This window comes from Catharus ustulatus, chromosome 2, assembly GCF_009819885.2.
Source record: "Catharus ustulatus isolate bCatUst1 chromosome 2, bCatUst1.pri.v2, whole genome shotgun sequence".
Taxonomy (NCBI): domain Eukaryota; kingdom Metazoa; phylum Chordata; class Aves; order Passeriformes; family Turdidae; genus Catharus; species Catharus ustulatus.
In genome coordinates this window covers 4603890-4748068 of record NC_046222.1, presented here as the reverse complement: position 1 = coordinate 4748068, position 144179 = coordinate 4603890, and the positions used below count along the sequence as shown (strand labels likewise).

General features: G+C 46.8%; 2 protein-coding genes across 3 annotated transcripts; both read right to left on the bottom strand.

The window, feature by feature from the left end:
* Positions 1 to 39036: 39036 nt before the first annotated feature.
* CD101 (CD101 molecule) lies at positions 39037 to 61132 on the bottom strand. The gene is made up of 9 exons (XM_033086337.1): positions 61069 to 61132; positions 49901 to 50278; positions 48396 to 48812; positions 46531 to 46914; positions 45423 to 45812; positions 44330 to 44728; positions 42009 to 42410; positions 40823 to 41212; positions 39037 to 39454 (listed from the first exon to the last, which is right to left on the bottom strand). Exons 1-9 carry the CDS (start codon positions 61130 to 61132, stop codon positions 39261 to 39263), a joined length of 3018 nt encoding a protein of 1005 aa, XP_032942228.1. The 3' UTR covers positions 39037 to 39260.
* Positions 61133 to 62527: 1395 nt separating this feature from the next.
* PTGFRN (prostaglandin F2 receptor inhibitor) lies at positions 62528 to 129288 on the bottom strand. 2 transcript variants are annotated; one of them, XM_033052780.1, is made up of 9 exons: positions 129170 to 129288; positions 101209 to 101574; positions 99938 to 100357; positions 96160 to 96543; positions 92528 to 92953; positions 83703 to 84122; positions 74292 to 74399; positions 67269 to 67574; positions 62528 to 66060 (listed from the first exon to the last, which is right to left on the bottom strand). In XM_033052780.1, the coding sequence occupies exons 1-9, from the start codon at positions 129228 to 129230 to the stop codon at positions 65894 to 65896; spliced, it is 2658 nt and encodes an 885-aa protein (XP_032908671.1). In that variant the 5' UTR covers positions 129231 to 129288; the 3' UTR covers positions 62528 to 65893. The 2 variants fall into 2 exon arrangements, with proteins under 2 accessions (XP_032908671.1, XP_032908672.1); XM_033052781.1 differs by lacking the exon at positions 129170 to 129288 and having other exon boundaries at positions 101417 to 101499.
* Positions 129289 to 144179: the final 14891 nt, after the last annotated feature.

The following is a 144179-nucleotide window of genomic DNA, read 5'->3' as shown; positions in this document are numbered from 1 at the left end:
CCTTGAGGCTGGGGAATCTTCCTGTCACAGGTGGCAAGGAGAGGAACTTCCCCATGGACCACAGGATACCATGGACCTGGGTGTGTTCCTCCTCCTGAACAGACAAATTCTTGTGCCACCAAAAAAAATTCTCATGCCACCAACTCTTTGTTCTTTCCATTCACCAGCCTCCAGGTAGCCCAGCTTTGGAGTCAGTGTTGACACTCTCCTGGATAAAGCATGTGCAGGCAGTCCAGCTCCTACCAGTCATCCCTGTCTCCATGCTTTCTAGAGGAGCATTTTGTCTTGGCTTCATTTTGTCCCCTTCTATCCCACCTGCTTCTCTGCTCAACCCTTTCTCAGTCCAACACCCCTGTCCCACCCCAGGATCCATGCCAATAACTAGCACTAATGACTTCTGCCAAATTCCCCTTTGTCAGAAGGCAGGCAGCCTTTCCCTGCATGCAGGAACAAAGAGGCTTTCTGTGGATATGTGTGCACACCAGGTGACCATCACCTTGAGGACTTCTGGAGTCTAAAGACATGAATTTTTATGGTTGGAGCCTGAGAGCTGGGCTGCCTGCTAGAGATCATGGGTCAGTGGCAGGGGAGCAGCAGCTGCTGGGCTGTGAGTTATGAGTGCACATGCAGCAGCAGATGTATGGAATGAGTGAATATGTAGGAATAGGCATTTCTGAGTAGGAAATGTCATTCAGCAGAGTGCCAGCCTGGCTGGGATCACATGGGGAGCAGCGAGTGTGTCTGTGGGTGCCGTGCCACCACCACAGCACAGACCACTGTGGTGTGTGAACATGAGGAGAGCAGCCTGACATGTCTTCTGGCCTTTCAGGGTAATTGATTTAGGAAGTAGTTAGGCTTTTCCTCCATTAGTGAGGCAACTGTGCCTCCCTAGAGCTTAGCCAGGAACTTAGAGCTTTCCAGTAACTGTTCAGATACCAATAAATGATGCATAAGCTAAAGATGCTACGTCAATAAGGAGAGGTTGTGTAATCAACAGGAGTCACATGAAGGGAAAATAAAATCCCCACTTCAAGTCACAAAAGGGAAATCCTCTCCATGAAAGGTAGAAAACTGGACTCCTTCAAAGAACCAGTTTAAAAAGTCATCAGTAATCCATCTCTTCTATCACTTTTTAAAAATCCAGTGTAATGGTAGCTCAGCCAAGTCAGGACTGCTGTTGCTCACCTGTGTGTGCCCTGAAGGGATGAGTTCTCTACCTGCACTCAGGATTTCCAGGCCTGTAACAGCTGCATCAAGTCTGGGGTGTAGCTGAAACCAACCCCAAGCCAACACACAATTAATTATAGGTCATGTCCCCAGGACACACCAGATCCATGGCATGGAAAGCACAGCAGAAATGTCTGTAAAATCACAGCCTGTGTGCCTCCTTTACCACACAACACAGGGGGCAAGGACCACGGCGGTACACAGAAATCCAGAGATGGGGATTAATGGTTATGATACAGTAGGAACAGAAAGGTTGGACTATCTGAAAGTGCCTTTCTTCTCCTCCTTCAGTTTCATGAAGAATCCTTTGTAGGGGACACAAAAGACAGCAAGAAGGGGAAACCATATGCATCTATTAGTCCCTCTGGAGCTGTAATTGTAGTGCCCAGCAATTCAAAGGCCTCACTTCAAATTATGTTAACTGGAGGTAGAGTTGTTTCAGCAGAGAGTGTCAAATGACTGCTGGACATGAAGGTTATGTTTACATGAGATAGGTGCTCTGGTTTGGCTTACTTTCCCTGCTGCAACACACAAGTTGCTTTATATTGAAGTGTCAGCTTCAGCAGCGTTGGTGCAACCCAGGGCTGGAGTGACAATATGAGAAAAGACAGAGGGACTATCCCTGTCCCTCTGACAGCCTGCAGGGACAGAGACAGAAGAATCCACTCCTCATGCAAGCCCAGCTAGCTTGCAAAACAAAAGGAGCCCTCCCTGCCACTTATTTCTTACTCCACTTCTTTGCAGCTGCTAAGACAGCCCTGCTCCTGCAGCCCCGTGGACATCTGCCAGAGCAATGTCAAAAAGGAATTAATTATGATGACAACAATTCTTACCACCATATGGCTGTCAGACTTGCTCAGGGAGGGAGAACACCTCTGTTTTCCCACCTTTCTTTTGCCCCAGGAGAAGTTTCATTTCTGACAGGGTACTGCCTGCCCTTTCACACAGCCCTTCCTCCTCACCCCTTAACATCAGGCTGCTGCTTTCCAGCCCTCTAGGTGCTAAAATTTCTCAACACCTCTCTCAGTAGAAGACTGAGATCATGGGCTGGCTAGAGGCTCATTTCTGCTTGCAATTCCCTTACCCTTGCACTGGTTGCCTTCCTCTTCCTCTCTCCTGTTGTCCTCTCCCAGGAGGAGGTGGGGGAGTCTGGATGGATTGAGCCTCATCTCCTCCTCAGCAAACCTGCAAGAAATCTTGGCTGTGGCCAGAAATGGTCTCCCAGGTCTGATGTCTGATAACATTGCTGGTCTTTGCCTGAGCAGCCCACACCAGGGCATGGGAGAGAAATTGATGCCTGCTTTAGTTGTGCAGTGCCCTAAGTGTCTCCTTAAAATCAGCCTCAAATTCAGATAAAGCAGAGAGGTCATTCTACTGCATCATCTTCTGCCACACACTAAAAGGCCCTCAATGGTTTTTTTAACCTGCTTTTCTGAGCTCTAGCTAGCCCAAGAATACCCTTTAATATATTCCTCCCTGGTTTCTCATAACCTGCAGCTCAGAAAGCCCTGAGCTGAAATACCTTTTGGAGCAAGAAGGTATGTTCTTGTTTTTAATAGCCCTAGGAGGTTTTTATCCATGAATTTGTCCAAATGCTTTTTGAACCATGTAAACACAAGCCCATAGCAAACTGTGGCAAGGAGTCCCCAGAGGAAGAGTGCCTTGTATTGGGAATTTCTCCCTGTTGTTTTGAACAATCCAGCATGCCAGCTTGGGCTGGTGCCCCTTTATTCTTCTAGAGCATCAGCTAGGGAATGGTATTCCTTGCTTGCTGATGGTGTTTCTGATTTTACAGACCCCTAGCAAAAACCACTCAGCAAATTGTCAGCTGAAGAATTCAGCCCTTCTCAGGCAGACTACACTGATTTACACCAGCTGAGGTCCTGGCCCTTTATCCTTCCTGAAAATGCAGGATGACCCCTAAAGTTTATGTTTGTAAAGCCTTATAAAAACACTTTATGTAGTGAAGGCTACATTCTATTCCTGCAGCACATACACAGCTAGAGATTTTAGTGCAAGAATTTCCTTTCAAGACAAGAACAGCAAGACAAAGCAGGCATGAATCCACTGACCAACAGCTTCTTAGAAGAGAGAAAATTGCTCCATGGCATTCAAGGGATGTTTTGAATGAGATGATCAGAGTGGCTCAAGCTTAATACAGCTTGACATCATTAACTGTTAGTGTTGAACCAGAACAGTGGAGTAAGCTGTACTTATTGCTAGCCAGATAGTCTCCAATGGCCAAGGAGAAAATAATCACTAAAGGCAAGGGGGGATTAAAGTGAGGTGACAATGTCAGAGTGCTCTTTTTCTACAAATTATAGATTTTCTTGGCAGTGCTCACAGCCTGTTTGTTCTCTAATACTCACAGGAGGAAGTACAGTCTTTTTCCTTTACCAACCAGTTTACACCAAGCCATTTCCCTTCCTTAACCTGGAGTGGCCGTGGTCACAAGAAGTGTCAGACACACATCAGGGAGGGACAATCCTGCTGCTTCACAGGTGACACCAGAGCTCCAGGACACAGAGCTTCATTTCCTTCAAGGGCACAACCTCCCCATCTTCTGCAGCCCAAAGGAAAGAGAGGATGAGACACAGTGAAAGCATAAGAAAAGCAAGGATGCAGCAGTGTTGTGGCTCCCTCCTAGTCCTGCAAGATTTTTGACCCTTCCCAGGCCACCCAGGGGAAATTTGTGAGGAATGGTGTCCCCACAGCCACCCCAGGACACAGGTGCTAACACAAACCTGCACACAGATGGGGTCATTTGGCCCTGAGGCATCTTGGTAGGAATAGGAGATGCTGTGTTGTGGTGCTGCAGCTTGCCTTAGTTCTCCAAGGCCAGACTGAGAACACTGTGCAAGAGAAACCAAGCCTGCTTCCCCTGCTCCTGGAGAGCAGGTTTCCTATGAGACAGGCTGGAATTAATTTGCAGTGCTGGCAGCAGACAGAGGGTCCCTAACCCACAGGTGAAACCTGACATGGTTTTTCATTAAAGCATGGGAGGGTTTTGTGCTAATGATCACAGCCACACACCTGAACAACTGGCACCCCCTTTTCTTCCAACTATTCTTATTTAGAAAATAAAAAGGGTGCCCAAAAAGCTCAAAGCCTGCTGATTGTTCATGCCTGTGCTGTTCACCCACATCCTTGTCTGACCTCCACAGTGAGTGGCTGTACTGTACCTAACCACGTGTGGTCAGGCAGCACTTTTTTTATTTTTATTTTTTTTGTGCCAGAAGGGGAATCAGCCCTTCTGCTGCACTTGCAAGCACAGCTTAGCCAGCAAACCTGGGGTTAAGAAATAGCAATGCCCCCCTGTAGCATGGCTAACAGCACACAACACAGCCAGAGCATCCAGACTGAGTGGTTAGGGAGGGAGATGAGACATGGTCTGCCTCCACTTGGCTCTGCTCACAATGAGGGGTCTGTGTTCCCAAGTGCCCTGCACAGGGCTGAGATCCTTGCTTAAAAACCACAGGCTGTTCACAACATTTCCTGACACTGCCCAGTGTTTCCAAAGACAGTCTCTGGGTCAGGGCAATTCATCTGCAAGGGATGCAGATGCATTTTCTGACAGCTACAAAACCAGCTCTCTCTTCTGTCTGAGGAACTGAAACAACTTAGATCTTTAGAGTGGCCCTAGAAAGACAGGGCTCACTTTCAGAAATTTGGGCTGTATTGCCAAGAAATACTGAGGCTTTTCACAGGGATGCAATGAGCCACACTCTCTCCTAGGCAGGTGGATATTTGGGTCTGATTGGCACCATCCAACTGGCACCAGAAATAGAAACTCTTGCTTAGTGCCTGCAGTCAAAACATCTGCTTCACACCTCTTGGCCCTGGGACCTTGAGCCAAAATTCAAGTGCAGCTCTCAAGGGCAACATAAACCCAAGTACCTCTAAAAGTAGTAGGCCAAATTAGGATTTCTGCATGTACAGAGCCTGAGGATTTTTACTTCCAAAGCACAAAGTATGTTAGAGGTGAGATACCCAGCAATAGGACATTTGTATGTCCATGCTTCTGTGACATTAGTTTGCTCTCCAGCTTTACCCATTAGGTGATCCTCACATGTAACACACCACTGGGCTATGAGATCACACATAAGGGATCTCCTTTATGTAATGAAGGGTTATATTGAGGCCCCTTTACCCCTTCACCAGTGGAAGTGCACTGATTCATGTCTTTCAGCTTTTATTCCTTACTAAGAACTCAAAGTAATTCTGGTATTGGAGTGACTTCTGTTGTTGTTATTTTGTTTATGCAGCTGGTGAAGGGATTTCTGCTAAACTGAAGAAACCAAGCCCCCAGTGGCACCTCAGGGTGGAAAAGCTCAGGGCAGGAGTGGGTTATACAGGGCAGATTTACCTCCTCTACATCACCTTCCCCTCTCTTTCCCTGCTCCTCCTTCACAGAGTCCTCTGATCTGCTCCTTGCTGCTGGGACAGGCTTCTCAATGTCTGCTGCTGCTGCTCTCAAGAGCCTCTGGCCTCTGTTTCACCAAGTGTCCTCTAACTTCCACCACACCAAACATATTCCTCACACAAATCTACTCTTCCTTTTCCCTTCCATACCCAGGGACTCGAACCTACCAGAGACACTGGGGAAAGGAGAGATGCCACCCACATGGGCTGAAATATGGGGAAGCCCACAGTGCCCTTGAAGGGCTGGAGAACCAGGAATTCCTGGGCTCCAACTCCCTGCTCACCTTCAGTTTTTGTCCCTTTTTGCTGAACACTTGGACTCCTCCATCAGGGGCCGAAAGCTGCTTGGCATCGCTGCTGTAATTGTTTCACATCCCCCTTTTTGCTGGTGCACGGTGCAGAACAAATGCTTTGCTGCCTGCTGAAGACCCCTCCCCTCTCCACAGCCCCCTGCCAGCGCTGGCTCTCGCTGTGCCAGCTGTCACCCTCTCAGCATCCTTCCTGCCGGGATGCAGGAGCAGCGCAGGCACACGGGCAGAGAGACGGGAGAGGCATTGGGAGAGCTGGAGCGGCACCAAGGGAGCGAGGAGAGCTCTTCAAAGAGGAACATCAAAGCGTCAGAGACGGGGAGGGAGCTGGGAGCGACAGATCTGGTTTAAAGAGCCATCTATCTCCCTGCTCTTACTATGTAAATGACTCCTGCTCGCTGCCTGCCGAGGTAATTGCTGATAGTTTTTGGAAGCGCCTCCTGTGTGCCAAGACACCAGGAGTTGCGCCCTGCTCAAGGTGTTGGCACCAGGGATGTTCCCCACCCTGTGCCAGAGCAGTGAGCTCCTCCTGGGGATGGGGCTGGTAAGGGTGGAAGGCTGGCAACCTGCTCTTGGCTTGGCCCATTCTCCATCTGCCCTCTCTGGCTTCCAAGTCTCTTCACGGCCTTCTCATTGTGCTGTTATCCACAGACATCCCATCCCATCCCATCCTATCCCATCCCATCCCGTCCCGTCCCATCCCATCCCATCCCATCCCATCCCATCCCGTCCCATCCCGTCCCGTCCCATCCCATCCTTCCACAGAATCACTGGAGAGGCTGAGGGAACTCCCTGCTGGTCCTTGTCAGGTTTACAGTTGAACCTCCCAGTGGAATGGGGTTAGAACACAGCACCCAGGACCAAGGAGGTGAATATTGGGTTTTGGAGTCTCTCAGGAAGCCCCTTGACCAAAGTCAGAGCTCCTTTCTTTGGAGAAACAGAACTAAGCACTTTGCCAGCGTCACTGCTGTGAAGTGAGCCAAGGAAAAGCTGTTCAACAGAGACCTCCCCTCCAAGGCCAACCACAGTGACTCCTTCCTTTCTCCCCACCACCCATTTTTCAGCTCCAGTGGCATTAATGAAAATCAGACAACTTTCCCTTTTTGTTCCCATCGTCACTCTGCCCCCTTCCACACCTCAAGTGCCCTCAGGATCAGCATGAACCCTGGGGTCAGAGGGGAAAAGCAGATGGATCTCTGGGGAGGGAGGTTACTGCAGGAGGAAGTGGGAGGACACAAATCTACAGTCTCTGGGAGTCTTCCTCACCCTTGATCAAAAATCAGAGATAATGGCTCACCCCAGCCCCTGTGGAGAGCGGTGAGTTTGGATGCACAGCTCTCCCAAGGGTTAAGATGTGACACATTTCCTTCCCTAACTTCATCTGTCTCAGTGGAGGGAATGAGGTCCTGAAATTCACCTTAAGGGCTGAAAATGAGCATGAGAAATTGCAGCCCAAAGGGTCAATTTTCCAGAAATATCTAAGTACCAAGGAACAGGGGCTCGAAATGAAAGTGTCTCTTGAGCCATCTCTTCCCTTCACTGCTGTGGTGTGATAATAAGGTGCTTTTTATGTAAGTGACCTATTTTCCTGGGAAGCCAGTTCTCCAAGTGGGGAATTGGAAAATGACTAGTGCAGCAGTTTTGTACTTTAATATGTTTTCATTCTCTGTGAGCAACAAGCAGCTACTGTACCCAGAGGACAGAGGAGCTGTCTGCTCTCATCAGGGATGCTCCCTGGTGCCCAGCCCAGACAGGAGGTGGGAGGCAGGCCCATGCCATGTGCCATGCAAGCCCCTGGCAGGCAGAGTTTTCCCCTCATACCTGCTGACAGAAAAGCCTTTCCTCCCCTCCCAGCTGTTTTTCTATGAAAGCTGCTAACATGAGGCTGGGGGGGAAAAAAACTGAGGGGACAAAATTGCACGGAAGGGGAATGGGTTGCTGGCTGTGGGCTTTGGGATGAGTTGGAAAGAGGAGGTCATGGCTGGTGGTGAGCCCTGGCTGCCCACCCACAGCAGAGACACGCCAGGGAAGGTGGCCAGGAATGCTGAATAAACAGGGGTGTAAAAGGAGGGATGTGTGGGCATCTCTGTAGGAGGCTGAGCACCTCAGGCTCACTGCCCTCATCTCCCAGCACTCTTTTGTGACCACAGAACACCAGAAATCAGCACTCTCGTGTCCCATCTCCCAATTAAAATTTTCTGTAGTCAGAACACTGCCCATGAACCAGCCAGGTGGCACAACCAGGTGATGCTCACAGGGAAAATGAAGCCAAATTTCCAAGGCTCTGTTAAGGCTTGGGGCCATCCCATAAGTGCTGGCAAGAGGGGAAGTGTAAAGGGGAGGGATTGGTGCTGAACACCTGTAATTCACTCCCACAGCAATTCTGGCTGAGGTATGGCAGTGTTCTCACACTTCCCCATGTGGTGCCTCTGCCTCCAGTGCTTTGGCAAACACAGCAGACCCCCTCTGCTTAGGAGAGGCCTCACATGAAGGAAGAGGTATTGGCAGCCCCCCAGCATCATTCCCTAGGATTTTGGAGAGGTGTGAAGCCCCCTGAGAGGAGCCTTGACCTTCCTTACCTTGTGCAGCCCCAGTTCTTGCCCACTGCTGGCAGGATTCACGGCACTGCCCTCCTCCCCTCCACACCAGCCAGGCAGGAAACTGCAATTAGACTTTGCCCAGCAGTGAAACAGTGCCAGAAATCTAATTCAGTGCACCCCCAGGAGAAGGGGGAGAAGCATGGATCTGTCTCCCAGAGGAGCTCCCTTCATATCCAGGCACGCGGCGCTTACGCCCCGCTCACATGCTAAGGGTTCTCCCTTTGCTAAAAACTCACATTTTTAAAAATTAAAAGCCGTGGTTCTGGCATGAGAGATGCATTCACCAGGGACGAGTTGCAGCTCACCAAGCTGCTGTGAATCAGTAGACCCCTTCGCCCCTAGGCATCAAGAGAGATTAAAAACCATTAGTACACTAGAAAGACAACTGTGGTTTAATCAAAACATCTTGGGAGCAGCTTATGAATACTGTTAGCAGGCAGTATTTTCCAGTGTATTTGTCTCTCATTAAGAAGAGCCTAACTTAAGCAGCTTCCTTTGGAGTTTCTGCTTTCTTAGGCTTGAATTTAATTGCTAGCACACAGGCCTGCCTGACCACTTGCTGCCTTCTGCTCCTCCTACATCCATCACTGCCGTCCAACATTCCAGAATTTTAGCCACGATGCCGATTGTGGCCTCTTTTGTTTACTGGTTTCCTTCCCCTGGTATTTGCAATTCTAAATAAATTGAATATTTATTACCAGCTCGTCACTTTATACCAAGGACTGAGCCTCCCCCAACACACACACACCCCAGACAGGCTTCTTGGGGTGAGGGGCACCTTCCTCTGCTCTGCTGTGTCCCCAGGGCTGGTCCTTGCAGCCCTCCAAGGGCACAGTGTGTCACTGCTGGGCTTGGTAGAGCTGTGGCAGGCTGCCCAAAAATAAAGGGGCTTGCTGCTGTTACAGAGGAGAAAGAGTCAGGAGCTGGCTGTGACCCTTCATTTCCAGCATTAGAGTGAGGGCTGCTTTTACTCACTGGCCAAATGTTTCCTGCTGGCCTCTCCTCCTGGCTGAGCTGGCAGCACCATGCACAGGCTGGGAAAAGCCGTGCTGGCACTGTCTGGGGAGCAGGAGCAGGCAGGAAGGGCAGGGATGTGCTCAGGGATGGCTTCACAAGGCTCAGGAATCACTGGGTTTTAGCTTCCCTGTACATCAGCTTTCCTGTACATCCGTGCACAGAGAAATCCGGGCAGCCCAAAAGGGAGCGAGCACAGAGCAGCTTCCATCAGGGTGGCACCACCCTTGTGCCATGCACCAGCTGATGGGTATCCAGTGCCAGTCTCCAACTCCCAGTCCTGCATCTGACAGCTGCAGAGAGCCATCCTTCACCAAACCAGCAGGGACCATGCCCAAACCCTTTTTGGGGAGGTTGTCCCAGTGGGGTGCACGCTGCCTTCCTCCCATCCCTCTCAACTCCACAAGCTAAATACTTCAGAATTAAAATATCTCTCCTTTTCTCTCTAAGATTGACAGCTACAGAAACCTGCTCTTCCCAGACACAAAATAATGAAACAACCTGCTTCCTTACTCTCCAAAGAATAGTAAACAGCATTCAGAGTATTGCTGCTGAAAATGGAACAGCATACCCTTCTGTCATCCTTTTTCTGACAGAATTGCCATGATTTTCACACCACTAGGCCAATATACACCATCTAACATTTGTCCAATCTTTTTTTTTTTTTTAATAACCCAATCATGGAGAAGCTTCCATAAGTTCCTCCAGAATCTGTTTTACAGCTTTGATCTCACCACTATGAAATTCTCCCATTCTTCAGTCTATGTTGTTATTCATTGCTCTGGTTAGTCCCCTGCCAGATGTCCCAAACACCATCAGAGCACTGCTCACTTGCAGCACCTTGACATGCCACCGTGTGCCTTCTGTGAAATATAGGACTGTGAAATTTAATCTACATGCCTGCAGCCCCAAGCCATTAAGAGCAGGTTGTAGATTTATAACAACACACTTTTTCTCCTTGTCGCTGCCCCAAGGACTCGGCGGCTGCACCTGCCCTGCTGTGACCCTGTGGCTACTGAGCCTGCTGAGTGCTGGCCAGGATGGCTTGGGGCTCATGGGCTGGGGTGCAGGAGGAGCAGCAGGGGGATAAGAGCTCTTGTAGGCACCCCAACAGGCCTGTCCTGTCTTCCCACACTGTGGTATCAGCCTGGAGTCCCTCCCAGGCAGGCAGCAGGCACAGAGGAATTTGGGCTCAGGCTGACCCAAATGGGAACAGCACAGGAGTCACGTCCTGGATCACACCAAGACCAAGCCTGGCAGTTTTAGTGGTGCTGATTTTTGCATGCTCTGGGTGACCTGACAGCATGGGGGGTTCACACTGAGCCTCCTTCCCTGCTGAGAGACTCACCAAGCTCAACACTTACATCTCCAGACAATTCTCAGCTCTGTGTGTCCATCCTCCTTGAAGTCACAAGACCACGGGAGGTTTGGGAGTCGCTGCAGCAGCACTTTGGAGCACCCCAGCAAACGGTGAATGCACAGGAAGTCAAACTTGTGACACTGCTCCTCAAAGAGGCTCTGGGTGTTCAAAGCTCTCAGAGCTGGGCACCCTTCCTCCTCCCATCACAGCCACATCCACCACAGAAGCCTTTTTCCCCTACCTCCCAGCCTGGCATGCTGTGGGAGAGGTTGACCATCACACAAAAACCCCAAGCTATTGTATTTATCAAGTTATAACCCTCCTTCAGTAGATCCCATCTCAGAAATCAAAACCCAGATCAGGGCAGCTCCCTGAGTAGCAGCAATGCTCCTGAGGTCTGTGTACTTTCTGCCAGCAGAAAAAAACTCCTTCTCTTAAGGAAAATGTTTTTGTGCTAGTTTGCATTTTTCAATCCCCCAAAAGGCCATGTGCTAGGCAGGAATTCAGTCCTTCAGAAATTGAACATCTTGGGCATCAGTCAGGGCACATGGAAGCTACAGAAGAAAAGAGAGGATGTCTCGTGTGTCCAAAAGGCTTTTCATTAATGCCAATATGGAAGATCAGGATGTGGGAGTGTTGGATCCCAGATTTCACCACGGCATGCCCTGGCAATCCCAAAGCCTACCTGGGCTTGCAGGGCACAGCAGGGATGGATTGCACATCCCAGCCCCCTGCACAGGGCAGCACTGCCTGGGCAGATGGGCCTGGAATGCTTGGAAACCTCAGGTGGCCTTAGAGGCTGGGATTAGCCACTCCTGCCTCACAACACAAAGCATTTTGTCTAGGAATTAGGGGTGGCATGGGGGATTTCCAAAGACATGAAAGAGCCCAGCTCCTTGGAGGCACCATCTAATCTGCTCTGGTGCTGGTGGGCAGCTCCACCCTGCAGACCTCCTCTAATGAGAGAGCCTTCTGCACATTTCACAGATCTGCCACGTACAAACAAGTAGGTCATGCCTAATCTCTTCATCTGGGTATTAAAAAGCTTGTCCAAGTTTAAGCTTGGGGTGTGTCAGTCTTATTATTCCCAAGGGCTTCTGTTGAGTTTGGCAGGGGAAGCACCAAGGCTGCCAAGGTTAATGAGAGCATTCCCAATGGCAGGTGAGTGCCCTGCTTTCCCAGACTCTCCACCCAAAACCTGCTTGCAACAGAGCCCAAGTGCCCCAGTCCCAACCTGGGGAGCAGTGATTTGGGGACTGGACAAGCAGGCTGCTTTTTTCCAAAGCACAGAGTGCTCTGAGTTCACAGCAAGGGACTCCCAGGCTCCTGCCAGGAAGACAGGGATTTTTCTGAAAGAAATACTACCTGGCATTTAGCTGCAAAGACCCCGATTTTATCAGAGAATATAGATGTGTGTGAACGTGTGGTGAGTGATGGCGTGTGAAAGCAAGAGTGCACTTTGTTAGCAGCCCAGCCTCTGGAAACCAGAGCCTGTGAGGGAGCTGACTCCAGCTTAATATTGCACAGCAAATTGAGGGTGCTTGTTGCACACAAAGCAATAATTGTATCTGGTCCAAATGAACTCAGCCATCACTCCAGGATATAGTTATTATTACTGTTAACAGGAAGCTAACACCAGTTACTGCTCTGAAATGAACTCTTTCCTTCTCTCCTGATTGGATACCATCACTCTCCTGCTCCTAACAGTGATTGCTTTCCACAGCCTCCGTTTTCTTTGCAGCAAATACAGCTGCCTTGGTGCTCTGACTCCTTCCTCATGGCACTGATCAAGCTCACATTTCTCTCCCTCCATCCCACAGACATCCATGGCCTCCAAAATGAAAAGCCCAAGCCTAAAAGGAAAGCAGTGAATTTTTGCCAGGCAAATGTACATGCAGATGCTGTCACTCAAACACAAGGAACATCAAGCCACTGTGAAAAATTTACAAGCCTGCAAGTGCTTATATCCAAAGAACAGCCTCAGAACAGTTTTCCCTGCATAAATCCTGTGTTCTAGCACTTGGAATTTTATTGCCATAACACTGCCTATTGTTCAGACATGTGCCTGCTCTACCATTCTTCTCCAGAATAGGAATACATAGGTCAGTATTAATGTCACCCCTTGCCAAAGAGGAGAGCAGAGCCCCAGAGTTCAGAGGTCCCTTCAGTGGCTTTCTGGGGGATGCAGAACGAGCTGGTGTCACAAACCCTGTGTTGGTTTTTCCCAAATGCAAAGCCTCGCCTTTTACTTTTGAACATTCACTTTCAAACAGTATTCTCTCTCAAGGAAAAGACACTAAAAGACTTCAGAAATCAACATGAAATCCTTTTCATGGTCTGGCTGAGATTCTCCTTCGAGGTACACACTGACCCTGGCTTCACCTTAAATAATATATACATTTCCATAAATGCTGCTGTTGGTCTCAGTGGTGCAGACAGCTGTTTAGAGAGCACTTGGCTGGTTTGCTCCATCAGGGAGCAGCACCAGAGTGGCTGATGCAAGCCTAGAGGGTGGGTGGGTGCTTTGGCTGGTGACAGCCCCTGCCTTGGCCCTTGGAGGTGGCACAGGGCTCACCTTCACAGAGAGGAAGCTGGTCTGGACATTCCCTGCCGTGGCTCACAACCAGAGGGCAGTTTGGGACACAAACATCACCTGTGTCTGAGGCTGGGGGAGAGAAAGGCAAAGGAGAGCCCTGCCCTGCCATCATCAACCTACATAAAACACGGTCCCAAACCCCACTCCTGCCCTCTCCCTGCAAGGGTAAGAAAGCCACCAGGGAGAACGGGAGAATAAACACTCTTCTGGCAGCCTGCTCCACACACAGGCAGGGAGCACCCACGCTGGGATGGTTGGGATGCTCAGAGAAGCAGAGCATGTGCTGCTCCATCATTCCAGGCACAGGTAGGTGGGCACCCAGGTGCTGGAGCAGACCAGGACCACCAGGCACAGCTCAGCCCTTCTCCAAAGCACCAACCCTTTCCCCACTGTTTTACAAGCAGGGAGGCAGCAGCACAGCCCCAGGTGTGGGATCAGCGCTGCCCTGGGGCTGGTCCCCTGCTCTCCTCTCCAGTGACAGTGCCTCTGCGCCATCTCTTGGCAGCTGCATTTGCATTTCCTCCACTGCAGCAGCTTTTACAATGAGAGACAACCGGGGATGCTCACCGGGAGCAGCAGCGGGGGCCACAGAAAAGCAGAGAAGCAACTATGAAATCCAGCAATCCAGAGGGTGGAAAGATCCTTTTCTGTCAGCTGATGGATAAGCATCAGCAACAAAGAGAACATGGACCTGCATTTTCCCTTGCTGTGTGTGTGGAGCAGGATATTTCCATTTGTACAGGATGCAGGACATCTGTACCTTGACAGAGAGGAATTAGATCCTCACAGCTGGCTCAGAAACCTCTGGGGGAAACATCTAGAAAGGGGAAGCCTTCTCTTTCTGAAACCAGGGGTTTCCTAAGCTACTTCCCCTGTAAAGCAGAGCTGATGCAGCGTGGTGCCCCTGGAACAGTGTGCAATTAAAATCCCAGGCTGCCCAAGCAAAGCCCTGGCTTGGGACAGGCCAGCCCCTGGCTCAAGAGCTGCACAGCAGCTTCACCTGTGATTCCTCCTGGGCCCTCCTCTGCCTCCCCCAGGCTTGCACAGGATACAGCAAATGCAGGAACCTCGTGTCATCAGCTGCCTGTGTCAGCTGGCAAGGCAGCCCTGCACACCAGCCAAGTGAGTTAATCAAGCAATGCTTGGGGGACCATAAACAGTTCGCAGCAGTGTGATTTGTCTGACTGCACGGGATGGATGTGCCATCAGCCAATTTGCCCACAGAGTCAGAAAGGAACCAGGCAGCCACAGCTGGAAAAGCCCAAGTGAGGCTGAGAGAGGAAAAAAACAAAACAACCCGGAGAAAAGACTGCAGCAGTGGCAGATGAGGATTTTGGCAGCAATCGCTGTGTGTGCTTTGTGTATCTCACAGCATCGTTGCAAGACTTAATTAAACAATAAGAGCCCTGGGAAGTTCAGGTGCTGTGGGAGAACAAGGTGATGGCACTGATCCTGTGACCACCTGAAACATGAGCTACTCCAGGGAGAAAGGGGGGGAAGAGATCCATCTTATTTAGATCAGAGCAATGCCAGTGGGCTTGACTGACACGGGAAGAGGAATTGCACCTCTGCTTCAGGAATATTCTTTATCTGCCCGTTTTGGGTACAAATAAGAGTAGAGAGATCATTTTGACAGCAGCGATGAGATTGCTCTGAAAATGAACCTGTGAAAATTGATTTCTGAGCTCTCTGTTAGGAGTGGAAAAGAAGAATAATTTCAGGTTGTCCAGAAATGCAGATTTTCCAGTTTGCTTGCTGACATGTACCATGAAAAAAATAAACACAGTAGGTTGGCTAAATCCTTTCTTTTGACATAGAAATTCAGTGCCATTTACTTCATTTGGAGGGCTTATGTTTTGTTTTATGCTCTTTTTTTAAAAATCATGTTTCGAAACAGAACATTATTTCAAAATGAAAAAGGGAAATGTTTTGTTTAGGAACTGTGGGAATAAAACATTTAGATTGAAAAAAAGCCACCCTCCATTATTTAAGTCCAAACTATTTGTTGCACTTGACATGCATTTGCAAATGGATTCAGTTGCCCTGAAAATTGAGGGGTTTTTCTTCTTTGCTGATAGCTGCTTCAGGGGGGTGGAGGGAAAATAGCCTATTTCTGCCTTGGAGTTCATTTGTTCCTGAAGCTCTTTAACTCAGCTGGAGTCAGAAATGTTCATCTTCACTGTGGGAATGACCAGGCTGAGCAAACAGCCTGCAGGCGAGGGGTGCCAAAGGTGCACTGCTCTGTGCTTTGGCATGGTACCCTAACATCCCAGCACATTAAAAAAATTGGGATTGCACAGAGAGACCTGCTGAGAAAGCCTCTGGCACCCTGGAAATGCTGTTTGGCTGCAAAAAGTGTATTTTCCCATCAGCACAGACCCCTGCACCACACCATTGCAGCAGCCAGATGTGAAGCCCAGCTGCAGGACACAGTGATGCTCACCCAACACCCCTTCCTACCAGAAGAGCAGCATTTCTCTTTATGGAAATGGTCTGCAGCACTTATCCAACATTTCTGCTGCTTATTCTACTTTTTGCACTTCTAATTAAGCTCCTTATTAAAGCAATTAATTCTCCAAACACAAAACTGCAGCGAGTGAAAATTATTACCGACCGAAGGCTGTTTGGTGGAGTGTGGTAAATGAGTCGTGGAGTACTGTAGCTTAATCCTGGTCCCCACGGATAAGGATTGTTGGAAGAAAGCCTTCCCCACTGCTGGAAGGGGTTTTTGCTGGGGCTCAGCAGGTGACAGGAGAAAAGAGAAGCACAGACACACCCCTCCCCTGAGAGCAGCACTACAGGAGCCTCCCAAAATCATCCTTGACAACGCAGCCTAGGCATCCTCTTATTTTGGGAAGTGCTGTGTACATTAGGGTTTAATAACAAGCTCAAGATTTAGGACTCCAGGGCCTGAGGGCTGCTCTTCTACATTAGCATAACAGCCATGCAAAAACAGACAGGGGGCCATTCCTCCCTCCAGGAGCCTTCCCTGCCTCTCCACACCTGTCTCTCCCCAGGCTGCCGGCTCTTCTAGACCTCACCCTGCCAGGAAAAACTAAAGCTCCTTCTTTCTCTATTTAGGTGTGATTACCTTTTAGAGCATAAGGAGTCTTTGCCCTACAAATCTACCATTCCCCAAGGCAGGCTGTGATAAACCCTATCCTTAATTCTGGTCTGCTTCAAAAGGAAAGGAGTGGGGAAGAAAGGGTAATACAAGAAGGAAAAGAAGTAGCTGAGGCTGGCAAGCAGCTCACCTGGCACAAGGAGGGCAGGCACAGCACTGACTGCCTGGCTTGGAGCATCCCATGATCTGCCTGAGCCACAGAGCAGTAAGAAATACTTACAGTACCTGAGAGACAAATGTAAGAAAAGCCCTCTTCCCCTCCTCACCCTGCTGACACCCATTATATGGTGTTCAAAGAGTACTTGCTCATTTTTTAGGGCAGACCTCCTGAACCATCTAAATTTTTCTTTCTCTCCCTTAAGCATCTTCCTCCCCACTCCAGACCTGTTGGGGTGAGCAAAGGACCTTTCCAGGCAACCTATTAACAAAAAGGGGTGAGGATGAGCTCCAGCACTGCTGAGCCAAAAGCAGTGCCAGCAGCTATCCTTTAACTTCATCCACCCCTTTTCCCCAAAAGTTTTGTTCACTGCCTCTACTACAGTGTAACCTCCAGCTGGCAAAAATCCCTTTCCCACCACACAGCTCCATTTTCCAGTGGGACATTCATTCCCTGCTGTGATTTGGCAGTCCCTGAACTGGAAGTTGACTCAAGGATGATTTGCTGCTAGTCCAGAGCAGTGTTTCCTATCCCTGTCTCTAATCTTTATCCCCAGCTTTACTTTCTCCAGTACCTGAACACAACAGCCTATAAAAGTCCCATCACCCACCTGACTTACCTTGTCACAGCCTTGCTTCTGCACCAGCTCAGGTGTTGTCCCACAAAAAGGGGTGGATGCCACGTGGGATGGCCAGTAAGCAAACCCTTGCACCAGCCCAGGGGTGCAATTTTGATTATCACACACTGCAGAAAGTGTGTGCCTTCTGCCAGGAGGGAGTCACTCCTCTCTGTGCATGAACACATTAGAATGGAGTATTCCAGTTGCAAGAGACATAGAAGGATCACCTAGCAGCTGCCTGACCACTTCAAAGGTTAAAGCATGTTACCAAGAGCATTGTCTAAATGCCTCTTAAACACAGGCAGTGATGGGGCATCAGCCACTTTAAGGAGCCTACTCCAGTACTTGACTGCCCCCTCTTTAAAGCAGTGATTCCCAAGACCCAGTTTAAATATTCCCTAGCACAGCTTTAAACCCCTAGCAGGCTTTAGTCCCAATCAGGCTATAAGCTCAATGCCCTTTTTCTATTGAATAAAGGCTTTACACTGATTAGTGCCCTCACCTGTCAGCACTGCCACACCCAGCACCCACATGCAGAGATTCATTTCTCCTACCTAGCTATCAGTATTTCATGAGAACTGGTGTTTTCTCCCTTCTCCTGCTTTTACCTCAGTTGCAAACACAAAGCACTGCCTTCACCCCTCAGCACAGCCACACTGCCACCTGGGCATAGCAAAAGGGGACACATCTCCAGAAATTAATAGGTTCTCTGACCAGTCAGGAGCAGCTACAGCTCCTAAACCCTGTGCAAAAAGCTCCAGAAAGACCCTGTCAGCAGGTGAAATTCTCCTCTGGATTTCTGCTGTCTGAACACTGCCGTTCAGAGGAAAACCAGGCTGGCACACAGACACATCATGGACAGATGTGTTCCCTGGAAAGGGCTCTGCCTCCTGCTCCAAGCAGAGGAACAGCACATCCTATCCAATTTTATGGCCATTTCTGGGTGCCAGGCATGGAGCAGTGGTGCAAGGGAAGGGCTGCAGAAGAGCAGGGCCAAACTGGTGTCCAACTTCTAGAACTCCTGACTGGAGGCTCACCTCAAGCTTCAGCTGCAGGGTTGTGAGGCAGAGCTAAGTGTTAAAGCCTGCCCAGTCTGTGGCCACTTGGATTAGCTTGTGGCACGCTGGCATTGTCCTCCAAGCAAAAGCAGGAGGGAGGTGCCAGCCCTGGAGCCCTGTGCTGGGAGGCTGAGGTGACAAAAGCCAGCTCAGGGCAGAGTCATTAGTTAAATTTCCCACTGGCATTCCCTGCCATGCAGCACGGATGGCTCACAGCTGCAGTCAGCTCTTCCTTGGCTTGCAGGGGCACTGATGAGGAGCACAGCCCCCACCAGTGCTGTGTGAGCAAGGAAAGGGCTTTGCCTTCCTTTTGTTGCTAAATTTGTGGACAGAATAAGATAAAACCTGCCTAAAATGCTCCCAAACCACACATTCCCTCCTGCCTCTTTGGTAGCCTCAGCTCCACGTTTCCACACACGGCTCAGCCAAAGCCAGACCTCCAGACCCTTTCCTTGAATGGTTAACAAGTAGAGGGACTTCCCAGAAATGCAGTGCAACTGTTAAGTTCCTCCACAGCTGGCTCTGGCATGCTGGGCACCTCTTTCCCATCAAGGTTTGAGTAATCCTTGCTTTCTCACCCCAGGCAGAGCCTGAGCACAGCAGCAGGGGACCTGCCTCTCCCAGGTGTCCCAGAATTTCTGGGCTGCCAGGAGTTCCCCTGGAGCAAAAGATGGCAACTTCCAGCCTCAACATCAGTCCAGGGGTCTCTCCCATTTTGGTGGAACTCAGGAGGTCGGTACCAGCCAAGGCACTGCCGTGCTGGATGTGTCAGTGCTAGGGAAGGCAGTGCCTTTCTTTCACTGCCAAATGGATGGCCCTGTTCTAAGGCTGCCACCAGAGAGGCTGATGCTAGAAAAAAACCTCCTTCAGCCAAATAATCCCACTCATCTGTCTGTCAGGAGAGGAAAGAAAGCAGCAAAACACTTTGGGATGTCAGCCAGGCAACTGTCATAGAGCAAACAGCTGCCTGGCTCTCCTCCAGTGACAAAAACACAGCAGCCTTGGCACAGGGAGGAGGAGGATGTAGTGTGAGCCAAGCAGCAAGCACTGCTTGCTCCTTGGTGTTTGGGGGAGCACTGGGCTCTTCCAGGTGCTGCTCTACCCCAGGTGAATGTCCAAGAATGTCCATCAGTGCTGAGGCAAATCCCTCCCTCCCTCGTGCCCTGCCAGGGCTCTGAGGAGCCTTGCAGAGAGGAAGGCAGCCCTTGTGGGAGCAGCCAGGCAGCAATCCCAGGGGCCACACCACCCGGGCATCAGCTCCTCTCCTGAAAACACGAGTGGAAATACCAGAGCAGCACCAGTGCTTCCTGCTCCAATGCCTCCTCCAAGGGCCTCCTGCAGCATCTGCAGATGCTGAGAGACCAGGGGGCAAGGGGCAAGCACCCCTGGGGCAAGCAATCCCAGCAAGTGACAGGACCATGCCCTCTAGGACGTGCTGGGGTGGAGGAAAGGTGGCCAACCCAAACCAGCTGCCATCCTTTTGTCCTCCTTCAGTGGTTGCCTCCTTGCCCTGGGGAAGAGGTGAGCAGCAAGAGCTCTTCATGTGACTCCCAAGTAAACGCTTTACTATAACTCAGCAAACAAAGAATCACTACTTTGGGAGGCAAAGCACTCATCTTTCATCAGCCTCTGACCTCCCACAGTTCTAACTGACCTCAGCAGAGAACACGGATGTGCTGCACTTTAAAGAAGAAAATCACACCTCTGTGTCATCTTAGCTACTCCCAGGAGAGGTTATAGCCAGAGAAATTTGGTTGTTCACACGTATCCACAGGAGGTTTGTGCCCACAAAGGCGTTTCTGCTGGGTTTCTGGCTGATACCAAATGCATCCTCTTTGATGTGCACTTTTGGGTCAATGCACACCACCATCCTCCAGGTCCCCTTTCATCCTGCAGGAGCCAGGGAACCACTTCTGATGGGACAACTCCTTTGAAAATGACTCTAGAAAGCTGATTGATGTCTGTCTGCACTCTGGACCCTCTGGGAAAATGGGACCCAGCAGGCATCCCAGGAGGTTTGGTGCTGCTCCTGCCTCTTACTCCTTGCTTGGCATTTCTTCCCATTGCCTTAGACCTCCCTGTTGTGCAGGAGGTTTGAAGCCCTTCAGCTTTGAGCAATGCCAGCTGAATATTGAGGCTGTTTTTCTATTAATGGTCTCTGGAAGCTCCCAGGCCAATTGTTTGAGAGCAGATTTTATAGCTGCATGTGACAGTAAGGAGAGAAAATATGCTAATACATTCCCAACACGGGAAGAGAAATGCCAGGTCAGGCTGTGGGGAAGGCAGCAGCCCCACAAGGAGAAGCAGCTTTGCACAGGCAAGGAGAGCAGGTCACCATCATGCCAGTGGCACACCTGGCTGGGAGGGACCAGGCTTGCTGAGCTTTCAAGAAAAGTGAGAGAAAAGGAGAGAAATGCTCATTCCCTGCACTTCAGAAAGGCAGCAGTGAGGTGGAGATTAGCTGCTGGGGGAGGGTGAAATCAGACAAGAGGTTTCTGGACAGCTTTGGGGGTCAGATGGTTGTTGGAGAAGGAAAATTGAAGGCTGAGCTTTCCCCACACCTCCTGGCTGCATGTAATTCAGAGAAACCTGAATCTTCACACACTTCCCAATCAGATAATCCACGGGTTACATGCATGGAGGCACACCAGCTTCTTCTCTGGTTTCAGGGAATTCAAAAGGTGAAATTGATTCTGCATGTGTGCAGGATGCCGTGTTTTCAATCCCTGCTTACGTCTTGTTTACCATTCCAGCCCTGGGAAGCACACAGCCTCCTCATTGAAAAGCTCTTCTTCCCTCACATCTTCATTCATCAAGCAAGCTGTCGACAGAAGCCTGTAAGCACAAAGCTCAACCACAGCAGTGGGCTTGGAAGACTGCTTTATTTTTAGAAAAAAAAAAGCCCTAAAAACTTAAAACAACCATATTCCTCTGGAGAGCTGACTCTAGAACCATTACTAGTAAAAGCTGCCTTGAAATAAAACCATCTCTAATTATGGCATTTAGCAGCAGTTTCAAGAGCCCAGTGCTCTCGCAATTTTATCAGAGGGGAATGCATTTTTGGGGAAGGCATTCAGGGCCAGTGAAGGACTCCAGGGCAGGCAGCATAACTGGCCTTAGCTTGCCTGTCACTGCTCACAGCAATCTGTGATGCCTTTGCTCACAGGGCCCAGCATTTCCCCTCTGGCTCCGATTAATGCACCGAGATCTCCGATTCCTAAGTGGTTTGCAGTGCACAGTTCTTTTTCCTCAGTAACTCTCTCATTATAGGCCAATTTCAACTTATAAATTCATTTATAAGCCAGTCCATTTGTGCAGACCGTCTTGCTGGAGGCAGACTTCTGCCTTTCTCCATCTCCCTCCCTCCCTGCTTCACTGGAGCCTCTAATAAGGACAAGTGTGTGTGAATCCGGGACATCCCTGCCCTGCTGCTTGTGTGGGGCAGAGGCTGGGGCCAGGCACTGCCTCATCCAGCAGGACAAATTCGGGAAGGGGCAGTGTAGCTGGGGCTGGGAGGTGTTCAGGCAATGAGAGGATGGTTTCTGCAAACACAGCCGTGCCCTGCTGCCAGACCATCAGTCAGGGATGTGCTCCTCAGTGTGTGCCCACAGGTCCTTCCCAGCCCTCCCCAGGCCCAAGAAAAGGGAGGCACCTTCTCCAAATGTGAATGGCCCCAGCTCCTGGGAGAAACCAGTGAGGGGTCACCAGGGTGACTCCAGGTCCATAAAAATGGGCATCATTCATCTCTGCCACTGTACTGCTGAGGATACACTGACTGCAAGGCTGTGACCTGGAGGAGGAGGAGCAGGAGAGGGTGAAGTAACAAGCAATAGGACAAAAGGGAATGGCCTCAAGGAAGACTAAAAAGACTGGGTGATGAGGAAAAGCCTGGTTGGGAGGGGTGGATTCATGCCATGGACAAAGGCAGGCACAGAACGTGGTGAGAGCCAGGGCCAGCCTCACACCCATCACACGGCAATGTCACAGCTGTCACAGCAGTGACACCACTGTCACTGACACGGCCATCACAGGGCACTCACACACTAACCAGAAACTTATCAAGCCCCAGTCCTGTGATGATCATGGCTTGATCACGGCATGATCACAAGGCAATGGTGTGCAGAGCAGGTGCCAAGCATGCATTGGTCAGGTGAGATCATTCACCTATCACATGTCAATCACCCATCGTGTGTCAATCACCCATCGTGTGTCAATCATGAGCCATTCACGTGAGGATCACAACAAGATCACACAAAATCATGCCAGGATCATGCAGTGGTGATGTGACCATCACATGGCTCACTCATTAATTGCATGATCATCACACGTGAGGATCACAGGAAGATCACACAAAATCATGCCAGGATCGTGCACTGGTGATGTGTTCTGCTGGCTCTGCGGCTGGGCTCACACCTTAGGGGTCCTTCCCAGCCTAAACCCCTCTGTGCCTGGGGATGTCCGGCTCCCCGGCAGAGCCAGCAGGGGCACGAGAGCGGCTCAGTGTCCCGGGAAGCCCCAGCAGATGGTGCCAGACTGCCAGGAACCCTCCGGGAGCTCCGCCGGAGCCGCCTGCCCGCGGGCTGCAAGGAGCGCTGCACATTTTGGGATGCTGCACCCAGCGGGACTGATTCCTCAGAAGCCGGGAGAAGGTCGGCATCCACCTCCTCTGCTTCAGCCAGCGCACCTTGGACAGCATCTCGTTGTTCCCAAGGTTTTTATTTTGCCACTGCGATGTTTGCTCCTCGGACTGACCACAGCAATGCAGTTCCCCCCTCCCTTCTCTTGGCTGGCTTTGCTTTGGGCAATTTATCTCGATCCTCAGTGTAAAATTTTCCTTTGCACCGTTTCATCCTATTATTCCAGAATAAATCAGGATCGTTTCCATGTCAAACGCCAGCAGGAGAGGGAGAGTTTCATTGCTAAGGCAGTGCAGAGATTTTCCCCAGTGCTCAGGCGTGGGGACAGCAGAGCCTTCCTGCTGACCCCGGGCTTTTTAGAGGTGCCTCGGGCTCCCACAGCAGTGCTGCTTTCCCACACTGTGCCAGAGGGTGGTGAGGATGCGGGGAGCTGTGCCACATCCAGGACCAGCTGCCTGGGAACCACGCTGGGGTGTTTCAGGGACAGCCAGAGGGGTACCCCGATAGCCAGCAATGCCAGCAGACAGCAAATTCATGGATCCCAGACCCCAAAAATCAGATGTGTATCCCCAGGGATGGAAAACTGCTGATCTCAAGCATCCACATGGGCCGTGGTGCTCCCAGCTGGTGGTGATGCAGTCACAGCTAAACAAAAGTCAGCGTTTAAATTACAGAGCAGAAATCCCTCCCATTCCTCATCCACACCCAACAGCTAAGCTCATCCACATGTTACTGAAACCATGACACCACTTTTCCAGGAGCCTGGGACAGCTGAGTGAGCTGAGCCCCTTGGAAAGCAGGGAGAACCAAGAGCCAATGCTCCAGGAAGGAATTTAGTGCTGGAACCTGAGTGTGGGAGCTGTCTGGCAGAGAGCTGCCTGCCCAGCTTTGCTTTCCCTGCAGGCACCAGCACCCATAATGCTTTCCTGCTTTTTGGGGGAATGCAGGTGCTCCAGCCTTGCTTTATAAACATCCCTGTCTCTTCGTGAGGTTGGTGCCTCTGCCAGGGTCTCTGTCCCATGGCTGGAGTCCCCTCCAGGCTGACACATCTGATCGAGTGCCTGGCAGCTGCAGCCTGTGCAGGTTTGTGTGGAGGGCAGGCACCAGCCTGGCTGGCTCAGGCAGGCAGAGCCCCTCCAAACTCTGAGAGGTGTCTGCAGCTACCCTGCAGCCCTGGATGAAGCCTCCCTCCAGACAAGGCTGATCTCCAGGCTGGTTTCATCAGTAAGGAGACCTGAGAGAGCATTTTGTCCCTCCCATGGATGTGTTCTCACTGCCCTTTCTCCAGGCTGCAATGAAATTTGGTAGAAGGGATTGCAGTCTCAGCTGTATTAAGGTCCCCCTGACTTACATCCTCTATTTCCACAAATGTGGGTAGGCAGATAGAGGACTGAGACCCCCACCATCACACTGGCCTTTGCTCAGCTGCTACCAGGCAGCTACAGCTCTCCAGGGCACGGTTAAGTACGTCTTCCCTCCCCACAGGGGAGTTTTTAATCAGAGCCTTCAGCTTGTTCATTTGTCTCTGGGTCACTGCCACCAGTGGGGCCCTCAACCACAAACCACGACCTCTGTGCTGCAGTGAGGAAAGGTGAGACATCACCCAGCAGGAAAACACTCGAGCTTGAATGTTGCCACAGCAGAGAAATCAGGAGCAGAAAAATCGAGGACACGAGTGTGATTTCACATATTTAACCTCCTGATAATTCCCTCTGTCTGCATTACCTCTCGGCTTCCAAATCCTCAGTTTTGCTCAGAGAGAGGGAGATTTCTCTCAAGGCTTTATATCTTGGGATTATATTCCTAGGGGATGCCAGCCCAGGTCACACTGATAGGCTGTCGAGCCTCATCTCCCACTGCAGCACACAGGGTGGACCACTCCCGAGTTCTGTCCCCACCATCCTCCCACAGCTCCCATCCTCTGAGAGCCATGGGTGTGAGAGGGCACTTGAGGACAACAGGCTCAGGACTGGGGTGCTCCAAGGGCACAGGGCCAGGTGTCCAGGACCTGCTGCATGAAGATGTGCTTCCCCTTGCATCTTCTTCCACAGAATGTAGGGATTTCAGTGGGTGGCTGTGCTGCAGGGCTGGATGAACAACTCCCTGTTTGCTGCCTGTGTGGCTTAGCAAACCTAGTTTGTATTCCTTGACAGCCTCCTCCTCTTCAGAAACTGAAGTATTTTCACATCCCTCAGCTTTCAAAGGACACAGTTAAGGTTATGTGAGCCTAACCTGCAGCCCTTAAAGTGCCAATATAACCATACCTAATTCCATACTCTTGCCTCAGTATTCAGGTAGTGGCCCCAGGTTGAAGGCAAAGAACACATCCAAGGTGAGCAATGAGACACATCTGTGGAGCTGTGAGAAGACTCAGCCTGAAAATCATTGTTTAAACTGGTGTAGGGCATCAGCATTAACCAGGAGACAGCTCTAGGTCTAGCACACGAGTCTTTGACTGTGAGGACACAGAAGGTTTTAAAAGAAGTGAGATAAAGCCATTCTGAGCACTGCTGCAGGATTGAGAGTGTGGCATGAACAGCTTGTGCTGGTGTAGCTCGCATTTGTGTTGAGGTTTCCTTTCACACCACAGGGCTCTCATTGCAGGTAGCCTGACATTTCTCGAGCAGGAAAGGCAGCAGTGAACATCAGTGCATACACAACCTGCTGGAGGTATTGTCTGGATCTCCAGATGGGTGACATGAGGCAATTATGAAACTCTGAGCTGGCTAGACTCCTATGACAATGACAAGCAAGAAACAAAAATTCAGTACCTTTTTGGCTTTTCCCTGCACCTCAGACCTTTGGAAAGAGGTCACTTCACAGTGCTCCTTTCCTGGACAATCTTCAAAAGATTTTGTCCCTACTTGATGAGTTCAGCCTGCTGCAATGATATCCTTGATAAGGAGACAACTCTGTCATCTCTTTTTCTGGACTGATATTTTAAACAAAGGTGTTTCATGCGTATGCAGGGTGTGGAGGAGCAGAGGGGACAAGGAGACGTGTTTGTGCAGGGCTGGTATGAGAGATTTACCCTGGCAGTGAAAAGTAAATGCGCATGACACAGCTGAAGGCAAGCTGGTGGGTTAGCAGACAGACAGGGACACAAAATGAGATGAAAAGTGAGCTAAAGAATGTAAACACCAGGGAGTTCACAGCACTCAAAGACATGGTGTGAACCTATAGCAACCGCTCCTGCACCTGCTGGCACCATCCTAGTGGATTCAGCCCTCCCTGGGAATCCATGAGACCTGGTCCTGAGGATCTGAGTGCCTCCAACAGTGAAAGGTTTTTAAAAAACTTGCAGCCAGACCTGTGGCCAGAATGCTGCACCTGAGAAAGCTATGGGGAAAAAAACCCCAAAACTATCCCAGAGTTATGTCAAAATCACATTAAGAACCCCAAACTTTTGTAGCATGCCAAGTTCCAAATTAGCCATCTCTCCAGCTCAAAGCATGCAAAATCCTCTCCTGTCCTTGGAAAGGGAGCATCCCAGGGAGAAGCAGATCAAGAAATCCTTAGAAGCACTAAGGAAGCCTCAGCAGGCTGCCAGCAGCAGGGATCTACCTTCAAGGGCACCAGACTTTACTGCCTGGGGTAAACCAGCAGGTCTCAGCCCGAGGGCAGTGGTCAAAACGAGTGATGCTCTCTGAAGCCCAGAAGAGGGATGTGACCTGTCAGCGTGTGCTGTGCTTGCCATGACCACCAGCCTGCCCAGGATGAGCCCAGGCTCCTCTCAGGCTCCATTTGAAGGGCTCCACTGAGCTAATGAGCTGCTGAGCACCTCATCACTGCTGGCACAGCTACCAGTGGAGAGGTTTCTGTACAGACACACCTTTCCCAGTTCACAACCACAAACACTCTTCCCTTTTTCCCAGAAACAGATCTGTGTGCTGAAGCTGAAGAGGTTTGCCAACCAAAACAGGCAGGGCACCCCTGGCCTTGGTGAAGCACAGGGCTGATGGCCAGCAGTACATCAGAGTGGCAGGGAAGTGAAAGCTGTCATCACCTGATGTTCGAACAGCTCATGATTTAACTTGCTTTGTGCTCGCCTGAATTCAGTCTGCTGCAAATCATAAACCCACAACCCCAGTGATTTGGAGGAACTTGGGTAACTCAGGAGCAGCAGAAAACCTGGGGCCAGCACAGAAACGTGACACACAGCTCACTTTGGCCATGTGTAGAGTCAGCCACACCCCAAGAGTCCCTGCAGAAGCCCAGGGGTCCCGATGAGCATCTCGAGGTGGGGAGAACCCCACATCCACATGCTCACAAAAGAGACAACACCACCACAGCAGAGATGGCAGGAATAAGGTGAAAAAAACATTTTTCATGGCCTTGACAGTGACCCAGAGTTCTACCACAAGAGGAATTGCTTTGGAAAGCACTCTCGCTGGGGATTTATGGGCAAACATGACTGTATATTTTACAGTACATTCTTATGGCCTCATCGGTCAATAATCTACATTTAACTCAGTCCCTTCAGAGTGTGATGGGCCATAACGCTTGTGAAGCAGCTGCTACATGCTGAAATAATAATCAAGGAAGCAGAGGGCAGAGCTGATAATTGACTCTGCTAATGTGCAAGTCGGGACTTTGAGTTATTGATCAGATGTGCTTCAGTGGCTCAGCAAGAGCCCGATCCTCTATGCCTGGAGGTTATCAACTCATGTTACCAAGAAAGGGGTGCTCTCTTCCCCCCACAAACTGCTTTTTTGGGTTGTTTGATATTCTGGATTTTTTTTCAGCTTTTCCCCTGGGACTGGTCTAATACAGATTCCTGAAATTGCCTGGCAAAGCAGTTTTGTGCAGCCCTGTTGGTGTCCCACACACCCAGATCATCTTCAGCATCAGGGACATGAATACACAATGCTGAGGAGGAAACAACTTTCACCCCTCAGTACCTCTTTATAGCATCATCCTGGTCTCTCCTGTTTCTTGAGTGACCTTCTTGAGCTTCACTGCAGCTTTGGCATGTTATCCCTGTCCCCAGAGGTTGGGGATCAAGGCAAGTCACTGACACTTCATCCCACACCAGCACTGGCCACCTGCTCACCCATGTCCTGGCCAGAGTCAGAGCCACAGTAACACTTCCTCTGATGTTGGCCAGATGTCTGCAGCCACATCTTGAACGTGTGCTTGCAAAAAGCCTGCCAAAAAAGGTAACTGAATTATGTCAGGAGGTTCTTCTTGTCAGCTGGTTCACTGCTTTGTTCGAAGGCTCGCACGAATGCAGGAAATGTGGTTTCCTTCTGCAGAATCTCTGCAGGTTGCACCTCCGAGCAGCCTTACCCATGTAAGCTTCATGGCCAATTCTCCTAATTTGCTAGGCATTGCATTCATTTGCATGCATGTCAAATAGGCCTGAAATTCTCCAGATCAGCCCAAGAGCTGATAAAAATGTGAATAAAACATTCTCCATCTTTTTTTTTTTCTTAATTTTATTTTAAAGCGAGGGGCTCTTTTTCTTCAATTAGAGAAATATTTCTTTTTGAGACAATGGCCCTTTCATCCTCATGTTCCCCCAAGAACTCTTGGCTGTCATCATGACCTGGAATTTTAATGATATTCACTGATTGTTCCAGCTCCTCCTCTCCCTGTCCCTGATGCTTTTTGCTCTTGGTGCAGAGAAGGGCAAGATCTGTGTAAGCACCTCCAGAGCCATCTTTGTGGTGGATACTCATGTGAAGGAATTATTCAGCCCCTCAAGAACATATTTAGTTTCCTTAATTGCTCTCTTAAGTACGGGTGACTCAGTCCTCAAATATTTAAGCAGACTTCCTGGTATGGGTAACTTGGGAAATCAATGTTTTTACACCTCTAGGTTTCTGCATGCTTAAACTCATTTTGGTCTTCGAAGACTGGGAGAAAATGTTGTCCAGTGAGGAGCATGAAAAGATTAGTCTGAGTTGTCCAAAACCAGTTGTGAGATGCTTTGACCAAGTGCTTTCAGAACAGTCTAAGAATTTGATGGAGAAAAGTAAAAGAAGATTAAGTGACTGAGAAGTTGAGAGTGAGAAAAGCCCCGTGCTCTTAGCTGGAGAAGGTAATTACCCACTGCAGTTCACTCCAAGAGGAGAGGTGGAGATTCTCCATCCTAACCTCTCCATCACTGCAACATCACTGAGACCTAACACAAGGCACCCAAGGGAAAAGCCAAAACATTCTGGAGCCTTGCAGGGCTACCCAAGACCCAAAAGCTGCGAGCTCCCAGTAAAAGCTTTTAGAAAATGAGAGATGTGCCTGGTAATGGGGTGGAGAAACAACCACAGTGCTGAGCTGTCTGGTGGCACTGCAGGTCCCACCACAAGTGACAGCTGGTGGCAGTGGCAGGCAGTGGCACTGGGTGCAAGCCTTAGCTGCTCTCAGCTCCTGGCACACACACAGCTGCCAAGCTGGCCAGCCCACTGGCTCAGTGACAAGCCCTCGAGCAGCCTGTGCTGCCCAGACATGTCCAGGGGTCAGAGATGTTGGACACCAGCCCAGGGGACACAGGATTTGTGCCTGGCAGGGCTGAACTGCAGGACAGACACCATGCCTCACACTGTGCCCCTCCTGACCCAGTGGCACTTTCTCTGAGCTCTGGGTTGAGCAGATGCTCTTCCAGACCTAGACAGAGCCCTGCAAAATACTTCACTTGCTCGTGAGGCTGGAGGTAATACTGATTTTCAGACATGAATCCCTTCAGCCCGTCAGGTTCCTGCCGATAATAACGTTGGTTTTGACCACCAGAACAAAAGCCCATTGATTCTTTCAGATGGTGATTTCTTCTAGCTCTGCCGTGGTTTGGTGATTCTCAGCATCTTGAAGCAACAAACTGTGGTTTTAATTTGAGTTTCTTGTAGACCTCCCTGCAGCCTTCCTCTCTCTTTCTTAACCAGACACCACAAAAATGCCCTCATTTCCTTGGATCCCTCCTTACTGCTCTGGGGCCACTGTCACAGGTCTCCAAGCCACCCCTTCTTCACCTTCTCCTGAACAAGATTCAAAAGCAGAGGCTCATTCTCTTTCATTTCAAAGGAAAATATGGGATTCAAGAGCCACTGGACTTCAGGGGGAAGTCTGGCACTTGTCCCTGCCCACCTGAGGGGAGGATGGCACAGGCTGCATTCCTCAAAATCTCACTGCAGAGCCCAAGCACTGCTCCCATCAAGTGACAGATATCCAAAGGACTCTGCTTCCCCCCTGTCTGCACAAGAGGAGCAGGACAGCTCCCAATTCAGCCACATGTTGTCTTTCCAGCCAAATTCATCTATTGCCAGATGTTGCTTACCTTGCTGAGTCTGCAGCTCATGCGGGTGCCAGATTTTCATATGGATTCGCAGCAAAAAGTTGACAAGCCTCTTGCAGGTTTGCTGTGGCTGTGCTGAGTTGCACAAAGGGAAACAGGAAGGCTCCTGTTTCTGCTTGCTCCCATGATGCATGAAAATCTAAGAAAAAGTCAGGCAGGCAGGAAAGTGATGGTTCCATATGGAGATTCAGGATGCCAGGGGTCAGCTCTGCCACTCAGAGATGTGGAAGATGGGGATTTTGAAAAGAAAAATGGCATTTTACAAGCATCAGGAAAAAGCCTTCCAAATGCACATGCCAGCTGGATGGAGCCTTGCCTGGAAGATGTGCAAATGCAGGGCCTGCAGCAGATGATTTGCAAGGCAGAAGCCACAGTGTGGGTGGTGTTGGCCTCCCCAGCATCCCCACTTCCCATGGGAAAGGAGAAGCTGCTTCTCTGCAGGGCTGGGAGGTGACACATCACGGCCACTCGGGGTTCCTGTTGCAGCAAAATCTTCCTGACCAGGGCTGCAATAGCTTTGTCCACCCTCAGTGTGCAAACAAGCCCTCCACCTATGGTCAGGGCCAGCTCCCCTCGCTGCAGGGGGATGAACATGATCTGGGAGTGCACCACTGCAGTGACAAGGACAAATCAGACCAGGGGCTGCACTCCCAGCAGAAACACAGATGTGATCGTCCCACTCTCCCCAGTGCTTTTTCAGACCATGTCTGTCGTCCTGTGTCCTCTTCTGGTCCCCTCAACACACTAAAAGTGTTGATAGACTGGAAAGGGGCCGAAGGAGGGCCACGAAGATGATCACAGGGCTGGAGATCCTTCAGTATAAGGAAAAACTGAAATAATTAGGTCTTTTCTTCCTGGAGAAGGCTCAGGAAGAAACCTCATCAGAGTTTTCCAGGACCTAAAGGGTGTCTACAATTTAGACAGAGGTTCTCTCTTCACAAGGAGCTACATGGAGAGGGTGCAAGCTGGGTACAAGTTGCAGGAGGAGAGATTTCATCTCGATATAACAAATACATTTTTTACAGTGAGAACAATCAATCACTGGAACAACTTCCCCAGGGATGTGGTGGAGCCTCATCGCTGGAAGTTTCCAAGATGTGACTGACAGGGCGCCAGAGAATCCCATCTACACTCTCCCTTTCCCATGAAAGGTTGAACCAGATGATTTTTTAAGGTCTCTTCCAGCCTGGGCAGTTCTGTGCTTCTCAGGCTGGTCCCATCTCCAGACCCCAGCCTCCCTCCAGGTCCTTGCACCTCCTGAGCCCTGTACAGGCTCCCTCCCAGGCATTTCTGCTACTCAGGGACACTGTCTCCATCCATCCATCCATCCATCCATCCATCCATCCATCCATCCATCCATCCATCCATCCATCCATCCATCCATCCCTCCTGGAATTCCCTCCCCTGCCTCCTGCTGAGGGAATCATGACTGAGCCTTGACAGCATGTGCCCTTGACAAGAGAAGCATTGTCTCTGCTTGCAGATCACTTTTCTGCCTCTTTTCTTTTGCAGAAGAATTCCTTCCTTTGCTTCTCCTCTCACCTCCTCCTGAAAAAGCAGAGAATTAAGGGGGAGACAAACCAGAAGGGTGCACAGAGTAGAAGATGATGTATTTAAGAATGCACCTGAAGGATTTTGGATATCCCACCCACATCCCCATTCAGCTCCTGGATCCAGAGTGTCATTTATCCTAATCTGTGCCTTTGCACTTCCCAGCAATCACCCTTTGCATGAGATCACACAACTCCTGCACCCACAGCAGCACACAAATCACCAGTCCCAACCCTGTCCCAAATAAATCACAGCTAATCTACTCATTTTGGAGGACGTGGCACAAATCACCCATTGACCAAAGGGACCAGGGAAGTGTAAAACATGCCCAGCATGCAAACACAGACTGCAGCAACAGGGCAGCTCCCAGGATTGGAGGGATGGTGGTGCTGGTTACCCAAAAATGTGTGTAAAACATTCCCACTGCCCAAAATGCCCTGCCTGAATTTGGAAACAGGTCTCCTCCAGCTCAGCAAGGAACATTTGGAGCTTCTGACCTCCATCATATCCACAGGCACCAGGTCTGGGGATGTTGTTTGTATGCTCATCCCACACTACAGCACCTGCAAATGGGATGGAGACAGAAATGTCTGATCCAAACCAACTCCCTCAGTGTTCAGAAGGAGTTTTTGGTTTTAATCCATTACTAAAAGCTGGACAGTTCACAGAGTCTTACAAGCCTGCTAATGAAGCAATTGTACCAAGGAGAGAAATACAAATCCCATTTTTGTGCCAAAAGTGAATTCAGTTTTGTAGAGAAACTGCATATTCAGTGCAGATCCAGTGATCTCTCAGCTCCAGTCTGCTCTTTTCCTTCCCTAACAGGATTTTCCCAGCACTACTTACCTCATCAGCCTTTCATTGGGGCTGAGCCAGGAATCCCAGACAATCTGTCCCGTTGCCTCCAAACAAGTTTCTGTCTGTCACTAACAGGTCTGCAGCATCCATATGTCCTGCAGCCTTCACTGCTGACAACAGCCTCAATCTCCTTCCTCGTCACAGTTATCAAAATATCCGAGGCAGAAATAGATGCTAAATTTCAGATCATTAGCAGAAAGCAGTACCAATTATGAATTAAAAAAAAAAAAAAAAAGTAAGAGATCTCACACTGGATTAAAAATAGATTGGTTTCATCCATCCTCATCACTTCAACTGAGCATGCAAACTGCAGGCTTTTAGTTCAAAGGGGAAATGTGTCTGGCTGTGTGGGGATGTACTCACCTGGCTCAGTGTGAAGCACAGAGGAAGGTGTGCAGCTCCACAGTTGGTGCCACGACCCTGGGATGCCTCTCAGGAGGCAGCAAGCCTGGCTGGGGAGTGGGCAGGGCTGGCTTCTGCACTGGGTGCCTGTCTCTGCTGGGGATAAGGGGCCACAGCCCTGGTGGACAGCAAGCAGGGGAGATTGTTCATCTGGAGCCAAGCAAGCCAAGAGCTTCCACACTGAGATGGAACACTGACATGAGCATTATGTGAGGATGGATTGTTCAAATGCCTTGAGAGTTTGTTTTGGCTGGGACAAGCACAAGGGCTCAGAGAGGGAACAGAAACACGAGATTCAATTTCCATGAGGATTGTTTGTTTTTCATCATCTCAACAGAGACCCAAAACACTATTGTCACCAGGCTTAAATTCATTTTTTTGGGCTCTGCAGTGCTGCTGGAAAATGCTTGGAAGGGGGTCTACAAATACACACCTCCCCAAATAAAAAGCTGGAAGACAACGTGAAATAAAGAGGGAATAAGAACATGGAAAGTTTTCACAAAGAAAAGTAGCTGCAGCTTGGCTACACAAGTGCTTAATCTATTCCAAGTACAGTAAATGGAAATAAAACTCTGAGTCAAACCTTATTTGTCCTATTAATTCAGTTAAGAATAAAGTCACAACAGAGAGGGGTGAAAAAGATATACAAAACATTCTTAAATAGCTTAAACTAAACCAAATAATTTACCAGAATACACTTACAATAAAAGCAATTAGCATGCAAAATATTAAGAACCTTTCCTGTCTGTAAAATATCTATGGGCAACAAATAGAGGTGCACAAAAGACAGATTATGAGCAAATCTCAACCTCTTATACCATCACTTCCCAAATTAATTATCTGATAATCACCATGGCATTCATTTACAGAATAGGTATCCCATTTAAAATTAAACCTGCACGTAAATCGAAAAAAAAAAAAAGTTAATTAACAAAACAATTAAGCACCCAACAATGTAAAAACTCTGCTGACTCCACTCCCCAGCAGTGGCAAGCCTGATGGAACTTTGTGCTGAACTCTCACATTGAGGCACTGGGGCCTACACTTTTGGCAGCAAAGCTACACATGCTGTCATAAAAAATAAGTTGCAAGTTTCTCAGAGACAAGGAAGCACAAGAAAAACTCGATCCCACTTCAGTGCAGCTTATCCTTATTTCTACCTCCATCAAATAAAGCACATAAGCCTCCATGGAAATCACATGCTTGCATCTTGAGCTGAATAGGGATAAGCAAAGAACATGCCTGAATATTTTGCAGAATTAGATCCACAATCTTAATTTCATACTGCAGCAATTCATTCTCTGAAAAATCTGTTTCTATGGAAACTTACTTTGGATCCAGCAGAGAGATTTTTCCCTTTGATTCTTACTATTAGAGTCAGTCTTTTCTCTTGTCTCTTTCTCTAGAGATATTCTAAAGAACAGATTTCCTATTTCTTTGCCTGTTTCACAGCAAACCACTATGTCTAAGTTCCCTCATTTGTGAAGCAGAAAAAAATTCTCAACTATCTTATTGTGATAGTGTGAAGTCCTTGAATGCTGTAAAAAAAGAAAAGATAATGGATAATCTAAAAGCTTCATCTTGCCTCATGGCCTACAGATTAACATGATTTACTGTACTGAAAGGGGATTCTAATTCTTTTAAAAGCATATTTAGGAAAAAACCAAAACTGTTTGCCAGCCTTCTCTGTGCCCTGGTGTGCTGTCCTTTCTGGGGGAGCCCTGCATGGAAGGTGTGAATGCTCCCCAGAAAAATTATGGTTTTGTCTTTATTTCCTGATAATACTCTCCTTTTTTTTTGCTATCTTGGCTGCTCTGATCATCATGCATACACGTGGCTATTCTCACATGAAAGTTTTGCTTCTGAATGACAGTGGTCAGCCCAGATCCATCGTCCCACATGTGAAGCTAAGACTGGGTAATTTTTGCCACCATGTCTCACTTTACAGTCACCTACACAAATGTCATCTCCCATTTCATTATCCAGCCACTCAGTCTCATAACACCCTGTGCATTTCATCACAGTCAGCCCTTGTTGCTAATGCCTTGGTTAACTTGATGTTATCTTTCTTTGTTTAGCAATCATCCTCTTTGCCAGACCATTTCTGTGCTCCTTGGGCAGCACACGTCTCATTGCTGGTGACCTCCCTTTTCTGTCAGAACCACTTACTTTCTTTTCTGCCTGATATTTTTAACAAATAACTTAGCCCTGCAAGGAGCTGCCAGATTTGTCCTATCCTTACTTCATTTCTGTAATAACAATGGACATTGTGGAGCCTCTTTTGGCTCCACACAGACTACAGCCACAAGATTTTTCCCATTCACATGCTGACTCCTCCGAAGACCCTAATAGATCTGTGAGCCATGCCTGCCTTTTCCAATAGCCAGACCATTTCTTCCTTGCTTAGTGCAGAGGTCAATCCTCCCTGCAGGTGCCTGCAGGTCCCTCAGATTTCTCATGTCTGCCTGGTGAAGCACAGCAGCTTGCAGAGACATCCAAACCTCTGAATACCCAGGAGGGCACACAACAAAGTCCAGCCTCATCCATCCTAGGACCCAAAATCCTTGTGTTAGTGAAGAGTACCACAAATATCCCTTTAGACATTCATTCTTCAAGACAAGTCAGGTCTTTCCCCAAAAGAATCTCAAGAAGCTGTCATTGCCCAGTATCAGCTACCAGGCTCCCAGGTCACTGCTTCAGGATTAATGACTCCATCCCCAGGAGCCTCTGGGTCTGCCCAGAATATCTTTCTGAGAAAGCTCAATTGAATGCCCAAATAACAGCACAAAATGACCACCACCTAACCTCCCACACCTCTGCCTCACCTGGTGTCGCTGTTGGGGCAGGTGTGACAATACAAACACTACATTTCAGAAGGCTAATATCCTGTCTATTACAACAGCTTGCTGTCTTTTATACCCTCTACACAGTTTACACTTTGTTCATTGGTTGCAGTAGATCAACATAACGTTCATTGGTGTAAAATTATCTATACCTCTGTTTTTCACAGGCTTTTCTAAAAACACTTTTTCCCAGCTGCAGGTTTCCTTTCCCACTTATCTCCTTCTTCTCTTCTTGGTCTCCAGGCCAACGGCCTTGATAGGCTTCCTTTCAGAAATAACCCTTATTCATTAACCCTCTCTTCTCTGGCCCACAGACCCGCTGTGAGTCCCACCATGACCTGGAGCACGCCCCAAACTGGATGTCCATGCCCTGAGACCAAAGACCAGGCTGGCTTTGCGTTGCCCACAAGGATGTGTGCCTTAAAGCATCCAGCTCAGGCTTTGTGTCCAGCACAGAGGGGCTGGAGGGGGCTGAGCACAGGCACACAGGGGACACTGTGACATCCCCCTGTCCTGGCTCCCTGTCTCCAGACCTTCAGTAATTCCCCTGTGGATTGCCTGCCTCTCCCAGCAGTGCCAGGCAGCAGCGCACGTCCCACTCCATTAAGCCTGTAAGCCACAGGCTGGATGAGATCTGACTCGCATCCGTTCGCAATTTAAAGCGGGCATTTGCTTCAGATCAAAGCAGCAGCGGCAGCAGGAACAGAAATTAGCATCTCACAGCCTCTCTCTCCCTGGTTTCATTGCCACAGTGTGTCTCCCTCATTACCGGGGAAATGAAATGTCTTTACAGTTCAGGCTGCCTCTGCCTTTTTTATCCCGTGAGGCATTACAGCCACGTTTGACATCGATTGGTCATGGCCCTTCTCTTTCAAATGGGACACTGGACCTCTCCTCCCCATTAGCATCCCACGAGGGGGCTGGGAGGAGTCACAGCCCCTCCTGGTTTGCCACACTGCTTCCAGCATTCACCCATTCATTCCCTCATGCTTACAACAATGACAAAACCAGTGTTCTCCCCCCAGCTGGTCAATTTTCACACTTGGTCGGCAGCCCTCGAAATCAATGTTCCTCTCGTCCCTGCAAGGAGCAGGTACACACATTAACCTTTGGCAGTCCCACACCACCACAAGCAGCATCTTTTCTGCTTTAAAGGACACTGAGCTGGTCCCTCCTGCCTGCTGTGGCAGCGAGCTGAGCCAGATTCCACACCAGCACCTCTCATCCATCCTTCCCACCTCGAGCCTCACAGCTGTTCTGCTTCTGCCCTGCAAAGCATGACTCCTTCCCTGCCTTGGGAAACTGCAATTAAGTGTAACTGCAACTATGACAATAATTATGTAATGCCGTATTATCTGCTGGAAGAAAAGCAGGAGGAGCAGGTGTTTTGAGAAGGACCAAAAAATCCAGCAGCAGGCAGATCCAGTGCAGCAGTTCCTTAATGGCTAAGGAAGGCTCGGGGTTCTGTGAGTGGTTCTGCTTTGTCTAAGGTGCCAAAGACAAGGCCAAAGGGCACCTGAAACAAGCAGGGGCTGCAGAAACCAGCTGGAATGCAAAATGGCATCTCCACATATTGGAGACACAACCTGCTGGACAGCAAATCTGCAGGAGAGGAGCCTGACGATCACGAGCCAAGCACGAGCAGCGCTGTGCTGTCACACACAAGGAGAAAATCAAACATCCTGCTGGGATGTGTAAACGGGACAGAACCCACAAGGCAGAGGGGAAACCTCTGCAGAGAGCCCCACGTGCAGCTCTGAGCACTCACGCTGAGGGAGAGGCAGCTGGGTCAGGGCAGCAAAGGGAAAAGCTGCATGGGGTCCAGGAAACATCCTGCAGGGAAAGACTGAGCGAGCTGGAGCCAGCCAGCACAGACAGAGGTGCCTGAACAGGGAAATAGGAGCAGTGGTCTTCAGATGTGTGCAAAAACTGCATTTTCAAGGGGTTGAAGCACCTGCCAGTACCTCAGGACAGAGTCAGGCAGCTTTCCTAATTGCAAGGAAAGTGAAAGACCAGATCATCTAGAGGGGCTGTGTTGTCTCCAAATCTCTCTGTGGTCACAGGAAGCAGGTTCAGTGTCTGCTGTGGTTTCTATAAAGCTACTTTGGTCTGAGGACAGTGCTTAGAGTGTTGCCCTGATACCCGACCTTACAACTCCCTGGGACCACATCCCATTTTGCACAATTAGAGGTAAACTACCCCTTGGCTTATCAGGACTGAATAGAAATCTCCTTTCTTCTATGCACCAGCCAGACACTCTCCAGGTATCAGAGCTCCTCAGCCTTGAAAAGGTGAGCCTGAGTTGGATTCCACAGTATAGAAGAGCTGCCCCACAAGTGCACACACGGCTTTTTTTATTAAAAAAAAGGGACAACCTGGATGTGTCTGATCCAGGTACCAGGGGCTGGATGCTGTCTTCTCCTACAGCAGAAGCAAAGGAAGAGCTGGAAACTTTGTACAGTCATCTCTGAGATGGTTTGGCGCCCACATCTTCCTTCCGGGATCCAAGACTCCATGCAGGTCCTTTACTGGGTCAACAGGGTTTGGTTTTTTGTGGATGGCTGCAATTCCTCTGCTCTGGACTTTCTTCTTCAGGCAGCCTTCAGCCCTCCTGTTCCTGTGACAGGTTTTGTGATGAAGACCCATTTCATTTTGGAGATGATGCTCTTTGGGCACAGGCACTCTCAGAATGTGAAAACAGCAGTGCCCAAGAGCTTCCCCAGCCAAGAGTGAGCAAAGGCAAAGGTGATGGCTTAAACGGGACACCAATATTCCACTTACAGTTCTACCACTGGTTTTCAGCCTGGATACCACATAGATTTTGTCAAGACACCTAAAAATTGTAGAAATGTGCACTTTTGGGTCACAGCACAGAAAGAACTGCTTTCCCACTTATTCCTGCAGAGGAATAACACCACTTCCATCCACAGTGGGAGATGCACACCGCAAGCACCTCAAATGTATCACAACAAACAGAGTAGGAAATGAGTGAGCACCTAACCTAAAAGACACAAATACTAGTTTTGGAAACCCTATTTGCTCAGTAATTCCAAAGCTGCTTCGCTCCATCAAAAGCAAACCCACAATTTCAAGGATTTATTGCAAGAGCTACCACAAAACAATAAAAAGTCCCTCTGCAAGGACTCAGTCCTCAGCTGTCCAGCTCTGCTCCTCCAGGTTACATCTGCCTCTACAGCTAAATTTTCTTGACCTCTTCATTCCCTTCCAGTTCCATCATCCATCCTGTGATGCTGCCCTTCTTGTTTTTCCTGAATTTGCAGTACCAGCAGAACACAGCAAGGGCCAGGAGAAGGATCAGAACCAGTGGCAAGTATAAGATGAAGTTCAGCAGTGGTGGGGATGAGCAGATCCTAGACAAAACAGTTGACTCTGAAGGAACAAAGAAAGAAAAAGTGAGGCTCCAAGTTAGTTTGTGAATTTATCTCTCCTACTGTTTCTCTAAGTTCTATTTTCTTAACACTCTCCCCTCAATCTTCAACAGCTACCAATTTTTAAGAATTCATACAGGCTACCTGAGGAGAAGTGGGAGAGAAACCAGGTAATTTGCCTCAATTTCTTGTCTGGGGAGGTCAGATAAGGCCCTGGCTTATTTATCTGAAACATCTCAACAGAGACAGCCCAGTTCTTCTGCTAACCCATTCCAGACTGGGCTCAGTAAGGAAAAGCAACACACCCTGACACCAGTGACAGTGGGATGAGGGAGAAATCTGTCAGAGGCTGCACCACTGAGCAAGAAGGGGTAAGAGGAAAGCAAAGGAAACCAGATGAAGAGGTCCCTGTCCCACTCAGACACCTGCCCCTCCTTCACACTGCCGATCTGCTGTTGTGTTTTATCCCCACTGAGCTGCAGGCAGCTGTGAGCACCATGCTCATCCCTGGCAGCTCCTGCAGAACAGCTCCCCAGCTGAGGTGGAGGCTGCTGGCTGCCTCAATGGTACCTGCATCACTGCAGGAACACACATGCACACTCATGGCCACACTCATTGGAGGAGAATTTACTAGCAGTGAATTACTGAGCACTTCTAGCAATGGTTACTCCACCAGTATGGGTAACAAGAGATACAGGGAGCTGATGAAAGAGAAATCTTGAGTGCTAGAGAGAGCTGTGATGGACAACAGCAGTAACACAGCAGCAGGGGGGTGAGGTGCTGTCAGTCCCTCTCTGTGCAATTAAACCCAGATTAGCTCTGCTGTAGGTGCAAAGCCATGAGAGCAGGCTCTGTGCCTGGCTGTGGGAGCAGCTAGCACAGGAGAGGACTCTGCTGGGTCACTCTTTCCATGCTGGCCAGCATGGGAATTGCTGCAGAAGCCGTAACTCCTGTAGGCACCCAGGCTGGCTCCAGAGCTGAAGGTGAGTACAAGTGCAAGATCCTCTCAGCTGGGTGCATCATGATTGATTTCAGAATTTATATTTTTTCCTCCACATGGGTGATCTGAGCCTTCTTTTTTCCCAAAGCAGCAACAACTCTGGCCTATTGCCTTCCTAAAAATGCTGTGTGCACCTGACTGAAACCTTTGCTTTTATTTAACTTCTGCATGCAAAATCCAATCCTACCTTTGCACCCAGCATTCACCCCCACCCACCCCAAAGCAAACAGAGGCTGTTTTTAGAGACTTCAGTCTGGACAGACTTGCCAGAGAAGTTAACCCAGAATTTTCTCCCCAAAACATTTAGTTTCTGGCCCCAGCATGGCTATGGGGAGATGAGCCATGCAGGGTGGCACCAAGCAGAGTTACCTGGAGGGATGGTGATGAGCTGGGTGTACCCTGAGTGTGCCAGTGCTTGCAGAGCCTTCCCCTCACTCTGCAGCCTCCATCCCTGCAGCTGGCAGTAATATGCCCCAGCATCTCCCCTCTCCACGCTGCTCACTGTCAGGCTGAAGTCGCGGGCGGAGGCGCGGCGCAGGAACAGCCTCGGTGCCAGGCGCTCCTGCGGGTATTCCATGGTGCCATCATGGTGCAGGATCAGCAGGGCACTGGCACTGCCATTGCTCTTCACCTGGAACCAGGTGGCTGCGGGCTGTGTGTCAGGCAGGAGGGCATCCTGCAGCCGGCAGGGCAGCGTCACCTCCTCGCCCTCCCTCGCGGAGATGCTGTGGTTGGTTTTCTCCATCTGCAGCTGGTGCTCTGGGGGAGAGTGCAAAGCAGAAAGAGATGTACCTGCGTTGTGCTGCTGTAAAAAACACTGCTGGCTGCACCCACAGGCTGACAGGAACCTTCTGGAGCGGAGTGTGAGGGATTGGAATGGCCTCTTGCTCCTGTGACTCATTCTCCCTGGGCATCATGTTCCCACCTTCCCCATCACCTCTGCCCCCTGTGCAGTAATGCTTCTCCCCCCTCCAAATAAGTGATAAAGGCATCCTTTGGACCAAAAGCTTTTTAGGAAGCTGGAATTCTCTGATCCACTTTATTTAGGGCTGAAGTGAGGCTGAGAGGGGGACGAACTGAGCCAGGGAGACCCACCATGCACCCCAGAGGTGTGGTGATTGAGGTGAGAGCAGCTGAACTTCCAGTCTTGATTCTTAGCAGCAATGTGCTGCAGAGTAAGAAAAACCAAATGTTTTCCTTCAGGATGCTCAGGAGCACCAGGTAAGGGCAGCCTCTCTATTCACAGCATTGTACAACCACCCCAAGTGCACCAGGTGTTGGAGGGAAAAGAAAAAGGCCACAATTCACTTTGTTATGACTACACCTGCCTGTAGCAAAAACAGCAGCTCGGTTGGTTTGGGAGGACGTGGTAAATCTTCCTAATTCCCCATTTCCCTTTGAGAGGTACTGACAACTCCTGCAGCCCTAAGCCTCAGATCCAATACAGGAACTGCTGTTTTCCCTAAGCCCTGTCAGCTTTGGAGAGGCCTGGCAGGAATTTGAGTTGATCCAACCTTCTTCATCAGCACCTATACAGGAGATAACACCGGCTCACCTGTGGGTCTGAACTTCAGCGTGGTCCTTCCTGACGTTCCCTCTCCGAGCTTGTACCATCCATCCACCAGCCAGAGCCATTCCTCTACCACACAGTAGTACCTGCCCTCGTCCCTGGGGGCTGCAGACAGAATCTGCAGCTGGAATACGCTGCTGGACACCCTCTGGCTCAGGAACCGGGACTTTTGTGCAGGAGAGCTGAATTCAGACCTGTATTCCAGTATGCTGCTGTAGCTGGCCCTGATGATTTGCAGGGGTGTTGCATCTGCCAGAAGAGGCAGGAAGTACCAGGTAACAGCAAACTGTGAATTATTCTGGGCAAACACAATCCTGCACTCCAGGGCTACGTTACCGCCGGCAATTTCCACGGAGCTGTCTTTCGTAGCAACCTGAAGCTTGCTTTCTAAAATGGAGAAACAAAACCATCATGCCAGATGCAGCTGCCAGTACAGGGACACAGACAAGGAGAGGAATGTAGTTGTCCTGAAACACACTGAAAGAGGAGCAAGGAAAAGAGTGCACAGAGGACAAAACTCATTGCGGGGGTGCTGGAGCAGAGGGTGGAGAAGGAGGGAAAGAGCAAATCCACACACCCTTGTTCAAACAACAGCAGGGAATCACAGCTGGGTGTTACAGGACAGAGAGTAGCAAAGACCACAGAGCAGGAATGGGGGATGGAGGCAGCCATGGTGTTGGAACTTGGAGGCAAAGCAAATGTCTGAAGCAAATGTGTTCTGTCTACCACTGCTTCCATCAGCAGGCTCACACATACGTGACAAAATCAGCCCACAGCTTTGGAGGCTGTGAACAAGTGTCTTTTATCACAGACTACAGAGCCTCTGTGGGTTTCACTAACAGTTGCCATCTCAGGTGTTTGCTGTGGTTATTGAATTAAAAAGCACAGGGCAGAGTCCTGCACACCCTCTGTGATCACACCCAGTGATTGTTCAGTGCTGTGCAGCTGAGGAGAGCAGAGGGATGGTGCTGCCTGCAGGAAGCAGAGAGGGCTTCACCTTCCCAAATATCCTTCCCTGGCTTTCCAAGAGAGGTGGCACTGGAGCCAGCACTGTGCATCACCCTCTCCCAGTTCCCACTGTCTCTGCAGTGTTGCAGTCTCCAGCACCAGCTGCAATACCTCTGGAGCCAAACGTTGCAATCTCATGCTGCTACCATCTCCTCTGTGGGGATGCCCTGCTCATCTCAATGCCATTTACACAGAGATGTGTGCTCAAAGATGCTGATTGTTGTCACCCCTCTGTTTGTGGCTCCAGTGCTCAACAGAGCATCCCAGCAGTCAGCTCCACAGGGGTGAGGGATGAGTAACAGTGGAACAGGAGAGAGCACCAGAGAAAAGAGGGAAGGAAATGTACTAGCTTACGCCACAGCAAACCCATCAGTTAAAAACATGAAAAATGCATAATTTCAGTTCACTGGGTTGCGATTCCGAAAATCCAAGGATTTTAGAGGAAGGAGCACTTAAAGCATTAAACAAAAAAATAAAAAAAAGAACAAGAGCTCTCCTTTGCTGGCAGAACAGACATGAGGGCAAAAAATAAACCAGCCCATATTCTCACGCCTGCCTCCAGAGGCTCGGAGCTTTGGCCAGGACAAACCCTGCAGTTGCTGCAGCAGCCCCAGCTGGGAGCAGGGCACGCTGTCACCGTGGTGCTGCCAGGAAGCAGGGCATGGCAGGGTGGCTGGGCTCTGCAGCATCTCTTCCATAAGAGGATGAGGCTCCCAGAGGGATGCTGGCAGGAGGGATGGCAGCACAGCCCCTGCCTGCAGGGGTGGCCATAAAAGGGAACCCTGGGCAGGGCTCCCTGGCTGTGCAGCCCAGCTGTGCCTGGCAGGAGATACCTCCCCATGGAGTCCTTGGCACCCTGAGGCTGGCTCCCAGCCCGGCAGAGAGGCCTGGTGCTTTCTAGCATACTTTGAATACTCTGGGCAGGGAGCACAGACACATCCCAGCATCAGCTCCAGGGGCTGGTCTCTCTCCACTGCCTCCCAGAGCTCACACCATTGGTACAGCAATGTTTGGTGTGCCTCACACCCCAAACACTCAGCTGGGCTTCTTGAGGGGCACTGCTCCTTTCCAGAAACCAGGCTTAAACTCCTGATTGATCCCTGTATACTCGGTGTAATCTGCAAACAAGTAGATACTGTGACTTGCCAACACTAAATCTGCCTCCAAGGTTTGGAACAGGCAGCACCATCTCCTGCAGCCCTGGGAGGTGACCCAGATATCAGTGGCCCTGGGTGGTTCTGGTCACATTGGATGGATTTAAAGTTGAAGGAGACACCTCTGCTGAAGGGTCTGCTTACCTGGCAGCACCACTTTTATTCCCACAGCGTTGGAGCTGGCGTTGGCTGCTGGCTGTCCCAGGGGCAGGATGTTCCTCCTCCAGACCTGCACCTCACACTGGTATGACCCCTCATTGGCAGGCAAGGCGCTGTGGACGTGCAGCTTGAAGGAGGTGTCAGTCTTTGCCAGCTGGGCTTTCCCCTGGAAGTGTGGCTGTGCTGTCCTCCAGACCACAGTGCCACTGGGAGAGACCTGGACCAGCTCTTGTAAGGAACCTGTGGCAGGGCTGGGCTGGAAAAGCCACCTCACAGATGCTGGCACATCCTGCAGGGTGTAGCTGGCATCCACTTGGCAGAAGAGCTCAAAACTCTGCCCGTAGCTGACAGTGGCAGTTCTGCTCCTCAGCGTGGCGTGCAGACCTGGCCAGGAGCAGAGAGCCCTTGGGATGGGGACAGATGTCCTGCCCTGTGCCACCCCACTGCCACCCTTCCCACTCCTACCTCCTACTTTTCCAAAAAACTCTGAGTACCCTCATTTCTGAGGTCCCACACCAGAGGATCCTCTGCTGGTGCTGCTGCTCTGTTTTCTGCTTCCCTACACCCTCCATAAAAGCTTAACAATTCCTGTGGCCTGACTGGTGCTCTCAGGCACCCAGCCCAGCAACAAGAAAGGCAAACCACCCTAAATCCCAGCCAAAAGCTGCCTCTCCATAAAGGCACCCAAGAAGGAAGCCCATGGTCACTGCACACCCTGCAGATCAGCAGCTCCACACTCAGAGCAGAGGGCAGGAGAAGCAATCAGAGCCCAGCACCAGGGGTGTATCCCCGTTAAATACCACCAGATAACTCAGCAAGCAGCTTTGTCAGGCTTAATTACTGCAAGTAATTATGCTGCTAGAACAGATATTTTGTATTTCAGCTTAAGGAGACAGGCCCGCTGAGCAAGATACTGCCCTTCAGGTCTCTGAGCATTTTAGCTGCTGTCTCCTCAAAACACACAACGGAAAAATGGTAGAAATGGGGAAACCAAAGCACTGCAGGGCCAAGTGATCAGCCCTAGGTCCTACTGAGATGCATCCACCCACTCCTCCAGCCCAGAAACAGCAGTGGCTGCACTCACCCATGGGGCTGACCATCACTGCCACCTCCCCCTTCTCTGTCCAGTTCCGGCCTCGGGACCACTGCGTGGCTTCACACCTGTACTGCCCGCCATCATCCTCGTGCAGGGTGCTGGGGATCACCAGGGTGAAGGTGCCAGAGCTCTCCTTCTCCAGCCGAAGGCTCCCCCGAGTGCCCCCATCCTGGTAGGCGCTGCCCAGGCTCCGGCTGCCATCCTGCTCCATGGTGGCCACCAGCACCCTGCGCCCCGGGTGCTGCGGTGGCAGGTGCCACCAGCGCAGGGACACGGGGCTGGTGGCTCCCTGCACCTCGCAGTGCAGGATCAGGGGGTCTCCCACCACGACCTGGGGAGTGCTGGTGGACACAGACAGGCGCATCTGGCTTTCTGCAAACAACAGGTACCAGGTTGGGATGCGGCGATCCTTAGGGAAAGGCAGAGATGCTGCAGCATTAAATGGGGAGGCTAGGTGAATCTTGGTGTTGGAAGAGGAAAGGAGCTGGGGAATTGCCTGCAATTTTCAACCAGCATTTTCCCTTAAATTTGGAGAAGGCTTTGTGGTTGTGGTTTTTTGGTTTTTTTTTCTGTTTCATGTCTTTCTTGGGACATGGCTCCTGCTACATCAGAAAAACCATTCTCTAGCTATGACAAGGAAACCATGAGACTCCTACATATTTTCCTTAGAGTGGTTTCTCACAAATGATCCGTCCAAATCAGGGAGAGTACCCTGATGGAAACGGCAGTGATCCCCCTCCCCAGATGTACCTGTTCTGCTGTGTTTTCCTGTGATTTTCAGGAGCAGCAGCAAATGTTGCTCACAGTTTTCAGCACCAAAGACACAGGAGGACCCAGACCCCTCAGAATTCTACCTATTTGCCCCAAAACTTACTGGACTGAAGGTTTACACTTTGTTGACAGCTACTGTGTCTGTCATGCTCAAAAGCAAATGCTTTTCCCATTATCTATCAAAAGCTATTTGATAGCTTTTTTATTTTTATTTTTGTACTCCTGCTACCCCTGTCCAGATAAGGCCAGACCTAAAGCATCCCCCAGTCAAGGATCTAGCAGACTTGACCCAGAAGAGCAGCTATTAGGATTTACTGACCTGTTGGCTTCACGTTGACTTGTAAGCCTGATGACACATTGGTCTGGATGCTGTGCAGGTCTCCAGGAGTCTTCATTTCTGACACAGAGCACTGGTAGGTACCCTTGTCCTTCAGCCCCACCTCAGGGATGGTGAGAACATAAACTGTGTTGCTTGGCTTGAATGCTCGGAGCTGTCCCAGCTTGGCTCTCTCCTCGAATTCTTCCTCCCAAGTCAATACCCCATGGGGGTCAATCCCGGCCACTTCCATCCCACTGAGGAGCCAAGTCACTTGGAAGTGCCTGCTGCTGTCCTTTGGGGCTCCCACCACGCAGCTGAGCTCCAAGGCGTCCCCTTCAGCAAGGGAGTGCTCAGCAGCAGTGATGTCCACGGGGAGATCTCTGCCTGTGGGCAATCAAAAACAAGGAGGGTGGTTGGTGGCTCTGCCCATGCTTCCCTCCTGCCTGGCACCACCAGTGGCCTTGCAGAAGGCAACAGGAGGGAATACCCTTGGCAGACCCTCTTGGGCAGTCAGGCAGCTGTGTCTGAGGTCAGGACCCCATCTCTGGGTCCATTCTTGCTGGGCATTCAACGCCCCTGGTTCCTGGCATCAGCCTGGCTGGACAGTGGCTGCAAGCAGGAGACCCACTGGGTACCCCAAAACCCTGTGCCACGACCCCACAAAGCACTGGCATGGCCAAAAACCTGGAGGAAGGACTGAGCCCTGATGCCCTGGCTCACATCACTCTCTTTCCCTGGGTCACTGTGGTGTCCCCTGAGTCTCAAAACAAGGGAAAGGTTACACGCTGTAGTTTGGAAGTAAAACAGAGCAGCTCCCAGACCACAACTGGAAGGGCTCAAATAATTTCTTGAAAGCAGAGTACCCTGTGAATTTAAACACTGGTTCATAAACAGCTTGTGAACAGGAATCCCAGCTGCTGCAGATATGTTTGGCATTCCTAAATATTTGCTGCAGAGTTTATGGAAACCGATGGAGCAGTTGGCCATGGCCAGAGTGGTCGATGGCTCTCAGAGTGAAGGGGTGCTCAGCCTTGCAGCCTGGGATCCCCCACTGGGTGCTGGGGGAAGAAACCAGCCCTGTGTATCTGATGGAGGGCTTGCACACACCCTGCTGTGCCACCTTTGGGCACCAATGCTGCCCCCATAAAGTCTTCTCACCATCACCTCCCTTCTACCCCTAACAGTTACCACAGGACAAATAGCAAAATTCTGGCAAGGTTTCTCTGTTTCTAAATGATCTCACGGCACTGATGGCTGAATCCACACATTACACACATAACAAGCCCTCTTCAACACGAGGAAGTGCATTGACTGCCATTGCTCCCCAAGCAGCACCAGGTTTGGAAAGCCTTTGCTGCAAACAGTGCACAATGAGGGGAATAAAGCTTTGCCACTCAGACAGGTTTCAGGAAACAGACTGACAAGAGACCACACTTCCTCCCACTCCTCCTGATACCTTGCTCCCCTAGCCACTTACAGAGTGCTTCTTCTCACATGTCTGTTCTTTGGTTTCCTGCTCTGACTCACCACATTCCCACAAGACATCAGTTCCCCTCACTGCCCCAGCTCTGCTCTGCAGCCTCCTCCACCACCCTGAGGTGTGAGGACAGGGTACACCACCTCCACAGGCAGGGTTTCAGTGGGAGACTTGCTCCAGTTTTACTGTGCACTATTGTAAAGGACACCAACTAGCCACAACCTTGTCTCGGCTGCTTTGAGCTAAACCTTACTGGTGAGAGAGAGAGAGAAATTCTCCCTTCCCCTGGGCTGTGGCAGAGGCAGGTGAAGGGGCACTGAAATCTGCAGCTGTAGAGCCTTGAATGCACAGGGAAGTGCATTCACACTTGAGTTTGCAAAGGCCTTACCCTGGCTCATGACTGCCAGCGAAGTCCTCTGTGTTTGCTTGCTGGAGATGTCCTTCCATGTGCCATCAGGATCCTCAATCCACTCAGCTGCCTCACAGTACAGCTGTCCCTGGTCAGATGGCTTCACTCCCCCGATGAGGAGCTTGTAGGTGGTGTTCCCAACCTTGAGCAGCTGCACATCCCCCTCCAGAAACCTCTGCTCATAAGAGGGTCCTGGCTTCAGGATGAAGTCCTTGGAGAGGGTGAGGATCTCCTGGGCACGGTGCTCTCCTGCTCCCTGGAGAAGGTACCAGCCCACTGAGAGATGGGTGTGCTGGGCAGTGGACTTGGACACCTCACAGGTCAGCTCCACTGCATCCCCTTCCATGAGAGTGAGGGCCTGGGGTGCCATGGAAGCCGAGAGTGTGTCTGGAATCACTGAGCATGGGGGAGAAACACAGAATCATAGAATATCCTGAGCTGAAAGGGACCCACAAGAATCACTGAGTGCAGCACCTGCCCCTGCATAGGACAGCTCCCAAGAAACTGCAACCAGAGCCTAAGGGATCCAACAGCATAGGACAAAAATCTTCTGTAGCTGACTGACAAGGCTTCCATCTGCTTATGTTGAGGTGTGAAGTGACTAAAACCTCAGCAAACAAGAAAAACAGTGAATCTCCTTGCAGTGCCCTCCTCAGTGAAACCACAGGCAGTATTAATTAGGCAACCCTGAGGAGATTAGAATCCACCCCTTCACTATCCCAAATGTAGACTGGTGTAACACCAAGATGAAGGAGGAAACAGGGCTGAACACCCAGTGGACTTGGTGGGCTCACAGTAGGGCTTTTCCCTCTGTTTCTCCACCCCATTGCCCTCCCTGCTCCTAGAAGAGGTAGAGCTGCTACCTCCCTCCATCTGTGGGTATCCCACTTGGGTGAATTCCTACATCCTGACCTGAGAATAGTTAATGCAACTGGAGAGCATCAATATCCCAAATTCTGGGCACCTAAAGAGCCCCATAACTTGGTCGTGACAACAAACTGACCCCATCTCTCGTTTCCTGAGAGAGGCTGAATTTAGAGCCAGGCAAAGTGAGTATAAAAGTGTTCAGGCACTTCAGATGGATTTTAACTGCTAGTGGAGGGTGGAAGACAGTGTGGAGCTTGGAGCTACTGTCCTGGTGCAATTCCTGCCATTCTTGCTTCCTCTCAAGATGATTTCATGCTGGCAAAGGTTATCCATGTTGGGGATAAAAAGACTTTTAGAAACAGCTTTAGAAATTAAAAGTGGAAGCTCTTAAGTGCTCATGCTGTGCCTGTGTCAGGAGCTGAAGCCAGGCCACGACAGAGCAGAGGTTTTGTTTCGCTCCCTTCACTCTGGCTGGGAGGAGATAATCAGAGACCACACAAGGGGATATCTGGACATACCCACCTCAGCCCCACTCATCACCCCTTTCCCCAGACAGATGAGCACTCCTCCCCAGCGCAGAGGTGAGGACAGCAGAGACCTGCCGAGGCTGGGCCCACCTGAGAGGTTGGTCTTGGCGCTGTAGGTGCCCAGGTAGCTCTGGTCAGTGTTGGGCGTGTGGCACTCGTACTGGCCGGCGTCGCGCTCCTGCAGCTCGGTGATGTGCAGCAGCACGGCGTCCCCCTGCAGCCGCTCCACGAAGATGCCGCGGCCGCGCACGCGCTGCGTGTAGATGGCGTAGGGGAACGAGGGGTCCACGGTGCTGACGATCTGCACCTCCCGCTCCGGGGCCGACGGCAGGTAGATGGACCACTGGAAGTTCTGCTCTGCTGGCCCCTGGTAGCCGCTCACCTTGCACCACAGGGTGATGTGGGAGCCCTCCGTGCGGTACAGGGGGCCCTGCTGGATGGTCACCAGCCGCTGGCCAGTGGTCACACCTGTGAACAACAGAGCTCTGAGCTTTCTTGTGTCCTGCCACGCTGGGGGTCACACGACAGAGCTTGTTCATGCCTGGAGAGCCTCTCTCAGACAGCACTGCAGAGGAAGCAGCAGCCAGGCTGAGATCGCTGGAGGAAGCTTGTGGTGCGTTAAAACTAAGAGAAGCAAGCTCTCGGGTCCTGCACAAAGGGAGTCAGGGAGCAGAGCTGATCGCTGCCAGAGGAGGAGATGAAAAGCAGAAGCTGAGGGATGTGGGACAGTGGAGGTCAGCAGCAGGTCAGCAGCAGGTCAGCTGCTGCAGAGATGCTCCACAGGCAGAAATGGAGGAGAGCTCAGCAAGAGCCCCTCTGAAGGCAGGGGGCACCAGGAAGCATCAAGAGCTCTTCCCGTCATTTCTGCTTGCAGAGGGTCTGGGGATTGCCACCCATGGACCCTCCCCTTCCACACAGCTCCCAGTGGTGACATTTGCTCTATCTGGTGCTCGGCCTGCACACCAAGCACAATGCCCACAGGACATGGGTCCCGAGTCCAAAAACCGTGGTGACCAGGGAAGAGAGCTGGTGACAGCACTGTCTGGGCAGCCTTCAGAAATTCCCTCCCAATGGAGCAAGCTAACATCCTCCACACTGCAATCAGCCCCTCAATGGGGACGTGTATGTCCCCTCACCAAAACCCTCTTAGGGTTTGGAATCTCATTTTGGAGTGAAAACACCGTGCAAAAGGAGCACATGCTGGTGCACCTCTTCCCATGGTGACTGAGCCCCCCATGCCCTGCTTTCCCCACAACACTCCCAAGAAAGCTCCTGCCACTGGGCAGGGCACTCACCCAGGAGGAGGAGGAAGAAGGAGGCAGCTGCCAGGCGCTGTGCCAGCCCCATGGGAATGTGCTGTGCTTGGATCCTGTCCCAGAGGGGCGGCAATGGGCTCTCATGGGCGATGGCGACAGCCACTCCGCTATTCAGAACACGGCTGGGAGGAAACTGTCTGTCAGCGTGGTTTCCTCTGCTTAGCGTGGCAGGAGAAGTTACAGAGCAGGGTGCATCAGCAAAGTAACACCCTCTGGGAGGTGACAGCCAGCACCATGCCTGGTGCCCACCTGTGGGCAGCTACTGGCTGTGGCTTTGCATGGGCTAAACCTGTCTCACTGTTCCCACTTTATTGCATGGAGTATCTTGCTCCCTGCTAAAAGTGACGGGGGGAACAGGGAGCTGGGTTCCAGGGAGGGATGGAAGCAGATTTCTAAGGCTGAAGGTTCCTCCAGATATTTATTTATTGCTGGGGTGGCACAGGGCTCCTTGCAGAGGGCTGATCAAGCTCTGCCTCACGGTGCAGTGGGGCATCTCTCCCTCAGCATCCCCAGCAGTCCATCCACTGCACAGCCAGGAGAATCGTAACAGCCAGCCCACCCAGCTTGTTGGTTCTTGAAGGATCACCACAGAGCTAGGAATGGGCCAGGAACTCTGTCCTGTATTCACATCCCATGACCAGGCACCCTGGTGTGTGAGATCCCAGCCCAACACTTTTTGCAGGAGCAGCAACACCACAGGGAGCTGCACTGCAGAGCTGAGGTCAGGAGGCTCCAGCACATTCCCAGGAGTTCCAGCACATTCCCACAGATAAATGCTGTGGCTGCATTGCCTGGGACATGCTGCTACTCCTGCTGGAAGTGCCAGGAATGTCCTGGGACATGGTGGGAGGCTGATAGGGGCACATCATGGACAGGGAAAAACCAGTTTATGAGGCATGTAGCCAAAACACTAGAGACGGGCTCAGAGACACTGCTGAAATTATTTGGTTTTTTTGGTTTGGTGGTGGGTTTTTTTTTTTGGTTTTGGGGATTTTTGGGGTGGGGTTGTTTTCTTTGTTTTGGGGTTGTTGGGCTTTTTATCTCCAGGTGGCACAAAGCATTTATCCCTGAGCCATGCTGCTCCCACTGCTGCCAGAGGGATTGACTGAATGACTTAATTAGCTCAGGGATTCACAAGCAAAAACCAACCATAAAACAGCTCCTCTTGCTTGATCCCAGGGGGCCTCCAGAGGGAATGAGATTCATGTAACGACCCAAAACAAACATGAGGTCCCTCCTTTCCCCATTTATAAAACCAACTCATATGACAGCCTAAGGGGCTGGGAGGTGGAGAATGAGGCCTCTTGCTGCAAGGCTCGACCCTCCATCAGCTCCTCAGAAAGCCAAATCCAGACCAGGGGATGGGCTGAGGCAGCAGGCAGAGGTCTCTGCAGGATTCCAGGATACCCTGAGGAGGGTCTGTGCCCAGTGGCAGCAGGACACAGCCATGCACAGAGCCATGGATGTGTGGTAGGCTTATGTTCCCTGCTGCAGGATTAAACCTCCCCGTTTCAGAAGGAAAGGGATGGAGAGGTTTGCTTTCCAAGAGCAACCCACTGCCAGCAGTGCCCTAGGGGATCATCCTGTTGACAGTGAGCCAACCCACTTACCACTTTGGAGGAGGGAAAAGCATCAGAAGCATCTCTGCTACAGTGACAGAGTAAATGGAAAGGAAACTTGGAGTTCAACCTCAGTGAGCTTCCGACAGTCAGTGTGCAGATAAACACACACTCGGGGACAGTTTAACTCCAAGCTTGCAACTCTAATGATGCATGAGTCGCAGTTTACATTTGCAGTAGAGAAACTGGGGAGAACAGGATTGCCTGGCCCAGCCCTATCCCTGGCAATAATGATGCTCTGTGGACAAAATCAACAGCTCCCTCTTCCTGGGACTGCACAGCCTCAAACTCTCTCTTTCTCCCTGGGAAATCAGTGCAGCCAGACATACAGCAGGGCAGAGGGGAGCAAGGGGAGCAGAGAATTCTTTAGAGACAGCACTGCCATTAGAAGCCACATTAGTGAGTCCAAACGCATGGGGAGAGATTCCCTTGCCCCATTCTCCCAGGTATGACCCCAGACAGAAAATGACAGGGAAATTGTTTCTTGGGTAGCACAGAGGGTGCCTGGCTGTGCCTACACCAAGCAGAGGACTTGCCTCCTCTGAGCCAGGTGGTCCATGAGCCCAGGCACCCCACCTGGTGAACGGAAGTGCTGCACATGCCCATGGGGATTGAACACTCCTGGCCTCCAGCTCCTGGAACAGCCTGGCTGCTGCCAGCACCACAGCAGGGCCACCTCTCAGGACACCCCAGCAGGGTGCAATTATCTCCCACTCCAGAGCATAAAGCTGGAGGTTGGGTTGCCCACACCACTGGCTTTGCCTTTCACACTGGTGATGACCATCTATAATTGCATGCTTCCATACCTATTCTCCTTCCTCCTGTCTCTCCCTGGATCCCTTCAAAACATCCTTTTTGAATGTTGCTCAGCCACTTTAGGTCAAAGATTTCCAGAAAAACACCACCAAAAATGCAGCATGGAAAGTTTTACCAAGCCCAGTGCAGCAAGGTGGAGGCTCTGCCTAAAAGAGCAGAGCAGCCACCAGCAACATCCACAGTGACTTGGAAACCTCTTGGCTAGACAAGTGCTGACACACACTGCAGTGAGCCTGGAGAGAGATGGGAATAATGCAACCTCAGTCCCACATCAGGGTGGAAAGGCTGTGGAGGAAGCTGCTGAGGATGAAGGAGTGACCCAGTAATCAGTGTATATTTTTAGGGGGAGGAGTCTGTTGAGACCCAAAAGCAATTAGGCAAGGCCAGGGGAAAGGCTGTAACCCAGATCCCAGTCTGGCTGTATGGCTCCCATGAGTTCCCTCACCCTATCTGGGTGCCTGGGGTTAGGGAAGCTGTGGTTTCCTGTGCCTGCAGCCATCACATTCACTGCTGGCTTCCACTGAAAAGTCACAACAAATGCCACCATCTACAGGAAATCAGACCTCAAACCATGTCATAGGAAAATCCAGCTTTGCACAGGAAGGGTTTTCAGCCACTGCCAAGGTTGCTTGCTCTGTGAGGAAATAAAACTTTGTTTATAAAAGGGAGGGTTCCCCCATGAGCTTTTGTCATAGTTATGCAATATCCTAGGTGGAAACAAGCTGCTCTGGACAGTTCCAGGGCCTCTGCTCAGCCCCAAGGATCTGCCACCTCCTCACCCCATCCCAGCCAGCCCTCAGCAATGCCAGCACATCTCTGCCAGCAGCCTGGGGCTCCCTGGGCACCAGAGCAGGTGGCCAAAGGAGCCAGAGACTAATCTGAGGCAGCAAAGTCCCAGCAGAGAGCTGAAGGGGAAAAAGCCAACACAGGCTTCTCCTTCCAGCCCCCATGAGCTTGTGCATCCTGCCCTGAGGTAGTGTGGGTGGGAGCCCTGCTTCCCAAAGGCTGTAAGGAGGGGAAAGGCAGGGGAAAGGCAGGGGAAGGTGCCTGCTGCCTGTGTGGCTGTAAACACCTCTGTGCCTTGCAAAGAGCAGCTGCAGAGAGCTCCCCACGTTTCAGGTTGCTCTTGTGACCAAATGGGGAGGGGGAATACAGCCTGAGGTGCTTTGGGCAAGCTCCCCAAAAATGCTACCTCTGCCTCCCACCCAGAATGCCACTGCCATATGCACACAGTGCCTGTGGAGAGGCAGAAGGACAGGGAGGGATGGGAGCTGCAGCCTTGAAAGCAAGAGGCTGGCACCAGGCAGGGTGGGGGGGACACAGGGAAGAGCACAGCATTAGCTGGGATAATCTGGCAGTCTTGGGGGACGCACCAGAAGCCTGCAGATAATCAGGGGAGCTGGTGCAACAGACTTTGAAGTCTGCCATCAGGTTTTCTCAGCCCGGCTCAGACATCAAAGGCAGCTGGTTAGTGCCCCCAATTACAGAGCGAGCCTGCTGCCTGCCTTCCCCAAGGCCAGCGGCTCAGCCGCGCTCCCCCGGGCACATCTCACGGCCAGAAACCTCCTGACGAAGCAGAAATGCCCAAATCCCTCCAGCTTCTGCTGGAGCCAGGCTTGCTTTGCTGGGAGCTCGCCTCGCTGCCACGTGGCTTTCACCTTGGGCCGTGGGAGCCAAGTGAGATCTCGGTGGATACACAGCTCCCCACTGATGTGCTGTGGAGTCAGTCCCAGGAAAGCCAGGCAGCCACAAAAAAAGAGGAAGAATAGCAAAAGGGAAGAAAACAACCTTTTCTCATGGTGGGGGGAAAGTTTGCTTCCTTTAGTCAAATCTTGTGTGGGACACAGCTCCAAGGTGGGGCAAGGTCAGGGTCTGCATGAGCACAACCCCACAGTAGCACTGAAAGGTGGTTGGGGTCGGTTTGAAAAAACACAATACAGTACAGCAACTGAAAACAGATAATTAAAACCAAAAAGAAAAAAAAAAAAAAAAAAAAGAAATTGAAATCTAAGAGCAGAACTGGCTGAGAAGCAGAGGAACACCTGTCTTGTGCAGTTGCAGCTTCTAAGGACTCTGGCCACGCTGAGTAGCAGACAGCTGAGAACACACACAACCCTTGCTCAATGAACTGGTGTTTGCTCTTCTTTGCACCACCATTTCTACTGAAAAAGAAAAAAAAAAAAAAGAAATCAAAGAAGAGTGCAGCCTGGCCTCTATAAATCCTGGTGATCCCCCTCTGCAGCACACGCAGGGGCTGCTCACGTCACTGTGAAGTCTCTGAGTGCAGCCCCCCTGCCCAGCCTGGCTCCTGCACAGCCCAGGAGCTGCTCCACACCCCCAGACCGCTCTGTGCTGGCATTTGAAGCAGCATCAGCATCTTTTACGCAAGCAGCACCATGAAAGACTCTTTGAAGCAGAGCAGCAGAGGGATGCGCCTGGTTGTTTCGGTTCCCAGTGGACACAGCCAGGGCAGAGAGGATGGAGGTTAACAGAGGGACAGGAGAGCAGTCACAGTGGGCTGCTCTTCAGGAGGAATTTCTGGGGGGGAATACAGGGTGGTGTTACGTGTTGGGAGAGAAACTGGGTTTTCATATTAAGCTGCTTATTTAGGTCTCTAAGTTATGGAGATTCTGCACTTCAAAACTAATTAGATTGACAGAGCTTGGATTCGATTACAGGATTTCCAGAAGCAAGAGGGTTTGAAAAAAATAAAATTAAATAGCTGGCCTGGAAATGCTAGCAAGAGAATTAAACACCCATTGCTGCAACCAACTGTTAAACACATCCAGGCTGGGAAAATGACAATTCCAGTTCCCAAAACCCACTGCACCAGTGGCTGCAGCAGGGAGGTGCTCTCCTATAAAACCCAAGTAGAATATGCACATAACCATGTTTCCCAGTCCTAGAGGCAGGCAGAGGGATCCAAGGCACTTCAGGGAGCACAGTGGCAGCGTGTGCATTGGGAAGTGCATGGATTTTTCCCTGCCCTAAGGTTACTGCAGTGAGCAGAGCATCCAGGAGCTGTAGGCAGGGCTGGGGCTGAAGGAGGAGGAGCTGGAGGTCCCGTGGAGCAGCACTTGGGCTGACAGGGGAAACTTCACCACATAAAACCCCACCACTTTGTCTATGTATAGACAAAGTGCCATCCTTAGCAGCCAGGACATGAAGTGTTTTGTGCAGCAGAGTGGGGCTGGCCCAGCACTGCCAACAGCATGGGACCATTGCACAGCTGTGATCCAGAAATGAAAAAGCAAAGGAGCCATGGCAGAACTACTCCTACAGCTCTCCTACCATGAAAGGCTTTGCTCATCTGCCTAAAAGAACTCCCTTTTCCCCACTCATCTGAGATCACAGGAATAACAGTGGCTTTGCAAGGCCCAACAGTGGAGCCAGTGTTTCTTTGTAAAATCCCAGAACTGCCAGCTTCAGTTCCTCTTGAAGCTCCTAGAGCATCTTTTCTCTCTTCTCTTCAAATATCCATATGCAGGTGTCCAGAGAAACTCATCTTGGGGCCTGAGGGGTTGCCAGGGGAGCCTTGCCTCCCAGTGTAGAATTAACATGATGGGCTGGGTGTTTTTAGCTACTGGAGAGCTGTACCTGCCCATGGAGTAGATGCTGTGGTTCCTCCTCTGTGTCACCTTTTCACCCTCCTTAGGTTTGGGAAGAGCACTCTGGACACCACAAGAGCAGAGCACACTGAAGGCAATGCTGAGGCTCTTGCTGCTGCTTTCCTCAATTTGCACTACAGAACGATGTCTTGGCTGTCGTCACAGAAAGGCTAAGTTATATTTACTCTGAGCCAAACAAATTCCCTTCCAACAAAAGGCAGGAGCTGCAGTGAGCTCCAGGGAAAGCCTGCAGGGTACACTGCTTTGATTAAACAGAGATGGCAGGGAGAGTTGCAAATGTACACAGCACATCTCACTTGTGTGCTTGGATTGTCAGTGTGAAAGCGACTCCCCCTTCAGTGCTGCCACTGAAGGGCTTGATAAAGGCTGTGCTCAGTACTGCAACACAGCAGCAGCTGCAGCTCTATTCCTTTTGCCTGACACCTTCTGCACAAGAGAGCCTGCAGAACTCCCCTGCTGCTCCCAGGGACTTGGGGAACACCTCTCACCTCTGCAGTGTGGGTCTCAGTTGAGCTGGGAAGAGGTGACACTGGCAACACACTGCTGCCACCACTGACACGAGGTAAGGGAGGATTTAAAGGCAGCAGTGCCGTGCCCAAGGGTCCTGAGAGCTGTCTTGTTAACATGGTACACAGTCGGGTCGAGGAAAGGGAATTTAATGAATAGCAACTTACAAAAGACCTTTTCTGAAAAGACCTTTTCTGCATTCATCCATGCAGGGAACTGTAGGAGACAGAAAGAAGAGAGGGGGGGAAAAAAAAGATAATGGCACAAGGCAAAGACATCTCAGCACGGACGTGAAAGGCTACAGCAAAAGCCATCAACTTCAAAAGGACCTTAACATCTCATTTCTAATGAAATGTATAATTCTATCAGTCTGAGCTCTCTGAACTGAAGGGGCTCTCCCTGAAAAACCAGAGATGGACATTTCTGAGCTAGAGGAAGAGGCCATGCTTGCCAGCCTGCAGCAGCTGCAGAAGAGAGCCAAAACCACAATAAAGTAGAAAAACACATTATCCCTTTTAAAAAAAAAATCTTTTTTTACTGGAAGACTCACCTTATGGCAGTGATTTTCCTTTAAATACTCCAAGAAGCCTGGTCACTCACTGTTAGTACAGCTACTAGGAATGACATCTTCAGAGGGACTGAACATTATGGCTAATGCACCAGGGACCTCAGCATGAGGCACAGCTGGCTCCAGCAGAAAAGCTGCCTGGCTGAAGTCTAGGAGCCTGCAAAAGGATAAAAAACACAGAGTAGACTGGATTCATCCTTATAACCATCATCCAAAGACTCTTGCAGAAAAGCAGAGGTGTTATACAAGTAACAAAATTGAGATCAGAACCCATCCTGGAAGTGTTTTCACAGAAATACAAGCTATGTTTGGAGAGATCTTGAGGACCCAACACCTGTTTGTTGGTTAAACAATGACCACAGCTCCCTGCTGGGACTTCTTCCCTCCTCCCCAGTCCATCACTAGAGGGAGCTGCCATTACCTTTCTGCCCATTGCTTTTATGCAACTATTTTGCCTAATTCTCATGTCTCAGGTGAGCTGTGCTTTCCTCTGCAGCAACAGTGAGAAACAAGTGCCTTCAGGTTCTCATTCTGAGATGCATATCTCGAGTAGCTCAGATAAATTACATTCTTTAATTACCTGTTTCTCAAGTCCAGGGTGGCTATCCTGGGTGTTAACAATGAATCACACCGTTGTTATCCTGAAAAATGAAAATTGTCAGCACAGTGGTCTCTGTCTAGAACTCCTAGGCACTGAGGAGAATTTGTGTTATGACAGCAAGCAGATGGAGAAAGAAGGCTAAACCATCTTTCTTAGAAAGAAAAACTGTCCTTTCTGCTTGGCAAAGGGAAAATAAACATCTTTTGGAGTAGCTTCCCCTTCAGAAATGCTTATTTTCCTTTCACATTGCCTGGAGTGCTCATGAGGAAAGTGGCTACAAAGCATTTGTGTACGAGCACAGGGTGCCAGCCTTGCAGGTGGTTCTGCACTGGGCTGGAGTTCTGCAGCCTGAGCTCTCAGAGGTGATTCAAGAACACGCTGTAACAGTGCACCCCTGCTCTCCTCCAGAGAGAGGCACAAAATACCATTGTCCTTTAGATGCAGAGACAAAGGCAAGAAAAGGCTCCATAAGGGAAGCATGAAAAAGAGAAGAGGTAAGGCAGAGGGAAAAAGAACCACAGATTAAATCAGCAAACAAGTTTCAGGACAGCAAAAAGGATGTAGCTGAACACTGAAGGGGAGGTTACAACTACTGCACTTGCACTCAGAACATGCATTTGGCTGTAACCACACACAGCTTTCTTACACCAGGCAGATGCTAAGCAGTATGGATATTTTCTGTTTACCACAGTCCAAGCATCCCAGCCACTGCACATCATGCCAGGGCTTTGCAGAGCTGAAGTCAGCACAGAGGCAACAAGAACTACAAATACAACCCCAGTCCTGTCCTCTCAGACATCTCTGGGCTCTCAGATGCCCAGTAACTGGTGTGTTCATATTGCCAGCTATGCTGCAGGAGCTCTGGAAATTCGTCCTCTCTTCTCTCCAGCTCCACCCTTTATGAAACTTTTAGGAACTTAGTGTCTTTGGCACTCCTTACCATCCATTAAGTATGTCAAACCATTGCCAGGATCATACGAGCAAGGAACTAGAGGGCATAAGCCAGGTTAAGGCGCCAAGAAGAAACAGAACTTTGTGTTCATCTGTCTGCAGCTTCATCCCTCACCTCTGACAACAGCAGAGGTGTGCTCAGACTAAGCCTGTGCTCTGGTCTAAGGCCCAGAACATGTTGGAGGTTATAAAATCCCTGATGAACAACGTATAATATAATACCAACTTGCTTTCACAAAGCCTGCATTGTGAATTCCTGCCTTCCTACCCCCTTGGCAGAGGTGGAAGCAGACATGCTCTTATGCTTCTAGCACTTCATGGAATGCAGTTCTGCTGCCAGGGAGAGGAGAACAGCTTGTGTCTATGGCAGCTCTTCTGAGGGACATGGACATCCACATGGCCTGGTTTCCTCAACAACCCAGGAATTCCCCTGGAGCTGTCAGGATCACTCATCTGCTGGCTGCAGCACAATGCCATTTTCCTCAGTAGCAGAAGCAGACCCCTGGCAAAGGGCTGTCTGACTGAAGGCTACACGTGGCATTTAAGGTGTATTTGCCTGGCACCAGGATGAGAAGTGGTTTTTCCTTCAGTTAGCACATCCCACAGCTGCAATCAGTCACTAAAGACTCTCTCTTGAAACACCATTTGTCCTGGTACTTGCTGTGCAGACCTCAGCTCCCTGCAGTCACAGAAATGTGAGAAGTCCCACAGGAAAGGTAAAAGCCACACATTTCCTTGGAAGATTTGCATGACTGGGCTTCAGCTTCACCTGACAAAGAGGAAGGTCAGTGACAATGAGCTCTTCTCATGCATCCTGCTTGACACCAGGCAGCTTCAGCCCAGCAAGGGTTTTAGGAGTGGCCCTGACCCCAGAAACACAGCAGCACCACTAAGCTCTGTCAGAGAAAATGTACAGCCAAGCATGGTGCCTGAGCCTGGTGTTATGAAAGCACCTAAACTCTCAGGCTGTGGCACAAAAGTGCTTTTCAGACTGCCCCCATGGCAGCAGACCACACTCTGTCAGCAGCTGGCTGAGCTGAGACCATGGCAGAGTTAGAGAATTGACACATCTTACCATTCCCTGCAACACCAGAGACTTACTTGCCAGTACCCCCTTTCATTTCCAGACTTATATTTTCCAGCTTTCTTGTGACAAAATCCTAGCACGTTTACAATAACAGTATTAAGACCCAGGTCATCCCAGGGAGTGGGGGAGGCAAGCAAATTTCATAAAAGCAAATCCAAACTTACCTGTGAGCTGTGACCTGCACAGCTGGAGGCCAAGGACTGCTGTCCCTTGCTGCTGCACATCCATGTGGATACTGGACACCTACAGCCGGCTGAGGGACCATTTATGACATTCCCAGATTTTGGCTGATGGCTCCAGTTGCTCCTTAAGCATTTACAGCTTGGTGCCACCTCCCAGCTTCCTGCAAGCCCACTCTGCAGAGTACACCTTTCCATCTAGAAAGAAGTCAGATGTACACACTTTGCTGTCACCTGTCCTGGACTGCAGCCTGCCCAGAGCATACAACACTCTGAACACAAACTCACCTTGCCAAAGCATCCCAAAACCACTGCTGCCTCAAACAACTTCCTGCTGGAAAGCAAGTGTGCTGGTTTTGGCTGGAATAAAGTTGATTTTCTTCTCAGTAGCCAGCACAGGGCTGTGCTTTGGATTTGTGCTGGAAGCAGTGCTGATAAAGCAGGGATGTTTTCCTTACTGCTGGGCAGAGCTTGCACAGAGCCGTGGCCTTTTCTGCCTCTCACCCACCCCAGCAGCAGGGCTGGGGCTCCAGGAGGAGGGGACACAGCCAGGACAGGGGACCCCAGCTGACCCCAGGGGTGTCCCAGAGCAGACAGTGCCGTGTGGGACAGATAAACCTGGGGGAAGGAGGAGGAAGGGGGAGCATTCAGAGTGATGCTGTTTGTCTTCCCAAGTCACTGATGTGGGACAGAGCCCTGATCTCCTGGGGATCCAGGGCTGAGCACCTGCCTGACCATGGGAAGCAGGGAATCAACTCTTTGCTTTGCCTGAGGACACTGTACTTTCCCTATTCACTGTCTTGATCTCAATACATGTATTTTTTTCATTTTTACTCTTCCAGTTCTCTCCTCCCTCCCACTGGTGGGGAGTGAGTGAGTGGCTCTATAGGGCTTGGCTGCCAGCTGAGATTAAACCATGACAGTAAGTCACCTCCTTGCTGTGTGATTTGAGTCTTTGCAGGGCTGCTGGGGGTAAAAAAACATCCTAAATTCAGTCATTGGCAAAGAAAGCATGAAGTTTTCTTCTAACACTATTGATTTTTCTCTTGGCACCTTGGAAACAGGAAGCCTCATGAAGGAGTCAAGGAAGACTCAACATCTAATGCCAGGTTTTACAGCAGATATTAAATATACACTCCCAACTGTGACTCCTGGCCTTAGTTAATCAAAATAAAACTCTCCCAACAAAAAGGCTGACTTGCAGTAGGGCAGAAACACAACAGGTTCAGAAAATAATTATGCTTCCCAATTCATGCCAGAAATGTAGGCAAATATTTAAAACTTATTGTAAAATAGGGCTCATGCTTATTTTACAGGGTAAACAGTGCTGGAAACAGGACTGTGAGGTTTACATTTTATACTTTCAACAATAGTGTCTGCATACATGCAGAGAACAAGGAAAGAACTGCCCTTAGCTCAAATATCCAGACCCACAGTAAAGACATAATCAAAAAGGCTCCCTCTTTATTTTAAACATAAAAAGAAACATTTTACACAACATTGTTAGAACTATTCGGTACCTGCATTCCAGAATTGTGCCCAAAAACTTTATTTTATAACTTTGAAATTAAAACAAAAGAAAGAAAATATCTTGCCCTTCTGCTGTATGATGTTCAAGGTTGCCCTGGATTGAAATTCCAAGTGCCTGGAGGAATTTACCAGCTTAACCAGGAGACTGGCAATGCAAACAGAGGAAGATCAATGTGAGCCCTTAGGATACTTTGACAATACCACAGGTTGCAGCAGGGAGGATATGGATGCTTGTACTGCACCACAGGCAGCTTACTCTTCTGATAATCTGCAGGTTTAATACACAACCAGATGCACACACACCTCCACTCACACAAACCCTGGTCACACACAAAATAAAAATAATAATAATAATAACAATAAAACATGAAAAGTGACCTAGATTTTTTTTTCCCTTAGAGAGAAGATTCACACTTTATTTTTAAAAAAGGGGATAATACAAAATTGGCACAAGTAGAAGGAAACCTGGGGGCTAGGTCTAGCCCATCAGCTTCTAGCCTTCCAACTACAGCAAACAGAGGGTGGAATGGGATGCAGCATTGCCTTCCAAGGGGCTGTCAGCAGTGCAAGCTAGTGGCAAACTTCCTTCACTTGGAGTGACAAAGATGGTTTGCTATGGGCTGTGAAGGAAGGTCAGCATTAGATAAGGACATGGGGACCTTTCACTAGAGAAGAAGGGAGCCCTGACCAAAATAACCCTGAGTTTTTTTCCAGCAGGGAGGAAGTGTGCTATATTGTGTGTTTGGGAAGAGCTGGCGGTTCCCTGCTCATCCATTCCCTAATTATTGCATTGTGGTCATGATCCTCTCTCCCTAAAACTTAACCAAGGGCATAGATAGAGAAGGAGTCAGTCTGCCAGGACAAAAAGTGACTGATGCTGGGCTAAGAACTTCACCACCACTTCCACCCCTCCCAAGATGCCCCAACGCCACAAGCCTTCTGAGAAGAAAGCAGATGTTAATGCAGGAAAGAAGCTGCTAGATCAGCCAGCATCCCAAACATCAGAATAGTGTTTCATCACATTCCAGGAAAAAGCAAGATTTCATAGCAGAGACAGGAGAGGAAGAAAAATTCTTGCTGTCAAAGTAGTGTCTTAGTGAATCCTTTCCTGAACTCCCTTCCTTTGGAAAGCATTGCTACACATTTCTGGGCTTTCACAGTGGAAGCTAGAAGACTGCTTCTGCCCTGTTCTTTAGGAAAGGCAGCTAAGTCTGCCTGCAACAGAGGCCTTTTCAAAGCTCTTCCAGAAAGAAAAACATTAGGCCAGAAAGGAAACTCACTATGTACCTTTAGGCCAAAGTCTTTCAGAACTTCATAGGTCTGGGGGTCACAGTTTTGGAATACTACATTAAATGTCTTAAAGAGTCAAACAACAACTCGCAAGCCTCAACTCTGCAAATTAAGCCCATTTTGAAGATGTTTCATATTCATCTTTCAAAAATCCCTGGAACATCTCTACACTTACAGATGTGACTGCACGCATGTTCACACGCAGGACACAGAGCAGCCTTCTGGAAAACCCCTTCACATCAGCCTCAGAACAAAGGTTACAATTGAAGACAGGAAAAAAAAAGAAATCCACACTGAGAAAACTTACCACAAAAAACCTTCATAGCCCAGATACCAGACCTGCAGCTCCCCTGGAATACGCAGTGGGATGAGCTATGAGACAAGCAGATTGTCTAGGGCATAACTAATGTCTAATCAGGCAACAGCACACCACAGCCACTACCTTCCATGGATGCTCTTCTTTACCATCTTTTACCTTAAAAGCCATGGTAAGGATTGAGCCCTGGCCTCATCTCTGCATTTCTCACCCTTCTTGGTGCAAGCCAAACCACAGCTGCGACATCAGACTGTGGTCAAGTCCTACTTCCTCGTTTGTTTGTACACAGTATCTTCACTCTGACCTTTATTGCTTAGAACACCAGCTGTGCTGGGAAGACAGAACTGCCTGGCAAAGGTGCTGCTCCCTCTCAGGAGCCAGGCCAGTGTATTTGGAAGACCAAAGCAGGACTTCTGTACAATAGCACCGAGGAATAGCCCGTGGGGAAAGCCCCGCTGCAGGCCCACACTCAAGACCAGGGCTGTTGGAACCTGAAGGATTCTTGCTGCCCTCTTGGGCTTGCTCTTATTCCTACCCTGAGCTGCACTGCAGCTACTGCAGATCTCAGATTCTGCTCACAGGTTTGAGGGTTGCCAGTGAGTGACTGGCAGAAGCAGCACTGAAGTCTGGTCTGTGCATTTGGTAATACATAGTTTACAAGTCTCTAAACATGATCAGTTGGCCAACTGCAGATGAAGATCCATCTCTCATTATTTTCATAAATTACACCATCACCCAGGGAGCAAGGACTCCAACCTTCCTGCTGAGGCCAGCAGAAGGCTGAGCCTTGTCCCTAGGTACCATGTGCCCCCCTGCCACAAGCAGAACAGGGTCTCAGGCACGATGTGAGCAGCTGTAGTGGGGAGAAGAGAAGGTGGAAGGGTGGGGGAGAAGGTGGCCATAGGCAGACATCCATCAAATGCTTGTCTGAGGATTAACTCTTCAGTGTTGCCAAGTTAGTCCCTACTCACCACAGCTAAGAGCTTTGAGCACTGAAAATAAAAGGTTTTTAAAAAGTGCTTCAAAGAGCTCCACCAGGCAAGTTACATGTCAGGATTAACTGCAATCTCTTGGAAAGCCAGGGAAGAGAAGGCATGCTGACAACCATAAAACAATTATTTACCCTAACAGCCTCATGATGGTTCCGGCACAGGAACCTTCCCCAGCCTTCAACCCAACACAGAGAAGTCTCTGAGATACCAAAGTGGAAAGAGACAGGGAACAGGATGGTGTGATGGGGATAGAGGGGAAAGGCAGATTGGTTAATACAGTGAAAGTCTAACATTTCTACCTGCCTCTTTCCCATTCATCATCCTGTTCACCTTGCTTTCATTCGGGGACATCTTTCCAAAACCAGGAGGGGGAAAATAAAACCAATGAGCAAACAAACAAAACATTAATGAATTTTGTCACAGGGCCCTGCTGAAAGAAGGCTCAACAGTTTGCACATTAGAAGGACATGATCCCTATGCAGAAAGTGCTGCTGGAAAAGGAGAACTCCCAAATTGCTAAATATGGCCTGATTGCTCTCAGGACATGATGTGTAACAAGGAGAAGCTTGAGGTCCAGGCTGGAATCAGAGAGCAAACACTGTCTTGTCTGGGCCTGTGAGCAAGTGTCTCAACACAATCCAAGAGCCCTGTGAGTCTCTCCCAAAATGCAAGTTTGTCCAGCTCAGTCCATCTCCATCGACATTAGCCGGCGGCGCTCTCGTCTCGTTTCCTGCACCTCCTTCTTGCAGCACCAACGGGAAGTGCAGTAGCCAATGAGGCAGGATAGGAGTCCAATGGCAGTGGCCAGACCGATGCCAATCAACAGGGGGTACTTGAAAGCATTCAGAACTGAAAAAGGAATGCAGAGTCATTAGGTATCACTGAGAAATTCAGACATCCCTTTCATTTCTTCTTGCCTGAAAAAGGAGAAAATTCCACATTATTCAGTCAGGGGCAGATTAATTATTTCAGAAAGAAATTACACTAATTTTCCTTCTTTCCATCTACTTGGGTTTGAAAAATTGGTCTTTCAGTCTCTCCCTTTCCTCTTCACCCTAATTCTTCCTCTATAATTTCAAAGCCTTGGAGAGGCTGGAAGCCTGGGAGTGAGATAGCAAAGTCAAGTTTATTCCAAGAGTCATCCTCTCACACATTTCTCCAAACAAAATATTGCATTGTTTCCCCATCAGAGGCAGAATGTGGCTGCATTCTTTTTAATACATTTCCAAAAAGCAAGGAGTGGACTCCTTTATGTTTTGAATTATTAGAATTACTATATATTTACCCTACCTAATCAACCTTCAGAGCTGGTGCCTAAACAAAAAAAATGATTTTGAAGTACCTACTGCTCAGTTAAAAGGCAGTAAGAACTGAAAGAGGCTTGGGAAGTACAGTTATAATAGTTATCAGCACAGTGGAGAGAACAAAAGCTTCTTGTTCATTTCAAGTTCATGGAACTTCCAAAAATGACCTCTCCTGGAAACATCAAGAGAGCAGCTAGTTCAAAACCCCTCCTGTATTAATTTTCCTCCTTAGCCATGTGCTGAATGCAGTATCTAGTGTGTGAGTTCCTGCTCATGAAGTCTAGAAACACTTGCAGCTCTGGGTGGAAAGCAGACAAGGCATAAAGCAACATGTCATGTCATTAGAGAGGGAGGAAGGAATCAGAGCTCTGACTTTTCTCAGCTTTGACACTAAGCACAGTGTGACTAATTCACACACCCCATCTGCAAACCAAGGCTTCCTCCAGCAGGCAGCAGCAGGGTTAACACTTGGAGAGAATACTGTGCCCTTGACTGAAAGGTGCCTCAGCTATGGAAAACATCACCAAGAGGTGATCAGGAAAGAAAATGCTCCAGTCTATCAACTGTTTAGGCAGAACAGATTCTTCTACTCTGAAGCATCTTGAATCAGGAATTGCTAACCATAAAAAAAGATGACAAAATTTAATGAGATCACCAGAGGCACCTTTAAAAGTAGTTATGGGGAATGTCTGCCACAAAAAGACACAATAAGGTGTTAAAAACCAAACTGAGCAGCATGTTTCAGTCTCTTACCATCCATTTTCACAGACAGGAAGATGGGCTTGGCTCTGATGTCGGGCTCGCGCTGCCACACGCCCGTGGCAGATCGCACCCACGGGGTCACCACGCAGTAGTGGTTCCCAAAGTCGTGGTCCTCGCAGCCGTGCACACGCAGCCGGAATTCCAGAGGGCTGATCCTCTCCACGCTGAGGTCACTGCTGCCATTCCTTCTGCTCTGGCTCACAATCCCTCTGCGGTCCAGCGAGGCCAGCAGGATGGGCTCTCTGTCCAGCGCGAAGGAGCGCACGGCAAACCAGGACACGTCGAAGGACATATCATCTGTGGTGGTGGGCAAAGAAGAATTCAGACATGTTGGTGAGTCCTGAAAAGCATTCACAGTGCCATTTCTCAGCAGAAGGGTTAATTTGTAAGCAGCACAGACAGCAGTGGTCTGACAGCAGAGGAAAAAAAAATAAAAATAAAAGAAAACAAATAAAAAGAGAGAGTCCCCTGAACATGTCCTTTCTAGGAAAATTCAAGCACTGAACTGAAATGAAATACACTGACAGGAAGAATGGAGTGGTACAGAAAGGGTGACTTACCACAGGGATTTCTTGCCTTTCTGCCTGTAATTCTGAAATTTCTAGTTAACTCTGATGTAAGTTTACACCAAACAGGTCTAGTACCATAAGGAGTTTTACAGTTTTGCTGCACCTATAGCAAAAGGGAGTGCTAGATATTTGTTAGCAGAGAGTGATTTGCAGTCACTGTGTTCATTACACTGAAGAAGGTTCTATCCTGAAAATCCCTTCCTTACATTTAGAGTCTGCCTAAGTGAACACAGGTTCTGCACAGTGCACAAAAAATTACCTGCAACAGTACAAAACATTCAGGAGCAAATCCTGACCATGCTGCTTTTACACATTTTCCTCAGAGTTGTGGTCTACTGTGACATGATGCCTTGTACAAGTTTCACCACCCAAAGACACAGTCTATAATATGGATTTGCTGGAACTTACACTTTTAACACAGCTGGCAGGTAGTCAGAGTCCATCAGCACATCCAGCTCGCTGTGTGCTCATGCAAGGCCCTATTGATCTCATTAGCAGATCTCAGCCCTGAGCCTATTAGGCAGATGCAGCTGAGTATCCACTTTAAAAATCACCACTATTCTTTGCTGTCATGAGCCCAGCAACACCTGTCAGAGTCTGAAACCTGGCATGACCTACACCCCAGAGAGCAAAGGCTGCTCACTTGTTTCTTCACAGGTCTTCTTTCCTGGCATATGTGCAAACCAATGGAGCCAAACTGGGAACAGAAGTTACTATTTCTGTCCTGAGTTTGGAGTACTGGTACAGTGTGTGCACACCTAAGGCAGTCCCAGTGATTCTTGGCAATGTATCAAACCTCCATTTTTAAGTATTGAGAGCTCTGAAGAGTACAGTACTAATGTACTAATCTGAAATTTAAAACTGATCTTTTGTCTAAGTGAGTTTGCTTTTCTCTTAAACTTTCACATTTGACCTCCAGGTTAATGGAACAACTGGAGCCCTAAGCCTACTGTTGTACTGAAATTGTTTGCAGATCCAAATTAAGATGATTTTTAAGTCTCAATCAGACAAGTTAGCACTTTGGCAAAGATGGGAACCTCCATATTTTAAAGTAAAGGAAAATAAAGGGACAGCCTTAGCTCTTTTGCTTGAAGTATAGTATCAGCTGGCCACATAGGACGTTCCTCCTCACTGCAGAAAAAAAACCCAAACAAATCTCAGTGTTTGGGGTGCACTGGCTTTACACATATCTACAGAAACAAAACAAAAATATGAGAAAGCACATGTTACTACCAGAGACAGTGTCTGACCAAACTGTTTTGGGACAGCTGCCAATTTCCTGCCCTGCCTGCCACAGCCTGGTGTTCTGGGCAATGCACAGAACCTCAGGAGAGCACCTGGCCTGCTTTGCAGCCCTACAGCAGCAGCAAATGTCCCAGTCCTACATGGGGCTCAGCACAGGTCCTATGGACCAGCAGCCCTCAGAGCAATCCCTCTTGCCTTCCATCCTACAAATGCTACGGGTTACTTGGCAAAGCACTCTGACCACTTCCCTTGAAATCAAAGCTAATAAAAATTACCATAAACACATGTTCAGTCAAAGAGACCAAACTTTGACCTCTGCTTTGTGCACTCATCCAAGTGTCTATGGGAAACAGGGCCTCTGCTGGAGAGAGCTCTGTTTATAGAAACCACTCTTCATCCCTGCTGTCTGTTTATGCCAAATAGGGTAATAGCACTGGTCCACAGGCAGTCACGTTGGGAATGACCAATTCCTTCCAAAGATCCAAGACTGACGCTTGCTCTTGTGTTTCCAGGTGCTGTAGGAGCATATGGACACCTTTCAGGCTAAATCAAATTATGCTTAACACACCACTGACCTTGCTGGAAAAGGTTTAAGCAATAAATTTAGATATTAAAAGATAATAATAATCTACTCTTCAGATCCTCAGGCAGCTTTGAAGAACTCCTTTTACATCTCAGATAATTTGAGGTTCTCTTCCCTCTACATGAGTACAGGCACTTGCTGTCATTTTGAAATATTTGAATCTGTCTCCTGTAATTACAACATGGGACAACAGTATTATGCCAACATATTTTATTAGCCAGTACACAGTTTGCAATTAGTGACTCACTACAGACAGTCAGAGGGAGGATTTGGCTCCGAGTACTCTGTCACTATCCTCCTTGAAATAGCTTAATACAGCAAAGTCATCTGATTCATTTCTATATATCTCTGGGTTTCATGCAATAAAAACACAGGCAAATTTAGCAAAGCCTGGACATAAATCAGGTGCTCTCTAAATATCAAGAGATGAACATGCCTAGCAGCTCCCAAGTGCTAATAAATATGCAGATTCACTGACATAAAACAGGTCACACACTAGGCATTTGCCCCATTCCACACACCTTGCATCAATGTTGATGAGTCACTCAATTTCTGACCCAAATCTACAAAATCTCCACTTTGAGAATGACACCCCCACTCAGAGGTTTTTTTTCCTGGTTCTTTCTGTGCCACAGTCAGTGTGGGACACCTGGCCAAGGTGCCCCACAGTGAAGGGTCACATCCCAGTGCCCACAAGGGCATCAAAGAACTCAGTGCCACCAGGACATGCAGCCCTGAAGGACCAGAGAGCACTGGGAGCTGGACACTTCAGAGCTCTGTGAGCAGAGCTAGCAGTGGTGCTGTGCTTCCTCCCCTCCTCAGCCAGTGAGCATCATCAACATGTAAAGCACATCTTTATGCACATTTCGATTTGACACACAGGGCTAAGCTGTCTGGGTCTTAGCTACTTCCCTGACCAATCACTCCTCAAAAGAGGGAATCCTATTTCTAGACCAGCTTCTTAGGAACCATACACTTCCACTGCTTAGAATGGAGCTCTCTCAGCATCCTGTTACAGTGTTGAATCACAATTTTGAGACCCTTTTTGTTTACTACATTTAAATGAGGTTGAATAGGGCTTCCTAGAGAGCTGAGCAAACCACTTGAAGCCATATAAGGGGTAAACAAGCTGGTTTTGTTAAATTCTCCAGAGTGCCCACTGGGTCTGTCTGGAGCAGATAAAAACCCCCACATCTCCTTTCAGACACAGTAAGTAATACTTTTAAATCCCTAAGCACACAGCCCAAGAATGGGTGATCTGGGAAGTCTAGAGAGATCATTTGTGAAAATGTGTATTCAACAGAAGTATCAGAAGCAGCTTTTATATCTTCAGGGCACAGAAGAACTACTATTCCCCACTGACACACACACATATTCCCCTCGTATCAATTCAAAACACCAACCACAGCTGCCAAGCCAAAGGAGCACTTCTTTAGATGGAGCAGTTGCTGCCATGTGCTGGGCTTAGTAACACACACTCGATTTTAGCAGGGTCTCAAAGAAGCAGAGGAAATTAAAGCATGTAGCAGTCACGCCAAAACCTCTTCTACCCTTTTGAAAATTTCCCACAGGGTGGATACACACAAACACACACTGAACGCATTGTGAGTTGCCTCTACCAGAAAAGGGTTCAAACTGTAAGTGATGCCTCTAGAAAAAAAAATAAAATGGATCAAAGATAACTGGTCATTCAGCTTTTCTTCAGCTCCTTGGAAGTACTTTATTTTCCTAATTGTGCATACAAAGAGGGAGAAGAGGTGGCACCTGACACCAACATACTACAGCAGGCATACATACCAACCCACAGGCACACCTGCAAAGTTGTGTCTGTGTGCACAAGAGCAGAGCTGGCTGGCATACCAAATATGTTCAGAGGATGTGCATTTAACAGGACATCTTCTGAAACATCCTGCTCCTCCTTTGCTCACAGGGGATCCCACACCACAGCTCTTCAACAAGCCAGAAATACAGATGGCCTTGAAAGCCACCACACCCCTCAGAAGGGAGTCAAATGCATTTGCTCTGTTCTCCTTTCTCATCACATTCCCAAATGGAATGACCATGTCTGCACTGCAGTCATCTGGTTTCTTCCAGAAGATGCTGGTAACTCCTCTGTTTCTCTCAATGCTAGGTTGTAGGCTTTCCCTAGCAGCATGCCTCATGTCCCCATGGGATGAGACAGGCCTGTTACTTTCACAGTCTAACTTGGCACTAATTTAAAAAGCAAGTCCTCCATTCCAGTTGTGAACTAAACTGTGATACTGACAGAGCATAAAGACAGATCAGAGATGGGATACAGAGGAATAAGGTTACCAGTGAGGAACCACATCTGTTTGCTACCATATAAGTCCTTAAGCCCTTCCTCCAACCTCCTCCATTAGCCCCCTCCAGCTCCCAAGGCCAAGAAGAATGAGTGAAGTCTGCACACTCTGCATAAATTCCAGCTGTTCCCTGCCAGTCTCATCCAGAGGACCAGCAAGGACTGTGTTTTATCACACAGGATTCTGCTCATCCTGCAGCTGGAGGCTCAGAGTGTGGACTGAAAAGCCCCCTCAAAGCCTGCCACAATGCCACATTTTACCCCACTCTAGGTTTACTTGTCTGTACCTCATCTGCCCCATTACAGACTGAACAAGAAAGAAACCAAACAAACCACCAACATTAAAGAAACAAGATAAAAAACCACCACAGAGGTCTGCCATGTCCGAGATGACATTACCCAGCTATGGAACAGATTACAGTGCTGACATTTCAGACTCTGCTCTGGTTGCCCATGACTGCTGGAAACAGCATCATCTCCAGCTCCAGGGACAATCTATCAATTCAAGAGGCACCCACAAACCCTTGTGAAGTTGCCAAGTCAAAACTTAACTGTGCTGATAAAGACAACACCTTTTCACTTCAACCTTTTTGATTATCCTTACACTGTGTGTTCCTCCCAGTCTCAGGGTACCAAATACACACAAACCCATCCCAAACTCAACTGCAGCAAAGCACTGACAGGAGAGCCCCACTGCTCCTTTTCACAGCATGGGAAAGGCTGGAAGGGACCACTGGAGGTCATCTGGTCCAACCTCCCTGAGGATAACTCCAAGAGTTATCCTAGAGTATGTGACATAGGATTTTGTGCAGAGGGTTTTTGAATCTCTCCAGAGAAGGAGCCCCCACATCATCTCTGGGCACCCTGTCCCAGTGTGTGGTTGCTCTCACAGTAAAGTTTCTCCTCACATTCAGGTGGAACTTGCTGTGTTCCAGTTTTCAAGTTTTAAGTGAGCCAGGGATGCTGAGCCCTCTTCCACAAGGCAACACCAAGCTGTTGAACAGCAGCAGAAGCAGCAGCTGCTCCCTGTCAGCAGTGATTGCTTTGGAAAGGAAGGCAGCTGCTCTGGGTACTGCCTCACAACAATACCTGCAAGAGCTTGAGCACACCTCACTGTGGAAGAGGGTTCCTGCTGAGCAGAAGCCACAGGACAGGCTGAGGTAGATGCACAGACACACACTGCTGCTTGCTGTGCCCAATATCCCAGGCTACGACTCTTTTGACAGCAATAAAGTTTACTCAGCTTTTCCTCCCTGCCAGGCATTTCAATAATACAATCTACAGACTTCTATCATTTTTTTTCACAGGCAGCACACGACTGTAATCTAGCAAATTGCTTCCCTGCCACGCTCAGATTTAATGTAGAACAGACATCTTGTAATTTCAAAGTGATGGACCTTTACTAAGCCTGGTACTTCATCTCATCAGCTACTACATCATAAGTAATATTTTCTGCACAGCACCTCTTTTGTAGTGGTTTATGTGTAGGCTTTTAAGTTTGGCATGAATCAGGTGAACTTCATATTTAAATATATTCGCATATATTTATATTTACATATATATTTGTAGATTTATTTTAAAGAGAAGCTTATATTCATATACATAATGACTCGACTCACTCCAAACCCAAATTTTGGGTGTAAGAAAGAGAGTTACTCTCACAGCATTTTGATGAAAAGCAGCTCAGACAATGCTTGGCAAGCAGCCAGGTTTTGAGCAATTCTCTGAACTTTTTAGCTGTCCATAAAAATTTGCTTTTGTGTCTACTGCCCTTCTCACAGGAACTAGGTACTGTAATTCTTTCTTCCACATAAAAAAGGATGCTCAACTCTGAAGGCAATGAACATTCATTTTGGCATTTAGGTTGCAGCAGTCAATTATTATGATTTTTAGATTTTCCTTAAGCCTTAAATTCACTCTGAAGTGAGAAGCTGACTGGCCAGGTATCTAAGATTTCTTTACAGATGACCATTTTCTTCTAAATGGTTTTGGCAATGAACCTCCTTTCCATTTAAAGGGAATAGGAATAGTTTTCATGGCTGTAGGTTGAGATTACCTGCAGTGGGGTCAGTTGGTAGGGACAGCAGAGGGGAATTTGATGGTAAGAATGTTTTCTCCTTCCCCTCAGGAAAAAAAAACTTGCTTTAAATTGAGCTGGGTAAAGTAAGCACACTCTCCTGTTTTTATCTAGTTCTACAGAATTGTTGGTTCTCACCTTTCCAGCTTCACTCAAAGGACATAGGGTTGTAACTTCTGAAGGCAAATGAGTCACAAGTGAAATAATTTTGCAGAAATACCTGGCTCAAGCGGCATTCCCTCCATTGTGATGATGCACAGCATATCTGCCACCTCCCCCTGGTAAATTGTTGGGCTGTCAGAATGCACTGAGACATTGAACACAGGACCTAGAAAAGAGAAACCACAATTATTCATGAGGGGCTTTACTTCACTGTCCAACTCCTTTCTTGAAATAATTTTGGAGTTTTGAAGTATTTTCTCCTAGTTTGTGGAGACTGAGCTCTAAAGTAGGAATAAGCAGCCATTTCAGTTTTCTGTAAAACAGTTTTTCATTTTTAGTCATTTAATCCTATACTAAGACAAAGTACCCAAAGCATCAAACCTTCTTCCCAGCACAGAGACTGGTGCCCAAATCTGCCTCCTAGTCTCCAGCACAAAAGGAGCTGTTCTTCCACTGGTGACTCCTTTAAGAGCATTCAGATCCTCAGGCTAATCTAGAACAGATCTTTTGGTTGAGGCTGTCAATAGGAATTCAAGCTAAAGCAAAACAGTATCTTAACAATACCCATGGTTGTACAGTGGAACTGGAGCAGACAATACAAGCAGTCCATCTGATAATACTTTTCTGTGGGTTTTCCTTCAGGCTCTACCACAGATAGCTTCTTCTGTGGATGTCTCAAAGCCCTAGGGTGCAGTAACTCCTTCAGCTGCAAAGTGGTGATGATATCAATGAAAACCATTAGGCTGTTTGGAAATACTCAGATACCATGACAACACTGTGATGTTTTAAAAGACTTCTGACATACCTAGGTTAAAAAACCAAAACGTCCCTGAAGTTTGACAACAGCTGCATCTCCAGTGTAAAAGTAACAAAATCATAACTCCTCAGATATGCCAGCATTGTCAATACTCTATTGCACAGGGCAGAAACTGAAGAATGTACCAAAATATCTCTGATTTCTCTACTAATCAAGATGGAGATGAGTAGAAGAAAACAGTGACCTCAGGATGATTTTGGGGGAAAGAGCCAGGGAACCCAAGAAGAAACTTGGGACTCAGATTAAGTATAACCCTTTTTACACTCCCTAGACTCCCATTATTACCTGGGTCACATACTTCTGGCACAGCAGTAGCAACAACATGCAGAGAAGGGTGGCTTGGGAGGAAAGAAAAGCTGTTTATTTGCTCTCCTCCACTCTTACCTGCTACTCTTTGGGTACAATCCACTGAAGATCAGTGACAAACAATGCTTTTAATGAAGAACAGTTCAGGAAATCATCCAAAACAACCCACTTGTGCCTTGCCCTCTCAACAGGTTTCTGTGGAAAGCTACACTGACAGCTGACCACATGGCACACACCACATCATTCCCAAACTGAGGTTCTGGAAAGAAAATTGGGATGTATCATGAAGCTAGAGCTGTAATTTTTGATGCAACTTTTTTAGACAAGGGCCTGTCTTGTTTTGCTCAGCAAGTAAGTACACAGCATGCTAAGAAATTAATTCCAACTACAGTGCAGTAATTACTTCTCCAGCTTTCAAAATCCCCCCTCTCCCAATTTCCACCAGCCCTCTCCTCCACCCCAGCAGCAGTTGTACTTCTGTACACAAGGGTAGTATGCAGACATATAATCTGAGAGTCTGACACCCCTTTAGACACTAGAAGATCTTTCTTAAAATTAACACTGCAAATTACCCCCCAAACAAGGATAAAAGAGTGGTAGAGATGCAACAGAGGTTTTACATGGATTACCAACCAAGACTCCTACATGTTTATGCTAGAACACATTTAAAGAAACAACAGACCCACAATACTAAGATCAGCTGCTCAGGTAGTGACTTCACAAGCAGGCTGCAGCCTTAACTTAAACTCAGCATGATGGGATCCTTTTCCTAGGAGATGAGCAGAGATTAATCTGAATGCTTCCTCACCACCTAAACTAGTTTTGTGTGAAGTCAGTTTGTTTTCTGACATTCACACACATACATCAAACTATATTCCCCTTGCAGCATATTTATTTCTCCTCAGAAAAATCAAGGTGTTTTCCATCCTTTTGTTTGAAGTTGGGCAGACAGAAGTTCAAGGTCCTAGGGGATTAAAGGCAGCATGGACCAGGGCACTCCAGCCAACTATAAGCAGAAAAAGCTCAAGCTGTGTGTGAACTGTCAAAGAAAAGAAACAAAGAGACTGTCAAAATCTGCTAGGAACATCCCTGCATTCCCAGCACAGTCCCTCTGCTGCACTGATTGAAGGCAGAACAGTACCACAATAATCCTGATACTGTCCACAGCTCAGAGTCTATCCTAAATCTATCCAGCAGTGAGTGAGGTGACATCACATCAGGAATATGGGACATGCTCTCTGGAGCAAGAGAGATGAACTGCATGATTCCAACTCTGCCAGGCTAAGGATGGGCTGCCTTACCCCGGTCCTGGCAGGTTAAACAAGGAAAGACAGAGGGCACACAGGACTTTTCAGACCTTATTTCTAGGCTGAAAGTCCTGAACAGACACTGCCTTCAAACCTTGGCAAGCCAATAAACCACTAATGTGGAGCAGAGTCAGAGCATTCCTGGCTGCTGGGTGTCACAAGGCTGAGCTTGATTGGTCACTCAGCCAGGAAAGGCTGTGGATCATGGAGATGCAGAATTCCCAAAACACTCCTCAGTTTGGGCCACCAAGCACTTCTCCCCCATGAAGAGCCAGAACTTCCTAGGCAGGAAGGCTCCAAGGCATCAGCATTTTGGGATCCTGCTTCTCCTTGGTAAGGCACAAACAGTTCTTTCCCTTTAGTTATTTCCCTAGCAGGTAATATCTCTTGCAAATTACCATCTCTACCTCCAGGGAGAAATCACTGCCCTGTGCTAGAAATGGATATCAATGAAGAGTCAAGAGATGTGTTGGGGGTTGTGCTCTTCCCTCTTCAGCTGAAGAGGGAAAACAACATTGAATTATTTTTTTTAAACTAAGCAAGATTAATTATAGTGGAAGTTCCTCAGTTCAGTCTCAAAAACTGTGTGGCTGCAACTTCCTAGGGCTTCTTTGGGTGTATCTCAGGTCTTCTGCCCAACTGGCCCATGCCCTGGGCCTCAGGCATGAAAGGACAGAATAAAGCACCTTCAAAGATTTACACCCTTTATTCCTCCCCCTTTAAAAACCTGAAAAGGCAAAAAGCTGAGTGCCCCATTCCCCCACCCAATGTTCAAGGGGTCCTGGATTTGGACCACACCAAGCAAGGCTCAGAACACAAAACCCAAATACTTTTCTCAAGTTTTTGCCCTCCAAGACAAACAAACAAAGAAACAAAAACCACACAAAAGAAAAGACCAAACATCTGAATGCCAAGATTACAGATACAGGCATGTGGTGAAAGAGGCAGCTCCCAGCAGACACTGATGGCACTGGCTCAGGGTCTCAGCTCTGTCAAGCACCTGCAGTGTCACTGGAAGGCTTGGGGAGGTGACAGGAACACTCTCCTTCAGTCAGACATGAGTTCATGCTGCATTGACACTGAGAAAAACAGAACTCTGCAGACAGCAAATGATGTGGCTTTGGCCATCTTGCCACCTGCATTTAATAGTTTGAAATACTGTTATTGGCACCTGCTGGTCACTCAGGAGAATAAACAAACCAGAGCATGATTTCAATTGCAGGGCTGACAGATCAAGCATGACCTGTAAAACTCATCAAGAACAAAGCAAAGTTAAATGCTGAAAAGCTGTTTGTGAGCTTGAAAGCTGAGAAATAACTGGATTTTAATGACTTCAGATTTGAAGATATGTCATTCCCTCAGATAATTCAGAAGCTAAAGAGCACAGATTTACAAAACAAACCAGCATTCACAATTCTAAGAGGTAAGTATCATAAATTACCATATTCTGCTGAGACCTTCAATTTAAAATAAGCCAAAATATCTGTTCCTCACTATAAGCAATGCCTTATGTAATCTTAGATAAAACCCCTAAAATTTTTCTTCTTTATAAAGTAATAACAATTTTATATTAAAAAGCACCTGCAGTCAGGATAGCAAGAGTTTTCAGAGCATTTCTTGACTCCTGAACACTTGAGAATCACCCCACAACTTTAAACAGAAAGGGAAGAAATTGAGGTTAGAAGTTTACTAGTACAAATGCAGAAGCGCTTACAGAGAAACCGGGTTCCAGAATCAGGATTTGTTCAGTGTGCTTTTCTCTGAATGTTCCCTTTTATGTTAGATCTCAATGCTCAAACTGTTGGTTTCATGTCACCAGGAAGGTAACTACAGGAGCCAGACTTTACAGTGATACAGTTTTCAGCTAAAAAGTGCTATGCTAAATCTTCTACATATAAAAATAAAAGGAAAAAGTGTTGTAAGCTGAACCAAGATTTGTTTATTACTTTGTGCTCATTCAGATTGACACCGAAGGGGCTGCCGGATAGAAAAGAAGAGTTCAAGTTGGTTGAGTTTATTTACTCAACATAAGGATTTATAAATTGGAGACAAATTCTAAGCCCTCTTTACATGATGTCACTCCATTTTCTCCCTGCTTTCCTCCCTGCTCAGTAATCCAAGCATTTTCAATTTGCAAGAAAAATGGGTAAAGAGAATAACCAAGAACCAATTACAGTCCAATTCTGTAACAGAAGAGGTCCTAACTATCTAGAGTCCTAGGTGATGTTTCGTATTCTTTGATTACCATTTTATGCTATACTTCTCTGCAAAAAAAAAAAAAAAAAAAAAAAAGGTACAGTCTTCCAAAGACACAAGCTGCCTTTATTTCCCAGCCAAGCAGAGAAGAGAAAGGTCAAGTAAGCTGATGACAACAGAGACCTAGGGCAGACTGCTCCTCTCAGACGTCTGTGCCCAGTTCATTACTGACCAGGGGGCTGGAATTCCTGCATGCAGCTTCCCTGCTTCCAACCAGGCAGCACCACAAACCACAACGGGGAGAACAACCGATGCAACCCACGAGTTCTGCATCGTCCAAAATATTACTCATCCCTGCCCTGGCACCAAATCATTCACTCTTCAGCTGAGAATTCCATGACCTGTTTTTCTCCAGATAGGAAATTTCTTCACCTTCACTTTTCCAGACCTCTGCCCTTTCCCAGCTTCTTCGTGAAGCTGTTCCCTAACAAGCTTTACCCCAAACCTCATAATGGGTGTTACTGGAAGAAGCCCTCAGTAGTTAAGTCTGTGGTTTCTTCTTCCAGCTACAAAGTACTGCACACAGGCACAAAGGCACACAATGACAAAGCACGTTCCTGCCCATTAAGAGTGGCTGGAAAATACCAGCCTTTCTTGCCAAAGAGTTTCTGCTGCATTGCTTTTCATTCATTTCCGTGATTAAGCTTTCTTTCCTTCAAGAATCTTTCTATTCGCCCTTCTTGAAATTGAGTATCTCTCAGGGTCATTGCAGGGCATCATTTCATTTTAATTGCAAGTTCAACATCAATACTCAGCTCATATTTCGGCAGCTCTTGGTTTATCTCCGCTTCTTCCAAAGTGAATGATAATACATTGCTGTGCAATGAGCTCACGTGCAGATGTAATCCAGAGTTGAAGATTTCATTGAGATATTTCCCTTACAAGTTCTCTTTTATTTTTTGCCTCTCCAGAACTTTCTACCCTGCTGAATGGCACAGAGAAGAGACAGCCCAGAGCACAGCCAAACTCCAAATGGTTCTCTCTCATAACACACTTCTCAACATGAGATTAAAGGCTTCCTTCAAAGGGAAAGGAAAATAAGTCACTTCTGTGGAAATCCCTGAGAGTGTGTATTGGGCAAAGACATTCTAAACACCAACCTGGGTTGCCCAGTTCATGGTGAAAGGGTTTGAAAATTAAAGGACAAATGCCATGCAGGGTTGAGAAGAACAGCAAGGGACAGAAGACAGGTGTGTTCCAGGCTGAAAGGAAGGCTCTGTACACATGCACATCAACCAAGAGCTCGGGAGGAGAGAGGATGCTGGAGTGGAAACAGTGCAATGAAATTAAGAGAACATTTCAAGACAGGCACCAACAGCTGCTCACATCACTGCACAACCTTTAAAAAAATACATGGCAGATGTATACTGTCCTACACTGGGAAGAAAAACAAAAAAAGTACTGAGGAATATTAAATCCTTCATATAAGACAGCTTCCCCTGCCCCCCAGATAAGCTTATTTTGCTTACAGCAGCTGGACATACAAAAGGCATTCGTTTTATGAAACTGGCCCAGCGATCCATGTTATTCATGAGGTCATACCACAGGATTCACAAGATCCTCTCTGGTCCTAAAATATATCCAGCAGAGAACAATCTGCCATTGATTGAATATTTGAAAACTAATGGCCTAGTAGGCTCCTCCTCACCACACTCCCCCACCCTCACTGCCAGTTCATATGGTCCAGTGGACAAAATCCACATTTCCTTTTATTTAGTTCAGGGGGTTTCAAACAAATACCTTTACATTAACATTTCAGATCATTAACCAAATAGAATAAATATGTCCCTCTGCAACAGCAAGTGGAGAAAGAAGAAAGGAGATCTCTGCTAGCAGCCAGCATGTTCTGCCTTGAATGGAAAGAATCTGAGCAAGACATTTTCCACAGATGTTCATGGAAAAACATTTCAGAGCACTGCCACATTTCAAGCCTATTGTGGCAGGAAACACTGAAGTTTCATGTGTGCAGTTCTCAGCTCATATATGTGAAGCTCACAGGCCCCTGCCATTCAGAGAGATCACACTGCACAATGTGTATGCATGCTTAAAAACCCCTCTTTGAAACATCACTCCGCTCCGAGAGATCTGGGGGAGAGTCAAATCAGACAGAAGGATTTCCAGTCCCAGCAAGCCTCACCATCCCCCATCAAAGGGGAATCAATAAAAACAACTGAGAAAGAAATTCCTCCTAGGACTAAAAGCTTCACGTAAAACCCTTTAAGGGCTTCCTTTTGCTGAAAATGCTACTTCCTTATTGATCCCTTCCCCACTCCAACAGCCATGATGGAAACTGAAAATGCTGCCCAAGCCTGAGACTTCAAAGTACAGAGGAGACTGGAATACATCCTATTTTTCAAAATTACACTGCTGTATTACATTCCCTCCAGCAGTTATAGATAAGTTGTCTTTCTGTTATACTTTGAGAAATTGGTACGACTGACTCCTTAACAGTTTTCCTATTGGAGCAAACACTCCTAAGATACCACATCCCACCCTCCCTACAACCCCAGCTTTTTTTTTTTTTTTTCCCCCAGTTGCCTGGAAAGCTGCATACCCCTCTTTTTTTTCCTGCACTTTCCTGTTAGTATCTTCCTTCCCATTTTGGGGGAAATTCTCCCTCCAAACAACTAGCTCCCTCAGCAGTTCTGCCTTTCACCATGCCCATTAGGGAAATTCTGGCACCAACTTATTTTTTTTTCTGAAGAACAAGTTTGACAGCTGCTTGTGCCACAGGATGCAAGAGAAGGGTGTGATATCTGAGCTGTGCTTTCATAGCTGCTCCACAACTTTGCCATTTACCTCTGGCTCCCTGACTCAGTCTGCATCAAAGACAGGAGGTTTCAGCAAACAAAACCAAAGTAACACACCCACAAAACATCTTTTGTCTTGTATACTTAATTCCAGATGATTTCCCAAATAGTAATTCCACAGTTAGTCCATTCTAACTGTGCTCATCACATGTTCTCATCGTGCCCAGAGGTGAATATCCAGCAGGGATATCTGAGTAACAACTGAAGGACACAAAGTTCATCCATCAATTAAAGAAAACTGCAGGTATTTCAAGACAGATTTTGCTACATGCCAAGATTATTTTGGGAAAGAGCACTCCAGCAAATTGTGCCTGGGATCTCATTTCTTCATTCTTTTGTAAAGAATGAAAGGCTGACAAGGCTTCAGGACCATTCCTCCCCCTGCTCCAGCCCTGCCACTGGAATTCACACATTCCCAGGGCACTTCTACACGCTTCCTCCCTTTCTTCACTCCACGCTCCAGAAATCCTATCTGGGTGTAGGGGCTGGGAGGAGAGGCTGACAGCAGAAAAGTCAAGACTACAACACGCACACTTCCCTCCCTTGCATTGCTCACAGATTTTCCTCTGAACCCTGGGTGTCAAAGCATCCCAACAAACTTTTTGGATGGGAGTTCAAAGTGACACAAGACAAGCAATGCTGGGAGAGGCACCAACCACCACTTTTGTGCAGGAAAGCCTCCACATCAGAGCTTGGAGGAGAAGGGTGGGGTTTGGGGCAGATTTCATTCTTGCTGGTTTCTTTAATCACCCCTTTTGCAAAACTGCTCTCCTGCTGTGTCTGACCCAGCTATGAAGAGCAGTAAGGCTAAAACTGCGGTCCATTAAACCATCTGGAGAAACTACCTAAAACTGAAAGAAGCTGATTCAATGTCCTCTGTCTGGCCAGCTTACATCAAAGCTACATCTCAAAGCTTCCTACAAAGTGATGCCCTCATTGCCAGGCTGTCCTCCCATGATCAGCCCTTGTCCTTTTCCCAGTGAGCTGTATAAGCAAGTTCAGATCTTAGGAACCACATCATCTAGTTGTGAATGCAACCAGAAGTCAGGCTGGTCTTGCCTATAAACAAACACAGCTCCTAAATATGCAGCAGCCCATTATTACCAGCAGAACATGAGCAGGAAAGCCCCACCAGCCCAAAACCCCACCAGCTAGGTTTATCAAATCAGGAGAGGAGCCCTTCCCTCATAAGTGCACCAGTGTTATACAAACAGCTTCCACTGCACTTCCCAACAATATAACATGACAGAAATCAGAGTTAACGTGCATCTGTGATGATCCAAATCAATGCCATCCATCTCTCCCTCCCCCCAACATTATATCAGGACAAGCATGTTTCCATAGAAAAATCTCAACAGGCAGGCTTTGTTACAGCTGAAGGTAAGGGGTTCAGCAAGCAGTTGAGGAACAGGATGTCCTTCTGGGTACTGAAATTCATCCCAATTTGTGGAGCTTTGTAGTTCAGCCACGAGGGACCTCTAAGGTCTTGCAGTGGCAGGATACACTTACTGAGATGGCTGAAATGTTACCCTGACCTGACCATTTTCTGCAATTACATCAACAGTGAGGTGTGCTCAGGGAATTTAATGTTATGCTAATAGAGTCTGTTTTGGAACAGAAATCCAGTTTATATTAATGTTCTTCCAGAGCAGCCACTACTAACAATTTAGTGATACAGCTGGCAAATGTGGCAGCAGTTGCTCCATACTGAGAATCAGCTCTGAGCCTGCAGGACCATAAAAGCTGCATTAGTAGAGAAAAACCCAGGGGTTATGATTACAGCCAATTCATTAAACATCTTTCTGTAAACAATCAATAGCACAAAGGACACAAGTACCACCAAAGAAGACAAGCACAGCTCTCAGCCATCACACCATTTGTTCCAAAGAGTAGATATTTCTGAGACAGAAATCAAGGGGAAAGCATCACAGAATTCTCTCCCTTTCTGGCCTAGACACAGGCTCTGTACCAACCTGATGTCTGGAAGTCTATCTGGATGGGGTTGGATAAACCATTGACAGCTTCACGCCACATCCCCCCACCGCCCGGGGACCAGGCGGTCACCACGCAGCGGTAGAGCCCGGCATCCGAGATCTGGGTCTGGTACATCCTGTAGCGGAACTCGTTCTCCTGCACCTTCTCCAGCACCACCCCGTCCACGCGCGTCTGGTCCGTCCAGTCCTCCAGCCGCACCACCGAGTCCTGGCTCAAGGAGATGATGCGCGTGGTCCCGTTGGGGCTCGACTGGTCCGCCAGGGGCTTCTCGGCCGTGATGAGGACGGAGTAGCGCGGAGTCTTGATGTTCTTGGAGGACACTTTGCACGTCATCTCAAAGGTGTGGCCTGCTACAAAGAATGGCTTCAGTTTCACCGCCTCCACTGTAAGCGCGTAATCTGAAGAGGGAAGGAAATAAGCAGCAAGAGAGGGTTAACAAATAGGCGTGGGTATTTCTGCAGCACCATCGCTAGTTGAATCTCCCATGCAGGAGATCACAGACAGGCAAAGCTCCTTTTTTGGAGGAACAAATCCCAGCACATTTATCTAAACATGTGGACAGCCCAGAATGCTACTCAACAGTGCACACACACACAAGTACACAACAGCTTGGGTCAAGATGCACAAATTCAAACAAACACCAAATACTGGACAGATAATAGAATACATGGGTTGTAACAAGACAGGGTTGCTTTATTCAGGGATAAAGATATTAGACAAGATTCAGAGTCCCAGTTCTGGGACTGGACCTGGAAGAGCACCCTCAGTGACAGGGTATAAGGGCACTGCTGAAATACAGCTAATGACAAAAGCTGCCACTCACTGAATTGGCAGCATTTAGTGTAGCATCTTTTATTTCCCTTGAAAATACATCCTAACAGCAATCCAGACACTTTCAGCTGAAAACATGTGACAAAACTGGTGGTAACAAGTCTCCACCCCAAGCATCCCCATACAGATTTACACACACCTCTGCCTCCGTGTCAGTCTCTCCTCCCCTTGCTTCTCATACATTTACTTGCATACAATCCTACCAGAAGTCTTGACATTTCCCATTTGACATCAGGAATTCCAGCAAGACTTACTGCTTAGTTTCCTTCCATTCTCTACTGGCTCCTCAATCCCAAGAATCCCTTAATTACAGGGTTTGGGAAAATTATACATCACGGAGCACAGCTCCAAGACATACAAAACACAAGCTCACAGCGAGAAACTGAGAAAATGAGGAGTGACTGAAATCAGAATCAGATAAAAGGAAAGGGAGTTGCTAGTTTTCCTGGCATTGTGATGAAAAGATATCCTGTATATGAAGGTTCTTCTTAGGGAAGGGAAGGCTGGGGATACAGCCAATTCAACTCTCTGGACTTACTTTGCTGCCCCATATTGTCCCTTCTCTCCTTTATTTAAAAAAAAAAGTGTGTAGACCAGTTAAAAAGTTCCACAGAACTTCTTTATGCAAAATGAAACTTCTCAGGAAAAGGGAAATAAGCAGTGGTGAGATTGAAACACATTTCCCAAAACTGAACTTAAATGCAGTAATATTTATGTCCTCCCCACAAGAGCAACAAGATACTTGTCAAGATTACATTTTGCAGTGTTTTGCCTTCAAGCAGCAGTTTTCACAATGAGTAAACACAGCCCACAAGATGAGAAACCCGGTATGACAACTTTAAATCAGTTCTGTATAAAGCAGATCACAGTACAAAGCTATATAAAGAAACAGCAGGAGCAGTGAAGGCTGAGATGCTTCTAGTGGTCTAGCTGAGCACAGAATTATTTGATACTCCACACCAAACCCCCCTCGCACTTCCACCCACTAAGCAAGTGACAATACAAGAGTTGCACATTTAGGGACTCAGGGTACAATCACAAATGAAGCTGTACAGAGTCAGTCATTCTCCTCTCTCTTGTGAAAAGACTCATCACACACCAGATTCCAGACTTCAAATCCATTTTTTCCTCATTCTCTGTCTATGAGACATTGATATCTCCTTTTTCATATGGTTGCAGTATTTAGGAGCCCAGCATAGATCAGCTTTTCACATTTTTAGGAATATAGTAGGCAATTATATTTTCTCCTAAAAGCAGAAGCACAAACAGCTAGTAATACTTTCCTGGCACATATTGCTGCTTTCTAGGCCATATGAGGAGGCCCCGGGCAAAAATCCCTCCTTATTTAAATATTCTTTACATTGTGGATCTTCACATTGGAGCACTGGGTCCTAGACACCAGAAAGGAAATCTTACATTTGGTCTCTGGTATATGTGCTTAAGATTAAATGCCCTGACACATTCAGAGCCGTTCAGCTTCAGCTGATATAACTCTCCACACTATCTGGGCTTCAAATACCTTAACTTCCACTACCCCCTGAGCCACAGGTCAGGCAGCAGCAGAAAGGGCAGGGTCTTGTCCCCAGCAAGGACAGAAAATTTTGTTCCTGGACATCCTTTACTGGTTTTCCACTTGAGAGCAACAGCAAATGTTTTTACCAAGTATTTCTGCTAAAGGAGAAGGAGAAAGGAGCAGGTAGCAGGGGACAACAGCAGAAATGCCATTGGTAGAGTTTGTGGAAGAGAACAACTGAAGCCCAGAGATGAAGCTGGAGAACAGTGATAGAGTTCAAAAGGGTTAGAAATTAGGATGCTGAACAGAGAACAAGGAGATATGTTCTTATGAAAGTCCTTTCAAAGCATTTTAAAAACCCCTGAGATCCTTAGTTTGGATGAACACACAAGGCAGAGGCACCCCCTCTTCTGTTACACCACAAGAAATCTGGAACAGAATAGAGAAGGCAACACACAGCCCATCACATAACAGGTGCTGAATGTTTCCTTTTGCAACACAGTCAAAAAAAGATCAAAGGCATGTTTCTGTATGTGCCATAATATTAGAGACCTGCATATGTAGCAAAGTAAAACAACAACAACAAAAAGGCCCCATATCCTATCAACTAGAAAAACCTGGATCACCATGCTTAATATCCTGGTTCTGTGCCAATATTGTTCTCCTTCAGTAGCAGCAGATGAAATCTAATTAGCACTCCTTCACCCCCACCTAGAAAAGCATGTACCTAGCTGTCTGTGTAAGAGTGCACATTATGAGAAAGAGGGCAGCCCAAAGACTTGGCACTTATCTTAGAAATAACAGTAATCTGCATGGAAAATTAAGAGGGGAAGAAAAGCCTCTTCATGTTTCCTAAGTTAGCAGAAATTAGTCATCAGATCTTGCAGCATAAGATGAGCCAGAGGTCAAATGAATGCTTTCTTCCAAGAACTGCAGCCTAAGGTCTCATCTCTAATCTCCTGGGAATTGCCAAGGAAGCAGCGTGCATGTGTCTTGACCGCTACTCCACACATTTGCCTGTCTGCGTACATGCCTGCAGTCCCATGTGGAGTCTCATCATCTACTTGTAAAGCTCCATGAATGAAAAGCACAATAAAACACACCCTGCTTGGTCATACACAGGAGGCTGCAATCTGCAGTTTATTCTGGAAAGCAATAGGGGAAGAGTTCCTGAGTAAGCCATACCCAAAGCTTGGGCACTACTCCAAAGGCAGAGGGAAGAAATCCTAGCCAAATGACTCAAATAAAATTTGAGTAAACTGTACTTTGGAGCCTGGCAGTGCAAGGTTCTGCCTTCCATCACTGGCCAGTCCAAGTGGTTAAGCCACACTGCAATTCTCCTGTTGCTCTTCAACCACAAAGTGTGTGCTCAAGAGCACTTCCTGGGTAGTGACCAAAACCAGTTTTCACCTAATCTACGCCAGGCAAATTTCTAGAGAAGCCCAACAACTACATGGGTAAGGAGACTTTAAAAACAGCAAACACCTTCTCTGCACTCCTCGTACTCCAGCTGGAAAAGCAGCACAATGGCCAGGGCTGACAGCAACCTCGGAGCCTCACGGTGCTACTTGAGGCTGCTGACAAGAACCTCAGTGCTCATAAAGGCCCCTTCATCCCCCATGTGCCAACAAGGCTGCTCATACAGGGACTGCAGCAGGCATTAAGGCAGTGACAGCTCTGCTGTGACACAAGGAGGTGGCTGTACAACACCCCAAGGTACCACTGCAGCCCCAGCAGCTCTGGGAGCACAACAGGCACACCGAAGCCTGAACATGGGAACTACACATGAACACACACCTGACTTCAGGAACTCTTGTCCCTACAGCCAACCTGGCACACACCTGTAATGGGTTAGGTGCACCACTAATTAGTGGTTTGTCTTCATTTTCTTCTGTCTTCACTCAAAGCCAGGATTAAAACATGAAGGAGACAAATTTCTCGTTCGGCCTTGGTTGTTTATTAAATCTTATCTAGAGTACAGAGAGTTCTGCAACACTTCCAGCTACCAGCTAAAAGTGAGCAAAATGGAGGCAGATCTATCTAGTTAAAAAGTCTTTTAAAGCTAAGCAGTCCAATTAAAAGCTAACATCTAGATTATTCATACTTTTGGCCCAATAACCAAACCGCTGTGACCCACACTGCAGCACTAACTGTCCAACCAAAAATTACTGCCTTAAAGTATGAAGAAGAAGAAAGAAAACACCCAAGAACATCCATCTTGTCCCATACCTATTACTATATTCTAAAACCCCCAATTTTAAAACCCTTCACTGTGTGAAATCACACACTCCTGTTTAACTACAGACCCGTGACTTTAACTCCAGCACTCAAATTTGGATCCTTCTCCAAGACCTCAGTCAAAAGCAGTGTTCTCCAGGGGGTCAGTGCCAGAAAGCACAGAAAGCTCAAAAATCCCAGGTTTCTGGGATCCAACAAATCACACACCAGCTTAGTGCCATGGGGATTTCTTCGCCCAGGAGGAATGGTGTGTCTGTACTACACCCTGTCTATGACACATCAGCAAATACAAAGAAAAATAGGTGGCAGAAATATTATCTCTATTTGCAGGACTGTCTGAAAGATTAAGGCACCCTTGCTCCCAATTAAGTGTGATGGGAGGGCCTGGGCAAATGTTTAGGACAAGTAACATTATGTTAAATATAATTACAGTAAATTCACGAATACAAGCCGCACTGACTATAAGCCGCATCTCTGGGTGTTGGCAAATATTTTGGTTTTTGTCCATAGATAAGCCGCACACGAATATAAGCCGCTCTGTCGTTCGCAGCGAGGACCCGCGTGCAATTATTAACAGAACGGCGGGAGGGCGGGGTTTACTGGCTGAGCTAAGGCTGTGCAGGCTCGGCCCGCTAGGGGCCGCTGACGGGGCCAGGTGGTCCAGCACGGTGCTGCAGCTCGGGGCCGGCCGCCGCTGCCCCTGGGCTCGGTCACCCCGGGTCGGCGCTGCCCTGCGGTGGCAGGCAGGGACGGAGCTTCCCCTGCTCCTACGGCAGCGGCGGCGGGCGGGGACGGAGCTTTCCCGCGCCCGTGGCGCCGGCGGCGGGCAGGGACGGAGTTTCCCCGCTCCTGCCGCGGCGGCGGCGGGCGGGGACAAAGCACCCCGTCGGCTCCCCGAGCCGCGGCAATGGCTGCGCGGGGCTCCCGTCGGCTCCCCGGGCCACAGCAATGGCTGCGCGGGGCTCCTGTCGGCTCCCCGGGCCGCAGCAATGGCGGCGCGCGCTTCCCCCCCCCTCCCCGGGCCACGGCAATGGCGGCGCGCGCTTCCCCCCCCCTCCCCGGGCCGCAGCAATGGCGGCGCCGGCTTCCCCCCCCTCCCCGGGCCGCGGTAGGGGCGGCCCGGGTCCCCCCTCTCCTCCCCGGGCCGCGGTAGGAGCGGCCCGGGTCCCCCCGCCGCCTCCCCCGGCCGCGGTAGGGGCGGCCCGGGTCCCCCCTCTCCTCCCCGAGCTGCAGCAATGGCGGCGCCGGGCCCCGCCCCCGTCTCTCCCCTGGGCTGTGGCAGAGGAGGAAAGAGAGCTCTCCCGCCTCTCTCCCCGCCCCCCGTTCTGCCTACACGGAGCCAGGCTCCACCCGCGGTGCAACAAAGTAGCGATTTGTAACAATCGCAAAATGCCGACTTTGCAGCTGCTCGGCTCAGCACTCTGGCAGGCACTTCTGAGGTTGTATTAGCCGCTCCTGATTATTAGCCGCATTTCCGGTTTAGGAGCAAAATCTTAGTCAAATTGGTGCGGCTTGTATTCGTGAAATTACTGTATTTTGTAAATTAAAGACAGAAGTATTAACAAAACCCCAAATAATAGTACCTTTGGGATCTCGAATTTCAATTAAAAGATAATGTTCTCTTCTGCTAAGTACTCCATGCAGATCCAAAGTTGACAACACTGGTTTAGGAAAAAAGCATGGATTCCACAATCCACTGTAAATAGCATCTGTGTTCTAAATGTAACTCATATTCAAATAAATAAAATTATCTTTTAGAATATCAAATTTTTTTCTGGGTTGAAAATCATTTACAGAGCTAGTAAAAAAGGTTTCCTCCCTTCCTTTACCTCTTTTCACTGACTGGAATTTGTACTCTTAAATAAGCAAAACATAATACAACTGATGTTTTTAATTTCTGAGATGAGGCAGATGCCTTCTTTGTCACCTTGGCAGGGGAGAAAGAAGAAGGGGAAGGAACATATCAGGCAGACTATGTCAAAAACAACGGTGATCTATGATAGCAATTGGCTGCATTTGCAAAGCTGAGTAAGCAGAAAGATGTGTGAGCATTATTGGTCCCAGTGGAATAAAATAGAAAACAGAGACAATAAAACCCCAAGTTCAAATGGGCAAACACACAACTTATTATGCAACGCACAAAAAAGGGTTTTTGACATCTTTACATGATGTTTACATTTTGAATAAAGGCTCTGAACACCCCTCTTTGCCAAGAGACCCACAGACACAATATAAACCCATTTCTCCTTTCTTAAGAACTCAGAACAATTGCTTTCAGAGTGTGATTTCTCCAAAGTCCTCCCCCCAAAGCACTTCTCTAAAGTCAACAGAGAAGATGCAAGTAATGAAATAAATGGATGAAAAGTCTCTGTATAGGCACAAGCTATCCAAGGAAGAGGCAAATTTCTGTTCTCTCCTTAGGCAAACACGTGGGAGCCTGGCTGCTGGCTTTTATAAGCACTGGGAGCAGTTAGGGACTCAAATCACCAGAGATACTTGTCAAAACAACAGTCAGAGAGCACAGGCAGCAGCAGATTAACTCTTTCATAGTTGCCTGCTACAGCACTGGGCTCCCAGCCGAGTCTGGAGCTCACAGAATAGGATATGGCAGGGGACAGGGAACACAGGGAGAGGCAGCTGGGGCTGCACTGCTGAAGGAGGAGTTGATGGGTGGAAAAGAAGGGGAAATTAAACCTACATTTTGCCCTCCTCACCTCATATACACACAGCATTCTTTTTCAGGAGGGGAAGGTTTTTGTAGGAGAGCTCACTTTCACGTAATAAATCCCCCAGCCCCAAGTTTTGCCAACAGAACGCACTTTTCAGCACGGGGACTGTAACATTTACATTCGTGCTGCAAAATTAGCAGAGTTTCTGGAACAAAACCAGAAGCAAGAGAATGTTCACACCTGTCATGGTTTGTTTTCCCTCAGAAATGTCAACACAGGCTGAGACTTTTCAACTCCAGCTGGGCTCTGTAGCTGCTCCGAAGGCGACGATCCATTACACTGGCATGCACATGCACACACTCCGTGTTGTGGCATAACACTGAACTAATTGTGACCAACACCCAGCATTAATGAGACTTCTCAGTCCTGTGGAGAAGCCAGCTTCAGGGGAAAAAAAAAAAAAAGCAACCCCCCCAAAAAAAAACCAAAAAAAACCCCCCAATCTTTCTCTGGACCACATGTGTGGTCTGGGGATGTAGGGAGTACTGAGCAAGCATCCCACCACTTCTCTCTCTCCACTGAAGCAGAATCCCAGCAGAAGATTTCCAATTTGCTGTTCAGGGATTATCCCTAAACAACTTTAAAATTATTTCAAATTGCTTGTCTCTGAAATACAGTTCTCTGCCTGTGGATGCCTAAACTAGACTATTAAACTAATTAAACTAATCTATCAAGATAAATGCAGCTTGGCTAAGCCCAGATTTTTGACAAAAAGACATCACATCCTAGGTTATCCTAGTCTTTCTGATGCTTTCCAATGGACCCTCTTGCATGACTTCACTCTGAGCCAAAACAGTGTCACTCTACAGAACACTCAGGAAAGACAGATCCCATTTGAAACCAGAGTTAAGCAACTTCAGGTAACTATTAAGCTTCTAAAAATGCTCCCAGAATAAGTTAAATACTGACTAGAGCTAGTTCACTTCTGCCTAAAAAAGGTCAAGATCCAAGCAAACCACTGAATTACTTTGTTGGGCAACCCACTTATGTTTTGATACTCTGGTAATACTATGCCCATGAACTTCGTCAGAACTGCCTTTTAAACATGGGCACATAGAAGAGAAAAATAAAACCACAACTCTCAAACTGTCAGACAGAGAAGACAAATTGACATTGCTCTTTTCACCTCAGTACAACCGTGTTGTTAGCACCAAGATGCATCCTAAAGAGATCAAAATACTCTGAGCCACGAAAGTGGGAAATGACCACAGCAACGCTGCTGGATGCCACCCCTGCCACTTCCAGCCCAACTCCTGGAAGTCTCAGCAGGTGGTGTCTCTTCCTTTATACTTCCACTCCAAACTGTTGCATAAAACTGGTAAAGTAGTGATGTAAAATAAAGTAGTGATCCCCCTCCACAGATAAGAGACCTTCACACAAGTTGACCGTGCTTTTAAACCTTCATAAACACAGAACCACATTTTCCAAAGCCCATTAGCAGACCCTTCTGGTTGATAAGTCTGTTCTCAGCCACCCAGGTGTAAAGTCCTACCTTGTGTAGCCCAGAAAATGTTGACAGGTGCAGAGGTCACATCTTTGCTCTTCACCCAGCTGTTGTTGCGGTGCCTACTCCATGCCGAGATGACACAGAAATAATCCCCTCTGTCACTCTCTGAAGTCCACTGGATTCTCAAACTGAAGGTGTCAGCAGACTTCTTAGAGAAGATTATTTCCCCATTCTGAATCCTCTCTCTGCCCCTGTCCCCAGGTAGCAGAGTCCAGTCTGCATCCATGGAAGCCAAGAGCTCCTGTGCCACCACATCGTCCCCGGGCAGGTGCTCCCTGTAGTACCAGGAGACGGTGAAGCGGATGTTTGCTTCCGTGTCCTGAACGTTTGTGATCCTGCAGTTGAGCTCTGTGGGGTCATCTGAAAACTTGGGTGTTCTGGAGGCATTCAGGAACACATCATAGTCTGGCTCTGCAGGAGAGGAAACACAGGAGAAAACAGGTTAGAAGCTAAGAGAAGGGAGAAAATGCCAGAATTAATGAAAAGATACACTAACTTCTAATATCCAGTTTTAGCATCTGAGCTAAGAAATCAAGTGCCACAATTTGCATTTTTCTTACAGACCTTGGGACTCTGATTCTCAGACTTGCACCATTCTGACACAGGTACCCCTAGGTCTGCATTCCCAAACAAGACATTCCATTTCATGGGTCTAGTCAGACCATTTCAGAAAATTCAGGACTAATAGATCTTGTTGAGCAAAATAATTCCCTCCTTTAGGCCTGCCCCCAAGAACCCACTTGTGGGTTCAATTTCAACCCATCCAGCCTCTTTTTGCACCTGTCAAATGCCTGGGGCAGCCTGCAGCAGGACACTGGTTATCCTCTAGAGACATCCCACTTCCCCAATACCTCTCCAGGGTAAGACGCCATCTTCCACCTTGAAATTCCTTATTTTCCACACTTAGCCATCCCACTGTGTCTCTACAAAGGTTTAAGAATGGTAAAACCAGCCCCTTTAAAAGGCAAACACTTCTCCCACCCAGACACCCAAACCAGGGGACAAAGAACACCACTGGCACTGGCCAGAGGCAGCACCAAGAGCTGAGCACACTAAATTCTAGTGGTTAGCAGTTTAAATACTACCTAGGTCAATAAATACTACGTAGGATAAGAGTTGAAGATGTGTAGATCAGAAAAAGCTTCACAGTCTGAACAGAGAAGTATGTGCTACCCAGCTGTGAGGCTGGAATATCTCAGGATGGAAAATCAGAGCCTGAGTTTCACGGGTTAAGAATGGGGCTGTTGCATTTAAATCTGAAATAGCTGGCTGCCCAAAGCCTACAAGCGATAAGGGAGCCGCATGACTATTTTCCTCTCAGACTACAGAGATAGTAAAGGAAAAAGATTACAGCAAGAACCTCACACCACAAAGGAAATACGTATTTATTTACTAGTATTAGAATATTTTTGTCTTGCTGTCTGCTGTAATTCAGAAAAATGACCAGCTTCACAACTGTTCGGCCAATACTCATCACACAGCTCTTACAGCCTAAGTGTATTCAGCGCTCTGTATTTATTTCCTGCTTTATGTTTTACTTGGCATTTTGCCCTCCAAGAAACAATTAACTGAGGCTATAATTGGGACAAAGAAGGCATCCAAGGCTAAAACTTAGGCTTAGCTTACCAACGAGCCAAGATAATAAAGCATCTTAATAGAACTGCTGTGGAAACTCTGTGTGCATATGCACTTTCAGACTTGAGATGCAAAGGATAAAAACAATCGTAGCAAACAAGCTGGGTTGCTGCTATGTAAGCCTGCAGAAAAGATCCCTCACCAGTGTCCTTGCATCTAGCAAGAACAAGGGCATCAATACACACCAGACCCCAGAGAATCTGGTAATATTGATGGTGACTTTCTGTGACATTAGGTAACATAAAATCATAAAAGCAATGCTCACAAAGTCTGTGGTACCTACTACAAGTCAGCGTGTGCAGATTTCTGCACATTTTCAGGATAAGTAAAGCAAAATAAAAAGGCAGAGAATTTTGCTATAACCAAAGCACAGATTATTAAGGATGGCCAAACCCCACTTTTGGTGTAAGCCCCCTTAGATCCTGCAGCAACACTGCTTGTCCTTTCTCATTCACAAAAGACCAGTTTACTCCAGGGCCTCATGATGTATTGCTCACACTCTACAACTCTCTTTGCATTCCCCCTTTGCCACTCCTTCCCCTCAAAAAGAAGGCATTCAAGACCAACTAATATTTTCACAGCAACAAAGACTATAAAAGCAGATGCACTTGTCTAGACAGGGACACAAGAAGGAAAAAACTACAAGAATCCTGAGTTCTTAGAAAACCCCTTGAGGTTTGTTTTATTTGTGGGCAGGGGAAGGACCCTAAGAAGAGTTTTCACTTTGATAGCACCACTCCAGATAGGCGCTTCACCCTGACAGACACTCAAACAGAGGATTTAGAAAGAATAAAAGGCTGGCTGGATAAACCTCATTCCTCCACTCTGTCAGCTGTCAAAGAACAGCCTCGCTGACAATTCAACGACTTAATACTCCAGGAGCTCTTAACTTCCATTAAGGAGGAGGAGTTGGTGAATTCTGGATGCAGTTGATAACCTCAGAAGCCAAAAATTTATTCTGCTTTCCCTCTCCCTAGCAACCAAGCATCTGCTGAAAAGCAGATTTTATTTTCTCCTGTTCCCAAATAATGCTAAACTGGAATGGAATGAGTAAAGAGGAGTCCTACAGGTACAGGCACTACAAGAGAGCACACAAGCATGCAAGTGCATCTGTACACACATGAACACACATGCATGAGAAGTGAGGGAAGGAGGGAACACTCACAAATTAAATGTACAATGTAAATGGCTGAATGAGGACAGGAAATTAAGACAATCACTCGTGCACTTCTAGTACACATTACAAGTGTACTTGGAGACGGCCACGGCTCAACTGCTCTGCACAATGCTAAAATGCAACATTTAAAGTCATTGTTGATGAGATTTAACCTTATGGCACAGCTATTTACTGCTGAAAAACAGGCTCTCTGTATGCTGGCCTCATTCAGCACTTTCATGTTGGAAGAGCTCTGCCTTTGTAACTGGACAGCACCACCAGTTTCTCATGACAACAGGATCTGAAAGGGTACACTGAAAGGGTTTGGGCCTGGATGCTTGCATCCAGTCAGAGCTGGGAACAGGCACCAAGCACTACAGCTCTGCCAGAACACACCCAGCTTCATTCATGCTTCCAACACCACCAATACCTTATCATTTTAGCAGGTGCAGATACCTTACCTACACCATTCTGCAAAAACATCCGGAGTTTCACTGCCTCTAAATTGAAGTTATTATCTCCCCAAGAATAAACTAGAGAACAGATAGGTCTAGTTATGTCAGCCTACCCAATCTGTAAAACAATAGGTTTTTTAAGAAGTTTTACTGGAGATTAATTTTTAGTACTTCTCCCAGGTAACTTTACTTCTAAAGATATTTGAATAAAGAGAACTATACCTGAGAAGGAGATCCCTGCATATAGGTAATAGATGCAAACAAGAGGAACATTCATGCAGAAGAGATTCTGCAGGGTCCTCTCCCTTTTCTGATGGGGCCGAGGTTTGAGGGATACATTACCCATGAAGTCTGACAGCACAACCACTCACCTAGTGCTGTCACCACCACACTGACTGGTGCAGAGGTCCTCTCCACCACCTTATGCCAGCTCCCATTGTGCAGTGGCACCCAGATAGCAGCTTCACAGAAGTAGTAGCCAGAGTCCTCCACATCCACGTCACGCACCAAGAGGCGATAGGAGTTCCTGTCCACATGGCTCAGGCTGATGAGAGTTGAATCACTGACAACAGAATCGTGGTCCATGCTCAGCAAGAGCTGAGCATCTGACAAGGTGTCATCAGGTGACACAGAAAAATACCACATCACCTCTGCTTGGAAAATACCACTTCTGTCTGTTGTGATGTTGCATGTAAGGTCCAGGGAGTCTCTTTCAGTCACAGACACATTGCTGGTTGAGATGACTACATCTAGAGCTTGGAAAGAGAGACACAAAAATTCAAACAAAAAATATTTTTATGTTTGCTACTTTTAACAAACATAGTTCACTCTAAGTTATCCAGGACTTCACATTCTATAACAGGAGGTTCTGAACAGGCTCAGTAGCCCAACCTTCAAATGCCTGTTGGATACTGAGCCGAGTTATTACAAGGGCAATACACATTATCAGTCAAGCAAGGAATGTGTGATGAGGGCAGAGGGGAGAAAGGGAGGGAGAACAGCATTTTTATAACTCAGCAGCAACTGGTCCATGAAGGCTTTGTCTCATCCACAGATTGCACATCACCTTTGCACAGCAGGAAAATAGATTTTTCACCATACAGGATTTTCAGTCTCATGAGAGGGTCAAAGTGTGTTGGGACTATGCCTCAGAAGACCAAGCATCTACAGAAATCCCCAGGAACTACACTGGAACTCAACATGGTTTCTGCTGACATTTTTGAGCTCCTCCTTTTTGAGCAGATTTAGATGAGAAGCAGCCATGGCCACATGTTGGAGTCCTGACTGACCTCAGGTGTGCTGTAAAAACATGAAATGGAAGCTAACAGAAGGCAGCAGTAACTCCCTATACTGCTGATTCCTCTGCTTACTGCTCAGAACAAGACACACTGGGGACTTCAACAGCCACTCCAAACACACTTAGCAACCACTGGCCAGTGAGTATTTTCAATACACATATGGTCATAGCCAGCATTCAAACAGGACCAGATACAGAATATTAAAAGGGAACTGTGGAATCAGTGTGTCAACACCAGGCTACCACGTGTCTTTGCTTGCTCATTCACTCGTTCTACACTGCCTGAAGATGAGATCTGGGTCTCAGTGCAGCACCATTCCCACAGGGCGCAATGCAGATGCTCTTAAAGTCTCCCCAGAGGCCATTGGACAAGACTGCTACAGCAGTGGCTCTTCTCAGCATGAGCAAAAATAGAGATACCTGCTTTAAACCAGCAGCTGTGTCTCTGCTGAGATGAGTGACTTCTATGTAAAACCATGTTCTACTGCATAATAGTTCCCCATGTGCATAAACTTCCTTGGCCTATCACCTGAGACACAACACATGAAGGCTAGAGCCAAACTGAGTAGTCAGAACTATTGCCAATAAAACCAAGCAATGCTCATTCTCATCCCTCACCACCTGATAACACAGAGGACAGAGGGCAGCAGGCCCTACCTGAGTGCTGAAATCAAGTCCAGATGAGTCTCTCACTGGGACTTGCCTGTCTTATCATGGGGTTGGAATCAGTAGGAAAGCCTAGCTAATTTAACAGACTATTACCAGAATACAAAATAAGACTCATCTGCAAGGTTAAGAGCAGCAATTCTCCAAGCAACATTTCTGTCTTCATGAAAGTGATGGGCATTCACAATCTGGCAATATATGCACAGAGAGGGATGTGGAAAGAATTTACCCATAGGCATATAACCATTTACATCTCAAGTTCTTTTAGCAAGCAAGTGCAGAGATTTCAGATGTCAGCACAAGATGTTCTTCAAGTCCTTCTACAGGATGTGTACACAGCATTTTGCTGGAGAATAACCTATCCCCTTTAGCATCACTTTAAAAAAGCCTTCATGCCCCTGACAAAGTTCCAGTGCAGCTAATGACTGAGTTTAAAATGAAGGCAAAAAACCTAAAGAAAAACAAACAAAAGCCCCCACAACAAACAAACCACACACCCAAACTACATCAAAAAACTGTACCACTACTGGTCTTGGCCAGCCTCATGCTGTTTTCAGCCACTGATTAAACCCCACCTACTTAAACCAAACACTGCAAAAGTGTAACAAAATCAAGAATTACAGCTCTTAATTAGGCAAGTCCTGCGTCAGCAGAGAGCATCTGCAAGCTTTGTTGTGCAACAGATACCCTGAAAAGGAGGGGGCAGATTGATCCTGTCAAATTTCACAGGCTAAGTGCCACCAAGACACTAAAACTACATCCAAATGAGTCAATCAAAAAAACCCAGACTTTTGGGTTCTCCCTACAGTGATTAAAGGATTACAAAAATGAAAAGATACCCCTCCTGTCTGAACAGTTCTAAAATACCGTGATAATCTCATATTTCTGAAGGACCATCACTGCCTGTTTTTCCACCTATTGAGTGATAAGGTGCATCACCCCCGCTCTCCCTCCTCCAACCAGCAGTGATAATGCTAATGCAATCAAGTGCTTAGTGCATCTAGTCCTGAAATCTGCATGGGCAGGGATATCTGGATATCCTCAGCATAGCACTGCATGTATTTTTGTCTCCTAAGTCAAGCATGCAATGATGTGTTTAACAGAATCATTACTGTCCAAGACCCCTGCCAACACAGCAGAGCAATCAGACCAGTGATAAAAATCATTGGGTAATTTGCCCTGTTAAATTATCACTGCCTTCCTCCTTTCTCTGGATCTTTCCATGCTATTTTAATAAACAGCATACAGAAAAGCTTCACATCTATCACTGAACCACAAGCCACTCTCACAGGGGAAGTGCAGCTGTTTAGTGCTATGGAACATTGTGTTAATAAGTGAGCAGAGGGAAGGCTTTGGGTGATCAGGTGTTAAATATAACATTTAAGAAATATAAAAACCACGAGCGCTCTGAAGTGGGTGAAGGATGAGGTAAAATCTGCGTCTAGGCATCTAAGAGGTTCCATGCCATCAACCTCCTTTGCTCCAAAACAAAGCTAGAAAAATGATGTCACAGATGTAAACAGGTCAGCTATCCAAATACCACTCCAAGTTCTGCTGGACTGCACCCTGTCCTAGGTTAAATGTAAAGATGTGCCCAAAAGTATGCATTCTATCACAATTTGTTAAAAACCAGGTGAGGCGGTGATCCTTATCTCTGTGGGTGATATCCTCTGCTAATGGGTCAGCTGTTAAAAAAAAAAGACAGGTGAGGCAGTGTTCTTTATCTATTCCACAACCCCATCTTTCCTCCAGGAAGATATCTTCTCTTGATGGGCCATTGAGTCCCACTGCATGACTGATAAAATTCCGTCATCCCCTTGGGAGATGCTCCAGCCGGGGGAGGAACCAAACATTTCCTACCTGGATAAAATCTGAGATTTGGAACACCAAGGCAGCCCTCGCCCACTGGTTTCCAGAGGACAAGAGCTACCAGACCTTTCTACAGGATCACTTATTCAACAAGATCACTTCATTGGGACTGCTACCACCACCCTAACTACTGAGGTGTCAGGTTGTATTCTGACTCTGTCAGTGATTTTCTTTTGTACTACTGCATGTATTTTTCTCTTTTTCCATATTAAATTGCATTTCTGACTTGGAGCTGCTCACTGGTTTTGCTTTCAAACCAGCACACACCCTCACCCCACAGCACCAGATCCTGGACACAGCCCACCAGGAACACTCACCGGTCCTCTGAACTGACACCGTGGCAATCTCCACGCTCTTCTCCTGGATCTTCTGCCACGAGCCATCCGCCCCTCTCACCCACTCGCTCACCAGGCACCTGTAGGTTCCCCCATCCGCAGAGGAAGCCTGGGACACAGATAACCCGTACGTGTCGTTGGCTCCCGTGTCCAGGCGGACGTCCCCGCTGCGGTAGCGCTCCTCGTAGCCGGGGCCCGGCTGGAACTTGCCCTCGTGAGTCAAAGACAGGATGTCCCGCCACGAGGATCCGCTCCTGGCCTGCCAGGTCACGTGCAGGTGAGTGTGCTCCGGCGAGGTGGTGGCGGCCGAGCAGCGCAGCTTGAAGGAGTCGCCCTCGGACAGCCGGAGAGACGCCGAGGAACGAGCTTTGGAACCGCTCACGGACAAGCCGTCGGAAATCACTATTAGGGGAAAGGAAAAAAAAAAAGGGCAAAAAGATATAAGCATCATAAAACAGAATCAAGAAGAGAACGCCCACAGTGAGCTGTTCAGATGTGAGGCAATAAAACCACCGCAGAGCAACACCTTGCCAATCATTCCTTCTTCCACACAAATATATTCCAGGAAGAAGGAAATTTAGCTGAAAAAGCACTAAAGGAAGTGCTCTGCTTTAAACAAGTCAAGACAAGAATTCATTTATCCTTCCACTCACTTTCTCATCCAAACATCATCATTTTGACTATTCCCATACAAAACTAATCTTGATATTCATGTGAGCAAAAGATAAGACATGGGAAAAGAAATTGTGGCCAAATTTAATACTAAAAATGCTAAGTGATAGAGCAAAGCTAGGACAAGATTGTAGCATCAACGTGCTAAAGGAGAAAAGGAAGATTACCTCCTTCACACAGAAAGATCCCTAAATGACACTAAAACTGAGAGAGAAGACAGTCTGTGGCTTTTACCTGAACTTAGCTTCTCTACACAGATACTTAGGGACATGAAATATTTGCAGACATCTTCAGAAAACCCACCACTTAGTGTTTTATTTACATATTTACTAGACAGAAAAAAAGAAAAGTGGTGTTTATAGTAAACAGCCTCTCTTCATTTCTTCACCTCACTTGCCTTTGCTATCATATTTCCCAATTTTAAATTCTGGTTTAGGAGATTTAAAGAGGAATAAGAAGAAGGAAAAAAACCAAACAAAAATCACAATGATCATGAACAACAGAAAGTCAGCATTCTTAAGGGTACATCTATAATCAAGATCAAAAACAAATTTAAAGCACACCTCACTCTTCAGAAATACCTTTCACTTGGACCTCTGCATCATAATTTCCCTGAACGGTGGCATCAGTGCTGGGCGTGGAACATTTGTATCTCCCTTGGTCAGCTGGCTGGATGTTCCTAATCACAAGTTCCACAGCATCGTTGCTGCTCCGTCTCAGTTTGATATCCCCGCGGCCCACGCGTTTTTGGTACTCCTCAGAGGTGAAGGTAGAATCCCAGGTACTCACTATCCGCACGAAGTCAGTGTCCCGGGAGAACTCCCAGTCAAAGTTCTGTTCACTGGGTCCATCATAGTCACTCACGCTGCAAGGGATCGCCACCTCCGTGCCCACCACTCGAATGAGGGGACCCTTGGGCACTCTCACAATGCGCCCTCTGCAGAAAGCTGGGCAGGAGAACAAAGAATAACACACAGTTAAGGGTAGGCTTCAACCGGGAAAAAAACAAAAATTTAATATGCCGAGGTTGAGTAACCCACTCTGCAGAAAGCAAGAACTAGTAAGAGCAATATTTCCTACTAACATTTAATCTCACTGAAGCAGTAGCCTCTAAACACGTAATTTTTAGTGTGGGCAATCTATTTTTCACTGCTTATATAATACTACATGAGGTAACAAAATACTGAGTGAGAGAAAATTGTAAAGAGAAAAAAAAAGATAATTAGCCATAGATCTAATGGGTAACAGCTTCTCTACTACAAGGTAAGTGCTATATATATGTATGTTTATATACACCGTATATAAACAACATTAATAAGTGGTTTTCATTACTACAATGAGGGCATAATCTCATCAGGAATTTTTATAAGACTTCTGCTGATACCATTAGACAGTCTGAAGTAGGAAATTAATTCCCCCCTAGACTCAGGGCCATGAGAATTTTAAGTTGATGTCCTCCAAAAATAAGTATAGTCTTAGCTACCCTGACAGGTCATGGTCTCATTCGGGTGAAATACCTTGCCCTCCAAATCGATTTAAAAGGAAGAACTGATTATCTCACACAGAGTTTGAGTGGATTTCTGCAATCCCAGGTTTCCTCTTTGTGAAGGCCCAGAATGTGGGAGCATGAGCAGAGCAGGCTCCCTCCAAAGCAGAGGAGCACACAGTGCTCAGACCATGTTTGCTGGGATTGTCTCACCAGAAGGAAAGGACAACAGCAGTTTTCTGCAGGAGGCTGGCAAAGCAGTATGTTATGCTCCAGGCAGAAGTGTGAACCACTTAAACAAGCCAGAGGACCTGGCAAAGACACAGCAAGAGACTCTTCTGGTTGATTTGGCTCTGTAGTCCAGAGAATAACCCCAGCAGCTGCACATGGATTTTGGCAGGTCCTTAGTTCTCCAAAGAGCAAACTGCTTTGATTCATAGTTCCAACCAGAGAAATCTCTTAAGAGGTGAGTACTACCTAAACTCAGCCTCCAAACATGAACAGTTTACTGCATCCCACCACCTCCATGTCCATAGCAAATTATTTTAACAGCCAGGTAGAACAGAAGCCAGAGCACTGAAAGACAGATCTTCATACAACCAAGTAGACATGTAACAACACCAAAAGCAATTGGACCAAAAAATTGATCTGAGATACCACAGAGGAAAAGACAAATTTAAACAAACAACCCCCCAACACACAAAGTACAGTATCCCACCTGTGCTACAATTCACAAGTCCATTGGGAATGCCACCAGCTAGTCAATATATTTGCTGAGCCTTTCCCTCCTATCACTCTGCACATCTGGGTGTAGATTAGGATTCCACTTGCTGGCTTAGGCCCATCATGCCAATGGGTGTCCAAGTGTGAGCAAAAGAGTCTTGTGAACAGACCCCCACAACTGGGGAACCTGCTATAAAATACAGCTTGACCCCTCCAGAGCAGTGTGGAGAAGGATGTATTAAAGAATAAGAATTCTGTGGGCATTTAAAAACTACACAAGCAGCTGTACACACTGAGCATAATTGCCAGAGAAAAAGCATAATTTTATTTGCAGCTACAGCTCAGCAAACAGCAGAACCAAGGACTGACACTGCCTTTACCTCCCCAGTTCAGAACTCTTAACATGCTCTTTACTTTGCAGGCAGTTCACGTGTACAGGCTCAGTCATAATAGTCCAATTTCCTCACTGCCATGACCTTCTGTATTCAACATTAGTACTTCATTAAACTTATTTGTAATGCAGACTGGGGTTAATCTCCTACCCCTTCTATCCCTCCCAGAAGACTGTTATTATATACCTGATCAAGTGATTGACTAGTCCTAATAAGGGAGCTGGACTCTGCTGCACCATTCACATGTGCATTGGAGGGGAAAACCTCCACTGACCATGTATTGTTCCACAGATATGTCTTCAAGGACACATCTCCTAAGCCAAGAGCCAAACCATAAAATCATCCATACAGAAAAACAATCAACAAAAAATAAAGCCAGCTACAGGGCTCTGATATACTTCCTCACGAAGTCTTAAGTTGCATTCAATCCTTCAACTTATCCTCTTACAGAAAGCAGCAGGTAAGCTTTAAAGCCTGACAGTCAAACCAGCTTCCAGAAAACCACTGTGAGAAGTCAGCTCAGGATCCTGACGGAGGGCACTCTTCAAACACTGACATCTCTCCAGAAAATACTCTCTGGTGACACTAAAACAAGCAGACAACACTGTTCTGCATGTGTCTTCAGCTGTAGACCCACATACCGTGCACTGCACTAATCCAATCTAGAGGTGACAAAGGCATGACTAATGTGGCAAGGGCTGCACATTTGTGTTTGAGATTAGCACTGACAGCTCAGTTCCTCTTCTTCCAAGGTCACTAAAGACCCTTTGACACTAAATGAAGGTAGGGGGTGATTAGCACCTTCCTACAAAAAGGCAAACCAAAGTGAAAGACAGGAGCACAGGGAGTCTCACCAGATCTGTAAAGCCATGACTATCCCCCTTCCTACAGCACAGTCCCACAATCAATTCCTGCTTAATCCAGGGCTGGAAGGAAAGCAATGGAACAGACTGTAGGGGAGAAGAGTGATGAGGTGTACCAGAATTTTATACTTTCCAAATAATACCATTTGTTATTGCTAAGATAAATCAGGATTCTCATGAGGCAGGAGCAGAGGCAACATCACCAAACAAGAGAAGAACTTCCTGCAGAGCAGCTGCTCTGCCCTCCCCACAAGCGAGGAGCGTGCACAGGGCAGGCACTCCAAGGGTAAATTAAATTTCTATGTGACCCAGCAGGCTGTGAATTCAAGGTTCTGCCTTTGGTCCTGCAGCAAGGTTGTAGCCAGAGACTAAACACGGAGTTATGTTCTTTGCCATGCATTAGGGATTAACATTTCACATAACTGTGGCAGAAGTAGCTACAGACACGGATCTTGGCAAAAGGCGAGCTCCATATTACTCTGGCAGATAAGTGAGGAGTTTTTGCAAATAATTTATTCTTACAGAGCCCTGTGTTCCTGTGTTGCTTGCATATACCCCCTCATCTTCCCCCAGCAATCATGATACAAGAGCTTAAAACTGTAAATATGTTGGAAACACTGATTTTTCATGACACCCAATATATTTCACTGTTAATATAAGGTGACAGGTTCTTAATGTATTCATCTGAATCCCATTTAACTGTAGAAACAGATGGAGGAGGACAAAACGTATACACTAGAAACAGAAAACAACAGAACTTTGACAATTCTGTGTTTCTCACTGATGCCACCAAAGATGTGTATTTAGTAAGAACTCAATAACTGGATCTGAGTTAATGCTGGACATCAGATTTGCCTAAGCACAAGTTTAACTGCCTAAATACAAAACTTTGTTTTTATCGAGTTCCAGACCAACAGATGAAATTGCAAGGAACTATTTTCCACAGCAAATGTAATGGAGCCCCTGTAAGGAGGCCAGCACACAAGCACAAGGCATGGGATGTATTCCTTGGGTTCATGAAACAGGTTACAGCACTACCAGGCAACACTGGTCCTTTTGCAGGGCTGGGTCAGCAACACACAAATGTAAGACAAGCACAGAGCCCTGGTGGGTATTTGCCTAGCACTTGATTAGAGGATTCTCCCATGGGAATGCATTAAATACTCCACCAGAAGTGTGGACTAAAGGTGGCTCAAGGTAGAATAGTAATTTACTGGGGTCTGCAATATTAGTAAGATGGGGCAAGACAGCTCAGACATAGCCAAGGCAGCTTTGGGTTAGTATTTTTTCCTTAGCAATGGTTTATAAATTTGTCCCACCACCTACATGCACCATCACATTGCTGGCATTAAATGAAATCCTTCCAGAAAGGAGAACAAGGAAAGCAGATGATTGAATAGATACGTTGTGAAGTCAATCTGAGTACATTAAATAGCACCTGTCATTTTTAGGATAACCAAGAAAACAAGGCAGTAAAATTGTGCAGGATCTACAGACCAGGTAGTCTGTTTAAACCCTCAACAAGCTACAAAACTCCTCAGGAAAGGGCTGGTTAAGGATTTCCCCTTGCATTAGGGACTTGTGGAAAGTCTTCTAGGAGCTTTTCATTTACATTTTGCACCCGTGTATCACTTACAAAAGAACAAGATGAAAAGTAACCTGTGGAGTCCTCCACAAGGCTGAGAAGGTATTATGGTGGCAAAGAACAGCCTTGTGCTTCAGCACTCTGTTTCACAAGGTGCTTCCTGCAGCCTGCACTAGACAGCTCTGTGTAATAAGAAAACACGTTCTGGTAGCAGCCCAGAGAAGGAGGTCGCCTCCACATCCGCCAGCCAAAGCAAAATGCAATCTGACATGCAGTAGGAAGCCAATTAAAGTCAAAAAAGTAAGAGCTAACGAATGAGTAAATTGGCTCAGACTAAGCACTCGAGCCTGTGCATCAGAAAGACTCAGAACACACAGTCCAGCCCCTCAACCAAGGCAGTCACAGGAGGCACAGCGACAACTTTGCCGACGCCTTTCATCTCAAAAGAGCTTTCCGAACAAAAGGTTGTTTCATTTGCCAGCTAAACATTACCATGTCTGGGAAGGAAATACCCAGCAGCCCTTTCAAATTCACAACAGTTTATGACAGGAAAAAAAAATATTGCAGCCAACTTTGCGAATGATGGTAACGATCCTCCCTCCCTGAACTCCTCCATTTATTTCCAGTCAATGCAAACACTTGCTGCAGCAGTCTGGGAGTGGGCTGAGCAGGGACAACCCTTCTTGTACCACACTGGAGCGTGAGCAATGGATCCCCTACCATTAAAGCTATGTCTAGTAAAATCCTAAACCTCACACTTCTGTACTGAACTGCTTAACTACAGTGTTTGTGATGCATTTAGCCATTTTCCAAACTAAAGTTAAAAAAAATTTTTTTTGTCTATTTTTTTTTAGTCCAGAGTCATGTCCACTCAAATACTCCTCCTCCATTTTCAAAAAATACATTATCAGGCTCCTAATGGGAAGCATTCAGCAACTTTCCCTAGCGAGCAGGCAGGTGAAGGGACAGGCAGCATGCCACACATCCACAGGCTCTCCTCTTGGGAAGAGGAGCCAAAGCATACCAGCACAAGAGATTATAATCCTTATCTCCAATCTGCCCCCTTTCCCCTTGCCTATCCTCCCAGCTTCAATTATAATTAGGCAGCTACACATCAAGAATGTCATCAGTGACTATCAGCAAGAGAAAGAACAAGCTATACCAAACACGCCCACAATGTTTGAATACCTTTCAATACTGTTACAGCAATCATTTTTTTAATATATAAATAACCTGATTTTCCTAGAAGAGGCACATTTAAACAAATATTTTACTTTGGTATTTCCTCCACTTTTTAAAGGCAGTCAATTAAATTTTCTACGTTACAGTGTGTAGTGTGAGAGGAAAAGTCAGATTAAGCAGAAAAGGGAAGCTCTTGAAGTACCAGAAAGGCAGTTAACTATCAAAATTTCCATATTAGTCTCAAAAAGACAAGGAAAAAACCCAGAACTTAGTGAGATCCCTTATCATTCCTGCTTAACACATGACATCATCATACCCTTCTTTCCAGTGCAGACACACACAGCAGGAATTGGGATGTATGCTAAATATAGTAGGGTATTCCTATTCTTTCCAAATTACAAAATTCAGATTGCCTTAATCAGCAGAACCAACCCAGACTTTACAACCAGCCAGCCTGCACAGGGAAGAAACAAGGGGCTCCTTTAAGAGAGACCAATTTTGATTCTTTATGTCAAAGCTGTAATCACCACAGCAGCCTGGAATCATCTGAGGCACACAGGGCTCCCTCCATACCTTGCAAGAAAACAGCTGAGTTACACCTCTCTGACTGCAATACTCCCTCACCTAAAAAACAGTCTGATAGATTTTTATGGCTTGAAGATCTGCAGCCTATCATCTGAAGATATCAGAGAGGAGCAAATGAAAGAGTCCGTGAGAGAGACATTTACATTGTTCTTTCCCAGGCGGCTAGGATTCTTTTTTTAGATAATGTAGAGCTCTTATCAAAAGGAATTAGCCTGGGTGTAATTGCTTAAAACCCATTATCTCTATCAGGATGAAGAAACGCATACTGCATCTTAAGTGGAGCCTCAGAAAAGCTATCAAACTGCAAGGCTGCTGGATTGCTCTAATCTCCATACCATCTGAGACCTCAGAAAAGCCATATCTCCAGCACTGGGTGAAGAAGCAAACTTCCCAGCTGAACTCCATCTATACCATGTGGACTAACACTCATGTGAAAGCACATGAATGTTAATTTTGCAGCACAGGAACAACCTGCTTTCTTCACCACTCATCCCCTCACCCACTGCCTCCAAGCCACAGGATTACAAAAGCACCTGACCAAACCATGAGGCTTTCACCAGGGCACAGTTCTCAGCTATCACAGAACCACAGAACAGTTTGGGTTAGAATGGATTGGAAAGATCACCTAGTTCCAACAGCCTGGGCAGGGACATCTTGCACTAGACCAAAGTGCTAGAACTTTCAGCCAGCCTCACCTTGAACACTTCAAATAATGAGGCATCCACAGCTTTTCTGGGCAACCTGTTCCAGTGTCTTTCCACCCTCATCATAATGAATTTCTTCTTAATATGCTCAATATTCTCAATATCAAAACTCCCCTCTTTCAGTTTAAAGCCATTATCCCCTGTCCCATCACTACATGCCTTGGTCAAATGTCTCTACTTCCTTCTCACAAGCTGTTTTAAGTACTGAAAGGCCACAATATGATCTCCCTGGAGTCTTCTCACCCCCAATTCTCTCAGCCTTTCTCCATAGGAAAGGAGTTCAAGCCCTGACAGCAGCCAGAAGATCTAAAAAGACAGGGACAGTAAGAGAACAATACTTCACCATATGAAACACTATACCACTGCAGAGAGTCAGCAGCTCATCTGATCACTGCCCAAAAAGATTCACTTTGGAAAAACATCACTGAACCATCACACAAAAATGAAAGCCACCTTCTGTCTCTCTCCTAAGGCAGCTGCAACAGGCAGTATTGCCTTTCCTGCCATTTCATGGGTTTTTGGGAATGAAGCACTGGTCACCTGCACAGCTCCTCTCTTTTGAAGACAAGCTGGCATCTTCCTCTCCAGCACATCACCCATTTCAATCCTGTGCCAAAACAAGCTACAGAAATTTGCTGCAAGTGCTTCTGTGGATGATTCATGCTACAGTACAAGGAGAAGAGACCAGTAAACTGCATGGAAGCTGTAAGTCAGAAACCAGGTTGCATGTGTAGGTAGAGTTTAAAGCACCATCACTGGCTGCTGACAGCAGAGATCCTTCTGTACACTATTGATTCCTGGCCATGGGGAGAGGTTTGCTACTGCAAGGTAGACCAGGAAGAAGAGAAAGGAGAAACCAACAAACCTTTCCCAAGTGTGCAAAACAGGAGGTTACCTTGTAAAACAGAGTAGCTTCGGCAGGCAGGGAACTGCGGCATCACTGGTCCAAAAAAAATTTAAAAATAAAAAACCACAACCCCACCCCTAGCAGGCAAAGATAGTACTAAAGATCATGTTTTAGATTCCCGGGATGTCAAACAATTCCATTACATATAATCTCTATTCCCTTTCCCTATCACTGACTGACAGTTAAAGATAAAAGGCTGTATTCTAAGAACTACTTTTTGACAAGCCTCTAAAATGCATCTGGGAGCAAAAAAGAAAAGGGATGGGAAAAAAAAAACCCATGAAATCCAGGAATTAACATGCCACTTCTTCCTGGGCCTCACCTGACAAACCTGTCCCTGCTAATGGCCTTCATTTACTGTCCTCCAAATTGTCTCACAGATCTCCATTTTCATCCTGCTCTGACAGAGCAGCCCATTTAGGTTACCTGGTGACACCTGACCCAAAAAGTCCAGGGATTCTGGAAGTGGTATTTAGACTGCCACACAAGACAGGTGGTTTTCTGTGGTTCTTCCTCAGAAGCAATTTGTGTTGCAGAGAAGTTCAATACATTACATTCTAAAGAAAACAGTTGACAAAGCAGTAAAGCCCACAAGTCAAGGCTTAAGAGCATAGCTGGAAACCAGGCTGCAAATATTTCCAGAAATGCCTTATCTACAGTATCTTCACATTTCCTTTAGTGGGGAGGAAGAACAAAAGTTAACAAATACCTATTACTAATGCCAACTTGATCAAGAGCAGTATTTTTTAAAAGTCCCCAAACTGGAATATACAGAATTAAAATCAGTGCTGTTCTGCAACATCATTAACTTGCACTTATCTCTTATCTTAAATCTTTCCCAAAGCAGTTGGAACTGAGCAGAGCAGTCCAAATCCATTTGTTCTATACTGCAATTTCCTCTGGGCAGAGACAAACCATTTTCTTTGCTGTGTGTGGAATGCAGCACACCACTAGGATTAAACAGAATTTTTGGGGGGTTCAACTGGAGTAAACAATCAGAATAGATAATTTCTAAATCTGCATCTACATTACCTAAAAACCATACATCAAGTGAAACTCCTAGAGAAAAAAAGTCTAAATCCTAGAAAGACTACATTAAAACTCTATAAGCTACTACTTTTTTTTTTTTTTTTAAAAGCATGTCTTTCAACAGGACATAGCACACAGCAGAGCTGATAAAGCTGGAAAGCCAAGAAAAAGCATTTGTCAAAAGACTTTTTGAAAAGATGCATGACTAGCAATATCCATGTGTTTCACAAATCTACAATTTGTATTTTTTATATATATATATTTAAATAAGGAGATCCTGAAACACTCCCTCCTCTCTCCAAAATAATTTCTATTATCATCACTTTTTTTCCTCCCAAAGCAGAAAGCGTTGATTTTTATTAGCGTGAAGTAATCATTTGTTTTCCAAGTTATCTTTAATGCTAGATAATATATAAAAAAACCTTTAAAAATGCTAACAAATACAAGAAGTACTGAAGCCAATATAAAATATTTTTATTTTTCCTTAACAATTATACCAAAACCAAAAAGGAAAGCAAGAAAAAGCACAAACAGCTGATTGGAGGGTTTTTGGGGGGTTTAGGGTGTCTTGGGTGATTGATTTGCCTTGCTTTTAGATGTGACCTTTTTATTTCATGTTTGGGATTAAGGGGAGCAGGCTGCAGGAGGTTTTTGTTGGGTTTTTGTGTTCTTTACCTGTTTAAATTTGGTGGCATTTGTCCACTGCAGTTTAACCCAACACCCCGCTTATACCACACAAGGTCCTGTCTAAAACCAATTTAAATCTAAAGGGGACTTGGAAATGAAATTTTAAAAGCCAAATACTTTCATAATCTAGATATTACTAATCTTAACCTCTCCAAGAATTATTTTGGGGTTCACTTCACATCTCCACACACAGCACTCATTTCCCAACAAGCATTTCACCAGATGAGCAAAAGCATCCTGGAGGCTTCAGTTAAAGCAGCAACAGAGGCAAAGCAGAACAGAAAGCAAAAACAGCAACTTCTGCCCATCACAGAATTCAGCAGCCACGATGCCAAGTGACACAACACACCCACACTTGGGCTCCCAGACTCTCCAGTTGGGATCCTGAAGGGCAGCTTCACTCTGCCTGCATCTGCTGCGGCCAGAGATTATGGAACGAGGTGGCTGGGCAGCCAGGCTGCTGGAACTGCTGAACAGGGCAGCATATGGCACTGGCCCACCTTGGCTCCACGCTTGACAACTGATTTGCAGCCACAGGAGCCAGTGGGGGGATGGAGCTCAGTGTTTTAGAGCAGTCCTTCTCGCCTGTAATTTAATTTTCTAACGGTCTCATCCTCACCGTAAATAATCTCCAAGCAAGCAGCTACATGAAAGATGCCAACAGCAGATGCACACAGAATGGGTGTTGTGGCATGGAAATGAGTGCCTGTGCCTTGCAGGACTGTGCAGGTAAGTGCAGTAGCACAGCTATTGCCAGGTCTTTTTGCAGCAGATCTACTTGGGCAGATGAACCAACTAGAGCAAATTAAAAAAACCAGGAACATTTAGGAACAGATAACAGGCATTCCAGGTTACTTCTCACTGTATCACACTGATTTTTTTAGATAAAGGTGAAAGCAAAGATATGTACAGCCAGGCAAAGATGACAAAAGCCAACACAAAACAGTTTCCTAACTTGTACTTTAGCAACTGGTGCCCCCACACAACCACCATATCCACACTGCTGCCTGAAACCTGGAAAACTGGAGCCCAGTGTTTTCCAAGCCCTTCTCTCAAAGCCCACACACATCCAATTAGCACCCAAAAGCCAATTCCAGGTCATGCACAGCAACAGTGTTTAGTATGTTAATCTCTGTGGAGCCTGCTTGGTATTTTTCTCCTGGACAACAAGGAATTGCACGCATGCGTGCACACAGAGTATGATTTAAGAGACATCAGGGCTCTTCCTCCTTTAAGACAAGATTTACATAACTAATTCTGTAATTGAGAACAGGACTGCAAGGTATTTACATGCTGCTGAGCTTTTATTATTTGCTATGGGAGAGACAATGAGAGACTGTCTTGCCCCAGAAAAGATAGGTAGTCTCATCTGTAGCATTAAAAAAAAAGGAGACACATGAAATTACCCATTTCAGGAAGAGATATTTTCCATTACAGAATCATTTCTCTCTTCCAAAGCAGAGGGTCAGCAGTTCAGTGGGAGAAAGAGAAGAAAAGAGGTCTGGATAAGGAAAAAGATGAGAGGTCAGGGACATAAAACAACATCTAGAAGGCACACAGGGATTCCAGTCAAGGTCTCTGTGCAACCCCCACACAGATTGTTAAATAAAATTACCCCCAGATGGGTCTGCAAAACAGCTGGCTTTGAAAACAGGCATGCCACAGCACTCCTCATTATGTGAAAGGGACAAATACCAACACAAGACAGTTCTGGAAACACAGGAAAAAGCCTCACAAACAGCATTCAAATCAATGTGGCTGCTGTCATTAAGACTCCTGAAAATTCAGAATAAAGTTTTAGGTTAGTAGACAGAACTCAATATGGCCTCCTTATTTACTTCACTACTATTTAAACAGCAAAAAAAGAAAAAAATAGTGCATCACAAAGAAAATTAAGACTAGCACAAATGTCTAGTTCGGGCACTAGCAGTCTTAAAAAGAGAAAAGGCTGCAGAGGGCAGCTGGTGCTAAGCCCCCAAAAATCACACTGCATCTTTGGGAGGTTGCAATGTACCAAAGATCCCAGACAGTACAGCAGATACACTCCTGAGTGCCACTTCTGGTTCAGTTCCATCCCAAGGAATATTACCTGCACAAAAAAGCAAAGTGCAGAAACTGGGACAGTGAGGAGACTCACCTCAGAAATTCAGTCCTCAACAACCAAAATGATAATGAAGCTGCAACCTGTGTGCTCGTAAAGGATGCTTAAAGCACTGTTCACATTTGAGCCTCAGTGTGGAAATAAAAACTCTTCCCTAAATCACAAACGTGAGCTAAAGCCATGAACACATGTGTGGCCAGGATCTGAAATCCACCCACACTCCGCAGCATCAATTATGCCTGCTCAACAAATTTAACAGCCAAAATTTCCAAAAAAAAGCATGCCAGAGTCAAAAATTTCCTGGCATTCAGTGCCTCCAAGAGCTTGAAGGCAAATTAGCTGTGTAATTAGCTGCCTGTGGCCCTGAATCCTACCTCTAGAAAGCTGTTCTCACACGTGAAAGGAAACAGTGTTGTTTGTGGCTGCTGTTTAATTTCCTGGAAGATTAATTTTACTGGACAGAAGAAGAGACTTTCTGGAACAGGTGGGCAGGTACGTGCATGTGGGCAACAGGAAAGAGATCCAGAAACCAGCAAAGCACTGAGCAAGCACCTGGTGAAATTCCACTCCCAATTACCCAATCCTGGAGAAAAACAAACATTTCTACTTGTGACTTACAGAGAAAGGAAAAAAAAAAAAATCATTCTGCTCTTGTGTGACCAAAGTGTTAGCTAGTTCTAGAAATGAAGAGGTTCAATTATCAAAAATGCCTGAGCATTAATCTCCTGGGGAACCAAGCCTCCTTTCTAAAGTTCCAGGCTCACATTCCCAAGCCTTCCATCACCTCTGAAAACCCTGCCCTGAATTCAATGCAGGCATTTTATTACCTCCAGTAGCTGAATAGCAAGGTTCATCAATTCAGCACCTGGCTGAAGAAGACCAGCAGTCTTTTCGTGTTCCCCATCACAAATTCAAAGTCTTTTTCTCCCTTTAGATCATATACCAGCAAGTTATCACTGTTATCTGCTTTGATTAACTTGCAGCATTTGCTGCAGTATCTACTTCTGCCTCAACAATCAATCCTGAACAATCCTCCCTGGTACACAAAGGAACAGGTAGCACTGCAGAATGCCACACACATTTAAGCTTCTGGGGAGAATTTGATGCCATTAGACATGAGAAAACCCACATGTAATAAAAGAGTACCACAGCATAGCACCACTTGGAGTCTTAGCAAAGTTTAGGGTTCAGCCTTTAGCTACCCATTTTTATTTAAGCATGCCCAAACAGACATCTTAAAATGCTTCCTGTTATTCCTGCTTTTATGAAATGTACCTCTCCAAGTAGATACTGCTGTCATTGGCAGGCTAGGCATTGGACAGTCAACACCAGAGGTGATAAAAGACAAAGGGAAAGGTGACACAACAAGATTAACTAATAGGTGCCAACACCCAGAACATTTCCGAAACCAACTTCAGAAGTAGCCAAACACAACACCCATGAGGCAGCAAATACTTGGAGGAATTAGCTAAGGTTAAGCCCATTAAGGCCAGGTTGGATGGAGCTCTGAGCAACCTGGTCCAGTGGAAAGTGCTCCTCTCCATGGCAAGGGGCTTGCAACTAGATGATCTGTAAGGTCCCTTCCAACCCAAACCATCCTATGATTCCACGAGGATACCACCTCTAACTTAGGAAGCTTCCAAGTTGCATATGATCATGAGATGATACACTAGGACAGTAATGTTCACTCTTCCCTAGGCTTCCACTCCTGGCCACTGTCAGAGGCAAGACCTGAGGCTAAATACATCTTTGGTGTCAGCCTTCCCCTCTCTTCCACAGCCTCAGGAAGTAGGAGCTTGGAGGCACTACCTTCTACCACTGCTGCTCCTCAGTGGAGCCCAGGGTGGGGACTAGAACAGAGACAAAAAAAGGAATGAAAGAACACAGAATTTTCAAGTAACTCCAAAATCAGGAGAGGGAATCCTTTTGAGCATGAAACAAGAGTGAAAGGCGGGTAGAGAACCAACATGACATTAAAATAGCAGGAGGAGGAGAATACAATTTTTTGAAAGACACCCAGAGGGAAAATGCTTAATTGTCTCTTTTCTGCTCCAGTCTCCATGCAGAACTATTCTAGGTTACACTATTTAACAAGACAACCTACGCACAAAATAAGTAGCTGTTAATATTTGGGTGAATCTTGGGATATGCTGAAATGATTCTGTAACTAACACTTATAATCAGCTTACACTGAAACAGACAGCAGATTGCATGCACCCCAGGCATCCTCACATTTGCTGCGTTGGGAAGAACAGCCATGTCCCACAGTACATTGTTCAGCAGAACAAAAGGTTCTGCGTCCCAATGGACAGCCATTTTGTGGATGCTGCACTGGTGCACTTATGTAGCACAACTGCAGGCAAAACCTCAAATGCCCATTGCAAAAGCAACAGTGCAGTGCTGACTAAGTCTCAGAAGTCTCCACCAACCCATGTTGATGCAAATAAAATGTTAATATCAATTAAAATTATGTCTAGTGCAAACACAGTAGCTGTCTAGCACCATAAGAACAGAAGGGGAAAGTACACCACCAACTTAGAAAGTCAAGGGTGCTAAAATTCAGCTGGAGAGCTGTAGGTGGATTTGGCCATCAACACTGGAATTAGCAGTCCATGCTTTTACAGCATGAGGGAAGAGCCTTAGGAGCGGCTTTTAAGGAGTTTTGGGATTTCTAGTGAACAGGTACAATTCCCTGAATTGTCCCCTTCACTTGAGGGCAAACAACAAAGGATGTACTCACTGCACAGAGAGCCAATATTCCCCCAGAGGTAGTTCTGACCAGAAAACCAAAGCTGTCCAAGGAGCAGAGCAAGCCCTGATCCCTGTGTCAGAACCCATCCTGGAAGCCATGCCAAGCCACAGACCTGCTCACCAGCCTTAGCACTAGAGACCATGAGAACCGACACAACCCCCCAAGTGCAAGCACAAAACACAAACCCACACACAAGAAAACAGAAATGTGACATCTATTTCTGCCACACCAGCCTAAACTGGAGAGGTGTCATTTGGCACCCTCAACTCAGGCTGTAAAAAAAAAAATGAACTGAAATCCTGATCTCATAAGCATTAACCGAAAAATCAAAATCAACAAACAAACAAAAAAACCCAAATAAAAAGATAGGCAAGTAAGAGACTGAATTCTGTGCAGCACCGAGAAGTTCTCCTTGCTCACATACTTCATGATAACATCTGAAAAGATAGCACTGTTTAAAGAGTCAGTGCTATATCTAAGCCCCCTTGGGCAAAAGAAAAGGAGCTATGCCTTCATTAATGTTCAGAAAGAAGCACAGCATACATGTACTCAGATTTCTCAATGGATGGTTTAAAAATAAAGAATCCTCCTCCCAGGTGTGCACCTCATCATGTCCAATGTCAGCAATACATAACAATAAGACTGACAAGCCTTTCATAAATAAATAGAACAAAACTCTTTATTTCCCTTTTAATTTCTTCACTGTTTATAAATTCACGCTTTAAAACTTCTAAGTACTACTTACACACCCTGCTCAATTTTTATCTTGCTACACCACATAACCAAGTGGGTTTCTGTCTTTCTGGGATGGCAGTCATAAGTCATGTTAACAGCACCACTATCCTATAGAAAATTTGTTTATTATTAGAGAGCAATCAGTATTACTACTGTTACAAGAAAATAACAAAGTGCCTAAAAGGCACTCCTGCTGCTAGTGAAGATCTAAATAGAAGGTACACACAGAATTTACAGGGCTCTAGTTAACTATACAAGTCTGCTCTCACCTCCTGCCTCCCCACTTAATTTTTCAGAAAAAAAAAAGAACAGGCTTTGTAGAGATTAATAATCTGAAGAGCATTTCCCAGGAGCTTAAACCTGTTCAAATCCACAACACTAAATTATGACTTTTCAAAGAATTCAAGCAGAAGAGCACCCGCCTTAATGGAATGCAAGAGCAGCCTCCACTGTTTGTAGTTTTATAGCCTAAGCCTACCTGGAGTCAAAATGCAGGGCACAAAGCACACAACTAGACCATGTTTTACCTTCTCCCAGACAAAACACAGATTATTTCAAGATCTTTATTCATTTCACAAGGAATAAACTAGCCTTGGACAAGGGATTGCCAGGAAGTCCTAAGTACAAAAGTCCAATCTGTCCCTATTTTGAAAACCAGCATTCTTTGCCTATATTTTAATAGGATATCCTCTTTACCAAAGAGAATAATGTTGTAAAACAAACAAAAAAAAAAGTTTAAAATTTGAGTAATTATCTTTCCTGGGCAATTTTAAGGTATTCATATTTCTGCCTACCCTCCTCACACTTTCATCTCTTAGCTGTTCAATGCAAGAAATTCACTACCTGTCCATCACCTACAATTGCTCAGTACAATCAGTGAGTTCTCCCAGAATTCTCCGAGAACCTATTGAAAAAAATCTCTCTACTGATGAAAAGAACCATCTTCATTAATCCACCTGGCAGATGTATTCTTCCCTTCTAATCATTATGTGAGTTTACAAATCTAACAAAGCTGTACTCACATCACATTATTCAGATTACAAATTCTCTGGGAAAAGAAAGCTCTTGGGCATGGTGCTGTAAATCATCAAAACCACTTCTTAGTCCTAGCTGATACTTGCTTTAAGAACAGCTGACTGCTAGGGAAGAGTCACAGCCATGGTCAGCCAACTGGTTATCTCTGAAACAAGCACCTGCTAAGCAGCAGAACTCAATAATCAGAATCCTATTTTCTGCAGGAAGGATACATATTTATACAGGGCAGCTCAAACTTTGAGTGAAACCCACCCAGAGTATTGTAAGGCAAGGCTGTAAGTTGTCTGCAGAGAGCTTGAAACAACAGCAGAGGCAAAACCTGCCTCCTTGAATGTCAACACTAGAAGACAATAACAAATTTAACATCACTATTGTGGACTGTTTCAGGATTTATGTATTTTTATGGAAATGCACACGAGTTGAATGTTCAATTGCAGTTATCACAGTCAGACTAAGTCCATGAGGCAGGACTGGGGTTACAAGAAACATCCTGCAGGAAAAGCTTAAAATGAGGCTCCCTAGTTTCTGTCAGTAAAAGAGACGAGAACAAACTTGAACAATCTAACTTCACAGGCTCCTGCTAAGCCTGCATGTCAGTCAGTTAAATGTTTGTCCCTACTTCATCCTTAAATGCCAGAAATATCAAAGGACAAGGAAAGAAAACATTCACAGAACTGCAGAGTATCCCAGGTTGGAAGGGACACATGAGGATCACCAAGTCCAGCTCCTGGCCCTGCACAGGACACCCCAAGGTCTCACCATGTGCCTGAGAGCACTGTCCAAACACTTCTTGAACTCTGCGAGTCTTGGTGCTGTGACACTGCCCTGGGGAGCCTCTTCCAGTGCCCAATCACCCTCTGGGGGAATAATCTTTCCTGATACCCAACCCTGGCAGCTTCAGGCCAATCCCTGGGTCCTGTCCAAGAGATCAGTGCCTGCCCCTCCTCTTCCCTTGATGAGGAAGTCGGAACTGCAATGAGGTCTCCTCCAGACCAAACAGAACAAGTGACCTCAGCTGCCCTTTCCCACCAGTTCCTTCACCACCTTCATAGCCCTAATTCCAATTAGTTTCTATCTCAACATAAAAAATTTCTGTAACAATCAGAGGTAGATGATGCTGAGGAGGGGAAACCCAGAAATGGACAGTGGAATTTCTATATGACTCCCTCCATAAATTCAAAGACTGTTCTGACAACTATTTCATTTTTAGAGCTCACTCTGTTTTAAACTCCAGTTTTATTATTACTTGGGACTTGTGACAGGAGCTTCCATGCAATGCATAATTCAGCACTCATGTGGCAAAAATCATCAAAATTACAACAAGTCACAGAATAACTGTGTAACAGAGTAGCAGTATTTATGTAACCACAGTAATATAAGGCAATATTCCTTAGAGTCTACTCTTTCATTAGAACAGCTGTTACAGTAAGAAGAGGTTATATATATGTGTCCTTTTTCTGAAACAGATACAATAAGAAACTTCTGTAAAGTTTCACAAGCACCAAGATCCTACAGGAAAAAAAACCCTCTCCCACTATACCTTTGCTATCATTCTGCCTCAATGAGCTCAAACACAGCTCAGCTCACATCCCACAGCACCTCACAGTTCTGCCCATCACAAGTGTACACTCCAGTGCTTCTACTCACAGTGACTATCCTGCAGAACAAAACACCCAAGATGACCTGACAAAATCGTTGCTGGCATTCACACTTCTGATGCTGCAAAGACTACTTAGGTAGAAGTGGATTCAAATGGAAGAAAAAAAAAGGCAAGCAAAAGATGACTTCATGCACAGAAACAGATGTTCTGAAAGAGGGCAAGAGACTCTCCTAAGAATGCCAACAATATATACCACCAGATAAGCAGAATTCTGTCCAAATGCTTTTCAGGTTTCTCAGCAGGTACTCAGTGCCCTTCACCTCATTCAATACAGAGCACACATGCCATCTTTCCCAAGAAAAAGCAGAACCTCCTCAGTACAGGCAGGCAGTCTCAGGCTCCTGTGGCAGAGGTTGCTGAAGCAGAAGCTCCTGAAGCTCCCACCGATCCTCCAAGATACACTCAGTGCATGAACCAGGTGTTTCTAAGAAATGCCACAGCAGAAAAAGAACACAGGCAAGCCATGCTTGCTCCCTTTTGCAAATCTTTAGAGAGTGTCCAAATCCAGCCTGGCTTCCCCAGACACATCACTGCCTCTGAAGAAGAACTGAAGATCAGCCTCAAACATGGTAAACGTACCAGGAGCAAAGTTTATATTCAATTACAAGAGAAGGATATGTGCAATTGCCTGTGAGGAATTTAGAGACCTTGCAGAAAATCATCAGAACATTTCCTGTCATTATCTGGTGACATACATCCAGGACAACACAGAGGTCTTAAAGGTAGGGTATTAACTACCACAAGTTAAAAATCTTGGCTTCATGTATCGAAAACAGCTGTCACTTCATTAGCTTTTCAAGTTTCTAATGCAATGGCTGGGGAGGTGCAGAAGGAAGTGGTGGTGTTAACTAGTGCCAAGAAGCATTCAAATAACTTCAAAGGTCGAAGTTCCTCACTGTTCCATGCAAGCAGAATATCAAAACCAGGGTAGACACTCCTTGTGCATGTGTCAGCCACAGCCAACACACACCTGGTTGGTTTGTATCAGAAACTGGGTTCCAAGCTCACTCAGGAGCCAACCTCAGTTGCAGAGTTTTAATTCCAAGAAACATCTGTGTACTCATGAGAGTCACTTGACCAAAACCCCTCTTTGGACTGTAGTCAAGATCCCACAGCAACAAGGCAACCCTGACACTGGAGAATTAGTGCTTAGCCACTCATGTGAGAGCAGAACTCATGATGGACTTGGGCCAAATACACATATGCAAAGTGTGCTCTCACCCCAGTGCATCAATACCAGCAGTGAAATAAAAAAAATAAAATACAGAAGAAAGTCAGCACATTACTGTGATGACAAATGCATGTTCCATCAAAGCCCAGGTAAGGTGACTCATTTCTTATTCTGGGATAGGAATTGTTAAAGCAAGGAAAGGACCCACCTTGCAAGTTTGAGCACAGAAGTGCCCCATGCACTGCCCTGCATCCACCTGTAGGTTACTACGCTTGCCCAGATGCACAGAGAGGTTTAAGTGTCTGTCAACAGCACGAAATGGTGAAAAATCTGTATACACATACAAGCTAAAAGCTGACAGCTCACATCAAGAGCAGGGTCAGTGAAAAATACTTCAAATTACCTTTAAAAGCTACTTTCCAAGTAGCTTTGGCCTATCTCTGCTGATTCTTAGAGGTTTATAAGGCAAAGTCTCGAACAGGGGCACGCCCTGTGGCCTCTGGACCTAAGCAGGAACAAGGGCACTATGTGAAGTCTCACTTGTTCTTCGGCTATTTTGGAAGGACATCCCCACCCAGTAACTCTGTTCACAGTACTGCAGCCTCCCCCTCAACCCTCCCTTTCAGACTTGAAAATCAGATACCAGCAACAACTCAGATACCACAGCTACCCTGCAGCATATGCATCATGCTTCAGTCCTTGTTTTAAACTCTGCAGAGTCCACAATTAGATATTCCATTTACCTGCCAGTGGTGAGCAGAAAACCCTGCTTAGAAAGCCAGGGTATTTCAAGATTCAACTGCAGAGCTTTGAGAAACCTGTGGGTTTTTACCAAGGCTGTTTTGTGGTGACAATGGCCCCAGTGCCACCATCTCGTGCAGACACACTTTTAACTAATTCTTCCATTTTAAACAAGCTATTCCCCCACTTCCCTTTCTCTGTGGAAAGCATGCCCTACTCCAGTTATCTCTCCTCCCCTTCCTTCTACTTCTAATTTCAAGCAACAGCCATGCTTTTGTACCCACTGACCCTGGGTATATATGCTATTTTCTCAACTTTTTTTTTTTAATATAATAGATAAACTCAGAGACCTGGGGATGTCAGCAGCTTTGCAGCTATATTGACATGTGCCTATCAATACAGCTGCCAGCAGACAGGACTCAGTCAATAGCTTTAGTGACCATTCAACCCAGGGTCTGATAAGACAGCGAAGACCCAGCCTTGTGTTACTTCCCACCTCCAATCACCAAGTGAATTTGCCTCCAGTGAGCTGCCATGCTCTTTATTTTCTCACTGGCCACCTCCAAGCACTTAAGCTCTGTTTTCCAAAAGGTACAGCATGCCTTGTCTAGAACCAAGCCCTGAGATCAAGGCTGATCCAATACACTCCTTACTCTGCATTAATTTAAACCCCCATATGAACTGGATGGGAACAAGAACACTGCACACACACCACAAAGGTTCTTTACACAGACAAAACACCATCCACTGACATCCCCTCCCCAGCACACAGTGCTGTTGGGCTTCTAAAGAACACAACATCTCTTTGGGGGAAGGTGGATGTTATCTGGGTAAATATTACGGCTGGTGCTGTGAAAGCAGGAAATAATCTGTGGCAAAAGGCAAAGGAAGATACATCACCTCTCCCACCCTCTAGGAAGAGCATTAGAGTGCAGACACAAAGACTAACACCTCTCTGCTTATTCTAACAGTTTCCATTAACAAATAATTGCCTATTTTCACCTCAGTATTACTGGCTGCATTCAAGCACAAATACATGTACTGATTAGACATGCATTTCTGAGGGGCGAAAATGGGTATTGAAACTTAAATTACCATTCACAAATCAAGCAAACTCCGGATTTTTGCTCAAAATGACTATGTTTGGTACCCTGAAAACCTAGGAAGCATCCTCCATCAGTTCAGCATCTGTTTCATATTTAGAAGCTATTCTTTGCAAACGCAGGGGTCACACTGCTTTTAAAGCAGCCTCTGCCAATTCTCTTTGGCGGGGCAGATTTAATAGCGAATTCCACTGCCACAGGATTCACTGTAATAATGAAGGGTGGCGTGTCAATAGATGAAACTGCACACATCAATAAGGAGCTGGCAGAGGTCCCCGCGGATGCTTCTCTCGCAACAATCGTTTTAACGCGCGTAGGAGAACAATGCGCTCAGAGATTCCCCACAGCCACACTGCATCAAAGGCCCTCTGAAACACCACGCTAAATCTCTGCACTTGGAGTGGGACATGCACAGAAACAAAGTCCTTTACACTGGCAGTTTTTTGCTTTTTAAGAATGGCAAACCTAAGCAGAGCCAGCTTTTGTTGGGACCTGACTCTTGCTAACCAGGACAAGCAATGGTTCCACCAAATTCTTTTTGGAGGTACTGATATGGTGAGAAGAGAGTGACTCAAAGGGCATGACAGCACACACACTGCAGTCATGCTGCACAGCTAAACCACGTCTTTAAGAAAGGCAGAAAGGCAAGTCCAGGCTGATCAAGGCTGTTAAACAGAAAGAGTGGAATAAGAGCAGCTACAGCAGCAGGAGTTGTTTTACAGCCAGTGTAAAGTAAAGAATGGTGATGGATATCTGGGAAAAAAGCCTGAGCGAAGAACTGAAGCCAGAGAACAAAAGTTAAAAGCAACACAAAGTTTACATTGATTTTTTTTTTTCCAAGCTACATGTAAGAAAGATGATATATACACTTTGTGTGCTACAAGCAGCAGACTCACAGCAGCTCTGATCAGTGATCCACACAGACTAGTACATCACTCCAGCATTGGCCAATTTGGCAAAAGGAGAGAAAAAAAAAAGGGGGGTGGGGGGAAGGGCCTTCACAGACATTTACAGAAATCTGAAACTGGAATAAAAAGAAGGGTTCCATTTCTCCACCCCCAGCTGTAGCTGTAATCCTTTGACACCTTACAAGCAATGACAGAATGTTTTCTCTAGAGACCTGAGACTAATTCCCTATTAAGCTTTTACAAACTGATGCCTTTCCAAGTCTTATAATGTGGCCAAATTTGGACATTTTCCTAAGAACAGCAAAAGCCACATTCTTGATGCAGAGTTAACACTCCAGCCAAATTTCCAGTTCTTGTTCTAAACCATGGTTGTGCTAGAACTTCTAAACTTGGCAGCTTGAGATTATTATTGGTTCAAGAGTGACAAGGAAGAAACAGCTAGAACCTTCAAGAATCAAAGAGGAAAAAAAAAGAATTCACCCTGCTGCCTTCCCAACTGTAACTACGGGAAATGCTGGAGCTTTTTAAGCAAAGAGGGAGCGAGGAAGACAGTGTTTCCTGGGGGGGAGAAAAGTCAACCTGTGGTAGACATCCAGCCCAGAAAATTTCAGCATGAATGCCTGAAGTCCTGCAGAATGATAAACAATTTAAGAGATGGCACTCATAACAAACAGTAACAAGCAGATCTACTACAGGCATTGCTGCCAGCCTTGCTTATTGGCAGCTGTGACAGATTGCCTGGGAGCTCCAGTCTTTAATTATTTCTCATTCCTGAAGTTCACAAGTCAATTAATTCTAAAAACCACCCTCAGGTTCTTTTTTAAAGGAAATCCTGTCCAGGATTCTCTGCCTTTCTTACCTCTTCTTCCCATAGCTCAGCTAACAGCTCAGATCCTTTAGAACATCCATGCAAATTCCATCTGGCTGTGGAGATTATCACTAGTCAAATACTTCGGCTTGCTTCAGCAATTCTTCCTATTTCTGCAGCAGTATTTTGCCACCACAACAGATACTGTTCCCCGGGCTGCTTCTTGAGCCCCTCCTTCCCCACAGCTTGCCTCCTCCAGGGTAATGAAAAGGAGCAATTACATCACTGAAATCTGCAAGCATTACACATTGTTTTATAACTTTTCCAAGACTCAACAAAGGCATTTAGCAGCACTGGTTCTACCTTCTACCTCACTTTAAACTCGGTCAGAATGTCAAAGAAAGTCAAAGTTGATTACAGTTTCCACTGGAACCCAGCTTTGAAACCACTTCCAACTCTAGAAGGAATTCAATATATATATCTTTTTTTTCTGTCTCAACTTCATTAAAAAGAAATCAGTTATGCTTTACAATTATAAATTCTTACAAGTATATGAATAAGCCAGCTTCTGATATGAAACTCAAAAACCTAAGAAACTTCAAGTTCCTTAATTTCTGCCTTGCTTCTTTATCCTACTTTACATTTGCTGATCATCTGGAAAGACATTATTCCAGACTTTTGGCAGCTTAGCAGCTATTTGTCAGTTTATCCAAAAGCAGTTTGGTCTGAAACTGATTTTACACCTTTGCTCCTTGCAAAACACAAGGTGTATTAAAAGTTTCTCATTTTAAAGCCTCTTAGTAGATATTCGAGTCTTGAAAGATAACTGAAATTTGAGGTTTTCTAGAAAATCAACTGACCAAAAAAAAAAAAAAAAAAAAAAAAGAAAAATGGCAAACCTAGTATCTCCCTGAGATAATTTCTTCTTTAGAACAAGAAATTCTAACAACTTCAAACCTGCTTATGTCACAGCCTCTCCCTGCCTTGTTCGATCCAGTCTTGAGGTACCTTGTGCAGGGTAGGAACTGGGATCATGCAGGAAACTGCTTATTACTCTTGGACAGAAATGGAAACATCGGTATGCCCAGACAGTTTCACCTCACAGGTCTCTATAAAACAGACTTTATCACTTACTATCACAGATCTGAGAAAGCAGAACAAATATCAGAAGCCTAGTAACATCTCTAATAAAAGTTAAAAAACCAAAGTATTAAACAGATATTTTTATTTGCATTACAATATACAGACTGACTTTATACTCCATCTCTTTCTTTTGAAAGTACTAGAGACTTTTACAGGCATTGACATAACCCCTAATTTGACCTAGCTCGTGTTAGTAATGTTTCCCTCAAGTTCTTTCCAACTTAACTTTCTACTGACTTCTGCACATAATCTAAAGAATTCACATTTTCAGATATGTCCCCTTTTCCCTCTTTTTAAAACACAGAACTTCACACACTATAAAATATATCACTGAAAGGCATCTAAAACCAGACAATTGAAATGCTCACTTTCTAAAAATACCTTATTCAGATATGTACCCATTTTCCTTCTAAAAACAATATACATTTCTGTTTTGCAGGTTAGTGTTTGACAAGGATTATGGAGATTGGGAAAAAAAAAACCAAACTCAACCCACAACAAGAAACAACCACACAGAAACAAATCAACCCATGAATACATTAGATGTGAAAGCTGAAATCTCAAACGTCCCTGAATGTTTGTTTATATAACTAGAGGGATGGATATATATTATTTCTTAAGCACGTTCCCCTCTAATCGAGCATGTGGCTGCATTTTTAAATGACCCCTACTGCTTACTTCAAATCTTGTTCAGGCAGGTTTATACCTCAGTTCAGGGATTAAAGCCAAATACAACAGAGGCTACCTAAAGAGAGCAAGCTGTTGCTATGTTGAAATGTAGCCATCAAAAAACCTGGGGAACAAGGTCGAAGAATTTCAGGAAAAGCACCTAGACTCCCTAAAAAGCAGCCCCAGCCAGGCACCTCAAAGATGCAAGAGAGGCAGAGCAGGTGACCAAGCTATCATCTGCCAGCCCTAAAGAGCACAAGGATGCAAAGGAACAAACACTCACTGCACTGCTCGCCCTTCCATTCCCACATGTTCCCGCAGCCTACACACCACGAGAATACATCAGCACGACAAAGCCACGGGGGAAGCTTCCTCCTCAGCAGCACCACCTGCCCTTCAGTGCCTCACCAACCCATTCCAATGCTCACTATGTGCTTCTAGTGCCTTAGCAGTCTGCACTTCTCCTCTGGAAGCCTTTTTAGTCACAAGAGATAGGCAGGTCTAGCTGTAAGCCTTCTCTGGGTACCAGTGGGGATCTGAGCCTGCCTCCTTCCAAGAACAGGCAGGCAAAACCCACCAGGGCCAGCCCTGGGCTCACCCACAGGTGAGCAGGCACCACAAGGGAGCAAATTCCACTCTAACATACCTTGAACAATCCTTACATTGCCTCCCGGCCCTAAACCTTGAGGCTCTCCCGTTTTCTAATGCTCCCACTTTAGCTGCAAATGCAGGAAAAGATTAAAGCATGCTTTTCCTTGAAGTGCACGATCACAATAACTTACACTAATTACCAAAAGCTTTCTATTGCAGAGCTTGAATTAAACCTTGATTCAAATGACTAATTGTTGTAGCTTCTGAGGAAAAGAAACAAAAATAATTTCAGACACGAGATGCAGGAAACAACTCCATTCATCTAAACACAGCTCCTGGGGTTCTGGCATGCTGGAATTGACTTTCATCATAGCGGACAGTGAGTGCTACACAGGTCTAAAAGGTGAGTGAGAAAAAGGCTATCTCTGGGAAACCCATTATCAGTGGTTTTCCCACAGGATCTACTGAGTACGTGCTCTCCTCACGCCCCATAGCATTTAAACAAAAAGTTTGGTTTTCATTTCAGATCCACTGAAATTATTACCTTGAACCTCAAACAAGAACCAGGAAAAAAAAATCCAGGAGGTGGCATGCTTATTGTTTACTTTACTGTCTGACCCCTGGTAACAATCAGATACCTGTTTTGGTTTTTGGCTGTCTTGTCCTAGGAGAGATGTTTTGGTTTCCAGAGCATTTCACAGGTTGATTAGGTAGATTGGCTGCAGAGTGAAATCACACACGAAATAGAGCAAAATGCTCTCACAGTGCTCTCCTTTCTCAGGATCTTACCCCACCAGAGGAGGGAAGAAAACAGAGTACATCAAGCCTCAGTATCAGGCTCCCACAATCTCCTTACTAAAAAGATTATAAATGTACTGGATCAAGAAGAATGTTTTATCATCCTCTCTCATTTGTCACAGCCAAATACTTCAGCCATTTGCATCCTTTTGCTGGATTATTTTGTAAATATCTGAAGGAAACAGACAAGTACAAATACTCACAAGGGATAAATTTGTCTATGCTTCAGCCCCTTCCCTCCTTCATACAAGAATTCCTCAACACTTGCAGCAAAAGCTCCAACCCATCTCTCCATTAAAGAGCTGCTAGAAATGGATTACAGAAGCATACTTCTCCCACCCAGTGAGGGAATGACTACTTTCCAAATCTCTTAATCTCTGGAATATTTCATAGACATGACCAAGTAATGGCATCAGAAGATAGGCACTCTGCAGCACACACCACAAATAAGACTACAGTTCAGAGATTTTTCTGCACACAAAATTACTTTCAATTTTAAAAGCATCATTCCAATGACCAAAAAAAAATCCCCAAGAGACAATGCAGAACATCTAGACAAACCAGATCATGAACAATGGTCATGTATCTTTGCATGCACACTTTAAGTTCTTCTAATTATTTCATCTTGAATTAAGGAAACAACTTTCCCATTGTGCATCATCCTTAATAGTTTTTACTTTTTGCTGCATGACCTTGAGCATCTGAGAGTCTTGATTTTCCGCTTGTCCTACTAAACCATTCTCTTGAAAAATCTTATTCCCTCTCTGTTTCTAAACAAAAACACTGAAGGTGAGCTCTGCAGCTCTTGACTGTTCCCCCAGCTGGCAGAATGCCCATGTTGTACAGATAAACCAGATGACTAACTTCAGCTGCAAGTAAGAGAAAGCACAGTGGACACCTTTGTCTGGTAGGATCTCGTAGACAGAACACCCTCTGCCCCAACAGCCTGCAAGCAGCCTCAGGAAAAGCACTGGGACGAGACCAGGTTTAGGGAGCTGACCTTTCAGCTGCAACTCTCAGCTCTGCAGACCTGGCTATGAAAGACTGAACAGCCAAACAATGAGGAAAATGCTCTGGCAGACAAAAGGGAGGGAAAAAGTCACAGCAAAGTCAAAAGTACAAGCACAAACTAAGTCAGCGAATAGAGTTTTGTTTATAGAGAGCGTTGGTAATGTGGGGCTGGAGCACTGTTTAGTTATTCCTTCCACCTGAAATCTGGAAAAGGTTCCCAATTAATCAAGTGTTCTGAATCATGAACTACGTAGAGTAACCTGTGGGACATGCTTGCTCACCAGCTCCTGGTGTCCTCCTGGCTGCCCAGAGCCGACACAAAGCCTCTGAAATGTTTCACAGAGCTACCCAACCCGAGCATTCTGGCTCTCTACTTTTACACTCGCTGCTACTTCTGTAACAGGGCTAGCAACAATGCTACAAGTACACGTCGCGGGGGGAAAAAAAAAAAAAAAAAGAAGAAGAAAGGAGAAAAAAAAAAACCAACCCACGACAATCCACCCTTTTTGTGCAGCGCTTGCTCGTCTTTATTCCCGCACGCTGCCTGGCTGGCAGGGACACCAGTGAGGAACAATGCCACATGTCACGCTAACGACAGCCACACAATTACCTGGACGCGGCGCAAACCATCACCTACACAATTACAGGCTGTGTCCTAGCGGGAGAACTTCCCGGCAGAGGCAGCACAGCCCGGAGCCCGGCGGGGAAGCGCAGATTCCCCGCTCCCCGTGTGCCCGGAGATCCCCCGGGGGACACGCAGGAGGGTCCCCGCCCCAAGGAGCGGCTTCACCTCCGCCAGGTGAGGCTCCGGAGCGAAAGAGCGCTCTCACCTCGCCGCCAACACAGCCCAAACGCCGGGTCCTTCCCCGCAACTAGGGCTGCACCGCCACGTTCCGCCCGGAGCTGCCAGAGCCCCTCACGGCGGGGAGCCCCGAGCCACCCCGCTCCGGGGAGGCCCCTGAAGTTTGGGGGAATGCCGGCAGCGATCCCCCGCAGGGAGCAGCGGGGCCGGCCCCTGCTGCACAACCCGGCGGGCAGGCGGCACAGCCCAGCCCAGCCCAGCCCAGCCCAGCCCAGCCCGGCCCGGCCCGGCCCGGCTCGGCTCCCCCGGCCCCGCCGCGCTACCTGCGGGCACCCCCGGCCGCCCTCCCCGCCGCGCACCCCCGGGCTCACCGAGCAGGACGAGCAGCAGGAGGAGAGGCAGGCAGGACGCCCTCTCCCCGCGGTGCCCCATGCTGGCAGGGCTGCGCGGCGCCTCTCGCTCGGCTGTGCTGGCCCGGCGGGACCGCAGCGCTCCTCGGCCCGGCCGCTCGCTGCCCTGCGAGCGCACGGAGCCGCCCGCCCGCCCCGACCGGCCGCGCCGCGCGGCGCAGCCAACCACAGACACAAACTTTCCCAGCGCCCGCCCCCGCCCGCAGGTAGCGGGGGCGGCGCGGGGTCCGGCCCGGCCCAGCCCCTTCCCTCAGGCGGGAGCGAGGCCGCGGGGCTCGGGCAGCGCCTCGCAGAGCGGGGCCCGGCGGAGCACAGCGCTGCCCGGCGGAGCACAGCGCTGCCCTGGCCGCCTCCCCCGCTCCTTCCCCGCCGGGGCCGCCGCGCACACGTGGCCCGGGAAAGCCCCGGTGCCGGGATCGGCAGCGTGGGGCTGGGGCAGTGCTCGGTCACTCGCACAGAGTCACCGCTGGTCCCCAAACACTGCACCGGGGCCACTCGTGCCCTCCTTTCCATGCATGTGTAGCCTCAAAAACCAGTGCTGGCTGTGCCCATCGTGTCCCCTGCCCTTCCACGGGCCTGCCGTGCTCCTGCGATGCCGCCCTGCTGGTGGCCCGGGTCAGGGAGGGAGAGCGCAGGCACGCTGTGGACAAGGCCATCGCTTCCTCCCCACTGCTGCCAGGCACTGCCCTTTTGTGATACTCGGGTTCTTTTCCCATGCCCGAGATCCCAGTTAGCCCAGTGAGGTGCTGCTGCAGCATGGCATTCGTGCCACCAGCTCCACCGCCTTTCTTCCCGAGCTGCTCAGGGATTTTTGTTTGCGATTCAATTTCCTGTTTGTTTGTAAAAACAAAGAGCGGAGGCACTGGGCGGCTCTCTAGTAACTCAGTTATCTGCTCTTTCAGTCCCCTTGCCTCATTCCCTGTGAAATCTGTGCTCTCCTTGGACACGTCTCGCTGTGTGTTGTCCAGGCTCCGTGGTACACATTTCCCAGTGTGAGGGATCTCTGGAGCCGATGCACGGTTTGGGGCAGCTGTTCCTGCTCAAAATGGTTGGTTTAGGTTTTATTCTAGTGTCTCCAGTGCACCTTGTCTTCAACATGACTTGGCTTGGGCGAGGTTGCTCACTCCCAATAGCAGGAAGTGTGTGCTGTGTTCTTGACTGAGCACGATTATCAGACTGGATTCCAGGTCTGGACTTTGTTATTCCTTCTGTTATGCTTTATGGGAGAGAGGGTGTTGCCTGACAGGAATGAAATGAGACCCTCCTAAAACTCATGAGGAGAACTTTCACCCTCCAGCCACAGAGCTCCTGCGTGGAGTAGATGGAGCCCTTTGCAGAAATGCAGCCACGAGCTGCCTGCAGGACACTTGGTCCTGTGCACCACTGAAGCTCTCTCAGCTCCCAGACAGCAAATGAGGCTGAATCCACAAATGTGACTGAGAAAAAACTGCCTGAACAAAACAAGGCTGTCTTCAAATATGTTCACAATGCCCTCGTGTTCCTCACATCAAATGCAGAAAACGGTTTAGAAGATGTCTCTCCCTTACCCGTCAGCTTCTATCACACTGGTTAAACTCCTGATCGATCCTTTACCAAGCTTTACTCTTGAAACCCTGCTGTCCTGAGCCCTGGGCTGTGTTCTCAACAGCCTCTCACCCTTTTACTTCAGTAAGAACCACTTTTCCCCCATGTATATTCAGACTTCCAGACAGAAGGGCCACTATAACCCATTAATCTGCCTCATAGACAAAAGCCATAGATTTTTCCCTCAGCAGCTGGATCAAAGTGAGTTAGAAAGAACACATGTTGTCTTAAAGACTCCAAGTAATGGCAACTGCCTTCTTCCACCTACTAATTTATTCCAATGTTTAATTATCCTTGCTGTTAGGAAATTGCTTCTTTCAAGGTTGAATTTGTCTAACTTCAACTTCGAGACATCAGAACTTGTTATGCCTTTACCTACAAAACTGCACAGCCGTCCCATTTTCATGGATAAGTCACTATACATGGTGCTTCTATCACTTCTTGTTTAACTGAATAGATTGTTTTCTTTGAAGCCTCACATTGCAAGGTTTAGTTTCAGTCACTGCAGATTTTTGGACTCCAGTGTTCCTAAGTGTTTTTTTGAGTTGCAGGCACCCACTGTGGGTACAATGTCATTGTGGTCTATACACACATGCTGTGCACAGACTAATTTCTCAGCCATTGTTTTTCCCCTTCTCTCATAACTAAAAATGGAAGTGGACCATTTCCTGTGCTGTACAAAAAGCTTGTGGAGTTCATTACCCATGCGGAGTCCCCAAATCTCTTTCTACATCTGTGTTTTTCCTGAGAGCATCTTTATCCTGCCATTCATCACTATGCTCTTCCCTCCTCAGTACACGGCCTTGCAGCAGGGTGTGCTAAAATATATTCTGTAACATTGTGACAATTTAAGCAGCTATCTGAGATCCCTCATTCAATTCGAGAGCCGTTTCTCCAAGGCTGATAAATCGCCAGCACAGAAAGAGCAGGTCTGAAGCTGACCACTGTGTTAGTCTACCTTCTCCTTCAAAGCCTGTTTTCTTCTCCTTTTTGTGTGTCCTACTTTCAATGGATTGTTACATGTATGTGATTATGTCATTTTTCCCCCTTGCCAATTCCATTTTGTATCGTTCAGCTATGAGAGCCAGTCTGAGCCAGAAGCTTTCTCCAAGTTGAGACAAATATCTTCCTCTGTTTTTGTGCATTTTCCATGTTTATTCATGAGCTGCAGAGTAAATACATGGTCAGTTGTTTGTTTCTCAGGAAGGCATCCCATTTGACTTTCAGTGCTTAGCATGTTGTTGATTTGAGTAGATAGCATGTATTTGTTTATTGATGATGCTGTAAAAATGCTTGCTTACGTTTCTTCATACCTACATTTCTGCATAATGCATAGGCTGAAAGTGTCTCTTGTTTAGGGGTAACTAGGTTAGCCAGCAGAATTTCGGGGAAGCATCAAGACTGGAGTGTTACATTAAAACCCATTATTATGCATGCACAGGTTCATGAAACATGAACACACCCTGATCCTAAAGAAGCCCACACGCAACCACTCCCTGCTTGCACCACTCCCCCAACATACACTTGCTAGCTTTTGCAAAGTTTCTCTCTTGGCAAACATGGATAAACAACTTTTGTTCTCCCCACCTTGTTGCCTGAGCAGCAGAAGACAGTGTGAAATGTCTGTGTATGAAGCCCACATCCAGCACGGAGAGCGAGAGTAAAGAATATTTAGAAGGGCTGATCAACAGCAGAAGGACCCAGCCTGATAAGACCCAGCACCCTGCTTAGAGGCAGAGGTGCAAAAGTGCTCCTCTCATGCAGTGCAGATTGCAAACCTTAACCAGGGGAGAAATCTTTTGGTGCCATTGCCTGGCATGTGCTCGCCAGGAGCTCTCCACAACAAACGAGAGGTGTAGGCAGACAGACAGGTGAGGCCATGCTCGACTGCCCCGTCAGCAGCACAGCAGCCTCCAAGGCAGCAAGGGACTCGCTGTGGCTTCCAAAATGTTTGCATGAGAACCCTGGGGAAAGGGAGCCACAAACACAAACATTGTCCTGGAGACATCTGTGCAGGGATGTGCTGTCTCATTTAAAAACCTTTTCTCAAGAGCTAGGGACTTGATCCCCAGCATGCTGGTGAAATTCCACCTTGCTTGATTTCATTCCGCCCCTAGGTTCCCTTTGTGTTTCCAAGCAGGCACAATACTCATCTTCATTTCCTCTTCTCAACTTTTGTTAAATTTCGCCTTGCTCCAGTGAACAGATTGCCTGTTCCAGCCCAGGGGCTGTCCCATCATGAGCCCCACACCTTTCAGCCATACACTGAATTTTGTGAAATGTTTCCAAGCCTACCTGGATGGAAAATATATGCCCCACTGTCATTCCCCTTTAGTAGCTGAACAGAAATATGGCCAGTAGTAGAGAGCTCACAAAGAACTGTGAAAAACTCAGCTTACCATTTATGTATTATGCATTAAAACCTGTCTCTATTGAGCTGTCCAAGATAAAGTCCTACTGGCATGTGATCAAAAGCGTAGGAAATTACCTTGATTTGTCCTGGCTAGAGCTGGCTGCCTCATGTAAAACTATTTGTGAATAAATTATTTGCAGATTGATGAGGAAAAAGTGAGTAATTTATTTGATGAATATTGTTCAGCTGGCTCTTGAGCTAACCAAACCATGAGGAAAAAATATTGGTGAATGATTTATTTGAAAATCTAGTTGAAATTTGACAGAAGAAAATGGTCAAACAATCTGCCACTATTATGCAAATTCCAGTAGACCTGGATGATGTTCATACACCACTAAAGCACAGCCCAATGCTTCAAGCTATGGCTGTAAAGAAGATATTGAAATATGAATTCAAATCTTCAAATCTATACTCACCTTCTCCTTAAAAGAGATTCTGCTCAACCACAGGCCCAGAGGTACCTATTAATGAGAATAGAACAGATTCTACATTTGCAGTTATTTATTCTTATTTATTATTAAGACACTCTGGAAACTCTCTTGCTCGATAGAACAGCAATGAAAATTGAGTACCTTTTACTCCTCTACAGCCTCCCTTCAGTGGATTTCTAAGCACTTTACAAATTTCAGTGGGTTTAATGTTACAGCTGTTCTGGTAGGCAGGAAGGCATAATGAAATCCAGGAAAAGAAGAAAGCACACAGCACACGCTACAGGTTTCTTTACATCATAAACTCTCAAACTTTGTGAGCATCTTTAAACTAGATTCCTTTCAACAGAGCACAGCATTCCAAGACTGACTAGATTTTTCAAATCTGGTAGCCTGAACTCTGGTTCCTAACTACTTAAGAACTCATAAACATGCTACGTGCTGAGCTCTTGTTGAAATTTGGTGGAATTTTGGAGCACTAAACACACGAGGAAAACCCCCATGTGCTGTGATATTTCCATGCACAGATTTAGCAGCACTATCTCTAGATAGTGGTCTCACAGGTTAGAGCCATAATAGCTGCAAAGCAGGCGGGCTGCAGAAAGCTGCCTGTGGCTGTGGGTTGCACATCATGTCACTGTCACCACATGAGCAAACCACATGCAAAAAGGTTATCCAACCTGTTAAGCAATAAATGACACGTCCTCCTACCTCCTGCCTCCCTCTTGCACTTCCAGGGCTGCAATCCCTCTGTTGCTTCTTGGTTCAAGTGGTGAATGAAATATGAGGGGCTGCACTTCAAAGTGCTGGAGAGATGTTAAAGATCTGATGTTAGATGTTATGGCAGCTCCCACCACGGCACGAACAGTAAGGATAAAATCAACACTCTATTCAAACTGCTGGACATTTTCTTGTCAGCTTGAGTGCAGACAGGATTTGATCTCTAATACCTCAGCAACCAAAGAATTAGGGAGCAGAAAATACATTCTAAAGCAGTACATGACAAAATTATCCCCCCAACAACTTGCACTCTGAACTCCTGTGGAAGTGACTAATTAAATAACCAATCTAAAAGATACATATTTTTATATAAGGAAGACTGAATATCAGATTAAAAATCTGCTGTCAGCCTTAACACAAATAAACAATAAAACCAGAAATAAATATTTGTATAATTGCTGTTGATCATTAGAGGCAGTTTAAAATCCAGATTTACTCAGTGTGATTTTTATTCTCCTTCCCACTGGCATGTCTCCTCTCTTGAACTGGGAAAAATCAAAAAGAGTCAATTTTGCTTTCAGGTTTTCTCTCTTTCTGCGATGTGACTGCAAAAAATCATAAGGGAGGATATTGCTCTGTTTTAAAGGAACAGATTTCATTAGATACAGAGAAGGAAAACAATAGAAACATTTCTCTTGGCATTTATTTGTTTTTATATGAATTCTCCTAGGCAAAATTGAAGTCACGAGAGAGGGGGAGTCTCTGCTTATAACATGGGCAGGTACAATTCTGTGATTCTTACACTGCTCCAGATTCACTCTCTTGATACTGACCAGTTACACTTTTTTTTTTTGGAGGGGGGAGCTTACTTTTTTTCAGTAAGGTCAATCTGAGCTTAGCTCTTCTTTGTGTTTTTTACCTGTGGGACTGCTGTCTTCCCACATCAGTAACAGGCTCAAATCCTTTTCTGACCTGGATTGCAATGACTAGGACATCCATGCAATGAGAATAAATCAGATTAAATCAGAAGCAGGAACTCTGCATTTCTTTGGCAGGTCCCAGAACTTCCCACATTGTTGCCTTCTATTGCACAAGTTGTATAACCCAACCTTGACTTTAGGCCATTCTGAGACACAGAAATTATGGAAACAAGAGGCCAGGAGGTCTCTGCCAATGCTAGACTGAAATGCTACTTATAATACACTCTGAGCTGTCACCTATTATCCTGAGTTTATTTAAAATAATCTATAATCCAGGGATGAGAAGTGAGCACCATAGGATGTGGCAAATCCTTCTCATACAGCAAGACAGTGTTGTCATTATATCAGACCATGAAAGAAGAAACACACTGTCTCTTCAAAAAAGGACTTCTAATTTCTTGAGCTAAAAGAATCTTTCCGAGTCCATTTACATTAACAGGAATTAATTAAGAGATTAGGCTAAGGCTGGTGATTAGGGCCCTGTCTGAGAATGTGGGCACACTCTTTATTAACAAGAGCCTAGAAACAGGAAGGAGGATCCACACCCCCCATACATATAAGCTATTGCAGTCACTGCATTCCAAGGAACTGAGATCTCAGTACAAAGGATGATCCAGAAGTCAGTCTTCTGGGGATCTTCCCTCCCCTTGATGGGACTAGAGGAGGTGCTATGAAGAGAGCTTTGTGTTCTCAGACCGAAAAAAAAAAACTGGGGAAGTCAGTGAAGTCTCAATTTGTGCTTTTCAGGTTAATTTCTAACTTGCAATGCCAAGCAAAGAGAATAGAGATGCAAAATACATGCAAAATAAAACCAACATAAAAGTTCAGTGACAACTGGCATATTGAAAACCCTGCTTTTCACAGAGTTCCAGAAACCAACTCAGAGGGCTTAATGCACAAATAATAAAGGAAAGCAAAGCAACCTCTGCACTAATATATTTCCAGTCCTTTTGGCATCTTAATAGTCCAGCATCTCCTGCCTATTGCAATTTGCTCTCCTTTCCTCTGTTTTGTTTTCACATTGAATGACCAGCTAACTAGCTATTGAGCCAGCAGAGACCAAAAAAAGGTCAAAAACTGCAGATGTCTCAGTGTTTGTGCCCAGGGGACATCAGATAACAAGCTGTTACAGTCTGCCTGCAAATCCACTGGTTGACTTGTTATTCTTGAGTGTCTGTGTAAGGCCTCATTGATTCTAGTTTGGCACTGTGCTGTTGACCCTGCAGCGTTTTGAGGAGATCTGCAGTACAAAAGGCTCATCAGCTCATCCAGCACATCTTCTGTGAGTCTTGGATAATGGTCAGAGAAGTAGCTCAGAGAAGCTGTGTCTCACCCCAGACCTTCAGCTGAGGGCTCCAGTTCCCTGCTAGGATGCTCCATACACCTGTGCCTTGGGAAATCTTGCATCCTGGAAGATGGGCACTGTTAGAAGGTACTTCTGTGTTAACAGAACAGGTAATGTGTCTGCTGATCATGTGGTTCTTCAGAACACCCCCCAAACAACCCCACAAAAGTCACAAGGTAAACCACAGCACAAAGTCCCCTTGCCTACTCTGTGACCGCAGGGACTGCAAGAGAGGAAACACATTCAGATTCAAATCACGATATATGAAAGTCTCACTAATTCAGACCCAAGGGACTTCACAAGAGGGCAGATTTTGGTTCTCTGTGAGAGTGCAATGTGTGCATATAAAGTCACAGGAAAATGTTCAGTACTGTGTCTCTTAAAACACACTTCTGTGGCTGGGGAGTGGTGGCTGTTATTCATGTTATGCATGTCTTACAGCAGAATAAGAAGGGTTGATAAAAACAGCATGAATAAATCCTATTAGCATTGTTTTAAGGAGACCTCCACTCCAGCACTTGCACAGATGAGTGAGCAAAGCTGGGCAAGTCTGCACAGGGGCTTTGGCTATTTTCTTGGATCCCAGAGGGAAACAGCATTTCTCTGTGGGTGGAAGGGATGAGAGCCTGTACATTCCCTGCCACTCAGACTTCCCATGGGCTTTCAGGCCAGCTCCTCACCCACCTCCATGCTGTGGAGTGGTGTTTCATGCAAGCAAGATGACTTCAGAGCAGGGGGGATTGAGGAGCAGGGAAGGACTAGTGCAAAAGGAAGTATCACTGCATTTCCAGAGCTTGTCACGGAGGATCAGGACAGCTGGGTAGCCTTGGAGACAGAAATTGAAGGTGTGTTACGGGGATTTACATGCTGGTTTTGGAAGTCCTGTTTCAATTTAAAATGATTAGCAATATCTGTGAAAGCCCTCAGGAAGCTGACTCCTTTACGTTTTCATAAAGGCATCAGACAAGGCATAGCCCCTTTCTTTTAGCAAGAATTTCCTAGCCAATGGCTGGAGAAATGTGCTGCTTTTCTCCTTGCTGTGACTAGGCAGCTGCTGTGCTCACTAGATTATAACCCAGGCTGCATGGGAAGATTTGATTTAAGGCAAGCCTGGCTGATGACTCTCTGCATGTAAAACTTCCAAACAAGGAGGAGGGAGCAGCTGCAATTACAGTTTTCAATTGGGAAGTGAGAAAATAGAGATAATTTCCGTTTCTACAGCAATGTGAATAATTATCAAAAAGAAAATGGTTGACTGGCAGCTAGAAGCCTTGCTATTGCTACCTAGAGCAATGGGCCAGCAGCAACAGCACAGATTAAATCCTTGGACAGAGGAGTCCACTTCTAAAATTTAAATCTCTTTTCCCCATTCTCACGTTTGTTTGTTTTTCATTTCCATGTACTTGGAATTTACATTCCCCCACCCTGCCCTGAGAACACTCTGTATTACGAGGTTTGCATGTGAATATCGCTTCTGAGATTTCACGTTGCCTCTGCTTACATCTCAACACCAATCAAACAGGACTGCGAGGCATTCAGGCACTGAGCCTCCATAAAGCATCCCTTTCTAGACTGAAATCAACACTGTTTGTTCTCCAGAACTCTGAAAACCAGCCACGTTTGGCAGGTGATGGGCACACCCCACCAAGTTGCTTTGACACAGCGCTGGTTTTCAGGTGCTGTCCTGTCTCAGACAGCAACTCCTAGCAAATTTCATCTATCCAGAGACTGGCAAATCCATGGCCTTCTGAACTGCTAACAAAATGCCAAGCTGAATCTGGAATCATACTCTGGCACCCTGATGTGGGTTTATTTATCTGGATGTTGCGATGCTTCTGCTGCCAGCTAGAAGAAGGTGGTGCCCCCTTTGAGTAACTCTGGCTCAGCTGAGCTACCTGGCCACTGCACAGTAAGAAGTCCAGTGGTACTCAGCTGGTCTAACTGAAAATGCACAGAAATTCACTTAGCTAGCAACACTGAAAAATCCACAGGATCCTAATTAGAATGATCAAGTAGTCAACTTTAAAACATCAGTACAATCTGCTTCCGAGCCCACAGGCTCTCAGAAATAATGAGCATTAAAGGAAAAAAACCTCTTCAGAAAAGAAGGAAGCACTGATACCTTAGATAGCAGGTCATGCCTTTTGCATTTCTTGATGAGCTTCTGTAGCTGGTCTTCTCTGGCTGCTCCTGCCAGCACATGTTGGAGCACATCTCATGCCTATTCAAACACACAAAAGAGGATGTCTGGTCTTTCTCCTTCCTCCACACTGTGGGGAATTACTGCTCTTCTCCATTCTGCTTCTCATGTGGAGAGAGTAATTTTTAGTTTTTTATTGCAGTAAAAATAATACAAAGCTTCACGAATGAAGCTGGCAAAATACAGAATAGGGCTTTACTCTTCATGCACAAAGATAAAATGGTAACATAATATTTAATCAGTGAGTGAAAGAAAGAGAAGTGAGTTCATTAACTTTTCCCTTGAGTGAAAACTCCTGTTTTCATTCTTCTTTTATTTTTATTCAAATAATTTTCAAGAGAACACCATCCATATGCAAATGCATATGTGTTCTCAGAATACAGCTTTCTTTTATATAGATGATCATGAACTCACTTCAATAAAAGAAAAAATGTCAGGATTTTTTCATAGAAATAATCGGCCAGGCAGCCAGCAGTAAAAGCTCTATTAACCTGCAATTATCTCTCCCACATTCCCAGGAGCTTGTATACTTTAGTGGACAGTGTTTTGCAGTGCTGGACATCACAGATCCAAACTGCTTTTGCTTAGTCCTTTTGTGGAAAGAATCACATGCTACTTTTTGGGGTTTGCAGGGTTTTTTTCCCCCTAGTCTCTAATGAGAGAAGAAGAAGAAGCAGCAACTTTTTCATTGAGTTTTCCATGAAGCAAGATCCATGCTCTTTGGAGGCTCCATAAAGCTCTGGAAAGATCCACTTCTGGATGCCGACAGGAGGTTTGGATTTTTGCCAGGAGTGAGCTCAGAGGCAGAGCTGCCTGTGACACAGAAGGACGGGGAAGGGCAAAGACGCTTTGATGTTGAATGATGGGCAAACATCATTCAAAAGATGACATTTGTATTGTGCCCTCATGCACCAAAGACCTGGGAATGGGAATGTGATTTGTCCTGTATCCAGAGCAATGGCAGGGAAGAGGCTCAGGGTGACAGCTTCCAGCCAGATTTTGAGGGAATGCTGAGCCTTGACACGATCACCCATCTCTACCCCTTGACCTGTTTAATAAGCACCAGATCCCTGAATGTGGTCAGGCATCCACGTTGTGGGAAGGAACGTTCTTGCCAAGGAGGCATCCTGACTAAAAGAAGCCACACAAGAAAGAAGAGGGAAGTTCAGCCCTGGGAGTGCCTGCTCAGAGCCCCTGATCTGGGCTGTGCCACTGAGCTCCACCCCAGCAGCTTCCCCATCCAGACTGTGGTGGCTGCACGCTCCAGCCCTAAAGCACAGAGCACAACAGCACTGAAATAACCCGAGTTAATATGTCCTGAAGGTCTCCTACTTTCAGAGGAACATGTGTTATGTCTCTTCCAAATGATCCCTCTTATGGGTGTTGCCCCTGGGTACACCCATTTGGGAAGCAGTTTACATCTCCTCAAAAACTTTTGCACAAGCAAACACTACCATTAAAATAACCTAAGCAATTCCCACACCACCCCTGTGACATAAAAAACCTATTTGTCTCCCATCACCAGGACATGTTATTTCTTTATTTTTCCTGCTGCTATTTCCTTTCAGATACGCACATTATCAGAACCCACTAATTTATGAGGAGAAGACAAAGACCAGGAGAGTTAGTTCTTTCCTTGAAGATGTTACTTCTGTCAGATTAGTATGTGAAAAACAGCCAGGAACTTCTCAATGAATCTTTCTGGAATATTTCCTAAGCAGCTGCTGATTCTTTCTGGGTAATAACAGAAAAGAAATCTGAGAGGAGAAGCTGCAGCTGCTGCCACAACAGAAAGAGCTTATTATGAGACATTGCGCTCTTTTGTTTTTTCACTTCATTTGTTTGGGTTTTGTTGAGGTTTTTATATTTTGCTGAAGTGATAAATTGCTATGGAAAATCTTATATATTATACATACACATACATATCTCTCTCTATATTTAACTGTGTATCTGTGTCTATATATATACACCCCTACCAACAGGCAGGTTCCCATACGACCCTGGATGATGTCAGCTATTTTGGTTGGTAGTGATTTAGTCCCCTGTGGTGTTTTGATTCCCTTGCTACAGGACTCAAATTCTGCTCTGGAGGCCCCGGGGTGGGGTTTGAACAATTTGCCACCAGTGCCTGCCTCTTTCCAGCTCACTCTGGCTCAGGTTACTTCCATTTACAGTGCCACAGTGCACCATAATCCCAGGTATCTTCTGATCTGCCTCCATGATTATTGTGTTCTGATACTAAACCTTTCCAAGAAAGGATCATACCTGCATTGGATTTTTTGGCCCTGTTACATTACAATAACTGATGACAGGGAACACCATCTGCAGAAAAATACAATTCCCAAGGCTGCACTTAAGGCAACCTTTCAGTCCTTAATTACCCAACACTGAATCAGAGAGGAAAGAAAGAAAACCAGCTCCAGGCATCTGCTCCCGCAGTCGCTGAGAAGGAAACCTGAGCTGCCAGCCCTGACTCCACCACCCTGCAGCATTCCTCCTGCTTGAAAAGCACGGGGGTCTCATGTTTGCCTCACACCCAGGGCTGGTAGGAAGCAAGAGATTATGAAATGTGATGTTGTCAGGGCAGACCCAGCCCAGCACTGCCAAGAAAGGACTTTCAGGAAAGCTCAGCATTTTGAAAAGAACCACCAAAGCTTTTTGAGTTCCACAAAATGCTACTTTATATTCACATTACAAAACTGCATGACACCGAGGCCAAGAACCAAAACGAGGGGGAATACCTCATATTGTAATATAGTTGGAATTCAGGGGACTGTGGGCATGCCATCTGCATGCTAACAGAAAGTGAAGATATTTCCAGTCACCTGCAGGCTTTTCTGAAGCACCTCTGACATCCTCCAACACCCTTCTTTACTGCCAAGCATCTAAATAACAAAAAATTAATGCTACCATTGAGCAAGGAGGTTATTTACCCTCTTAGATACTCCATGTGCTCCTCTGGAGGCTGCACACTCTTTCCTCCAGCACAGTTCACTTGCTGTGCAAGTTCAGTTTGGCATTTGTCAAATCCTTTCCAAATCTGGAAACACTGATGTGTCACGGAAGTATTTCTTTGTTCGGGGGTTACCGGGTGGATTAATTGCAGTGGCTTCTCAAAGGACAACTTAATCTGCATTAGCAACTCACCTGCTTCTCAGTGCAGCTACTGTGCATGTGTTGGGAAGGATGGATGGGAAATTAGGACATTGAAATAATTTTTGCTTTGTGTTTCTTGATGAGTCTTAAGCTACTTGCCTAAATGGCTGGCAAGCATTTGCCACAGTACTTAAATGTATTATGAAAATGAGTCAACAGAGAACCTCAGGCTGGTTAGGAATTTTTATAACCTTCTCAGGCAATCAGCTAGACCATATCCTCCAAAGCAGCTGAGTCCCTAAATTATTTGTCCACTAAAAAAAAAAAAAAAAAAGTAGCTTTAACCAGCAATTTGACTTTGCAAACAGTCCATTGTGTGTCTTGGAATCAAAACTGCTCTGTGACACAGACATGTTTCATTATTGATTCAACAAGTTTCAATTCCATATGGCTTCAGTTACAGAAAAACTAACTGGAGCCTTTCCTTCCCTGCACAAAAGCATCGTCAGCTAAACTCCAATAACAGAAGCTTTATTTCAGGCATGTGCAAGGGGTGGAAAGAGGCTAATTGAATCTGATCTGACAGTTTTTCCAGTCTTAAAAATTAGTGTGGATTGCCATTTCTTCTAGATGAAGGAGGGGAAAACAATCTAAGAGAGGCCAGATTCTGAGCTGATGCCCCAGTTGATGACCTGGTCCCATTTTACAACTAGGAAAATAGTAGTTCTAGAAGGGTGGTGCCCTACAAATGGGACAGGATGGGGTGGGTAAGTGGTGAGAATTATGGATCAGCATGCAACTCCTCTGCAGATCAAAAATTAATGGGAACACCACAGCATGGGTTTTTTTCTAAATCCATGCTTCTATTTGGCAGCCAGTTCTGCTGGCTCTGACACCAGTGGCTTCTCAAGGAGGCAAAACCATTCCTTAATAGAGTCCTGTATAGGGTCACAGTGATTCAGACTTCTCCTGCAGCTTGTGGTCCTCAATGTCCACTCAAGTCAACAGAAATCTTCTTGTTGACTTCAAAGGACGTTTACTTGGCCTTTATCTGTCAGCCTTTGAGTGCAATTAACACCATATTGTGTACAAATGCACGGTGGACACAATTCTCTGGATGATGTTTTTCTTCCATCACTGCTTGCTTGGTGATGATAATAGCAGTAAAAGTGGTTTCATTTTGCCTGTGCTATGAGCCTGCCAGTGGCTTCCAGGTGTGGGGTGATTCAAGGAATCGGAGCTTTGCCTCAGTTGCAGCTTTACAAAGACTCACAAGGAGAGGAGTTTAAACCGTCCCTGCCTCTGGCATCCCTTCACTTAATTCTTTTCTCTAGCTTGTCTCACTGTTGCTTGAGCCCTGTACAGTAGGACATTACAAAAAGCTTGGTGCTAGAAGCCAGTTTTGCTGAGATTGACATGATTTGTCAGCTTGGCAGTGGGGTTCTGAGGGAGGGAACTGGGACCCAGATCACTCTGAGGGCCAGACAAAATCTTTTTGTGGGCAGAAGTGAGGTCTGAAGAGCTCCCTGCCTGCAAGCCCAGTGCCTGCATGGTTTCACTCCAGCTCTTTTCCTGGTGACTTACTTCCTTCCACAAGTCACTAGGCAATTCCAGATCAAAATCACAAGCTCAGCCCCAACTCCAGCTGGCAGTGCCTTAACTGAGACTGGCAGCAGCTGATTTTCAAACCAGGAAAAAGGTATAAGAATCTCACCAACGTATTGCTGGGAGGGACAGGGCTGTGCTTGAGGCTCTGGGCAGCCAGGAAGCATCACAGCTGCACTGCAATGCAGAGCCAATTGTGGAGACATCCATGGCCAAATCCTGCTTTCAGTACTTCTTCAGCACAGAGGAAACCCTGTGGCAGCTCCTGTCTTCTAACCAAGTGTCAGTGTCCTGCTTTTCTCCATCAGCCTGCAGGATGGGGTGACAGCCAATCTGTGCATATTCCCTCTTGATGTCTCCTGGCAGAGGCTGCAGGATGATATTCCCACTCCAGGGCCTGAGCAGGGTGTCCATTCCCATGGAAGGACTGCTGGTGAGTCCTGTGCTGCACTGTGTTCATGATAGGCTGTGCCAGTTGTTCAAACTTATATCTGTGTTCAATCAGCCCAGGTGCCCAGCTGTCTGCTGAAGGAAATCCCCCTGGAAGCCACTGGGATGGGCTTCTCTTTATGAAATCTCATTACTGTGATAGGTGGCAGC

What these genes read in the sequence shown, in the direction of transcription:
- PTGFRN (XM_033052780.1), bottom strand. Translation starts at nt 129,230, where the DNA reads ATGGGGCACCGCGGGGAGAGGGCGTCCTGCCTGCCTCTCCTCCTGCTG. An exon ending in TGTGGTGGTGACAGCACTAG is followed by an intron (nt 92,954 to 96,159) that starts GTGAGTGGTTGT and finishes CCTCTCCTGCAG; the next exon opens with AGCCAGACTATGATGTGTTC. An exon ending in CCTGTCTGTGAAAATGGATG is followed by an intron (nt 66,061 to 67,268) that starts GTAAGAGACTGA and finishes TTCCTTTTTCAG; the next exon opens with TTCTGAATGCTTTCAAGTAC.
- CD101 (XM_033086337.1), bottom strand. Translation starts at nt 61,132, where the DNA reads ATGGATGTGCAGCAGCAAGGGACAGCAGTCCTTGGCCTCCAGCTGTGC. An exon ending in CGCCAAGACCAACCTCTCAG is followed by an intron (nt 48,813 to 49,900) that starts GTGGGCCCAGCC and finishes CCCCATGCTCAG; the next exon opens with TGATTCCAGACACACTCTCG. An exon ending in GCTCATCACCATCCCTCCAG is followed by an intron (nt 39,455 to 40,822) that starts GTAACTCTGCTT and finishes TTGTTCCTTCAG; the next exon opens with AGTCAACTGTTTTGTCTAGG.